This window comes from Delphinus delphis, chromosome 4, assembly GCF_949987515.2.
Source record: "Delphinus delphis chromosome 4, mDelDel1.2, whole genome shotgun sequence".
NCBI lineage: Eukaryota > Metazoa > Chordata > Mammalia > Artiodactyla > Delphinidae > Delphinus > Delphinus delphis.
The window spans coordinates 84438024-84582202 of NC_082686.1; the positions used below are offsets into that span (position 1 = coordinate 84438024).

General features: G+C 38.9%; 1 pseudogene; it reads right to left on the reverse strand.

Moving 5' to 3' along the window:
* Nucleotides 1–41784: 41784 nt before the first annotated feature.
* LOC132424426 (DNA polymerase eta pseudogene) lies at nucleotides 41785–117859 on the reverse strand (annotated as a pseudogene).
* Between the last annotated feature and the right edge of the window lie 26320 nt (nucleotides 117860–144179).

The window sequence follows — 144179 nt, forward strand, 5'->3', positions numbered from 1 at the left end:
TCTTGAACTCTGTCCACCTGGATAATCTACACTGACAATTGCGTAAAACAGCCTCCGGGAATTCTAAGAGGGCCTGCCTTGATATACCTATATAGACATACCTCACCACAGGGAAAGTCACACACGGGGAAGAACTGAACTTCTATCAGAACATCTGAATTTGGGGCAATTATGGCATTTATCTCTGCCACCTCTGGGCACCTCTGCACTCTTCTGGCAGTGTCATCAGGGCCCTGGCAGTTGACTCGTATCTGATATATTTTATGGACCCCCACAGGATGCCTTCTGGCCTGCCAAAGCCAAGACCTGAAGCATGTTCTCTAGCACTGGGACTTTCAGAACACTGTCCAAGAACAAACAATGCCTGACTCCCCTACTGTTTACACACCAAGAAGCTGGAGACCAACTTCTGGGGATCTTTCAGGTAGATAGTGACCACCGGAAGTTGTCCTCATTTTTCATTGCCTTCAAATAGAACAAGATTTGACCCAGCAGGACCAGATTTCCACCTGTGCCCTGGTGACTTGTTCCAGGAACCTTGAACAAATATGAGGAGTGTTGTATAGGAAATGGTGGACCTAAAATAATCCCACGGTCAGCTTCTATATCCAGTCCTTGGACGAAGGTAACCGAAGGAAGCCATCAGAGAAACCCATCTCCCACCTGTGAAGAAATTTAACTTACTACCAATCAAATCTGATTATCCCTTTGAGCCATGGGTTAATGGCAGAAGGGAAACTGAATGAATAGTGCACTTGATATTGTATCAGTGTGATTTTCGCTTCTTTGAATCCAGATGTTTCTGACTCTAAAGCCCAGAACTCTCTATCACACCTCACTGCCTTTTTCTAATGGTACAGCAGACGCCCACCCTCAAAGAGACCCACCTCCTAAAAGGACATAAGAAATAGTATCTATCAGGACTTCCCTGGTGGTCCAGTGCCCCCTGCACTGGGAGCGTGGAGTCTTAGCCACTGGACCACCTGGTAATGATGTTGTGCAATACAGATGGATTAGAGGTAATTTTTTCTTCTTTTCTATAATTTCTCCTGTGCAACTTGCATGTCTTCTGGTCTTGCCTGTGAATCAGTTCACCGTGTCTCATACTATCTCTGTGTCACTGTCACTGCTCTACTCCAGGTCCTCCCTCATGATCCCTCTGCCCTGCTGATGTCATTTGCCTACAAGCCATGCTTCTGTTTGCTCTGTCCAGTCTACTTCCTCCAGAACCGCTGCAAATCCTATTACCCAGGCCTCAGCTGATCTGGGCACCCTGCTCCCCTCAGCACTCTTCTCACTGCTTGTGACCCTGACAACGACTTCCCTCACCTCCCCACCCCAGTCCCCACCCCATCTTGCCACCACACTGCCTGCTCTGATCCTCCACTCGTCTGGCCATTGCACCACCCCGTGAGTCTCTTTGGAGTGGCCCCAGACACTGCTGCTTGGGGACCAAGGTCCCTCGGCCTCCACTGAGGATTAAGAGCAATAGCCTCACAGCCTGGGCTTTGCTGGACTGAGTACAATGTGGAAAAATGTGCTCTCTTAATTCCTTATAAAGATTGTGCTGATAACACATATATATGGAATCTAAAAAAAAAAAGAAAAATGGTCATGAAGAACCTAGGGGCAAGATGGGAATAAAGACACAGACCTACTAGAGAATGGACTTGAGGACACAGGGAGGGGGAAGGGTAAGCTGGGACGAAGTGAGAGAGTGGCATGGACATATATACACTACCAAACGTAAAACAGATAGCTAGTGGGAAGCAGCAGCATAGCAAAGGGAGATCAGCTCGGTGCTTTGTGACCACCTAGAGGGGTGGGCTAGGGAGGGTGGGAGGGAGACACAAGAGGGAAGAGATATGGGGATATATGTATATGTATAGCTGATTCACTTTGTTATAAAGCAGAAACTGACACACCATTGTAAAGCAATTATACTCCAATAAAGATGTTTAAAAATAAAATAAAGGGGCTTCCCTGGTGGCACAGTGGTTGAGAGTCCGCCTGCCGATGCAGGGGACACGGGTTCGTGCCCCGGTGCGGGAAGATCCCACATGCCGCGGAGCAGCTGGGCTCGTGAGCCATGGCCGCTGAGCCTGCGCGTCCGGAGCCTGTGCTCCGCAACGGGAGAGGCCGCAACAGTGAGAGGCCCGTGTACTGCCAAAATAAATAAATAAAATAAAATAAAACAAAGATTGTGCTGAAAAAACCAAACCAACCAACCAAATGAATGACAAACCGTACCCATGGCCACCTTTCCCCAGGGCATCCACACAAAATTAGGGTGGATGAATTGGGTGGTTTCAGTGCCTACTCTGTGCCCAGCCACTGCTATGCCAGGTGCTGGGACACACAAGACCGGAGGATCCAAGTTCCGCCCTCACAGAGCTCACGTGGCAGTGGGGACTGCACATAAACAAGTCAATCAGCAAACATAAATACTGTAATTTCAGGTGGTGATAAATGTTGTGCAGTAAATAAGTTAGGGTGGGAAAGTTAAGGGTCAAAGCAAACACTTATGAGGGAAGGGATCTCACCCTTACACACCTAATCTCTAGCTGGAGAGGCCTTCTTTAATAAAAATATAATGAAAAAACATTTTATATTGCAATTGGTAGAATATTAGTTCATCTCTGTGAAATTGAAGGTAGAAGTGTTGCAAATATTTACGCTACTTTTACGTAAGGACCCCTCTTGGGAAAACTCGGTGTCAGTTCCTTACAAGTTATAATCTGGCAACTTAGATACAGAAATATAAATTATAAAGTTATTGCCTTGGAATAATTTTAAAAGCTAATTTACTGTTGGAATTCTAGATTCACAATATCCCTCCCAGGGTCTGCTGAGTACCCGCAGTCCATGCTCATTACCTTGCGGTCTCCTGTGCGTTAATGATTGTGGTAATTACCTGCAGGTGTCTTTAGTTCCACCTTTAAGGGATAAGGGTTTCACCTGGCTTAATTCCGATTAAAGTATTTACCTCTCCTCTATGCAAATTCTCCCCGCAACTGGAAGTATTCAAGTAAATCTTGCTGCCAGTTAAGACTGTGCTGCTAAGATAATATTGAGATTTGAGGGGATAGTTTTTGCTACCTATTGTTTTGCATTTTACTTTATGAGGGCAACAAACATAGTTTCAAGATGATTTTATTAAAACTAAAAAAACCCCCAATGATGATGATGATGATAATGGGAAATATTAGTCTAGTGCCTTTTAGTTAGAAACTTCCAAACAAAAAATAAAGTTCAAAGGTTGTTCTTATGATAGATATATATCCCCTCCATAACTGACAGAATTATCTATAAACATATACATTTCTCCTCCAAACTGGCTTTTCTTAACATGGGTCATTTACAAGGAGATTATAAACCATTTAGGGCCATGCTTCAAAAAAATTGAGGTAAAAGTTACATACAGTTAACTGCACAGGTCTTAAGTGTAATATTCCATCAGTTTTGATAAAGGTATTCACCTTTGTGACCACTACTGTAATTAAGAACATTTCCATTACCCAGAAAATTCCCTAATGTCAGTACGGCAGACTGATTTGGCTATAAAAATAATTGCAGCCTGAAATCTGGCTTATTCTCGTTAATACATTTAACCAGGATATTAACCAAATGAGTCATTTTCTTTAACACCTGCTGGCGATTAAATATTGCTCATTGCCCATGGGCTTATCAGCAGTGCCAAAATCATTTAGGGAAAACTTTACCCCTGAGGCAGCAAAAGTTTGCTGATTAATTTAACAACGAGCTAATTGTAAGAGTTTCTTACAATTAGTTGAAGGTGGGAGGCTTCATTTCATTTACATCAAACATGTCCATTATCAGTGTCTTTTGGGCCCAGAAAGCAATCTCAGTTTTCCTGTTGAAATGGACCAGTGCCACCTGAAGAGATATGGACTGAAGCAGGACTGCACAGATTTTATTTTCATTAATTCAACAGATTAACCTCTTACTATGTTCCAGGAATTGTGAGGTACTGGGGTGATAGCAGGGATCAAACAGACAAAATCCCTCTCCTCACAGAGAAAAGTGACCAAAAAAAAGTCACCCCAAATGAGTCTAATAATATAATGTTAATGTAGGGGGCTAGGGAATGATGGGGCCGAGGGTAACAGTATTATTTTAGTTAGATCATGAAAAGCCTCTATGAAAAAGTGATATTTGAGTAGAGGTCTGAGGAAAATGAAGGAATGGGACCACGTAGGACTCTGGGAACCGCAAATACATAGGCCCTGAGGTGAGAATGTGCTTGAAGCTTCCAAGAAGAGCAAAAGGTGATGGGAATGCCTGAGGAGGAGGCAAGTATGCTGGAGGAATCAGAGCAGTCAGATCATCAGATTATATAGGACATTCTAGGCCATGGTGAGCATTTCTTTGAAATTGGGATTGTGGGAATTATGCGAAGTCTTTTTTATTTTTATACTAGAAGTGAGTAAATTTTATTCTGGAAGTATCTTGGTTACCTCAAAATGATAAAACTAAGAAGTTCCCCATCATTTATAGAAATGGGGTTTCAAACAACAAAGTTGATTACAGAAATATAAAGAAAATTAAATTTCTGCATGAGTTTTAAAAACAAACTCTTATTTTGGAATAATTTTAGATTTACAGAAAAGTTGCAAAGATATTACGGAGAGTTGCTGTATATCCCTTATCCAGTTTCCCCTATGTTTAACATCTTAAATTGCAGTGGGTAACAGGTCAAGACTAGGAAACTGACATTGGTGTAGTACTATTAACTAAACTCCAGATTTTATTTGGATTCATTAGTTTTTCTCTTACTGTCCTCCTTCTGTTCCAGGATCCAGTCTATAGTAACACATTGCATTTAGCTCTCATGTCTCCCCAATCTCCCCTGGTCTGTGACAGTTTCTTACTCTTTCCTTGTTTTTCATGACCTTGACTGTCTTCTCTGGAGTACTGGTCAGGTATCCTGTAGAATGTCCTTCAACCTGGGTTAGTCTGTTGTTTTTCTTGTGATTAGACTGGGTTTATAGGTTTTTAGAAAGTATACGACAGAAGTGAAGTGCCCTTCTCATCACATCATATCAAGGGGTACCTGATATACATACGACCTCACTGGTGATGTTAACCTCCATTTTTTGGTGAAGGTAGGTTTGCCAGGTTTCTCCACCATGAAGTTACTCTTTTCCCCTTTTCCTACTTTGTTCTTTGGATTCTAGCTCACCCTCAGGGAAAGGGGACTGGTGGGAATTAAGCTTCTTTGGAGTGTTTTAAGCAGAGGAGTAACACAATTTTATTTACGCTTTAAAATATGGAATCTAAAAAAAAAAAGGTACCGATGAACCTAGTGCCAGGGCAGGAATAAAGATGTAGACATAGAGAATGGACTTGAGGACATGCGGTGGGAGGGGGAAGCTGGGGCAAAGTGAGAGTAGCATCGACATATATACACTACTGAATGTAAAATAGATAGCTAGTGGGAAGCACATAGTACAGGGAGATCAGCTCAGTGCTTTGTGACCACCTAGAGGGGTGGGATAGGGACGGTGGGAGGGAGGCTCAAAGGGGGGGGATATGGGGACATGTGTATGCATATGGCTGATTCACTTTGGTGTACAACAGAAACTAACACAGTATTGTGAAGCAATTATACTCCAAAAAAGATCTATTAAAAAGTGTCACTCTGTAGGGAATAGACTGTAGGCAGCATGCAGGTGAGAGATGGCAGCATGCAGGTGAAAGATGGTGGCTGGGACTTGGGTGAGAGTTGTGGAAGTAATGAGAGTGGTTGACACCTGAGGATACCTAGGAGCTACTGCCCACAGGTCTTATATTGCCTTTCTACCTTCACTGCCATGAGGGTAATGACAGATATTATCTTGTTTTACTAATTACAACATCATTTCCTGGAAGGACAGTGCTCTCCTTTTATAATTGTTGGGTATTGTAACTATTGTTGATCTACTTGTTTGCATTCCCAAAGTAAACCTAACTGGTTCCTTTAGCCAAGCTACAAATAGTACAGATTTGAAAGAGAGAGAGGTATTAGTGTAAAAATTTAAGGTAATCTAGGCTAGGGAATCTAACTTCTTCAAAACCTTTTATATGCTAGGCCCCATTTTAGGTGCTTTGTATTTGTTGTATGAGTTTCAAGGCTCACAAAAAGCAAGAATATAACTTTATTTTTCTATAAGTGAACTTAAACTTTATCTTAAACATTTTTTTGACATAAAAAATTCAGGCCAGTTATAGCTATGTCAACTCAGTCCCTTTGGCGATTACATTAGTCATTTCATACTTAAACCCATGCAAATCTGGACTTCCCTTCTTCTTCTCTTTCTTTCTGATATTAATTCTTAAAACTGCAGAGATTTGTGAATATGCTGCTGTAGATGTGAAGGAGAGGAAGGTATATTTTTCTTGATCCTGATCTGTTGAGATCTTGCTCCATCTCCCATGAGCTAATAGTTGCTTGGTTTGGTCTTTGGGCATGTTCTTCTCCACGCTGCCAATCTCTTAAGAAATAATTGTATTCTCATTAGCTCCCCTGAGAGATTGTACATGCTGTATGTTTCCTTCAGTGTGTCTTAATTCAGCCTTGAGACCTCTTATGGGTTTGTCAGCAGACCCTCTCAGAGCAAGTGAGATTCAAGTCCCCTCTCTTCAGGGATCCTCGAACCTACACCTCCCTCCTCCAGCAGTGCCTCTTCTTACTGGGACTTGGCCTAAGGGTGCAGGATCTTGACCTCTAAATCAGCATATAACTTGTTCTTATCACTTCTCCCAGCCTGTAGATGCTCTTGTTTCTGAAGGGTTTGGAGGCAGAAGTGGAGGAACTAGAAAGGGGGGCACACCCAGCCTGTAGTCTTCCCAAATCTATTGTTTTTTAGGAGCTAGGCCTTTGGAAAGATAAAATGAACAATTCACTTACTTTGTGTGCACTAGGCAGTGATAACTGGGAGGCTGCGTCAGAGGCTGGGGTACAGTCAAGGCCAGGATCTCATTTCAAGAGTTGGGTGGAAGAGCGCAGAAGTGAAAAACCAACTGGCAGGGCAATGTTTGGGCTAACACTTCATATATCACCTGCCACGTGATGATTTCATTTGCTCTTTATATTGTTTCTATGAGTTTTATCTTCTTATTGCCATTTTGCCAATGAGAAAATTAGTTAAGAGAAGTTACAAAAAATTGTCCAAGTCTGTACAGATTGTGTGTGTTGATAGAACCAGGAGTCAAAACCAGATCTGTTCTGACACCAAAACCCATAAGGAGCTCATAATCAAACTCATAGATTAACATTTTCCTTCCATCTGAATGAACCAAAGCATTCCAGGGTAAGCAAAGAATGGGCGCAGGTTATGGGTAGGAACTACTTATTGAGGGCACCTACCTGGTAAGTATGTGTCTAACATCTCCCTTTCTTTTTTCAGATTTCAACCTTCAACCAATAATTATTGAGCATCCATAGTGTGGTGCAGGGATACAACAGTGAACAAGCCAGTTCTTGCTCTTAAGGAAGTTAGAGCCAGGGAGAGGAGAGAGACAAGTCAAAAGATACTTAAAATACAGCATCGTGAATTGCTACCAATGAATTGAAACAGCTTGATAAGAGAGACCCAGAAGGATCCTCTGACCTGGAGGATGTGAAAAAGCTTCCTGAGAAGAGTGGGATGTCGAGAACAGAGCTTTAAAGAGGCTGTGGGATGTGGGGTGGTGGAGGATGAAATGTGATAGCCCATTACAAATCTTCTGGGTCTTTTCCTAAGTGATGTTCTCCTCTGGCTCCTTCAGAGCAGGGTGAACTGAGCTCCAGTTGAGGCAGGGGCAAGGGAGGCCATCTATTCGTGGGCCCACCCCTTAGCCAAAGGTTGGCTGTCCCTTGTGCCTAGTCTAACCATCCCTCAATGAACACTGCATTCTCTGTAGCCAAAGCTACCACTGCTTCTTACTGATTGCCTCTGAAAAGGCTTCCACTGTTTGGCATCCAGCCTGCTCACCTTCTAGCCCATGGAGTTCTTTTCACTGGCTTTCCTCCCCTCTGGCCTGAACTAGGCCGCCTTTGGTGAGGTAAACACCACCAGCGCAATCAAATGCCGCAGAAAAACAGCAGAAAGATGCAAAGCAAACTACACCATTTCTTCCTCCCAGGATTTAGAGGCCCTAGGAAGAGCCGAGGGGAGGATGCTCTTGGAGACTGCTTATTCTTACTTGAACAGGCAGTGTTTAAAAGAAAGAAAAGAAATGCGCTTATTTTCAAAATTTGGCCTTTTCCTTCCATTCTCTCCCCACTACAGGCTTCTATTCAGAGATTCATTTTCTCCCTCAGACATTTCAGCTTCTGAAATTATTTCACAAAAAGCATGATATATATTTTTTCCTTATATGTTTTTTGAGGTGATGGTGAATTTCCCCAATTTCCAGCATTTTCTGCCAGTTGCTTCAGCAAGGGAACACAGAACACACTTCTGCAGCTGCATCTGCCGGAATGAAGCCCCAGGGCCGGTGGTTGGATGGCGATGTTTGTCCTCGGGGGCTTAGATGCTCTAGGGGAGCACCTTACCCTGTGTGCAGACGTTTATGCTTCTGGGGACAACGGAGTCCTTGGCGCCTGGGGAAGAACAGAGTGTGATCCGATGGCCTGCATGTTGGGCTGGGCTTCACTTCCTGAAGCCAAGGGTCTGGTGCTGCCCTGAGGAGGGATCCTGGAGCAAGTCCCCTCCTTCTCTGGCTGTTTCTGGACAGAAGATTTGAGCAAGCCACAGTTATATACTTTGTTGTCTTCGGAAATACGGTGGGGATTTTGTGCCCTCGACCCTCCTACCTGCACACTTCCCGGAGGCTATACTTTAAGCAACCTACCTTAAAAAACCCCAAACAGAAAATCAGAATTTGTGAAAATGATGGTGGGAGAGAAGGGAGGGGCGTGTTGAATATTCATGCTACCACATTTGTTCTTTATATACCAACATCTAAATGATTCAATTTAAAGAATGAATGTGACATACACCTTCTTCATGAGCAGATACATGTAGTTGACAGGAGAAAGGAAACACAGAATTTGTTGAGTGACGTTTGTCTTCTGTTACCTCATTGAGTCTTCACAACAACTGTATATTGCAGATAGCATTATTCCTATTTTCGAGGTGAGGAATTGAGGCAGAGAGGTCACATAATTAGCAAATCAAGTAGCTAAAACTGAGCAAGCCTAGAGTCCAACCAGGCACTGTGAGATGCCTTAGGGTGTCTGCCATGAGTCAGGGTCCCCTGCTAGTGCCCTTGGCAGTCACTTCCCTCCTCAGAGTCTGATCCTCAGGAGAATCTCGTCTTTGCGGCTTCACAGGGTTGTTGTGACAGCCATGACCTCGAGGCACTGTGGCGAAGTGATTCGTACATGACGATGCATTCTACAAATACCAGAGGGAATTGGTATTACCTCACTGCCACTGAGTAAGGCACACCTATTGCTGAATTCCTGAACTACTTGGCTAAAGGACTTGTTGTGTAGTTTTGTCTCCTGTAGCAGAATACTGACTGAGGCTTCTTGTCACCTGGACACATGCCCCACGATGCTTTGTTGGATACACACCGATGCAAAGTGCAGGCCTTATGGAAGGCACTTAATGCCCATGAAGAGGGTATGTGGGGTTATCCTTGAAAGCAGGGCTGCTGGAGCCAAATTGCCTGTGTCTGCCGCTTGCCGGCTTTGTGCCCTTGGCCAAGTTACTTAACTTCTCTGTGTCTTAGTTTTCTCATCAGTAAAATGGGCCAACTAACAGCACCTATCTCATATTGTTATTGTGAAGATGAAATGAGTCAATCCACGCACAGCTCCCAGCACAAGAGTGGAACATGGTAAGTGCTGGGGAAGGGCTGGCTATTCCACTTGCTAGTTGATTCTGACCGACTTGATAGCATTTGCGGGAGGCACACGCTGGTGGCAACAGTAAGCTTCCTGGTAGAGTGCTACACTGTGGAAGGCTCCAGATCGGGGGCTTTCCCTATAAATATTATTCCCTAAGACTCACAGAGAAATGGCTTCTATGACTAGTACTTCCCCCGGAACAAGAGCTGTGGCAGCCTGGTTAGGGTCTAGGTGTGACACTGCCTGATCTGACTCACCTTTCCAGCCTCACATCCTGCCGTATCATCCTGGAACTTCATATCCACCCATGCTGTACCCTTTTAGGTTTTAGAATGTGACATGATCTCTTCCCTCTCAAACACGCTATTCCTTCTATATGCTTGGAATGCTTTTTCTTTGCTATCATAGCCCCAGACCCACCTGTGAGCTTGCTCACATCTCTCTACATATCCCTAAGGTCTCGGTTTAGATGTCATTTTGGGGGGATGTTTGTCCTGATGGCCTTAGACTGGTTTGGAAAAAAGTATTAGGATGCAGTACAGTCTCTAATAATTATTGAAATGAAAACTGTGACCCTGAAAACTCTGTAAAGTAATGGCATTTGCTTAACCAATTATACATTTGTTTTATGCAAATAGCAAGCTATTTTAAAAATATCAACTGCAAGTAATTTATATGTTATATCCTTTGCTAATTCAAGGTAGTTTAATCATGTTCTGAATTATACAAATTTCCTTTTTTCTTCTGTTTTTTTTTTTGGCTACCTATCTCCTTGTGCTACCTCTTGACAAAATCAGGATTGATTCCTCCCACCCACCCTCCTTTTAAAGAAACAGTGAATTGAAACTTTCATACCACTGAAAAATCTAGAAAATGTCAAATGGCTTCTACCTTTCCTTTTAAAAATTTATCTGAAATACTACTGTACAACATTCAGATATTGCTCATTGGTTTCAGCCCTCATTTTGTAAACAAAAACAATAGAAAAACGACAGAAAGCTTTATACCAAAGCTTAACAGTGTTATCTGTGAGAGGTAGGTAAAAGTGGATTTTAGTTTACTCCTTTTGTTTCCTCTGTATTCTCTAAATTTCCTAAAATTAATGTATTTTGCAATAACAAAAAGTTATTAAAATTTAAAAACAAAAACAAAGACAACTTCAATGTTCTCTAAGTTCATTTTCAATTGACAAGATTCAATAAACAATGACTGTTGGAATATTTTTAAAAAGTGGACCATTTTCCTGCCTTCAAGGAGATGAACATCCAGAAGACTAATTGATCAGAGAGGAGATCTAAGAAAGACACTCCTTCAGCTGCTGTACTGAATTCCACTCCCCCACCCCCACCATTTTCTTCTTCCTTCTAACTTTCCCACCCCTACTTCTACTTTCTTAATATTTTTTTAATTACATAAGTTGCAGGTGTACGGCATTATAATACAACATCTGTATACACAAAGTGATCACCACCACAATTCTAGATACCACCCATCACCGTACAGTTGACCCTCTTTGCCCATTTTTCCCACCCCTGCAACTCCTCTGCCCGCTGGTAACCACCAGTCTGATCTCTGTCTCTATGAGTTTGTTTTCATTTTATTTTGTTTTTTCATTTGTTTGGCTTTTTTTTTTTTGCGGTACGTGGGCCTCTCACTGTTGTGGCCTCTCCCGTTGCAGAGCACAGGCTCTGGACGCGCAGGCTCAGCGGCCATGGCTCACGGGCCCGGCCGCTCCGAGGCATGTGGGATCTTCCCGGACCGGGGCACGAACCCGTGTCCCCTGCATCGGCAGGTGGACTCTCAACGACTGCACCACCAGGGAAGCCCCGGTTTGGCTTTTTTAGGGTTCCACATATAAGTGAAATCACATGGTATTTGTCTTTCTCCATCTGACTTACTTCACTTAGCGTAATACATTCAAGGTCCATCCATGTTATCACAAATGGCAGGATTTCATTCTTTTTTATGGCTGAGCAGTATTCCATTGTGTATATATATCACATCTTCTTTACCCATTCATCCACTGATGGACATTTAGGTTTTTCCATATCTTGACTATTGTAACTAATGCTGCAATGAGCGTAGGGGTGCATATATCTTTTTGCATTAGTGTTTTTGTGTTCTTTGGATAAATACCCAGAAATGGAATAGTTTGATCTTATGATACTTTTATTCTTAATTTTTTGAAGAATCTCCATACTGTTTTTCATAGCGGCTGCACGAATTTATAGTCCCATGAACAGTGTGTATAAGGGTTCTGTTTTCTCCACATCCTCTCCAACATTTATTATTTCTTATCTTTTCAATAATAGCCATTCTAACACGGGCAAGATGATATCTCACTGTGGTTTTGATTTGCATTTCCCTAATAACACTTATGTTGAACATCTTTTCATGTGCCTGTTATTCATCTTTATGTCTTCTTTGGAAAGTTGTCTATTCAGATCCTTTGACCATTTTTAATTTTTTTTTTTTTTATTGTTGAGTTGTAGGCATTCTTTAAATATTTTGGATATTAACCCCCTATCAGATGTACGATTTGAAAATATCTTCTCCCATTCAGTAGGTTGCCTTTTCATTTTGGTGATGGTTTCCCTTGCTGTGCAGAAGATTTTTAGTTTGATATAGGTCCATTTATTTATTTTTGCTTTTGTTTCCCTTGCCTTTGGAGTCAGAGCTGCAAAAGCATTGCTAAGACCTATGTCAGTGAGGTTACTGCCAATGTTTTCTTCTAGGAATTTTATGGTTTCAGGTCTTACATTCAAGTCTTTAACCCATTTTGAGTTAATTTTTGTGTACGGTGTAAGATAGTGGTCTAGTTTCATTTTTTTGCATGTGGCTATCCAATTTTCTCAACACCATTTATTGAAGAGTATCTTTTCTCCATTGTATGTTCTTTGCTTTTTTGTCATAAATTAATTGCCCATAAATCTGTGGGTTTATTTCTGGGCTCTCAGTTCTGTTCCACTGATCTGTGTGTGTCTGTTTTTGTGCGAGTACCATATTGTTTTAATTACTATAGCTTTGTAGCATAGTTTGAAATCAGGGAACATGATACCTCCAGCTTTGTTCTTCTTTCTCAAGATTGTTTTAGCCCTTTTTTACATCTTTCTTTATTACTTTTTTTTTAAACCTACCATATCTGCCTTCCTGACCTTTATCTCAGTCTCCCTATTCCAGTTATACCCTCTTCAGAGAAGATTGTTCACCCTTCTTTCCATGCCTTCCTCATTACAATATTTTCTCTCTGTCTTCCACTTAGTTACTCCTGACTTTTTTTCAGTGATGGGGGCAAGGAAAGCATATAATATTAAATTCTAAGATATTTTTAGTTAGTGCTTAGAGTTTTTCCTAAACAAAACTTTTCACATAAGCTTTTCACAGACATCAAAATAGAATTGTAGTGTTTTTTAAAAATTTTATTTATATTACAAGCAATATACAAGAGAAATTAGCTATTGGAAATTGTGTTGTCAGTGACCCTTGGCTAGATTTCCTGTTACAGGCCTAAAGGGCCCTGTCACTTACCATACATTTTATGATATTTACCTCTCTCTTGCAAAGATCTGGAAGTAGGAAGTTGTGACTCTTATCTACTATTTTAAAGTATGTCTAACCAATATCTATCTGCACCTTTCTCAGAAAGATAAATTTTACATTTCAGGAAATAAAATATGTGATGCTTCCTTGCAAGAAATCTCTCTGCAAAAATCAGCTTCTGGTCTTTACTACAACTGAAGACCAGAAGAGGGTCTGTCCAATGAACCCATCTCAAATGAGTAATCATGCTATGATTGCGCTTCTCCACTGCCAATCATTCCTGTCTAAAGAGAGGTTGGGAAGGAGGTCAGAAATCCTCTCCCCCTGAAGCAAATACCCTTGTATATAAATTTCATTGTGTCTGTTCCTCAAAAAAAAATGGGGATCCAGATCGGTTTGGATATTTGATTTAAAAAATAGTAGAAACTAGCATTATAGGCACAACATACTATCTCATTATTGTTTTAACTGGCATGTCTTTACTTGTGAGTCCAAACATTTTCCCATATATTTGTTGGATATATATGTATATATATATCTACACATATAGCTTAATATATATCTCAATATAAATATATATAATTTTGAATATTTTCTATGCATCCCCTTTGCATTCTTTTCTATCACTATGATCGTCTCCATATTGATTTATATGAACTCTTCATACATTAAGACACTATCCTTTTGTCCCATGTGTTTCAAACAACATTTTCCAGTGTATGTGCCTTTTAGTTTTGTTTCTTATATGGAAAATAGAAAAAATATGTAGTTGAATCTTGATCTTTTAAAAATGTGTCCTAAAAATTATTTTTTGTTTTCCCTGTTTCTGACACATGAGAGAAAGAGAGAGAGAGAGAGAGAGAGAGAGAGAGAGAGAGAGAGAGAGAGAGAGAGAGAGAGAGAGAGAAAGAGAGAAAGAGAGAAGTAATCCAGTGTTTTCAGTGAGTTAATAATCAGCCTCTAAATGTTACTGAATCTGAGGGTTAGAAATCAGTTATGTCCCATTTACTTATTTAGAAAAAAAATCAAGTGGTGGGAGGAGAGGAGGAAACATAAATTGGTATTAATTCTGAAGAAAAATGGCTGTGGCTGTGCTCACTGACTCTCCCTGTTTTACCATGCAGAATGGAAAGGGACCTCAGGGTCAGAGGTCCTTTCATCCCCCCCATCCCCACCTCCCATCCAGTCAGGAATCCTGCCAGTAAGATTTCCACCATCTCCTTGACAACAGCCAGAATAGTTCAACGCTCCCACTACAATTTTGGAGGTCAGCTGGATATACCTTCCTTATATTTTGCTGAAATTTGCCTGCCTGTAAGCTCTACACACCAAGCCTAACTCTGCTCTTTGGAGGCACAGAGACAAAGTTGGTCTAGCTGGGAAAACGTCAACAATTCAGAGAAGGCTGATATCACATCTGAGATGCCTCCTTTCTAGGACACTATGAAATCTTTTCTCTGTTCCTCTTCCCACACAGCGTGGGACTCCCCTTTAGCCTGTTCGCCATCTCCTGGACACATCCCAGCGTTCGTCTGTCTCTTCTCTTGCGGGCTCCCCCCATCCCCAACTGAATGCAGAATTCTGTGTGAGCTGAATGGGGGCAGAACTGGTGAAAATATGACATTCTCAAGTCCCTTCTCTCTGCTCATCTCCTTTTGCTGTTTTTTACTTTTCCAGCCACTCTCTCTGTGTCTCAGAAACCCTAGAGCAGGTGACCTGGGCACCTTGCCTTGCCTTTGCTCCATTCTACCCTTATGTGGAAGTTTGTTTGTTTTTGTTTGTTGGGCTTGTTGTTGTGAACAGAACCCTGATAAACTTCTTACTTAGCTGCCTGGCAAGAGCTTGTTGGGGAACACTTATTTGCTTCCACTTCCCTTTCTCCTAGTTTGCAAGCCCCTGCCTTTTGCTGGCAAGAGCAGCAGGTTTCGTCCTGGGTTTGTGGGTCAAGGCTTTGGTTTTGGCCCTTGGCCTCACTATCCAGTTGGTCTGGTGTTCAGGACTGGCTTGTCTGGAGCCTTCTACCGAGACTTACCTAGGGTGCCTGGGGATGCAGGGCGGGGAAGGGCAGGGCTGGGGTAAAGCAAAGGTGGGGTGAATAGTGGCCGGTGGGGCTGGGCTGCATGGGAAACCAACTTCTTTCTCTAAATCAGTTGGGTCTGGCAATGGGAGGGCTGGTAGATGGCAGAGGTGCACACTGGCTGGCAATGCCAACTGCTGCTTTTCATCAAGCACTGACCCTGGCAATGTGCAGCTAACAGCATTACAGGCATTGTCCCATTCAATTACAGCAGCAAACTCAAGAAGAAGGTCCTATTCCTGTGCTCATTTTACAGAAGAAGAGATAGTAACTTAAAGAGGTTAAATAACTTGCCCAAGGCCACAGTGTTTGTAAGGAGCTAAGCTGGGATATGAACCCAGGTAGTCTGGGTGCTTGTGCTCCTAACCACGGTGCTATGCCCTTCTTCCACCCCTCCCTCCGCCACCAATTCTGCTCAGTTCTATGGCCTGTCGTGGTTCAGCAGCAGCTCTAAGAGCTGGGGAGGACCATGTTCAGGCCATTTTTCATTAGTTGGCAGCAGCATCCTGGAAACCTGTGAGTTTATGCTCCTCAATTTTCCACCTCTGAGCTAAGGCCACCTACACTCTCCTAACGTGTGCAGGCAGCAAACATTCAGGTAGCAAGAGAACATTTCTGCCAGAAGTGTTTTTATGTCAGTTTTGCTATCAGCTTCTCCATATTCAGGGATAAAAACCCAGTAGCAAAACCAAGTATGAGTTTCCCTTGAATAGGAAGCCTCTTTAAAACATTGCTATTAATTATTCAAGTTGGCTGAGGTTGTTTACTTAAGATATTTTTTCTTCCAGTAGACATAGGAAAAATTAAATGCTCTGGCCTTTTCTCTGTGATTTTTGATGTCTTGGCATGCCAATGCCTGAGAAAACTTAACCCACAGCATGAGTAATACGCTGTAGCTAAGGGCAAGTGTTTCAATTGCCCAAGGTTGTGGAAATGTTATTGCAACATGGGAATCAGACCTTTAGAAGGAAAGAGAGAGAGAGAGAAGGAGAGAGGAGGAAGAAGCCTGCCATCCTCTACTGAAAAAATTCTTTCCTCTTTAAGGGTTTTAATTTGCCTTTCTTCAATGCGACATAATATTGTAGTTATTACCTCCTTGGATTTACCCATTATATTGCCAGGGCTCAGTGATCCTTGGGTTTGTGAGTGCTCTCCTAGGAACGGAGCATTTTCACATTTATTATCACTGCGTGTGTTCGTGTGTGAGAGAGAGCCAGGATTAGAAGTGTGTCCACACGGAAAGATAGCAGATCTGAGGTATCAAGAATGGCCAGCAAAGTGGTGAGGGACAGGAGAAGAAACGAGAGAGCTTTTTTTTTTTTTTTTTTTAAATCTTGGCTGTGCCCTGTGGCTTGTGGGATCTCAGTTCCCTGACCAGGGACTGAACCCAGGCCACGGCAGTGAAAGCGCAGAATCCTAACAACTAGACCATCAGGGAACTCCCCAGAGAGGCTTATTTTTATAGATTCATGAACTCTGTGCCTTAGAGACAAGGTGCAACTTTCCAAGAAAAATACCTAAAGTCTTGGCATAAATACTACATGGCACATAGTAGGTGTACTCAATACATGTTAGTTCTAGTCTCTTCCCCTCCAATGATATAATCGTATTTACCACAGACTTGCCGCTTCCATAACAACTAAAATGAATTGGTGCTGTCCCACAAAAGTCAGGTTTCTGTGTCTCTGTAGTTGTTTACTTTTAAGGTATTTTGATCCCAATTACATCACCAGGAACCCTCCAGCAACGTTTATCTAAATATGGTTCTAGCTTACATGGCTTCGCCTGTGTTCTCTCTCTCACCTGTCTGTACCGGGGTATAACTTAATCTTCTGCCTTTTCGTTTTCTTTCTGCCTAAGTGAAAAGCAAGAATGCCGAGATTGCTCCTCGACACACCTGTGCACTGTTGCAGAGCGACTGATCTTGAGGGAAGGCTGGTTTTGCCACACAGGTGGTGACTGGGAGGCCTCAAAAAGCCTCCAAATAAAGAGGGGAGAAAACCAAAGCCCGCATAGGTGGAGGTAGGGGCTGGGACGAGGGAAGGAACACCTTTGACAGGGTATTTAGCAGATGTTGCTTCATTACTCTGGGTGCCAAAATAGAATTAGAAAGCCAAATGTCACAGGGAAGTAGAATTTTAACATGTGTGCATGTGCACACACATCTACCACCCCCTCCTCCCCCTCCTGTCTGAGGTGTGCCCTTTCTACATTTTCTTTCTCAGGTGGCTCCTCTTCCTTGACACTGTCACAGAAAATGAAAGATTGAGAGACTTCATCCAGTTAACCCCCTGCACTATTAGAGACAAGGGTCAGAGGTGGACTGCCCCCAGATGGAGCTAATTTTTCTTTGGGGTTGAATCACTTTTTTTCTCTCAACCCAGAATATAATGTTTCAGTATTTTCACCACACACTAAAGAAGAACTGAATGAACATAGCACACGGTTACTATTGGCATTTTAGGTGCTGGTGCGGCACGCAAAACAAGGGGTTTAGATTTTGGAGTTTTGGAACACAGACTCAAATGCTTTGTCAGTTAGAATGTTTTTTTGTTGTAGAATATGTGGTGTTTGTGAGAATGTGGGTATGTTGAATCAACTTTTCCCATAAGCTATATTGTCAACATATTTCAAAATTAAAAATGTCATGCATTTGGATGACCCCTTTTCTAGAAATTTATTCTCAGGAGAAAATTAGAAAAGTATTCAAAGATATATTTATTAGATTGTTCATCTCAGCTTTATTAAAAAGACTGAAAAATGGGGAATAAGCTACATGCCCACTAATAGGAAATTATTTAAATGAATTACAAAATGACCCCCAAATGGAATAAATACTCAGTGGCTATTCAAAAGGAGGATGTAACTCTGTATTTACTGATATAGAAAGGAATCTAGAATATATTGTTAAGTGAAAAGTAAATCATGGGAACTATATGTTTAATATTATTCCAATTGGAGGGATATATTTATATTTATACATTGATTTATATTATATACATGAAGAATTTATTTGTGTATAATGGTCTTTGGAAAAGGGGGGTATTGTAGAAGGACTTTGTATTTTATACACTTCTGACTTGCTTAAAAAATTTTTTTTATGATGAATGGTGTTATGTTTCATAATCAGCCAAAAAAATAATAATAAAGAAGAAAAAAGAACCCAAGGGGCACTCAAATGAAAGAAACCCTGAATTCTACTGCTTCTACTAATTTCTCTCATTTGTAATATGACCATTGAATTGGATATGCTCAACTGCTGATCAGCTAAGTAGGTACATGGGCCTAGGCTATTTACAATGGACTAAAGAAACAGTAAAAGATAAACAAGTATAAGATAAACAGTATGAAAATATGATATAAATTGGTGGGGACTGCCATAAATAACACACTGGTCTATTTAATGAAATAATATATGACAGGCACCTGATGAGCTTGTGAATTGAATATCATGTGAAAATAAGGTCACTGGATGTTACAGTAAATGATAGGGGCCACCGCCGGGCGATGATAGGCACTGTATTCAATGCTGTGGGAAGTATGATTCTCTCTCCAACCTCTTTTCTTTCTGAGAGACCCAGCGGTGGGCATTAGAGACTTTCAGTCTACTTTGCCTTTATTTTGGACTGAGACTTAGATGTTATCATGTAAAAATATCCCTGCTAATGCATATTAAGATGTGACATGCTTCCTTTTTTTTATTTTGTATGCCTTTGTATCATTAACCTGAGAGGAAAAAAAAAGAACTCATATCCCGACGTGTAACTAAAAACCTCCCGGTGGGATTTGTTTAGTGTGAGAGCGTGATTAGTAATTTTTAGTGATTAGTAATTTTCTCCCTCAGGTGGTTTTTCTGCATTCCTGTAGAGATCGTGTACACAACAGGGCTGCCAAGTGAGAAGAAAAGGCTGAGGCAGAAAACATCACACTTTAGAAAACAGTATGTGTGTGTGCGTGCGCATGTGAGCGCGTGTGTGTTTTAAACAACTATTTCAGTGACTTTGACAAATGAAGTGCTTTGATTTGGAATATTGCTTTTATGTCATATATTCTCTGGTCTTGCAAAAAGTTCCATTATGCAATAATTTTATACAAGGGAGTTATACCTGTATTTCTATCCATTCGCAATCCATCTCCCTCACACCCGTTCTATCCCACATTGGTTTTGGAGAGTAAGCAATTCTAAAAATCTTAGCATAAAGGGCTGCCCTGGTGGCGCAGTGGTTAAGAATCTGCCTGCCGATGCAGGGGACACGGGTGTGAGCCCTGGACCGGGAAGATCTCACATGCCTCAGAGCAACTAAGCCTGTGCGTCACAACTACTGAAGTCCCCGTGCCTAGAGCCCGTGCAACAAGAGAAGCCACCGCGATGAGGAGCCCGCGCACAGCAATGAACAGTAGCCCCCGCTCGCCACAACTAGAGAAAAGCCCGTGGGCAGCATCAAAGACCCAACGCAGCCAAAAATAAATAAATTTATATATATTAAAAAAAACCTTAGCTTAAGGAGTCCTCAGGGTTTTTTTTTGTTTTTTTTTTTTTGGCAGTTTTTTGTAGGGCCCACTGTGGAAATCATGGGATTGAGGCAGGAGTTTAGTTTTTTAATTAACAAAAGGAAAAAAAGACTGCAGAGGTCTGCAGTAAGAGCTCCAGGAAGGACAGCCATTTTTTAGTGTCTCTCCAGGTCAACCCCAATCCACTTTCCCAGTAAAGTTGGCATTCACATGAACTCACACACACCCCGACAGTTGGGTTGCTAGCAAGAGTGAGTAGTTGTTTTTCTCCCTGCCACTCCCTGCCACTTGATCATACTAAGGAAATTATTCAGCCCCTTGCATATTAAACATAAAAATATACCCTGAATTTCCCTAATTCCTTTGACTCGAATAATATTCTACTGTATGGATACATTATAATTTATTTACCAGTTTCTTTGTTAATGGCCTTACAATGGCTTTTTTTTTTTTTACAATCACAAATAATGTGTAACTAAGCGTCTTTGCAATTACACCCTTGCACACTTATGTATCTGTAAGTTAGATTTCTGGAATTGAAATTACTGGATCAAAGTGTTTACACTTTTTTTTGATAGATACTGCCAAGTTGCCTCCAAAAAACTAAATTTTTCAGCCATAAAAGAGAACAAAATAATGCCATCTGCAGCAACATGGATGAACCTAGAGATTGTCAAACTGAGTGAAGTAAATCAGACAGAGAAAGACAAATATCATATGATATTGCTTATATGTGGAATCTAAAAAGCACAAATGAACTTATTTACAAAACAGAAACAGAGTCACAGATGTAGAAAACAATCTTATGGTTACCAGGGGGATAAAGGGGGAAGGGATAAATTGGAAGATTAAGATTGACTACTATATATAAAATAGACAACTGATAAGGACCTACTGTATAGCACAGGGAACTCCACTCAATACTCTGTAATGGCCTATATGAAAACAGAATCTAAAAAGAGTGGATATGTGTATTTGTATAACAGATTCACTTGCTGTACACCTGAATTTAACACAACATTGTAAATCAATTACACCCCAATAAAAATTTTTAAAAATAGGGCAAACCAGAGAATAAACGCAGCATTGCTACCACCAGGCAAAGCCAATTACCAGGTTATAGTAGGTTTATCCACATGAATTATTAAAAACAACTCCAGTTGTTTGGATACCTAGATATGACCTAAAAGATTTTCCGGGAATCACTAATAAATGATTGGTTAAATATGCCTAGATGCTACAAAAGCACAAACAATATGTGGATTTCTTTGGTTAGCCAAACGTTCTGCTTTGAATGTGAAAATGTTAGGTTAGAATGATTAAAGGAGATTTCATGTTTAATCTGGTCTGGTTCACCAGCACTTTACATATAGTCAACTAGAGAAATCCTGCTTCCTCCCATTCTCCCACCTTAGCGTTTAAAGCCAAGGTTAATAGTGAAAATCAAATATTCTGGGTTTTTTTGCATACTGAATTCCTTTAAAAGAAGTCTGAAGTGGTCAATTGACTGTTTTAACTAAATTGAACAGTGTTAGAAAGATTTTTTTGAAATATAATTAGTTTTAGTTTGACAAAGTCCATGTGAAATATAAGAATATTTTGAATGTAAAAATATTGCTTTGGCAACGTAGTCATACTTGTATAATGTCAGAACTTGCAGAGTAGTTTATAACCCAGTCTGTAGTGTTTGGGGATAAATTTCTCTATGGTTTCCAAGTACAATTACACATGGTCTTTCAGCTAACTCTTTTCTCGTTCTCTCTCCTCCATTTCTTTTCCTCTTCCCATTCTCCCTTCCCTTTTGTGATAGATAACTTTATAACACCAGACTTCAAAAAGGGAAGCATTAAAAATTGAATTTAGAATGCCACGGTCCTTCTTAATGGTGGTTTTCATTTCTTTTTTAAAAAATTAATTAATTAATTAATTTTTGGCTGCATTGGGTGTTCGTTGCTGCGCGTGGGCTTTCTCTAGTCGCTGCCAGTGGGGGCTGCTCTTCATTGCGGTGCATGAGCTTCTCATTGTGGTGGATTCTCTTGTTGCGGAGCATGGGCTCTAGGTGTGCGGGCTTCAGTAGTTGTGGCACATGGGCTCAGTTGTTGTGGCTTGCGGGCTCTAGAGCACAGGCTCAGTAGTTGTGGTGCACGGGCTTAGTTGCTCCACGGCACGTGGGATCTTCCCAGACTAGGGCTTGAACCCGTGTCCCCTGCATTGGCAGGCAGATTCTTAACCACTGCACCACCAGGGAAGTCCCATGGCTTTCATTTCTAATAAGCAAAAACTTGGATTTAAGATGATCATCACATCTGGCAAATAAAACACCAAACAAATAAAAATTAAGGAGTCCTAAGTCCTCAGAAACCAAGTAGTAGTGCCTTCCTGAGCTGATGGTCTGGGCAGTCAGGGGCCCTCACGATTTCATCAGATGCTATGACAAACTAGAATAAGCAGGTGAACTCTTTGCTCCTTCCTGCACTGGGGGTTATGGGGGAAATGACTCATACCTGCTGGTGTTTGGGCATGGCTCTGGAAATCTCAAGTTATTCCTCTTCTAGAGACTATGGAAAGAGGTAAACAAATTTGTATAGAGAAATGACTGCTGCTTCTCAAGGTGGAGGTCCATTCCCATCTTCTCTGAGATGTCAGAAAGGCCTGTGAGGCTTCTGAGACCTTGCCCTTTGCCAGGGCTCTGGATTTCCAGTGAAGCCCAGTGCTCTTTCCCCACAGCACAGCTGCCTCCTGGTTGGGCTACCACTATTAGTCATTTACCCTTCCTATTCACCATTACTAATCAATCACCTTCTCATGCCCAGAAAGGGAATCTCAACACCGTCAGTGGGCCTCACCTTATCATTTTTCTAGCTATGTTTTTTCTTTGCTGCTTTAGTGGGGGCCCTCATCTTAGGAACACTGACACATATATAGTGAGGCTGTCACTGTACCCCAGTAACCTTTGAGAAAATAAGTTGACGTTAATCGCAATATCTCACATTTCAATGGCTAATTTTAATGTTCCCACATAGCACAAGTCTTTAGACCCTCTGTTCAAAGTCATTCTCAGTTACTTCTGGTATTACTCAGTTGCTTCTCAGTGACTTCATGGGGGCTTCCATGAGCTCATGATCAGTTCTATCCAGTTCTGCTCTAGATCTCCCTTTTGATGCCCACGGCCATCAAAGCCAAATCTGTGAAACCAAATAAGAGAGACTCCTCATTTTCTGCCAATCTTCATGAGAATGTTGATTATTTTCTAGTATATTCCCAGGTTGAAAACCTGTGAAATGCCAAAACAGTACCCCACTTAGCTTCCATTCCACTGGGACCACACAGCCTCATATAGTAATTAGGAGAAAACTCCTCTTTCTCAGTGTATTGCCCTTTGTTACCTGGTTATGAAAAAAAGCACTATCGGTGTTCCAACTTTTCACAAAATCCTCAAGAAAACAACTCTTTTGTCTTCTGATTGAAGCCTTGTTTTTCACAAGATATTTTGGATGGGGTAAAGGAAAACAATCTGTTCTTCATCTTTCCTTGTCTTGTTCTACGTATCTGTAACAAAACTCTTCCTCATGGACTTTTGGTTCCTGTTTGTGTGTTTATGTTTTGGGGGCATTCCTCCTCCCTTTTAAGGAGACTACTCAGAATCCCATAGAATGCATCCAGAACCTGATCACCTGGCAACAACTAGCTGCAAGGGAGGCTGAGAAAATGTGGCCTTTTATTCGATGTGTTAATGTACCTAGCTAAAAATAAGTATTCTGCTTAAAAAAAGGGAGGAAGAGAACACATTTTGGCACAGACAACCAGCAATCTCTGCTACAGGTTTTAACCCATTTTTCCATTTTTTTCTCCTACAATCCACATTTTGTGTGGAAAACTCCCAGTTTGCTCATTGATCTAAATATGATACAACTTTTTCCATGTCTGTGCCCTTGCTCATCATGTTCCCTCATTTGAAATGCCTCTGGACTCCTTTTCTTGTTCTGAGTTCTCATCTTTCAAGGCTCAAGTTGGAGCTTTCTTCCGACATAAAATGGTGACTACATTTTCTTCTGGAGTCCAGTGTTCTTGTCTCTACCATTTACGGCAACTTTCATCTTTTAAAATTTATACCTGGGACTTCCCTGGTGGTCCAGTGGTTAAGACTCCAAGCTTCCACTGCAGGGGGTGTGGGTTCAATCCCTGGTCAGGGAACTAAGATCCCACATGCTGTGCAGCATGGCCTAAATACATACATAAATAAATAATTTTAACAATTTATACCCGATGCCTTCCTTTTAAGCCTGTCAGTGCAAGGGCTAATAGGTTTTCTGAAGCAAAGAAGCTAGCATGATATGCTACTGACAGCCAGTGCTTGGCAGTTATTTATTTTTGTTGCTGCTGATAACCTAGGCTAAAGTTTGATGAGGAGTATTAAGGACTGTGTAATAGTTCTGGACTGAGGATAGTTGAGTCAAGTCATGGGACTGTGCTATCACTATGTCTCTCTTCTGAGACTAAGAACAATACTGGGAGCATTAGTTCATCACAGTGGGATAAGGAGAAGGATTAAGGAATTTCAATAATTATTGTAACCTTAATCCAAAAATTAAGCCTTATTATTTTTGAATAACATCAGGACTGGGATAATATAATCCATTCATTTTTATTATTATTTGAATTGGTGATACATTCACATGTTTTTTTTTCACGTTTTAAATATAAAATATATAAAAAATATTTATTAAAAGATTTTTTCCTTCCCCGCCTTTCATCAAACCATCCTTATCCCTCTGATAGGTAACCATTATTATTGATTTATTATACTATCAGATATATTTTTAAATGCAAATAAAAACCAATGCAAATATATATTCCTTTTCTGTCTCATTCTCCACCCCCCCAAATTTTAATATCCTATAAACCCTTTACTTTTCATCAGTATAACCTAGAGATTTTTCCATATCAATACATTAATCATTTTTAATTATTTTTCTATATTTTCATAGTATTCCATTGTGAGGATGTACCATAATTTACTTAATCAGTCCCCTGTTGGTGAACATTTAGGTTGTTGACAAATTTTTTCCATTACAACCATGTTGCAGGTAACATCCTTGAACTTAATTCATTTTGCATTTGTATATATGTAGCATAAATTCCTAGAAGTAGAACTGCTGGGTCAATGCGATATGTATTTGAAGCTTACTGTCTGATAGCCCTCCATAAGAATTCTACCAAATTCATACTCTCCCCAGCAACAATATAAAAGTATTATTTTTCTGCAGTCTTGCCAATATAGTTTATTATCAAGCTTCTGGAACTCTGCCAGTCTGTTACAAAGATGGAAAAAAACCCAACTTCATCTCATTTTAATTTTTATTACTGTGAGTGAAGTTGGGCATTTTTTTTTTTTTTTTTTTTTTTTACTTATTCAAGAATGATATCTATTTTCTTTTCTGTGAATACTCTGTTTATCTTTGTGGACTTTTTAATCAGATAAACAATCTTTCATTTACTCTTATGGATTTGTAGGTATTCTTTATATATGTGAGCGATTAGCCCTTTGTCTATGTTCCAAGCAGCAAATATTTTTGCCTAGCTGTCATTTGTTTTTTACATGGGTTATTTTCTTTCCCCAGAAAAATTTTTTTTGATTTTTATAAAGTGGATCGTATCCAACTTTTCTTCCATGACTTCTGAATTTTGAAAGGCTTTAATACTCAAGGTTATAAAATAATTATCTCAAATTTTTCTTTACTTCTTTTACATTTAAATACTGAATCTATTTAAAATTTCAGGCTCCCTTTTAGGCCATATCAAGCAAACATATCCCTGGGATAAGTCTGCTAGATTTTAGAAATAAAAATACAAATACCCCATTAAAGTTGAATTTCAGGTAAAGAACAAATCATTTTTTAGTACAACTATGTCCCATGTAATATTGGGAGTTTTACTGGGGACATGCTTATACTTAGTAATGATTCATTGTTTATCTGAAATTCAAATTTAACTGAGTATCCTGTATTTTATCTTGCAACCTTACGCTGGAAGGCAGTAGCCTCTCTGCTTAGATACTTTAGATAGGTCTGATTCTCAATTTAGGCTATGTCAAGGTCTTACTACTCTTCCTCATTTGCTATTTAAAAGTTTAATGGTCTTATACGATGTCTGCTTCCATCTCTTAAAGGTTGTGCACACAACTGGTATTAGACAAATTGAAATCAGTTCACTTGCTTATGAATAAATGAATATCTAGTTCCCTTCTGACATTCTGTCCAATGTGTGGTACAAGAAAATCATTTCCAGGAGGAAGAAGAAACTGCCCTATGGTACTGAAGAGCTAGTTCCCTGTCTGTTTTGTTCTAATGAAACAATTGAGTTTCTGAGAAAATTTCCTAATCGGAATAATTGTCTCAATTATTGTTTCAAAAGGTTAGAAGCCAGAGTTTCAGATTGACATAACATTGCTATTTTTTCTTACAGGAGTTTTAAATAATAACATTTCAAAATTATAAATTTAGTAATGTTTGATTAAGTTGCACAAAAACAAGTCTAATGTCTCTTTCTTACTGCTTTTGGAAACACAGAGTCAGAAGTCTTATCTCTCTGAGCACTTCCATTATGATTAACAAAGCACAGTGTTGAGATAATACTCTCCTTCCCTCCACAGAATTGTAGCACAAATCATGACCATCATGATAAATAGAGACTGGGATGTCACTGAAGCAGCAAGGTCCTGGTTATATTATAACCAGTGGAAGATAGTATACTTCTACCTAATTTACTTGATTGCATCTCATTAGTTCACTAATTCATTCGTTCCACGAATATTTATTGAGTGTCTACTGACTGTTAGGCACTGTGTTAGGTGCTAGGCTGAGGAAAACAGTCCTGAACACTGTCTTCATGAAGCTTTGCAGTGGTGTGCTAGAGTCAGCTCCTATTGGCTGGTTGAGAGCCCACTGCTAAATTTTTAGGAAGTTTGTGAGCATTATAATTGGCAATGGTGAGAGTACTTATACACAGCGATGAGCAAACGCTACAAATCAGGCCTTTCTTTGTTTTTTCTTTTCTCTTCCATTGCCCTTTTTATTTAAATAGAGAGCTGGTTGTTAAACACTGACCAGCACATCACTGAGTTTACAGAGATGTGTCTCGACCGAATCACCCTTCCTGCCTTTCTACCACCACACAAGGGCCCCCACAGCACCAATATATCTTGCTTTTTACAAATAATAGCTTCCTGAAATATTGCAAAGGAATCAAATCATTATATTTTAGTTGACATATTGTTGGTTGTTGGCTATCTAAAGAATCCAAAGGGAAATTTTTAAAAGAAACTCTGCAATGTTAAAAAAAATTTCTGAGTTTCTATTTAGCTATGTAAGATGGGGATAATAATAGCACCTCCTTCACAGGGTTGTTGTGCGGATTAAATGAGCTACTATGTGTAAAGCACTTTGGGAAGTGTCTGGCACAGTCACATAGAGTACACAAAGCATACAAGTCAAGGTCCACCCTGTTCTTATTTTGCATGATATATGCAGATGAATTTTCTTTGTGGTACTGATAGTATGGAAGGTAAGTAAGGAAACTTCAGCTGTATCTCTCAGCTCCGTTCAATAAGCTAAAACGACCTCTGTGATTTAAAAAGATCCTTAAAGGATTTTAGATCTGGAATCTTAACTGCTGGAAGAAAGTTAAGAAAGGCAATGTCATGTACTTGGAGCCGGGAGAAATGCTGTACTTGCTTCTTTCTGCCATCTGACAGAATTAAGGCTTTTTATGAAAAACCTTACTTTTTTTCCCTCTTTGTTATTTTCATGGCTTTCCTAAGTGAGTTAGGGCACTCTGAGTATGCCACAACTGATTTTATTTCCCTTATTCTATAAGAAGAGCACAGAGGGGAGAAGGGGACCGGAGAGCCTCTGATGGGCTACTAATCCTGGGAATTTGAAATCTAGAATCTCACCTCAGGCAGAATTCCCCAGTCTTTACAAAGATAAAGAATATACTCTATTCCTGATTCTGTTAACCTATTTTTATGTACTAGAAGGTTTTTCTCTCCCCTTTGAAGGTAATTTTTCACATGCAGTTCCTGTATATATTTTGTTAAGATTTATGACCAAGTTGTTGATGTTCTTCTTGGTAGTATTGTAAATGGTATTGTTTCATAATTTCATATCCAAGTTGTTCATGGCTAGTGTATAGGAAAACAATGACTTTTGTATATTGATCTAATTTCCTGCACCCTTGCTATAATCACTTACTAGTTCCAGGAGTTTTTTGGTAGATTCCTCAGAGTTTTCTATATTAACAATGATGTCATCTGCAAATAAAGACAGTTGTATTTCTCCCTTTTTAATCAGTACATCTTTTATTTATTTTTCTGGTATTATTGCATTAGCTAGGACTTTGAAAAGGAGTGATGAGAGAGGATATCTTTGTAGTGTTACCATCTTAGGGGAAAGGTGTCCTGTCTCTCGCCATTAAGTATGATGTTAGCTATATGTTGTTTTGTGTGTATGCCCTTTTTTAGATTAGGGAAGTTCTCTTATAGCTTCATTTTTTGAGGTATACAGAATGTAAATGGTTTGTTTTAATTTAATCTATTGAGAAATTTGATTTTTTTGTCATTGCTTTCAGGGCGGGGGTGGTTTAAAAGTGGTAGAGGGAGAAAGAAGGACGTTCTACCCTTGATCCCGTGATGACTAGTCTCTGAGTCATCTCTCTGCTGTTTTCGTCCTCCACCCCTTGTCATGAAACAGGGATCTGTAGCAGCTGCATTTGGGAAAGAGGCAGCATGAGATGGAGTGATGAACTTGCTTTTAAATCTGAAGAGCTGCCACTTCTTATCTGTGCGAACTTGGATGAATCATAAAACTTTATTTCTAAAGTCAGGGCCATAATTACCTTTTAGGGTTGTGAAGATAGGTTAGTACGATGTAAACTTGAAAGTACTCTATAAATTTAAGTTTTCTTTTAGACTGTAAATTCTTGGACGTCAGGATCCATATCAGTTCTTTTTTGTATCCCCTACATAGTCTGGGGCACAGTAAATGCTTATTATGTATCTAATTATTGTGTTACTGCATACATGTGTTCCTCCAAGATCTCTCTGCTTGCCCTTGGGCTGTGTGTGTGGGGTGCTAACTAGTGGGCATTACTGCATGGTTTATCACAGCCAGGCTCTATGACGTTGAGAATAAGCCACCCAAACTCCCTAACAAATAATTGGACTGTTTGGATGATTATGTGAGAGGACCCAGGTAAAGCACTCTGCAAATATTGACTCATGGAAAATGCTCATTAAATGCTAGCTGTTATTTTTATTTGGGTGATACCTTCATTAGGGAACTAGAGAACGAGAGAGGGAAAGCCATGGGGGTTTTGGTTTATATGTTTGTGGTTGTTTTTTGGTGTCTCCTTAAGGGAACTTTCTTGTTTGCTCATAGGTGATAACAGAGGGTCAAAATAAGGGGGAAATGTGGCCCAAAGCTGACAGCTGGTCCAAGCTTATATTTGTGCCGATTCACTGGTTTTCTTCTTCTCCCGTCCACTAGGTGACACTGTTTACTCATCTATACTACTCTGTTCAGGCCTTTCCACAAACCTTAATTCAAAAGTAGAGTATTTTGTTTGGGGTAATGGTGGTGGTGGTGATGGGGATGGGTGCGTGGAGGGAGTGTATTGGGAAAGAAAATATAAATGAACTGCCAGTGACCAATCTTTGAGGTATAATTGTCACCTATGGTTATGTTTCTTTATGGGATAAGTTTCAAACTATTTTTTAAACTGATTTTAAGAGCAGCATGCAATTAGTTTCCATTTCCATTCCAAGAAATGAATGAAGGGAGGAACTGCTCGCCCTCCCAAGCCTTCACCAAACCAACAGATAAAATAAAAATGTTGTGGCTTTGAATGTAGAGTTGAGTAGATGCTCTTAAAGGTCTATGTTTCCCTCTCTTCAAGGATAGTTATTGAGGGCACAGACCATTAATAAGCAGTTGAAACAGTTTCTAGGCTAAGCTTGAGCTGGGCCTTCAAATCTAATAAAAATTAATCACTGCAGAGAAGAGACCAAATGCCCTGTGTTCACTTGGATGTGGAGTTTGCAGAGGCCCTCCTTGTCTTCCAGGTTAGTTTTGATCCCATTTCTGCATTGCTATATTACCACATACTCAGCGGAAGCTGTCATTTGTCTGGATACCACCCAGGTGAAACTTGTGATGATTCCAAAATGGCACATGTAAACTTTTGGGTAGAAACAAAATTCAAAATGATTTTCTTCCCTTGCATTTCCAGGCTACGAGCCAGGGGAAGCATGTCAACCATATAAACTAAAGGGGCAAGAAACCAAAGATTTCATCCATTTCCTTGTAGTTTGGGGTCGGTCTTTTCTATTTATCGTTACCTCTTCATTGTCCATTACAACTTTAAAATTAAATTGTTTATGCTGCTTGTTTAGGGCTTAGATTATTCTTGTCTTCAAAAGTAACTGAAATTCTCTAACAAATACTTCCCAGTTTAGAATTTTCCTAAAGCTTTCCTGGCCTCCTTTGCTAAGGAGCTCCAATTTTCTTTGCTTTTCTGTGTGTCTACCAGCATGCATCACCTTGAGTTGGTGTGTAATAAACAACTAAATAGAGTCACAGTTTTGGCAGTTAACTTTTGGAAGACCGTCACAAGGCCCCCTAAAACAGAAATTAAGCAGATTTAAAATGAACAGGCAAACTCTTTTGTGCTTGGTAAGAGAGGATTTTTATATGTTGTGAACAGTAGTTACCACAATGTTTTCTACGTATTTATGCCCACTTTAACTAGCAGTAATAACTTTAATGATTGTTAGCAAAGCACTGTCAAATGCTCAGCATCCCTCTCTGAAATAGCGCTTCTTCCTGAAAATTCTTTATGTGGATCCAACACTGTGTAATCAGCAGTTGCATGAAGAGGTTTGGGCAGCAGAGCAGATAACAGCAGCCTCTGCTAGCTACGCAGAACCGCTGTGGCTGAAACATGCATTTTGTTTCCTGATTCTGTGTAGAGCCCCCATGACATCTGGGGTTTGCTTATTCACATCTCCAGTTTGCATGGTCCTCTGAGGAAGAAATGAGAGAGCAGAAAAAAGAGAGGAGGGAAAAGGGAGAGAGGAGGGGGACAGAGAGAAATGCAGGGCCTGCTTCAGTACATTTGAATTCTAACTGTTGGGGCATTCTCCTAAGTAGTGAATACTAATTATGCCGAGTGTGTCAAATCATGTCCTTTTTTTTGTAAATCAAACAAATGTTCCCAGGCGATAGGTGGAGGCCACCAAGTCCGTTTCATTTATGATGCAACCAGAATTGAAAGCCAAGACTGGAGAGGGGCTAGGCTTTGTGAATTTATTTAATTTTATGACATGTGACTTGCACTTTCAATGTTACCTTGACATAAATGTTGCAGGCTTTAGTATAATGCTTTCATTTGAACAGTTAATATGCTATTAGGGATGGCTATAGCACTTTTTAGTGACATTAAGAATAAATAATTGTTTTGAGGGACAGGGGTTGTAGTGCTTTTTTTTCGGGAAAAATGAGGAATAGATCATCGTGCATGTATGGTGTTGCTCTCATCCAAAAGGCCTACAGATCTTTACCAAATTGTAGCTAGGTATTTGTGAGCTATTTATTGGTGAAAATATAACATTGCTGTTTCCAAGAGGAAGACTTGACATTCCATGTTATATTGGAGCACTATAGGCCCTCAATGATCCTGTCTTAGCTTTTAGAAGAAAGGAAATAAGTTTTTCTTTTTGTTGCGAGATTGATCTTCCTAAAGCACTCTTCTTTTTTTTTTTCTTTTTTATCCCCTCCCTCTTGCATCTCCCTCCCACCCTCCCTATCCCACCCCTCTAGGTGGTCACAAAGCACCCAGCTGATCTCCCTGTGCTTAAAGCACTCTTGTTGTTTACTAACTAGTGCCTAAACTTAGTGGGGACAAAAGCCTTCGCAACCCAGCAGTGCCTTTTCCAGTCTTTGCACTCATGCTCCTCTATGTCTCACAGACCAACCAGATGGGACTCTGGATTTGGCTCTCCCAGTCTTTGCCAATGCCTGTCACATTTTAAAATGTGGTATGAACTAACACTGACATTTATTGTGCACTTATTGTATACCAGGCACTCTGCTCATCAGCTTACATGCATTATTTCATTTGGTCTCCCAATAATTATAATTTCCATTTATATAAGAAAAATGAGTCTTAGGAAAGTTAAGTGAATTGCTCAAAGACACATAGCTAGTAAGTGGCAGAACTGGGATTCGAACCCAGGCTAACTCCAGTGCTTATACCATTCTGCCTTTTTGTGAAAATGTATGTCCTTCCAGAAGAGAATATAATATAGTGTATCTTAGGCAGTGTTAGAAATAGAACTTTTCATTCAGCCCAAACCTTCTCTCCTCAATGCCCCTATTTTACAGATGAAAGAACTGAAGCCTCAGAGAGGTTAAATGACTTATCCGGGATCTCAGAGCTAGTGAGATCCGGGATTAGACCACAGATACCTAGACTTCCAGTCTGGAGAGCCCCACTACCACCACCACCTTAGAAAATGGTGTGTTGTCACACAGGTTTGCATGTACATGAATCTGGCTGGGTTCTCTTAAACATAAGCCCTTTGTGCAGTGAAAGTTCAGCTGACCCTAGATGGCCTCAGTGTTGCCTGCTTCGTCAGGAGGTCTGACTACCTCCCCTTTTGCTTATTAGCTAATCCAGCAGTACTCACTTCAATTCGGCATCTATGTGATTTACCTACTTTAATCTTTCTGAATCTCTGACCAAAGCAACCAAGGGTGATGAAGTTGGCCATTTATGTACCAGAGACAGAGACATTTCCTCTTCTGTGGCTGACTTTGCCCTCTTGTATGAGAACCAGGGTCTGAAGACGTGGCTTGGGTTTCTGTGTGGTGCCATTGGGAGGCTAGTCTGCTACCTGGGGGCCACAGCTTTCTAAAATATTCACAATGAAGGGTCTCTTAGGGTTAAGGCATTTCCTTAGTGATAAATACTGAGATTGTGGAAACAAAACAAAATAAACGAATAGAGATGACAAGGATGACAACAACAGCACAACAAAAATAACACAACAGAGCATTTGGAATCAAAAAGCTAGAGAACTGGGCACTAAAGGGTCATGACTTCAGGGTGAGTGCCGCTTCCTTCCCAGTTAAGCAGGGGACGACCCTGCTTAAGCTCTCCTGTGGAGATTATAAGCGCTCGGGCTTCCAGATACTGAGATGAGATTTGAAATCAGAAATAACTCTGCTTCTTAGTGTCAGCTGATCATGGAAAAGCTACTTAGTCTGCTTGGACTTCAGTTTCTTTTTCTGTAAAATGATACATATCTTACCGTGCTGGTGTGGCAATTAGGTTAAATTGGACAATGTATCTGAAAGCTTTTAGCAAATACAGCACTATACACACACCTGTTCTCCATTAATGACCAACTGATGCTTTTAGAGGGTCCTCATGAAAATGAAAATATACCTTCTGGGAGAGCAAACTAATTTAGTTATTTTTATATCCACATTACCTTAAAAAAATTGGTCTTATGATAAAAGATGGCTCTGGGTGAATAGGGCATAGGTAGGGACATTTCTTTGGGTGGGGTGAGTAGGAGACAGAAGGAGAATGAAAAGTCAGGAGCAAGAGCTTCATCTAAGCAAAGGTCTCAACAGCCAATCAATGTGAAGGTCATGGGTACAAGCGAAGAGTAAGGAGGGGTCAGTGAGGGCAAACATTTCTCATATCACTGTTTGGTCCAGGGCTGTCCTTTTGCAGGTATCTGAGTTACCTCATGTGGTGTTTCTCAGTCACTGGGCTTTCAAGCTTCTGATATCAAAATTACTGTGGTGACTTAGCAACTTAAAGATCTTGTAGCCATCAGATAATAGAGCCTGATATCCCAGTAGCAGGAACAGTGCAGGGAAGGAAGGTTGAAATGAGTTTTAACCAACATCTATATCTTCCATTTGTGTTTCACATACTATGACTTCTGTTTGGAGAGGTGAGTTTAGGTTATATTTTACATTTTCTACTTCAGAGAGAAGGGAACCTCAATTATCAGGGTGGTTTTGCCCTTATGTATAGGAAAACTCCCAGCACCCAACAGACAGGTAATAGTGATCATTATAGTATCTACCTGTACCTTATAACTTTCTTGCCCAAGTATCAAATCAGGGTTTTAAAATCTTAGAATTTAAAGACAACTTAAAGTATTTTTTATCCTCTCTCTATATTTAAGCTATTCTAAATAAAAATGATATTCTCCTGCTTCTAGAAAGAGATTCCCAGAGTCCTTTGAAGACGAACTTCAATATTTTGCTAGCCTCCCAACTACATATTAAATCCCACAGCTATTAATTTTTCCCTAATTGAAAATGGAGGCTATCTTATTGCCACATTTCTGTGGGCGATGTTTTGTGTCATATTCATATTTTCATTCCCATCATTTACCGTTGTCCCTGGCATAAAGCAAATGTTCAATTAGTGTTTGTTGAATGAATGAATGAAAAAACGCATGCATGAATGAATGATTCTTGCATGTAATTTACTCCATTGGTGTGTCTCCTTTTTAGTCAGAAAAATTCTATTTCTTTAATGTTTCATGAGGAATCTGCCTTCTTTTGAACATCTGAACCTTTGATTGGCTCTTTACACAATTCTAAGTTTTTCATGTTTCCCTTTGGTTTGAAGCACAGAATCGGAGATCAGTGAAGCTATCAGGTAAAAATACTAAAACTCTTCCTCATTTATAGAATGGAGTAAAAAGCTTTAGTTTTAGGAAAAGGTGGCTATAACGGACTAAAATCTAGCTTGTGGGAGGTTTTGGGGCTTAAAATGTTAGAGTTGAAAGTGATTGAAGGAATTATTGCCAAGTGTTTTTGTTCTTGGTTTTGTTGGTTTGTTTTGATGTAATGATGATAATGCAATGTGGCTAAGGCAACAGTCTTTATCTCTTAGAAATACTCATTTACAGCTTGAATGTTATGAAGTCTAGGGTTTGCTTTAAAAAAAAGTCAGCAGGAAATGATGTGGGAGAAATCAAGGCAGTATAGATGAAGAAAGGTATACTGATAATTTTTGAAGCTGGGTTAACTGTACTATTTTCTCTACTTTTGTCAATGAGTTTTTCTTTTCTTTTTAAAATTATTTATTTATTTATTTGGATGTGTTGGGTCTTAGTTGTGGAATGAGGGATCTTCGTGGGTGTGTGCAGGATCTTCATTGTGGCATGCGGGATCTTTTGTTGTGGCATGCAGGATATTTAGTTGTGCATGTGGACTCTTAGTTGCAGCATGTGGGATCTACTTCCCTGACCAGGGATCAAACCTGGGCCTTCTGCTTTGGGAGCATGCAGTCTTAGCCACTGGACCACCAGTCCCGAGTTTTTCTTTTTAATAATACAAAGTTAAGGTACTTCTCTGGTGATCCAGTGGTTAAGACTTTGCCTTCCAATGCAGGGGGTGCAGGTTCGATCCCTGGTCAGGGAACTAAGATCCCATATGCCTTGGGGCCAAAAAATCAAAACATAAAACAGAAGCAATATTGTAACAAATTCAATAAACACTTTAAAAATGGTCCACATCAAAAAAAAATCTTAAAAAAAGAATACAACGTTAAGAAAAATGTATATAGACAAATCTGCTTATTCTAGATGAGAAAAACCAAGATCCAGAGAGGTGAGGAGGCATGTGTAACATCACAAAGCTAGATAATGGAGAACTTGGACCAGAGGGCAAGGCTTCTATCTCCTACTCATATGCTTTTTCCAGGACACTACATATTAGTTCAGCTTGTTGTGCACTCTCTGTAGACCTTATTCATATCATCTTTATCCTGCTTATGATAATATTAACATGCAAAGACCATTTATGATTCTAGTCTACTTCCAACCTAACTTGGTTTACTATCCCTGTGATTTTAATAAGCACAAAGATTTCCCTAGTACAGGTAATAATCAAAAGAGAAAAAAATGTTGATATAATGCTTTTTTTTTTTAACATCTTTACTGGAGTATAATTGCTTTACAATGAATGTTGTGTTAGTTTGTTTGATAGCATTCTTAGGGACTAAAATAAAACAATAAAAGAGAATAAAACACAAAACATGTGCAAGAATTTCAACTGATGAACAGTCACTAAACATATTTAAACTTTTAAACAAGAAACTCTGCAACAGAATCTAAATAATGTCCCAGAAGTAAATGCTAATTTAAGTGTGTACTCAAATGACGAAATGCTTTGATAGGCCTCTGGCCTGCAGAGTCTCTGTGATACATGCAGCAGCTTGGCAACCATCCAAAGCCCAGAGTGGCTTCCAGTTTGGAATATCTATCTCATCAGAAGCCAAGACCACCTCAGGAATTCACCTGTGCCCAGCACTTTCAGGGTTATATGGTTTTTTCCATATTTCTCTTAAAAAAGAAAGAGCAAGCATCTCTTTATTTGGAGGAAAGGAATAGGGGTTGGTCTAAAGAGGGGAGGAAATGGAGAACTGTGTGTGTGTAGGGGTGGGAAGAGGAAATTGTTGGGGGAGTTAATTCATTCAGGTGTAGCCCTAAGACAAATACCATGAAATGGTTAACGACAAACTGCCAGAGTGGTGTAGCCCAGAATATGAGTTTGATAGTAGAAAACCTGGGTCAGGTGACTTACTCCAGGTGTGGAGAAGTGTTTCAGGGAGAGCCTAACCAGGAAGCTCTCCTCCTGTTCTGAACCAGGGGAAACGACCTGTGGGATGGCTCTTAAACCAATTAGTGCCAATAAGGTGCTGGAGGCACTAAGAAGGAATTTCTAAACTAATGTGGAATTCAGATAGCACTCACTCCCTTATAAGATAGGCTCAAGGATGTACCATACAACATGGGGAATATAGCCAATATATTGTAATAACTGTAAGTGAAAAGTAACTTTAAAAATTATATAAAAATTAATAAATACACGAAAATAAAGAAGAAATCCCCAAACAAATAGCAGTCACTCCCTTAAATGGTTTTCAAAACATTTTTGGATTAGGTTTAAGACACTTCAAGTGATTTGTACACATAGGCAACACATAGGTATTTTGTCCATTTTTTTCCAATCAGAATTAATTCTCTTTGCTTAAAGGATGCATGGCATCAGAATAAAATTCTTTTTTTTTTCTAACTTTTGACTGTATCATCTAATTCCCAGGGTGATATAAAACTTCTTAAGAGGTTAATGTTAATTACAGATTTCAATTTTTTTAAAAAAATTATTTATTTATTTTTGGCTGCGTTGGGTCTTCGTTGCTGTGCGTGGACTTTAGTTGCAGGGAGCGGGGGCTACTCTTTGTTGCAGTGAGGGGGCTTCTCTTGTTGCAGAGCACGGGCTCTAGGTGAGCGGAGTTCAGTAGTTGTGGCTCGCGGGCTCTAGAGCACAGGCTCAGTAGTTGTGGCGCACGGGCTTAGTTGCTCCGTGGCATGTGGCATCTTCTAAACCAGGGCTCGAACCCGTGTCCCCTGCATTGGCAGGCGGATTCTTAACCAATGCACCACCAGGGAAGTCTCCTGGATTTCAGTTTTAAACAAGTTTCTGAGTGAGAACCAGACAGACATGAAAGCTTACTTTCAAGTGAATTGTGTATTCATTTAAAGTCAAAAAAAAAAATAAAAACAAACCCTACTCCACCCCACCTAGTATGTGACTCCAGGTCACCACCCTTGGAAGATTGTGTTTTTGAGCTTTTGACTGGATTTGCTTCTGAGGTTAAGAAAGTGTGTGGCAGATGTTGGGAGGCAGTTGGGGACAAGGGTGGGGTGCAGGGATGAAGGGGCTGCCAGATGTTGAGCGGGAGAGTGGAGTGTGAGCATAAAAGCCTGCCAGATGTCTGCAGTGCTGAGTGTCAGGGACCTGCTTTCCATGGTCTTTGGAAGATGATTTACATCCCTTCAGTAGGATCTCATAAAGGTCTTACTCTTCCCCCAATAAATACTGAATCCAGTGCTCATGTAACTATTTTCTTCATGGTATCTTGCCTCAGATTATGTCTTTTTAAAAATCCAAGCTGAGGGTTATATGAATGAAAATACACAATCAACCAATATACTCATTTGTAAACAAAAGAGGGTTGGGGAGCTTTACATTTAAATCTGGTTTTCTGAATTATAAAGACAATCACCTTTTATTTTCTATTTATTTTATTTTTCCAATAAGGAATGATTTGCTTTTCTCTCTTCCCCACAATGAATTTAATAGATTTATTCATCAAGTTTTCTAAATTTAGACACCAAACTGATGTTTTTCTCCCACTGCTTAATTTTATTCTTAGCAGCACTTACATAAAGCCAGGCAGTGAAAGATATGGCAAAATTACTAACTTGCTGTGACCTGGAATGCACTGATAGAATAAAATAACAATAATGAAGATTGATGTACCAGAGAGACTTAATATCATGCACCCCTAATGAAACCTGTTTTATGCTTACAGTTTTTCCCCACAGTGCTTTTGGCTACATGTTTCTTGTGGTTTTTAGGGTTCTATATTTTCCTTGTGATGCCGGGAATAGGCTCAATTCTTAGGCTAATAGATGGATCACACAAAAGAAAATATGTGGACCTTACACTTCCCTTGGAGTTTGAAAACTTTACTGTTTTATAGGACTAGATTTGATTATAGCAGGTAAAATTTCTCACTCTGCTCTTGTTTGAAAGGCTTAGAAATAATGGTATTTGGGAAGCTGGAGCGTGAACCAAGAGACTGGGAAGACTGAAAGAGAAGCTACATTTGTCCCAGTGGCTTCTCAATCTTCAGAAAGCCAAGGCTTGTCATTTACCACAGACCACACTTAGCAGTGTTGATCACTGTTCCTCTAGATTGCACTGACATTCACGCATTCAGTAAATAATTACTGAGCACTTAGTAGGTGCCACACTGCTAAGTTCTGGGAATATGTGGTGAAAGAAGCCCTTTCCTTCTTGGACTCCCTGTGTACGGGGGAAGACAGTTATTGAACAGATAAATGCTCAAGTAAGTATTCACAATGTGAGCAATGAGAGTATACAATAGTGGGGACTTCGGTAGATGCCATCAGATAACCGCGGAATCATGATCTGGCAATTTGGTCTCTCATCTAGGATCACCAGGCAGACTATCCACTTGGTTGGGTGAGTCAGATTTCGATGTGATGGTGTGCAAGCATTCTGTCAGGCTGTACTTTCTTCAGTACCACCAAGAAAACAAGAAAACTCTTTTAGCCAAGAAACTCTTTTAGCCCCAGATTCTTCCGGGGACAATTCCAGAGTTGGATCTGTCTTCACATCCAGGCCCTGTTTTTTTTTTTTTTTTTTTAATAAGCTTTCAATTTTAGAAGAGTTTTAGATTTATAGAAAAGTTGTGAAGATAGTACAGAGAGTTCCCACATACTCCACACCCAATTTCTCATATTATGAACATTTTATATTAGTATGGTACATTTGTCACCATTAGTGAACCAATATTGATACATTACTATTGGCTGAAATTCATCTTTTTACTCACATTTCCTTAGTTTTTATCTAATGTTCTTTCTGCTCTAGAATCGCATCCAGGATACCACATCACGTTTATTTGTCATGTCTCCTTAGCTCTTTGGTCGTCACAGTTTTTCAGACTTCCCTTGTTTTTGATGACTTTGACAGTTTTGAAGAGTACCGTTCGGGCACTCTGTAGGATGCTCCACTAGTGGAATTTGTCTGAAGTTTTTCTTATGATTAGTTAGGACTATGGGTTTTGGGGAGGAGGACTACAGAGGTAAAGTGTCATTCTCATCACATCATATCAAGGGTACTTACTATCATCATGACATCACTGTTGATGCTGACCTTGATCACCTGGCTGAGGTGGTGTTTGTTTCTCCACTGTAAGGTTACTCATTTCTCCTTTTTCCATACTGTATACTTTGGAAGGAAGTTACCATGTGCAGTCTGCACTGAAGGATTGGGGAGTTATGCTCCACTTTTTGAGGGTGGAGTATCCACATAAATTATTTGGCAGTCTTCTGCATGGAAAATTTGTCTGTTCTCCCCCATTTATTTCTTTATTAAATCATTTATTTATGTCAGCTATGGACACATGGATTATTTATTTTATACTTTGGTTTATAACCCAATACCACTTTATTTTGTTGCTCCAATTGCTCTAGCTTTGGCCTTTGGAAGCTCTTTCAGTTGGCTCTTGTGCCCCTTAGACATACGCACATCATTGTGTATGTACGTATTTTCTTTTTGTAAGTTTTTGGAGTGCTTCATTACTTGCTGGCACTACAAATGCTCCAGGCTCATCTTGTATATTACCAGCTACAGTCCTAGACTCAGCCATTTCTCCAAGGAGCCCTGGTTTCTTTTACTGGAGAATGGTATTAGAAACTGACACCTGTCTGTGCCTCTGGTTTGTTTTGCACACTATAAATTACCTGTGAAATAGTGATTTAACAGAAATGTGGGGTGGAGAAGGAAGTCTGAACTTCAGAGACAGGCCTTATTTCCATTTCCTATATTTCCCATTTATTAACAGCAGAGTTCTGGGCAAATAATTTGGTCTCTCATGATCTCAATTTTCTCATCTATAAAATAGGCATAATATTACTGACCTTGCAGGGTTGTTGTGAGAATTAGAAAAAAAAATATTTATAATGGGTCTGGCACACAGCATCTCTTCAAAAAGTCATTTATATGGAGTGGTAGGTCCATATGGGTGTCACCACCCTGGAGTTGTCTGAACACCAAGGAAAATAAATGTTTATTTTTTTAAAATGGCATAAACAAAACCATATTATCCATGAAGGAAACTTAAAAAAGAGGATGTTTTACTTATAATTCTATTACCCTAACATATGTTCCCTTTTAGTCCTTGTCATTATGTATTTGTTTTAAAAATATTTTCATCACATTGCATATAACAAGAGAAATAATGTTTCACCATAGCATATACAGTAATAATAAAATAGCAGCACTTACTGAGTGCTTGTCTTATACTCAACCTTTTACATGAATTATTACAATTTCCATTTTATAGTTGAGGTAACTGAGGCACAGAGGGGCTAAGTACCTTCCTAGAGGGCACTCACCAAGGAGAGAGGAAGACAGGGTTTGAACTGAGGTCTGTCTGATGCCAGAGCTTGAAATGCTTAATTATTGTTATATTTTCTCTTTAATGCAGACACACACGCACACAGTCACATATACACACACATATGTATGTATTCATTTCTTTATGCAACACATACTGAGCATCTACCATGCTAAAGGCAATGAATGATGTTGGTAGTAAAAAATGCATTGTTCATAGTCCCTGTTTTTAGAGGTTCTTAGGATTTTATAGGGGATATTGCACACAATGACTGCAATGCAATTCTATGTGTAATAAATACTATTTGAGCCATACAGATTTCAGTCTTTGGAAAAAGGAATGATTATATATGCCCAGTGACACCAGGGAGAGTTTGATGGAGGAGGTGACATTTGAACTGGGACTTTAAGGATGATGGGCCAGATTTAAATAGGTAGGTTTGTGGATAGTAAAGGTATTTCAGCCAAATGGGGTAGTAAAAATAAAGCTGCAGAGGCTTGTGGGAAATTAGATCACTGAACAGCAGTTATTCATTTCATTCCCCAAACTGCTTGGGGTGGAGCATCCTCCCTTACCCTCAGTGTCTTTGGTCTTGGCCTTGTGACTTTCTTAGGCCAATGGAAGTGACATCATGATACTTGTGAGTATAGGCCTTAAAATAGGCATGATAAGTTTCTGCCAGCCCTCTTGGAGCTTCTTCCTTTTGTCTCAAGAAGAGCATGTTTCAGGTAACAGTTACTCCTTCAGCCTGGGACCCAGTATGAAGGCACACGCAAGCAGACCTGAAAGTGACCTGGCCTGAATCCAACCGGGCCCAGATAAGCCCAGCTGAGATCACATAACCTTTGGCAGATATGCAGACCTGTGAGTGTAAAATAAATGTCAGTTGTTAGGAATCCCTGATATTTTGGGGTGTTTGTTATGCAGCATAATCTCAGCAAAGATGTGATTAAGACAGGCCAGAAAAGACAAATTAGAAGAGAAGGTAATTGTCCAGTTTGGCTGAAGAATATGCATGCATGCCTGTAAGAAGAATTTACACTTAAGATGAAAATAATGAGTAAAATGACTTGTAGTTTGTTGGATTTTGGCTGCCAAGATGATTTTATAGGTATCTTATGTAGGATTTATGAAAAAATCTACAAAGTTATGGACTTGGAATAAAAGCACAGACTGTCTTGGGTATTTTTCCTTCTCTCCCCACCACTTTTGTGCCCTTTGAGCACATACCAAGTGAACAATGGGGACGTGGGTCTTTCCCCCAAGGACTTTATAATCAGTTTAATAAGCAAGATAGATATACAAATAGGAAATACAAGGGGAGTTTTTGTAAACAAGAAAGTAGCAGGATTTAAGGTAAAGAAGGACTCTGATACCATTCTAGCTTAATAACATAAAGGTTATATGCTAGCAAGAAGTTAATCACAACAGTATGAATGGGTATGATTCATTCATAAATATCCTCTCCTGAGGACAGTTAATTGCCACAGGTCCCCTACTCTTTCTACTTCTCCATCTTCCAAGTCCAGGAACATAAGTGCAAATTGCTGATAATTGACAAGCTACCTGGATGCTTAGCCCAACGTAGAACCCTACTGGGAGGAAATATAATGTTTCAAAAGCAAAATGAAAGAATAAAAATTGAGTGAGTGGGTGGCTCCATGGGAAAGGACCATAAGGGCATAGCTTTTTGGGAAAGACCTAGAGTGTAGAACTAAAACTAATGCTGGGGTAGGGGATGGGTGGAATAGACTAGAGAGGCCTTTCTTTCATCTCCATCCATTTTGGACTCAGGTTGGAAAATGTCACTCCAGCTTCACATTAAAGACTGTTTCCTCCTGGTTTTGTTGTTGTGTTTACTGTCAGTAAGTCCATTTGGTTATAAACTATGCCACCCCTGCCTCTTACTTGCAACTCATCTATATATTGTCATGTCTAAAGAGCTTGTCTCCTCTCAGCCTTCAGGACACGCCCTTGTATTACATGTCTCCTTTTATGAAACAAACTTATATCATTACCTTTCATCTAATGAATTCTGCACCATGGAGTAAATTTACAACCATAACTTTCCTCTGGCTTAAAGATGAGGGAAAATTTGTGTCTTTGGTACATCATTCTGGAGTGTTTCTAGCACTGCCTCAGCCTCCAGTGAATCAACCCTTACTTTTTCCAGGGTGGGCAGGAGAAATATAAGGTCCTCCAGCTGAGTTCTGACTAAGCACTGCCCCGATCCCCTCATTGGTGTGACCACAGGGACTGCAGCCATAAACAAGCTCCACAGGAGGTCTTGCCACTAAAGAACTATCAAACATATTTTACCAACATTTGTTGAACACTTGCTATTTGACAGGCATTGTGGTAGGCATAGCAAGGGACAAAAAATGAATAAGACATGGTTTTCTCCCCCATGGGGGTTTATAATCAAGTGGAGAAATAGATAGGCACAGAAGCAACACAGGATGTGGGAAGCTGAGTGGAAGGACAAGTTTGAGCATGGGCCAAATACAGAACCACCCAGTCTGTAGGTTCCAAATTGGAACGTAGTATAACGGAAATCCTATTCTAGTCACATGGAAAGCCAGAAGAAGACCCAATGGAGGAGACTGATTTAAAACATTATCCTAGCAGGGTGGTCAAAGCTGAGGTACCCTATACTGGTCTGGGGAAAGAAGAATAGGCCCAACTGGATAAAAGGTCCTCTTTTTAAAACCCCATTTCAGCATCTTTTCTTCCTAACTTCCTATTTTTGTTTCACCTCCCAGAGGCACTGGCTAGAAGACTCCTAGAACATTCTTTGCCTGTGGGATAAAGATGGTATGATTTTACTGGGCCTCAGATCAGAACCAAGTGGGTTTGTACTTTAAGCAACAAAACTCCTGCACTCACCATGAGCTAGTTTCCTTTTGGATTGAATAGAAGGGAAGGAGTTAGCACTCCATTCCACTATGTAGACGCTAAACTCCTTTCAGCTTCAGTGAGCTCTTATGTAGATCATCTTGGAGATCTGGTAGCAAAATACCACTTGCTAATAGTTCATTCATTTGTTTTTTAAAGTAGAACAGTCTTGCAAGACAGGCCTGGGAACTAGGCTTATAGGCTGGAAAAAAAGACAGGGATTCAGGCAGCAGCTGTTTTTAATGTGCTTAGAGACTACGTATGTTCTAGGTAGAGAACACACTGCACTCAGTAAGATCGTAAAATATGCATGCGAGTGTGGTAAGAACATGACAGTAAAAATGGTGCTGCCAACACAATTGAAACACTTTGCTGCTAAACCATGTGGCTTCATGTCTCAGAACATGGCAGCAGGATATATAAACACACACACACACACACATAGTTGAGATTTCTTGTGTTCTAAGGCCACAATCCTCTACTTTCCCCACATGATTAATATATAACACTAATAGTATTGCTAATGGTACCCTCTAAACTCTGGGGGGAATGCAAGGCTCCCTCTGCCCCCAATCTATGGAATAGTTTAAGGACAACATAGTTAAGGACAAAATCCTCAGAAACGGCCAATTTGCCATACTAGCAAAGTTTTGAGAAGGGAGGGAAAATGGTGTCAAATGAGGTAGATGGACCTAGAGTCTGTCATACAGAGTGAAATAAATCAGAAAGAGAAAAACAAATACCGTATGCTAACACATATATATGGAATCTAAAAAAAAAAGGTTCTGATGAACCTAGGGGCTGGACAGGAATAAAGACACAGACGTAGAGAATGGACTTGAGGATATGGGGAGGGGGAAGGGTAAGCTGGGACAAAGTGAGAGAGTAGCACTGACATATATACAGTACCAAATGTAAAATAGATAGCTAGTGGGAAGCAGCCGCATAGCACAGGGAGATCAGCTTGGTGCTTTGTGACCACCTAGAGGGGTGGGATAGGAAGTGTCGGAGGGAGACACAAGAGGGAGGAGATATGGGAATATATGTATATGTATAGCTGATTCACTTTGTTATAAAGCAGAAACTAACACACCATTGTAAAGCAATTATACTCCAATAAAGATGTTAAAAAAATTAAAAACTAAATAAGTTAAGCAATCCTTTAAACTCTCATTCAGTGCACCTTAAAAAATTACTATTTTTATTTTAATAAACTTTTAATTTTGAAATGGTTTTAGATTTATAGAGAAGCTGCAAAGATAGCACAGAGAGTTCCCTTGTACCCCTCAACCAGTTTCAGTTTTCCCTCATATTGCGATCTTACAGTATCATGGTACATTTGTCAAAAATAGAAGACCAAATTGGTAAATGACTGTTAACTTAACTCTAGACTTCATTTCACCAGTTTTTCCATTAATGTCTTTTTTTATTCCAGGATCCAATCAAGGATACTATATTCCATTTATTTGCCATGTTTCCTTAGTCTCCTCTGGTCTGTGACAGTTTCTCAGTCTTTCCTTGTTTTTCAGAACCTTGACAGTTTGAGGATTATTGGCTAGGTATTTTGTAGAATGTAAAAAAAAATGCTGTGCTTTAAAATGAGGCCTGATCCTCTCTTACTTGGGAGAAACTGCTTTCTGTCTTGGAAGGCCAGAGAAGAACCATGGTCGATTCTAGGGGAGAAAAGGCATAGAGGAGGACACTAGGCCTCCTCCCACTCTGGTCTTCTGCTCTGGGGATGAAGAGCACCTGAGGACGATGGGTGGTCCAGTATATTTGAGGGCAACTCCCGGAGTCAATGGTCTAACCCTGTACACATCAGAATCACTTGGGGAGCTTCTAAAAATACTCAGAACTCACACCAGACCAATTAAATCAGAATTTCTGGAGACGTGGTCCAGGCCTGGGTATTTTTTTTCTTTTTTTTAAAATTTTTATTGGGGTATAGTTGATTTACGATGTTGTGTTAGTTTCAGGTGTACAGCAAAGTGAATTTGTTATACATATATATATATATCCACTCTTTTTTAGATTCTTTTCCCACATAGGCCATTACAGGGTACTGAGTAGAGTTCCCTGTGCTATACAGTAGATCCTTATTAGTTATCTATTTTATATATAGTAGTGTGTATGTATCAATCCCAGTCTTCCAATTTATCCCTCAACCCCCCTTATACCCTGGTAACCATAAGTTTATTTTCTACATCTGTAACTCTATTTTTGCTTTGTAGATAAGTTCATTTTTAGCCTTTTTTTAGATTCCACATGTAAGTGATATCATATAATATTTGTCTTTGTCATGGACAATCTCTAGGTCCATCCATGTTGCTGAAAACGGCACTATTTCGTCCTTTTTTATGGCTGAGTAATATCCCATTGTATATATGTACCACATCTTCTTTATCCATTCCTCTGTTGATGGACATTTAGGTTGCTTTCATGTCCTGGATACTGTAAACAGTGCTGCAATGAATATTGGGGTGCATGTATCTTTTTGAATTATGGTTTTCTCTGGATATATGCCCAAGAGTGGGATTGCTGGATCATATAGCAGCTCTATTTTTAGTTTTTTAAAGGAACCTCCATACTGCTCCCCATAGTGGCTGTACCAGTTTACATTACCACCAACAGTATAGGAGGGTTCCAGGCCTGGATATTTTTCAACAGCACACTAGGTGATTTTCTTTCTTCCTTCCTTCCTTTCTTTCCTTTCTTTTTTCATTTATTTTTTAATTAATTTATTTTTAAAAAATCTTTATTGGAGTATAATTGCTTTACAATGGTGTGTTAGTTTCTGCTTTATAACAAAGTGAACCAGCTATACATATACATATATCCCCATATCTCCTCCCTCTTGTGTCTCCCTGCCACCCTCCCTATCCACCCCTCTAGGGGGACACAAAGCACTGAGCTGATCTCCCTGTGCTATGTGACTGCTTCCCACTAGCTATCTATTTTACATTTGGTAGTGTATATATGTCCATGCCATTCTCTCACTTCTTCCCAGCTTCCCCTTCCCCTCCCCGTGTCCTCAAGTCCATTCTCTACGTCTGTGTCTTTATTTCTGTCCTGCCCCTAGGTTCTTCAGAACCATTTTTTTTTCGTAGATTCTGTATATCTGTGTTAGCATACGGTATTTGTTTTTCTCTTTCTGACTTACTTCAGTCTGTATGACAGACTCTAGGTCCATCCATCTCCTACAAATAACTCAATTTCCTTCCTTTTTATGGCAGAGTAATATTCCATTGTATATATGTGCCACATCTTCTTTATCCATTCATCTGTTGATGAACACTTAGGTTGCTTCCATATCCTGGCTATTGTAAATAGAGCTGCAATGAACATTGTGGTACAGGACTCTTTTTGAATTATGGTTTTCTCAGGGTATATGCCCAGTAGTGGGATTGCTGGGTCGTATGGTAGTTCTATTTGTAGTTTTTTAAGGAACCTCCATACTGTTCTCCATAGTGGCTGTATCAATTTACATTCCCACCAACAGTGCAAGAGGGTTCCCTTTTCTCCACACCCTCTCTAGCATTTACTATTTGTAGATTTTTTGATGATGGCCATTCTGACTGGTGTGAGGTGATACCTCATTGTGGTTTTGATTTGCATTTCTCTAATGGTTAGTTCATGTGTTTGTTGGCAAGCTGTATATCTTCTTTGGAGAAATGTCTATTTAGGTCTTCTCCCCATTTTTGGATTGGGTTGTTTGTGTTATTGATTTTGTGCTGCATGAGCTGCTTGTATATTTTGGAGATTAATCCTTTGTCAGTTGCTTCACTTGCAAATATTTTCTCCCATTCTGAGGGTTGTCTTTTCATCTTATTTCTGGTTTCCTTTGCTGTGCAAAAGCTTTGAAGTTTCATTAGGTCCCATTTGTTTATTTTTGTTTTATTTCCAATTTTCTAGGAGGTGGGTCAGAAAGGATCTTGCTGTGATTTATGTCATGGAGTGTTCTGCCTATGTTTTCCTCTAAGAGTTTTATAGTGTCTGGCCTTACATTTAGGTTTTTAATCGAGTTTGAGTTTATTTTTGTGTATGGTGTTAGGGAGTGTTCTAATTTCATTCTTTTACATGTAGCTGTCCAGTTTTCCCAGCACCACTTATTGAAGGGGCTGTCTTTTCTCCATTGTATATTCTTGCATCCTCTATCAAAGATAAGGTGACCATATGTGCGTGGGTTTATTTCACACCAGGTGATTCTAATGCACATCCAGGATGGATAAGAGCAGACTTAGCTAGAAATAAAGAACATAATTGCCTAAGTATCCTAGATATGGCCAGGGAGAAGGAGTAGGCCAAAGGCATGCAGTTGGTCAAGGACTTGGGATTTGGGAACCTGGAAAAGGCTCTTTATCGCAGATTTAATTGACAGTATTATTCTATTTACTTACTTTTCTTAACTAGCTTGACAACTAAGTGCCAAGCAGTGGATTTGTTTCCTTAATCATCAGTCTGATGTGAGACTAAAACAAATGAGATTTGGAACCCTGTTCCTCATTTAGTTGTCTAGTGACCAGAGCTGACCATTTGGAGATGCAATCTATTGCTCAGGTAAAAACACTGAACTGGAAATTGGGAAACTGGGTTTTAGTCTTAGGGCTCTAAAAGCCATTTGACCACTGGTTAGTTAAGTCACTAAATTTCTCTAAAACTCAGAGCACTCACCAGAAAAATGAAGGGTTTGAATTAGGTCACCACTGAGATCTCATCTGGCTCTAAAATTCTATGTTTCTTATAAGTCCCAGTTTGTTACTGACTAAATGTTCGTCCTTAAGTGAGCCACTTTATCTCGCTAGGCCTCATTCCCATCTGTTAAATGGAAATAGGGATATCTCACTTCAGGGTTGTTGTGGGCAGTAATTGAGATCATTCTTTCTGAGGTATTGTACAATTCTAGCTATAATGTTTTCCGAAAAGGTGGGTGATTCTTGCCTCTCTTGGGGATCCTTGTATCACCATTGTATATCTTTCCCATACCACATAAATGCCTCCCAAGTACTCAATAAATATCTGTGGATTGAGTAAATGGCATAATTTGAAGATAAAACTTTAGACAACATAGCAGTGGATTGCAACAGTGGCTTCCAATTAGGTTCACCTAAGATGCTTTAAGAATCATGATTCTCCCATTGCCCCACAGACCATCAAATTAGAATCTCTGGGTTTGGGATCCAGGTGTCAGATTTTGTTGTTGTTTGTTTGTTTGGGATCTCCAGGTGATTCCAATGTGCAGCCAAAGGTGAGAACCACAGCTTAGGATGGCTGGTTTTCCTTGCTCAGCAAGTTGAAGAAATAGATGGCTCGAGTATTAAAGATTGCCCAATCCATTTTTTTAAAAATAATTTTATTTATTTACTTAAAAAAATTTTTTTGGCTGCATTGGGTCTTCGTTGCTGCGCGTGGGACTTTTCTCCAGTTGCAGAGAGCGGGGGCTACTCTTTGTTGAGGTGCGTGGGCTTCTCACTGCCGTGGCTTCTCTTCTTGCAGAGTAGGGGTTCTAGGCACACAGGATTCAGTGGTTGCAGCATGTGGGCTCAGTAGTTGAGGCTCATGGGCTCTAGAGAGCAGGCTCAGTAGTTGTGGTGCATGGGCTTAGTTGCTCCGTGGCATGTGGAATCTTCCAGACCAGGGCTCGAACCCATGTCCCCTGCATTGGCAGGCGGATTCTTAACCACTGCGCCACCAGGGAAGTCCAAGATTGCCCCATACTTTAAGGACATGGGTTGTATCTTTCTCTATCTACCACAACACTTAGCTCAGGTGAATGGCTGGAACTCAACGCAAACTTGTTGAATTGGATGGAATGAAAGAAGAATTCCCAGATCACCATTTACTCCCTTAACCATTTCACTCACTGTGTGATACAATGAGAAAGGCAGGGGAAGTCAAGGATTCTAATCCCCTTGATTGTATTCTCACTACAACAGAGGTTCAGTTTTAAAAAATGATTCTTACAATTTAATGAATCTAGTTTGAAAAAGGGCTCCTTCCGTATTTTACCCCCACTCTTCATCCTCCTGTTGATTGGGCTCCATAGTCCTGCAGCTGATTGAATCCTGGGGATGGGGAGCAAGGTAAGCGTCATCTGGCGGTGGTGGCATTTTCAAGAGCCAGCGTTACTGCGATGAGCCCAGGGCATGTCACTGCTTCAAGGTGTTTCATCTACTGACCAAAAGGTACCGGATTTGATCTCCACACTCCTTAGGTTCACAATGCTTTATTTATTCTCATATGAAAAACATATTTTTAAAAAGATTCTGAGATGCTCCTCTTATTATTAATACAGGTGCTTACTTAGTTCCAGATAAATACAGACACCCCCCCCCTTTTTTGAATGAGTTGTAGCTTTATATGAAGCTAATGGAGCAAGGCAATGCTCAAACGTCAAATTAAACTGCACAGCTCTGTAATCACTCAGACTGACATGGCATAAAAGGATAATTAGTAGTTCATTACATGGAACATTGTTTGTTCAGCTAAATTGATTTCTCAGCTGCCCATGTTTTCTGTTTACTTAGTAAGCGCTCCACTGCACATTTTTATTTGAGAGCTAGGAAATCCCTTTCCCTGAACTTTTTTTTTCTCGATCAGTGCAGTTTTACAATATTATTTGCTTGAGCTGGGTGAACCTCTGAATGGCATACAGGTGTACGGTAACAATCACGAGTGTGGATTGATGCACGGAACATAAAACCGGCTGTGGTTAGAAACCTGGGAGACTCTCTCCAAAGGCCGGGATATACCCCATGGCTCTGTATCTGGAAATGCTTTTGTGGCTGTTTGCTTTTCAACTTAAGAGTGAACTCCCCTCTCAGAAAGGGAGGGAGGGAGAGAGAAATTGGAATAAACACTAAATCCCTTGCCGTTCAAAGTGGAAATTTTCCAACAAAGTTTTCTTCATGTTGCCTGCTAATGCCAAGATAAAGAAAACAGTGGCTGTTTTAGGATTTCCTGTGTCCTTGTGCACCAACAGCAGGGTTTAGGAAAAAAAAAAAAAAATGCTGACTTCAAAACTTTCTGAAATTGCTACCTTATAACGATAACGTGAATTTTCTAGGTTGGTGCAGCACAGCGATCCATAGAACATGCCTGTCGGCTGTTTCCATGTCCATGGCAATTCTCCTTCCTGGGGAGTGAAGCAGCCACATAGATTTTACTGGTCAAATATAGACACTCAGATGCGTGGTCTTTGACACCATCAGCACCTGCCTCCTAATGCGTAGCTCACCCAGGGTTTTGCCATTGGCTTGCTCAGCTCTGCTTGACCCATAGGTTAATGCGTTGACCTGAATGGCACCTTGGCGTTGTGACAGTCACAAAGAGAGGAGAGACACCAGTTCTGCAGCAAGTTCAGGCTTTGGGCACATGATGAAATATAAATCCGGGCAGGGTGTCAGGCTGGTAGTTCTGCCACAAAGATTCTCAACATTAATTAGGTTTTGCTAGTCCTTGGAGGAACTTAGAAATCTGCTGTTTGAAATTAAATATTTATGTTGTCTGTATTAAGTGGAGAAGGTGGGTCCATGTGAAGAGAGGGGAGGTCTTTGAGGCTAGGCAAGGAAAAGCTTAGGGGCTCACCCTGGTTAAGAATTCTTTCAAAATACATGTGTGCAGCTGGAGTTCATGCTAGTGGAACTAAAGATTGTATTAAATTCCACCACAACAAGTTCTGGTTTCTTTCCTTGGCCCATTAGAAGGCTCCTATAACATAAACATGACATATTGAGCAGGCATTTCTCAGTTACCAATATTAATGGAAGGAAATAGAACCTGCATGAATGAAATCCGTAGATAATCCCAGAGGCTCACCAGTGCTTTTTGATTTAATCTTCTTCCCTAGCAACATTTGGTGTTGGAGTCAGAGTTGAAGGTATACTCAGAAGAAGAGAATCTCATCTTTTGAAGAGAGTATGGACATATTATAGTTGTATTCTTCAGCAAAGACCCTTAATTTTCTGTAAAGAAAGTAATTTGGGGGTCAAGATCCTGGGCAGGCCATTCTCCTATAGGCTTTGAATGTGAAGACCAGTCAGAGTGAAGATCTGTGATTACCTGGTTTGTATTGGGACATTGCTCAGGTTAAAACAATGATAGCTAATGAATGTGCCCATCATGAACTGAAGCCTACTGTGTGTCTGGCACTGTGCTATGTGTTTTACACCTGCGATTGTGGTCCCTTCCCTCCCAACTCTAATTGCAGATTTCCTTTTCCTTCTTTGGCTATTCCCAGTACTCTACCTTAAGGCAATGGGGTGGTTATCAATATAAGACTGTCCTTTATTCCTGAGCAGTACCTGCCACCTGGAGGTTTGCCTGGATGCTTGCTCATCTGTTCTACCCTCTTTATATGCTGCAGCCTCCCTGGGTTCTCTTGGACAGGGCTTGGACCTTCTGGCTCCCTTTTGTCATCCTCTATCTCATTTTTCCTGTTACTGTTTTCCCTGAGTTTTGACAATCTGATTAGCTATTGCTGGTACCCCATCCCCCAAACCCCCTGCTAATGTGGGAATATGGGCTCAAACATAGCCCAATTCCTAAGCAGATGCCTATAAAGGCAGAATGAAAGTAAGTAGTCCTCCCCAACTTGCTCTTGCAGTGTTTTATCAAAGTTCTGCTGCTAAACTGAATTATCTGAAGGTCTTGTTACAACTCATGAATTCTTGTTTACACTAACTCTCCTTGGCTGCCAAAGAGACCTGTAAACTGCTTCTCTAAGGGCAAATCCTGGGCCTCATATGTCTCTCTCCTCAATCACAGACTCTCCTCAGCCCTCTTACAACGGCCCAGGATACAGGGTTAAGATTCTCTCCGGATGGTCCTTCCTCTGTGCCTGGAACAATGCCTGGCATGTAACAGATCCTCAATAAATACTTGTTGAATAAAGTCTGGCATCCTTGTCTAGACTGGGGAAGGGTCCTAACCTCTTAACACTTACGTCTCTGTCTTTGCCTTCAGGCTGGGATCCTGCCTTGCTTGGTCAGGAACTCTGCCTGGTTTCCAGTTCCTCAACTGCCATCACCTTTGGAGATGCTTTTCTCCAGCTCATTTCACTCTGCCCTGTCTTGCTCTGTGTGGCTAAGAGGACTTTGATGTCTCATTCCTGAGTTTACAAAGCTGAGTTACAACAGCTTTGCCCTCCAGTTTCTCATTTGAATCTCTTGGTTTTCATCTGTGTTCCAAACTGCTGAGAATCTGAATGTTTGCTCTAATCACTGCTTCTCACATATGACTTTGGTTTTGTCGTCATCTTGCTCTCACCTTGATGCTGGCCTAAACCACTAGGTCTTGCTTCATATTCCCCAGGAAGAAGCATTTGGAAGCTAAACCCCAACAGAGCCTGAAGAAGGCAAGTTGACTTTTCATCTCAAGCACAGTTTCCAATGCAGTCATGTGCCATGGATGTTTGCTGCCACTCCCTCAGGCATTAGTGAATCAGGAAGTATGTTGGTTCCCTTGACCCTTGCTGGTGAAGACCAATCACATAGCTAAATATATTAAGGCCCATTAAACTGCAAAAATCTGGTTGTAAAGCAAGCCAAGGAAAGCAAAATTTACAAGATTCACAGCTTGAGACACAGTCTAGAACTGATATGGGAAAATAAGTGTAATAGAAGCCTCAGAATTAAAAAGGAAATTCCACTCTTATGTCCTAGCTATTGTTGGGCTTTTTGATAGTAGGTGTGAGTACATGAGTGTAAATAATTTGCATATATTTATACTCCAATTACTGGTTTATAGATGATATATAAAAAATGTAGGTGATATTTATATTTTACTTTAATGAAAAGTTATAAAATGAGTAATATTTATTCAAGAACCTAGAATAACTCCTTTGGATTTACTTGGATGATTAGGCCAGGAACACATTATATACATATATATATAATATATAGTGTCTCGTCTCTCTGAAAGAACAAAGTGCCAGTTCTGCAGCATTTCAATCTGTCAAGAAAATATATATGAGCATGTTTTTCTTTTGAAAGGCATATTATTATGTACCCAATAAATCAAAATGAGCTCTTCTGAGTGACTTACATCTGTCAAATAAATAAAATTTGATCCCACGTATATGTATCACCTGTTAAACAAATCCAGTGTGGGGACAAAACTAATTCAGTTATGTAATGCTTTTAAGAACAAAAATTAAAATAGATGTTTATATCAGAACACTTGTTTATAAAAGAAATATACTCCATAATATGGATAATTCATACTTTATTTAATCATGCTGCTATTGATGGACATTTAAGATTATGTGATTATAAACAATGTTTATATTTGTATCCATGTGGAAATATTTCTGTAAATTTAATTGTTGGGACTTCCCCGGTGGCGCAGTGGTTAAGAATCCGCCTGCCAATGCAGGGGATATGGGTTCAATCCCTGGTCTGGGAAGATCCCACATGCCGTGGAGCAGCTAAGCCCCTGTGCCACAACTACTGAGCCTGCACTCTAGAGCTGGCAAGCCACAACTACTGAGCCCACGTGCCACAACTACTGACGCCCATGCGCCTAGAGCCCATGCTCCACAACAAGAGAAGCCACCTCAATGAGAAGCCTGTGCACTGCAAGGAAGAGTAGCCCCCGTTCATGGCAACTATAGAAAGCCTGCGCGCAGCAACGAAGACCCAATGCAGCCAAAAGTAAAGAAATAAATTTATTAAAAAATAAGTGAAATTGCTGTTTTAAAGAGATTGTACATTTTAATTGATAGATATTGTGAGACTTAAGCTCCAACCAACACTGCATGAGAATGTTCATAACCTTATACTATCTCCACTACAGGACTTCTGGTTTTTGCTTACTTGGTGAGTGAACATAGTTTCCTTTGGATTTATTTATTTATTCTTACAATTTTGCTGACTTAAGTACAATTGACCTACAATATGCTTGACATGTGACTTCGTGTGTTTATGTATGGGTTGTGTATGAGAAACTATCACCACAATCAAGCTAATAAACGTTACTATTGCCTCTAAAAGTTTCCTTTGCCCCTTTGTAATTCTTCACTACCTCTTCCATCCCCTCTCCACACTGTCCCCAAGCAACCACTGATCTGCTTTCTATCATTATTCTATTTTCTAGTCTTTTATTTAAATGGAATTTAATTGTTTTCTTTTTAGTCTGGCTTCTCCTACTCTGTATAATTATTGTAAGATTCATCCATGTTGTTGTTTGTATCAACAATTCATGCCTTTTTATTGCTGAGTATATATGTCCATACTATAGGATATACCACAATTTATTTTCCATTTGCCTGTTCATGGATATTTAGGCTGTTCTCAAATGTCTTGGTTATCAGAATTGTGTGCCTACATGCTTTTATTTCTCTTGGGTACCCAAGCATGAAAGGGCCAGGTTGTATGGTAGGTTTATGTTGAACTTTTAAAGAAACAATCAAATGGTTTTCCAAAATGGTTATAACATTTTACATTCCCACAGTGAGAGTTCCAGTTGAACCACATGCTCTCCAGCACTCTGTCAAGTTTTAATTATTTTAGTGGATGTGTACTGGTATTGCATTGTCATTTTAATTTGCATTTTTCCAATGACAAATGATGTTGAACATCTCAGGTGCTTAACTGCCATATACATATCTTCTTTGGTGATGTGTCTGGTTGAATTTTTTGCCCATTGTTTTATTCAGTGGTTTGTCTTATTATTGAGTTGTAAGAATTTTTTATATATTCTAGGTACATGTCCTCCATCAGATATATATGTTCTGTAAATATTTTCTTCCAGTCTGTTGGCTTGTTTTCTCCTCCTCCTCCTTCTTTAACAGTATTTTATGAAGAGCAGAAGTTTTAAGTTTTGATTAAATCCAGTTTATTGATTTTTTTTCTTTTATAATTTGTGTTTTTGTGTTGTATCTAAGAAACCTTTGCCAAATCCAAGATCACTTGCTGACTTTGAAGCTAGAGGAAGAGGGCTAGGATCCAAGGAGTCAAGTATTCTCTAGGAGTTGAAGGCCAGAAAATGGATTCACCCCTAGTGCTTCTAGAAAGAAAAACAGCCTTGCCAAACCTTGATTTTATCCCAGTGAGACACACATCAGACTTCTAATCTATAGAAATTTAAGATAATAAATCTGTGTTGTTTTAAGCCACAAAGTTTGTCATAATTTGTTACAACAGCAAGAGAAAACTAATATGCCATAGTTTATCTAATTTTAGTTTTTGATTTTCCTTAAAAGTATGTAGAAATAAAATTAATTTTTATATATTGGTCTTGTATCTTTCAAACATGCTAAACCTTTCCAACTTTCCATGGAATTTTCTATATAGATGATCATATGATCTTGTATGAATAAAAACATTTTTTTACTTCTTTCCAATCTGCATGCTTTTTTATTTCTTCTTCTTGCCTTATTGTACTGGTTAGAACCTCTAGTACAATGTTTACTGGAGGTAGTAACAGTGAGCACCCTTATTTTTTCCTGACCTTAGGGGGAAAGCATTCAGTCTCTCACTGTTAAATATGATGTTAGCTGTAGGTTTTTCATAGATGCCCTTTAACAATTTGAGAAATTTGCTCCTATTTTAAATTTGTTGAGAGTTTTTATTAGAAACGGATTTTTGATCTTGTCAATTTTTTTGTTTTTTTCATTATTGAGATGATCATATGGTCTTTTTTAGTTTATTAATATTATGAACTACATTGATTGACATCAAATGGTAAAGTAATCGTATATTGCTGGCATAACCACATTTGGCCATGATTATGTTATCCCTTTTACTTATTATTGGGTTCAAGCTGTTAAAATTTTATAAAGAATTATTGCATTTAGGGCTTCCCTGGTGGTGCAGTGGTTAAGAATCCGCCTGCCAGTGCAGGCGACACAGGTTCGAGGTCTGGTCCAGGAAGATCCCACATGCTGTGGAACAGCTAAGCCCGTGCACCACAACTATTGAGCCTGCGCTCTAGAACTGGTGAGCCACAACTACTGAGCCCACGTGCCACAACTACTGAAGCCCGCGTGCCTAGAGCCCGTGTTCTGCAATGAGAGAAGTCACCACAGTGAGAAGCCCGTGCACCGCAATGAAGAGTAGCCCCTGCTCACTGCAACTACAGAAAGCCTGCGCGCAGCAATGAAGACCCAATGCAGCCAAAAATAAATAAATAAAACAAACTATGGAAAAAAAAAGAATTATTGCATTTATATTACTGAAGGATATTGGTCTGTCCTTTTCTTGAATGTCTTTGTCAGGTTTTGATAACAAGGCAATGCTGGCCTCATAGAATGAGTTGGGAAGTATTACCCCCTTTTAAATTTTCTGAAAAAGTTTGTGTAGAATTGATATTACTTCTTATTTAAGTGTTCAGCAGAATTCACCAGTGTAGCCTTCTATGCCTGCGGTTTTCTTTGTAAGAAGGCCTTAAACTACAAATTTAATTTCTTTAATAAATATAAGCCTACTGACGTCTATTTCTCCTTGAGTAGACTCTGACAGTTTGTGTTTTTCAAGAAATTTTTCCATTTCATCAAAGTCGTAGAATTTATTGACATAAGATGTTTATAACATTTCCCTTCTATCATTTTATCATCTGTAAGATCTATAGTTATATCTCACACTCTTTTTTTTTTTTTTTTTTTTTTTGCCATATGCGGGCCTCTCACTCTTGTGGCCTCTCCTGTTGTGGAGCACAGGCTCCGGATGCACAGGCTCAGCAGCCATGGCTCACGGGCCTAGCCCCTCCGCGGCATGTGGGATCTTCCCGGACCGGGGCACAAACCCGTGTCCCCTACATCGGCAGGTGGACTCTCAACCACTGCGCCACCAGGGAAACCCCTCACATTCTTGTTATCGGAAATTTGTGTCTTTTTTCTATTTCTTGATCAGTCTGACTATAGTGATATCAACTTCATTGATATTTCAAAATAATCACCTTTTTGTTTCACTGGGTTTTTTTCTGTTTTCAATTTATTTATGGTTTTAAAATTATTTCTTCTCTTTTGTCCATTTTGGGTTTAATTTGCTCTTTTTCTCATCTTATAACATGGAAACTGAAATCACTGTTTTGAGACCTTTCTACTTTTCTAATATAACTGTTTTAGTGCTTTAAAATTTCCTCTAAGTACTTCTTTAGTAGCATCTCACAAATTTTGATAAGGCATGCTTTTATTTTCTTTCAGTTTAAAGTACATTCTGATTTCCCCTTCGATTTATATTCTGATCCACAGATTACTCAGAAGTGTATTATTTAGTTCTCAAATTTTGGATTTTCTACTTATGTTGTTGATTTCTAATTTAACTCCATTTTAAAGAACATACTTGTATGATTTGAACCTTTTAAAATTTATTGAGACCTGCTTTATGGCTCAGAATATGGCCCATCTTGGTAAATGTTCTCCATGCACTTGAAAAAAAAATGTAGTCTGCTGTCCCTGGTTGGAGTATTCTGCAAATGTTAATTAGGTCAAGTTGGTTGATAGTGTTTTAAATCCTTCTAGATTTTCTGTCTACTTCTTTTATCAATCCCAGAGGCAAATTTTTATTTTTTAAAAAATGTTGATAATATATTGTGGATTTATTTATACATATGAAAATAAAATATTCAAATACAGTAATTATAAATTATGTGTTTATTTTTAGTTCTACCAGTTTTTGCTTTATGTATTTTGAAGCTCTGTTAGGTTCATAAACATTTGGGATTGTTATGTCCTCCTAGCATATTGACCCCTTTTTACTGGTATAGTGATGACAGTAGATTTCTTTCAATTAGAAAGAAATTATATTCATGGTATATAATTTTCCATTATTTTACTTTAATCTATTTCCGTCTTTCTATTTAAAATGAGTTTACTTCAGGCAGGATATAGTTAGGTTTTACTTTTTTATCCAATCTGATGAGCGGGAATAGAAACAGTGCCCTTGTGAGTTCTTAGGCTTATTTTTATTTACTTATTTTTTTTGCGGTACGCAGGCCTCTCAGTGTTGTGGCCTCTCCCGTTGCGGAGTACAGGCTCCAGACGCGCAGGCTCAGCGGCCATGGCTCACGGGCCCAGCCACTCCGCGGCATGTGGGATCTTCCCGGACCGGGGCACGAACCCGTATCCCCTGCATCGGCAGGCGGACTCTCAACCACTGTGCCACCAGGGAAGCCCAGGCTTATTCTTTTTTATCATTTTGGGAGTTTATTTTGCTGGTCTCAGGTTTTTCACAAGCATGTGCTGATCTGAAGGCTCAAGGGGAAGTCTCTGCAGATCTCCAGAGTTTTCTTCATGCAGATTTCTCCTCTCTAGTTCTCTGCCCTGAAAACCCTAGCCAACATGGCTTCCTAGACTTTCAACTCCATTTCCTCAGTCTTTTCAACTCAGGAAGATTGCCAGGCAACACTTGGGTTCTCCCTGAATTGTGACCTGGGATCTTTTTCGAGGCAATAAGTTGGGACCATTCTTGGTCTTACTTTTTTTATTTCTCTTCTTTCAGATATCACTTTCTTGCACTATCTCATTCTAATGTCCAAAAGTTTTTGTTCTAAATACATTTATTTTGTCTAGTTTTTAGTTGTTTTGGGCAGAGGGTAAATCTGGTCCTTGTTACTCCATCTTTGCTGGAAGTGGAAGTTTCATATGGAACTTGGATACGACTTATATTTAAAAATTTCCTTATTTCTAGTGATATCAAGCATATTTTTGAAGTGTTGTTAGATATTTAGTTCTTTTAATGACTTAATCTTTATATATTTGCCAGTTTTTTATATATATATTTTTATATTAAGTTGTAGGAGTTAAAAAATATATTCTAGATATAAAATCTTAGTCTGTTTTATATGACGAAATATTTTTTCCCAGTCTATTATTTGGTTATGGTGATTTAGATGTATATGTACTATATGTTCTGATATGGAAAGAGCTTCAAGAAATTTTCAAGTTAAAAAAAAAGCAAGATGTGAGATAATCCGTATAGTATGATTCCATTTTAGTAGAAAACTGTTATGCATAATATGTGTATTATGTACACGGAACAGAATGTCCACTAGAATGTAAGTTCCTTGAGGCCGGGAGCATTCTTCTGTTCATTGTTGTATTTCATTGCTTGTAACAGTACATAGAAGATAGTTAGCGGTGGGGGGTCAATATAACTTGCTGAATGATTGAATTAATAATCTATGATGTTGGGACTTCCCTGACAGGCCAGTGGTTAAGAATCTGCACTTCCAATGCAGGGGGTGCAGGTCTGATCCCTGGTCGGGGAACTAAGATCCCACATGCCACACGGCACAGCCAAAAAAAAAAAAAAATAAATAAATAAAAATAATCTATGATGTTACTACATTTATGTAAAATAACTATATAGGTACAAGTTATGTGGAGGAGGTTGCAGGTATAGCCATATATATTCATTTATATTTTTAAATGTGTAGAACAATGTTTGGGAGAATATATATTAAACTGTATCAGTGGTTATCTGTGGGTTATCTATTGGGTGGAAGGGAAGTGAAAATAGACATTTACTATTACTTGATATATTTCTGAAATCGGATGTTCATATCATCATTTATTTTAATAACAAAAATATATATCAGTAAAGAAAATTATTATCTCAATTCTGATCAAAGATATTTAAATTTGAAGATCCTATGTCCTATATCATTAAGCACTATTTTTGCAGAGGAGATTTTAAAGGGACACTTAAAACAGTCCTTTAAAAACTAAGACACAGGCACTTCTTATAAAGAAGTGCAAACCAGACTTGGAATATGGCATAAATAAAATATGGGTACATGGTGAATAGGAACACAAGCATTTTTTTCTATCATCAGGCTTTGGGCAAGAAGATCCAGATGGTAGTGTCATAGTGGGTAGATCAGTGGGCTCGTAACGGGTATCACTGAGAGGACACTAGAAGTTACTTAATAAGGGAACCAATAATCTGATATCCAGGGATGAAATTGAGTCAGGAACTAAAGAAGAGAAAGATGCAATCCTACTGATGGACTGAGTTATGTGTCATGAAGCAACCTGGATGATTTTTCTTGCTGGATTTTATTGCCCAGCAGTGCCTGTGAGAGTTGTTATATTTGGGGTTATTATGAAGGTTCCAGGTGTCTCCAATTAGGCAAAACCTATCCTTTTGAATCAGCTTCATAATCAATATTGTCAAAGAGGGATGTATTATGTGAAGATTCAGATTTCATTCAATAAGAATTTATACAATGCTTATAGCACACAAAGATCTGGAGTAGGCTCTGTCAAGAATACAGCAACAAATTAGGCATGTACCCTCTTCCCTAATAACAGGATCTTGGAGGTGAATCAAAACATGAACATAAATTGCCATGAAAGGATTAAAGTGATGAAGATACAAGATTATTATTATTACTATTATTTTTGCGGTACGCGGGCCTCTCATTGTTGTGGCCTCTCCCGTTGTGGAGCACAGGCTCCGGACGTGCAGGCTCAGCGGCCATGGCTCACGGGCCCAGCCGCTCCGCGGCATGTGGGATCTTCCCGGACCAGGGCACAAACCCGCGTCCCCTGCATCGGCAGGCAGACTCTCAATCACTGTGCCACCAGGGAAGTCCCTAGAATATTTTTAATTTCATTTATTGTGTTGTTCATCATTGTTTGTTTGCTCTTTAGTTCTTCTAGGTCCTTGTTAAATGTTTTTTTTGTATTTTCTCCATTGTATTTCCATGATTTTGGATCATCTTTACTATCATTACTCTGAATTCTTTTTCAGGGAGACTGCCTATTTCCTCTTCATTTGTTTGGTCTGGTGGGTTTTTACCTTGCTCCTTCATCTGCTGTGTGTTTCTCTGTCTTCTCATTTTGCTTAACTTACTGTGTTTGGGGTCTCCTTTTCGCAGGCTGCATGTTTGTAGTTCCCACTGTTTTTGGTGTCTGCCCCCAGTGGCTAAGGTTGGTTCAGTGGGTTGTGTAGGCTTCTTGGTGTGGACTGGTGCCTGTGTTCTGGTGGATGAGGCTGGATCTTGTCTTTCTGGTGGGCAGGACCGAGTCCAGTGGTGTGTTTTGGGGTGTCTGTGAACTTATTATGATTTTAGGCAGGCTCTCTGCTAATGGGTGGGGTTGTGTTCCTGTCTTTCTAGTTGTTTGGCATGGGGCATCCAGCAGTGGAGCTTTCTGGTTTTTGAGTGGAGCTGGGTCTTAGCGTTGAGTCGGAGATGTCTGGGAGAGCTCTTGCCAATTGATATTAAATGGGGCCGGGAGGTCTCTGGTGGTCCAATGTCCTGAACTCGGCTCTCCCACCTCCGAGGCTCAGGCCTGACACCCAGCCCGAGCACCAAGATCCTGCCAGCCACATGGCTCAGTAGATAAGGGAGGAGAAAAAAAGAAAGAAAGAAAATAAATAAATTAAAGGAAATAAAGTTATTAAAATAAAAAAATAAGATAAAAAAATTTAAAAAGTAATAAAAAATAAAAGAAGAGAGCAACAAAACCAATAAAGAAATCCACCAATGATAACAAGTGCTAAAAGCTAAACTAAGATAACCATATAAGTCAGAAACTAGTCAGTCGCATACAGCAAACCCCAAGTCTACAGTTGCTCCCAAAGTCTACCGCCTCAATTTTGGGATGTTTCATTGTCTATTCAGGTATTCCACAAATACAGTGTACATCAAGCTGATTGTGGAGATTTAATTCTGCTTCTCCTGAGGCTGCACGGAGAAATTTCCCTTTCTCTTCTTTGTTCACACAGCTCCTGTGGTTCAGCTTTGGATTTGGTCCTGCCTCTGCATGTAGGTTGCCCTCTGATGTCTGTTCTTCACCCAGACAGGAGGGGTTAAAGGTGAAGCTGATTAGGAGGCTCTGGCTCTCTCAGGCCAGGGGGAGGGAGGTGTACAGTAGTTATAATTGGAATGTGGCACGAGCCTGCGGTGGCCGAGGCCGGAGTGACGTTGCAACAGCCTGAGGTGTGCCATGTGTTCTCCTTGGGATCTTGTCCCTGGATCACGGGACCCTGGCAGTGGCGGGCTCCACATGCTCCCGGGAGGGGAGGTCTGGATAGTGACCTGTGCTCGCACACAGGATTCTTGATGGCTGCAGCAGCAGCGTTAGCGTTTCATGCCTGTCTCTGGTATCTGTGCTGATAGCCGTGGCTTGCACCCATCTCTGAAGCTCGTTTAGGTGGTGCTCTGAATCCCCTCTCCTCACGCACCCCAAAACAATGGTCTCTTGCCTCTTTGGCAGGTCCAGAGTTTTGCTCACACTCCCTCCCAGGTATCTGAGGCTCACTAGCCCCCTCAGGCTGTGTTCACGCAGCCAACCCCAGTCCTCTCCCTGGGGTCTGACCTCCAAAGCCCGAGTCTCAGTTCCCAGCCTCCACCGCCCCGGCGGATGAACAGACAAGCCTCTCAGTCTGGTGAGTGCTAGTTGGCACCAATCCTCTGTGCAGGAATCTCTCCACTTTGCCCTCTGCACCCCTGTTGCTGTGCTCTCTTCTGTGGCTCTGAAGCTTTGCCCCCGTCCACCCACCATCCCTGCCAGTGAAGGGGCTTCCTAGTGTGTGGAAACTTGTCCTCTTTCACAGATCCCTCCCAGACGTGCAGGTCTGACCCTATTGTCTCTGTTTTTTTGTTTTTCTTTTGCCCTACCCAGGTGCGTGGGGAGTTTCTTGCCTTTTGGTATGTCTGAGGTCTTCTGCCCACGTTCAGTAGGTGCTCTGTAGGAGTTGTTCCACATGTAGATGTATTTTTGATGTATTTGTGGGGAGGAAGGTGATCTCCATGTCTTACTCCTCCGCCATCTTAAAGGTCCTCCTGGCAGTGAGTCTTTTTGTTTGTTTGTTTTTTGTTTTTTGCGGTACGCGGGCCTCCCGTTGCGGAGCAGAGGCTCCGGACGCGCAGACTCAGCGGCCATGGCTCACGGGCCCAGCCGCTCCACAGCATGTGGGATCTTCCCGGACCGGGGCACGAACCTGTGTCCCCTGCATCGGCAGGCGGACTCTCAACCACTGCGCCACCAGAGAAGCCCCTGGCAGTGAGTCTTTATGAACAGAAGTATCTTCTACCGCATTACTCCTCTGTACTACATTTTCTCAACCCTAAGACTTCACGTCTTAGAGGAAAATCTTGAGAATTTAAAGCATTTCTGGAGAACAAGGAATAGGGTACAGGAATAAAGTAGATGTTCTGAGAGAAGCTGGGACTATGGGAGAAAATTCAAATAAAGGAATCTTCAGGATAAATGTGAGAGAGGATTTTTAATTTAGCCATATACCCAATAAGGTAGTTGGTAGGAATGGCTGTGAAATCACGGAATTTTATTTTTCTGTGCAGATGATATTATCATATGCTTGTCACGACTAGGCTATTACTGTAAATTTTTTAAAAGAAGAAAAATGAAAAAATTTTGATCTAATGTCATCTTTATTTCATAAAAAAGATAAGAACACTAATTGTTAAGACTGACAAAGAATTAATTTCTAGTTGCATTGAGAGGAAAAAAATTAGCAGACTATCAAAATTATAACCTTAACATGATTGAACTCATTACTCTTGAAATGTGGAGCAGATACTTTGTGTTGGTTTTTTAGTTTGTTTATAGAGCTGGAAATGACTTTAGCATGTTAATATTTTATCAAATCAAAATTAATACATAATGTTTTGAGAATCAAAATGTAAATGCCATTATATATGTTATAGCATGTGCTTTATTTTTTATAAAAAAACACAAGCTTATTACAAAAATTTCAAGTAGTACAAAAAGTACAAAGAAAGAAAAAATTACTTATAAATAACCTAGCAGAACATTTGGTGAACACTATCTTTAGTGAACCCTATATGCATGTATAGAGATTGACAGATGAACTGAGAGGCAGGGCGATAGATAAATAGATAGATATAGAAATAATTTTATAAGAATGAAATCATACTATGTCAGCTATTAGAAATATATTTAATTTTACTTTACTAGATTTTATTTTATTTTTTTTTCTGTACGCAGGCCTCTCACTGTTGTGGCCTCTCCCGTTGCGGAGCACAGGCTCCAGACGCGCAGGCTCAGCAGCCATGGCTCACGGGCCCAGCCGCTCCGCGGCATGTGGGATCTTCCTGGACCTGGGCACGAACCCGTGTCCCCTGCATCGGCAGGCGGACTCTCAACCACTGCGCCACCAGGGAAGCCCCAACGTTAATCTTTTTTTTCAGTACTTGTGTCAGAAACTGTGCTAAACTCTTTACAAACATCATCTACCATATCCTCATAGCAACTTTATGAAGTGGGTACTATTATTATTTCCATCTTACAGATGAGGAAACTAAGGCCAAAAGAGCCAGAGCTCAGACCCCAGAGCCCATGGAGTCACTGTGCTGTGCAGCCTGCACCCACATTCGTACACCTTAATTTCTGGCATAAGGAGATGTTCATGCTCATCTTTTAATTCCCCTGTCCTAGCCCTCTGCACTCCCTCCAGCTCTACAGCTAGGAGATATCTCTTTCTCCTTCTTTCTCTCTATCTCACTCCCTGTCTCAGTCTCTCTCTCTCTCTCTCTCTTATCTCTGTCTGTCTGTCTCTCTATCCTCTATCATCTTCATAAGGTCATACTGACACTCTCAGTTTCAACCCAGTACCTCAGGGTACATTCTTGTCTTCCTCCCTTCATATTTGTACCTCCTACAAGGAGAAATCTGGCTGTCATATTTTGAGCAATATATTTACTCATTTGCTGAAGCCTAAAATATTTTTACCCACTTGTCTAAACTCACACAAATTAATTTTAGAATTGCTAAGCCATACTACTTAAAAAAGAAAATTTACTAACCAGAGTTTAGTATTTGTTTATAGTTCTTTTACTTTTTTTTTGGTGAAATTTAAATACAGTGCACAAATCCTAAGTATACAATCTAATGAGTTTTGACAAATGCATACACTTATGTACTCCACACCTCTATCAATATACAAAATCTTTCCATTATCCCAGAAACTTTCCTTATGTCCATTACCAATTAATCCCTTCCCTCAAAGCAATATCTTTTCCATTTTTTTCACCTTAGTATAGTCTTGCCTGTTACAGAATTTTATATAAATGGGATCATATATCATGTATATTTTTGTGTCTGGACTGTTTCACATAATGTGAATAGTGTCTGAGATTTGTGCATGTTGTTACATGTATTCATGACTGTTAAATTCGCTTTAAGTTTTAGTAGTTGCTTTGTAGATTCTTTAGCGTTTTCTACATACGAAATCATATCATATGTGAATAGAGGCAGTTTTACTTTTTCCTTTCCAATCCATGTACCTCTTATTTATTTCTTCTTGCTTTCTTGCACTAGCTAGAAACTCCACTACAATGTTGTATAAAATTGATGAAATCCTTTCCTTGTTCCCAATCTTAGGGGAAAAGCAGTTAATATTTATCATTAAATATGATGTTAGCTGTAGGTTTTTTGTAGATGCCCCTTTATCAGATTTAGGAAGTTGATTTGTTTTCCTAGTTTGCTAAGAACTTTTATCATGAATGGGTATTGAACTTTACCAGGTGTTTTCTGTATTCATTGAAATTATTATATGAGTTTTCTCATTTACTCTGATATTATGGTCTATTACATTGATTGATTTTCATATGTTGAACCAACCTTCCATTCCTAGATAAACCTCACTTGGTCATGCTGCATTTTCTTTTTTATATGTTGCTGGGTTTGTTTGGCCAATATTTTTTCACCATTTTTTTTTTTAACATCTTTCTTGGAGTATAATTGCTTTACAATGGTGTGTCAGTTTCTGCCTTATAAAAAAGTGAATCAGTTATACATATACACATGTTCCCATATCTCTTCCCTCTTGCATCCCCCTCCCTCCCACCCTCCCTATCCCACCCCTCTAGGTGGTCACAAAGCACCGAGCTGATCTCCCTGTGCTATGCAGCTGCTTCCCACTAGCTATCTATTTTACGTTTGGTAGTGTATATATTGTCCATGCCACTCTCTCACTTTGTCACAGCTTACCCTTCCCCCTCCCCATATCCTCAAGTCCATTCTCTAGTAGGTCTGTGTCTTTATTCCCGTCTTACCCCTAGGTTCTTCATGACATTTTTTTTTCTTAAATTCCATACATATGTGTTAGCATATGGTATGTGTTTTCTCTTTCTTACTTACTTCACTCTGTATGACAGACTCTAGTTCCTCCACCTCACTACAAATAACTCAATTTCATTTCTTTTTATGGCTGAGCAATATTCCATTGTATATATGTGCCACACCTTCTTTATCCATTCATCTGTCGATGGACACTTAGGTTGCTTCCATTTCCTGGTTATTGCAAACAGAGCTGCAATGAACATTTTGGTACATGACTCTTTTCGAATTATGGTTTTCTCAGGGTACATGCCCAGTAGTGGGATTGCTCGGTCATATGGTAGTTCTATTTGTAGTTTTTTAAGGAACCTGCATACAGTTCTCCGTAGTGGCTGTACCAATTCACATTCCCACCAGCAGTGCAAGAGTGTTCCCTTTTCTCCACACCCTCTCCAGCATTTTTTGTTTCTAGATTTTTTGATGATGGCCATTCTGACCGGCGTGAGATGATATCTCATTGTAGTTTTGATTAGCATTTCTGTAATGATTAATGATGTTGAGCATTCTTTCATATGTTTGTTGGCAATCCGTACATCTTCTTTGGAGAAATGTCTATGTAGGTCTTCTGCCCATTTTTGGATTGGGTTGTTTGTCTTTTTGTTATTGAGCTCCATGAGCTGCTTGTAAATTTTGCAGATTAATCCTTTGTCAGCTGCTTCATTTGCAAATATTTTCTCCCATTCTGAGGGTTGTCTTTTGGTCTTGTTTATGGTTTCCTTTGCTGTGCAAAAGCTTTGAAGTTTCATTAGGTCCCACTTGTTTATTTTAGTTTTTATTTCCATTTATCTAGGAGGTGGGTCAAAAAGGATCTTGCTGTGATTTATGTCATAGAGTGTTCTATGTTTTCCTCTAAGAGCTTGATAGTTTCTGGCCTTACATTTAGGTCTTTAATCCATTTTGAGCTTATTTTTGTGTATGGTGTTCGGGAGTGTTCTAATCTCATACTTTTACATATACCTGTCCAGTTTTCCCAGCACCACTTATTGAAGAGGCTATCCTTTCTCCACTGTACATTCCTGCCTCCTTTATCAAAGATAAGGTGACCACATGTGTGTGGGTTTATCTCTGGGCTTTCTATCCTGTTCCATTGATCTATCTTTCTGTCTTTGTGCCAGTACCATACTGTCTTGATTACTGTAGCTTTGTAGTATAGTCTGAAGTCAGGGAGCCTGATTCCTCCAGCTCCATTTTTCGTTCTCAAGATTGCTTTGGCTATTTGGGGTCTTTTGTGTTTCCATACAAATTGTGAAATTTTTTATTCTAGTTCTGTGAAAAATGCCATTGGTAGTTTGATAGGGATTGCATTGAATCTGTAGATTGCTTTGGATGGTAGAGTCATTTTCACAATGTTGATTCTTCCAATCCAAGAACATGGTATATCTCTCCATGAATGTGTATCATCTTTAATTTCTTTTATCAATGTCTTATAATTTTCTGCATACAGGTCTTTTGTCTCCTTAGGTAGGTTTATTCCTAGATATTTTAGGAATAAATTTTTTTGTTGCAATGGTAAATGGGAATGTTTTCTTAATTTCACTTTCAGATTTTTCATCATTAGTGTATAGGAATGACAGAGATTTCTGTGCATTAATTTTGTATCCTGCTACTTTACCAAATTCATTGATTAGCTCTAGTAGTTTTCTGGTAGCATCTTTAGGTTTCTCTATGTATAGTATCATGTCATCTGCAAACAGTGACAGCTTTACTTCTTCTTTTCTGATTTGTATTCCTTTTATTTCCTTTTCTTCTCTGATTGCTGTGGCTAAATCTTCCAAATCTATGTTGAATAAGAGTAGTGAGAGTGGGCAACCTTGTCTTGTTCCTGATCTTAGTGGAAATGGTTTCAGTTTTTCACCATTGAGGACGATGTTGGCTGTGGGTTTGTCATATATGGCCTTCATTACGTTGAAGAAAGTTCCCTCTATGCCTACTTTCTGCAGGGTTTTTATCATAAATGGGTGTTGAATTTTGTCAAAAAGCTTTCTCTGCATCTATTGAGATGATCATATGGTTTTTCTCCTTCAATTTGTTAATATGGTGTCTCACGTTGATTGATTTGCGTATATTGAAGAATCCTTGCATTCCTGGAATAAACCCCACTTGATCATGGTGTATGATCCTTTTAATGTGCTGTTGGATTCCGTTTGCTAGTATTTTGTTGAGGATTTTTGCATCTATGTTCATCAGTGTTATTGGCCTATAGTTTTCTTTCTTTGTGACAACTTTGTCTGGTTTTGGTATCAGAGTGATGGTGGCCTCGTAGAATGAGTTTGGGAGTGTTCCTCCCTCTGCTATATTTTGGAAGAGTTTGAGAAGGATAGGTGTTAGCTCTTCTCTAAATGTTTGATAGAATTTGCCTGTGAAGCCATCTGGTCTTGGGCTTTTGTTTGTTGGAAGATTTTTAATCACAGTCTCTATTTCAGTGCTTGTGATTGGTCTGTTTCTATTTTCTATTTCTTCCTGGTTCAGTCTCAGAAGTTTGTGCTTTTCTAAGAATTTGTCCATTTCTTCCAGGTTGTCCATTTTATTGGCATATAGTTGCTTGTAGTATTGTCTCATGGTCCTTTGTATTTCTGCAGTGTCAGTTGTTACTTCTCCTTTTTCATTTCTAATTCTATTGATTTGAGTCTTTTCCCTTTTTTTCTTGATGAGTCTGGCTAATGGTTTATCAATTTTGTTTATCTTCTCAAAGAACCAGCTTTTAGTTTTATTGATCTTTGCTATCGTTTCCTTCATTTCTTTTTCATTTATTTCTGATCTGATTTTTATGATTTCTTTCCTTCTGCTAACTTTGGGGTTTTTTGTTCTTTTTTCTCTAATTGCTTTAGGTGCAAGGTTAGGTTGTTTATTTGAGATGTTTCCTGTTTCTTAAGGTAGGATTGTATTGTTATAAACTTCCCTCTTAGAACTGCTTTTGCTGCATTGCATAGGTTTTCGGTCATTGTGACTCCATTGTCATTTGATTCTAGGTATTTTTTGATTTCCTCTTTGATTTCTTCAGTGATCATTTCGTTATTAAATAGTGTATTGTTTAGCCTCCATGTGTTTGTATTTTTTACAGATCTTTTCCTGTAATTGATATCTAGTCTCATAGAGTTGTGGTCAGAAAAGATACTTGATACAATTTCAATTTTCTTAAATTTACTGAGGCTTGATTTGTGACCCAAGATATCCTGGAGAATGTTCCATGAGCACTTGAGAAAAATGTGTATTCTGTTGTTTTTGGATGGAATGTCCTCTAAATATCAATTAAGTCCATCTTGTTTAATGTATCATTTAAAGCTTGTGTTTCCTTATTTATTTTCATTTTGGATGATCTGTCCATTGGTGAAAGTGGGGTGTTAAAGTCCCCTACTATGAATGTGTTACTGTCGATTTCCCGTTTTATGCCTGTTAGTATTTGCCTTATGTATCAACATGCTCCTATGTTGGGTGCATAAATATTTACAATTGTTATATCTTCTTCTTGGATTGATCCCTTGATCATTATGTAGTGTCCTTCTTTGTCTCTTGTAATAGTCTTTATTTTAAAGTCTATTTTGTCTGATATGAGAATTGCTACTCCAGCTTTCTTTTGATTTCCATTTGCATGGAATATATTTTTCCATTCCCTCACTTTCAGTCTGTATGTGTCCCTAGGTCTGAAGTGGGTCTCTTGTAGACAGCATATATATGGGTCTTGTTTTTGTATCCATTCAGCCAGTCTGTGTCTTTTGGTGGGAGCATTTAATCCATTTACATTTAAGGTAATTATCGACATGTATGTTCCTACTCCCATTTTCTTAATTGTTTTGGGTTTGTTATTGTAGGTCTTTTCCTTCTCTTGTGTTTCTTGCCTAGAGAAGTTCCTTTAGCATTTGTTGTGAAGCTGGTTTGGTGGTGCTGAATTGTCTTAGCTTTTGCTTGTCTGTAAAGTTTTTAATTTCTCCATCATATCTGAATGAGATAATTGCTGCGTAGAGTAATCTTGATTGTAGGTTTTTCTCCTTCATCACTTTAAATATGTCCTGCCACTCCCTTCTAGCTTGCAGAGTCTCTGATGAAAGATCAGCTGTTAACCTTAAGGGGATTCCCTTGTGTGTTATTTGTTGTTTTTCCCTTGCTGCTTTTAATATGTTTTCTTTGCATTTAATTTTTTTTAATTTTTCTTTTTTTATCGGTACGCGGGCCTCTCACTGCTGTGGCTTCTCCCATTGCGGAGCACAGGCTCTGGACGTGCAGGCTCAGCAGCCATGGCTCATGGGCCCAGCTGCTCCATGGCATATGGCATTTTCCCAGAACCCACATACTCCACATCGGCAGGCAGACCCTCAACCACTGCGCCACCAGGGAATCCCCTGTATTTAATTTTTGACAGTTTGATTAATATGTGTCTTGGCGTGTTTCTCCTTTGATTTATCCTGTATGGGACTCTCTGTGCTTCCTGGACTTGATTAACTATTTCCTTTCCCATAGTAGGGAAGTTTTCAACTATAATCTCTTCAAATATTTTCTCAGTCCCTTTCTTTTTCTCTTCTTCTGGGACCCCTATAATTCGATGTTGGTGCATTTAATATTGTCCCAGAGGTCTGTGAGACTGTCCTCAGTTCTTTTCATTCTTTTTTCTTTATTCTGCTCTGCAGTAGTTATTTCCACTCTTTTATCTTCCAGGTCACTTATCCGTTCTTCTGCCTCAGTTATTATGCTATTGATCCCTTCTAGAGTATTTTTAACTTCATTTATTGTGTTGTTCATCATTGCTTGTTTCCTCTTTAGTTCTTCTAAGTCCTTGTTAAATGTTTCTTGCATTTTCTCTATTCTATTTCCAAGATTTTGGATCATCTTTACTATCATTATTCTGAATTCTTTTTCAGGTAGACTGCCTATTTCCTCTTCATTTGTTAGGTCTGGTGGGGTTTTATCTTGCTCCTTCATCTGCTGTGTGTTTTTCTGTCTTCTCATTTTGCTTATCTTACTGTGTTTGGGGGTCTCCTTTTTGCAGGCTGAAGTTTCGTAGTTCCCGTTGTTTTTGGTGTCTGTCCCCAGTGGCTAAAGTTGGTTCAGTGGGTTGTGTAGGCTTCCTGGTGGAGGGGACTAGTGCCTGTGTTCTGGTGGATCAGGCTGGATCTTGTCTTTCTGGTGGGCAGGTCCACGTCTGGTGGTGTGTTTTGGGGTGTCTGTGGACTTATTATGATTTTAGGCAGGCTCTCTGCTAATGGGTGGAGTTGTGTTCCTGTCTTTCTAGTTGTTTAGCATAGGGTGTCCAGCACTGTAGCTTTCTGGTCATTGAGTGAAGGTGGGTCTTGTTGTTGAGATGGAGATCTCTGGGAGATTTTCACCATTTGATATTAGGTGGAGCTGGGAGATCTCTTGTGGACCAGTGTCCTGAAGTTGGCTCTCCCATGTCAGAGGCACAGCACTGACTCCTGGCTGCAGCCTTTCATCCACATGGCTTCTGTGATCCTAAGCCCTTTTAAGTCAGGAACTGAGGGAGATTCTGGAACTGTTCTTGCTGTATTCACCAGCACCAATAGACAATGGCATCTGCAAATCCTCTCCAAAGATGATTCATTCACAGTTTTATCTCTGGTAGTGTTGGAGGGTCTCCTGCAGAGGCGGGGGCAGCTGTGGCTCACCAGGGGACAAGGACACTGGCAGCAGAAGTTCTGGGAAGTACTCCTTGGTGTGAGCCGTCCCAGAGTTGGCCATTAGCCCCATCAAAGAGTCCAGGTAGACTCCAGTGTTGGGTTGCCTCAGGCCAAATAACCCTCACCATTTTATTTTTATTTATTTTTGACTTTTATTTTATTTTTTATACAGCAGATTCTTATTAGTTATCTATTTTATACATATTAGTGTATATACGTCAATCCCAATCTCCCAGTTCATCCCATCCCCCCACTCCCGCTTTCCCCCCATGGTGTCCATACATTTGTTCTCTACATCTGTGTCTCAATTTTTGCCTTGTAAACAGGTTCATCTGTACCATTTTTCTAGATTCCACATATATGCGTTAATATATGATATTTGTCTTTCTCTTTCTGACTTACTTCACTCTGTATGACAGTCTCTAGGTCCATCCATGTCTCTATAAATGACTCAATTCTGTTCTTTTTATGATTAATATTCCATTGTATATATTTACCACATCTTCTTTATCCATTTGTCTGTTGATGGGCATTTAGGTTGCTTCCATGACCTTGCTATTGTAAACAGTGCTGCAGTGAACATTTGGGTGCATGTGTCTTTTTTTTTTTTTTTTTGCGGTACGCGGGCCTCTCACTGTTGTGGCCTCTCCCGTTGCGGAGCACAGGCTCCGGACGCGCAGGCTCAGCGGCCATGGCTCACGGGCCCAGCCGCTCCGTGGCATGTGGGATCTTCCCGGACTGGGGCACGAACCCGTGTCCCCTGCATCGGCAGGCGGACTCTCAACCACTGCGCCACCAGGGAAGCCCCTCATGTGTCTTTTTGAATTATGGTTTTCTCTGGCTATATGCCCAGTGGTGTCACCATTTTTATATGTATATGCATTTGATTGTATTAGTCTGTAATTTTTGCTTCTTGTAATATTTTTGTCATGGTTTGGTATCAGGTTTTGGGTGGTCTCACAAAATGAGATGAAAACTCTTCTTTTTCAATATTTTAAAAGGATTTGTATAAGATTGGTGTCATACCTTCCTTAAATGTTTGAGAGGATTTATTGGTGTAATCATCTAGGCCTGGGGTTTCCTTTGTAGGATGCTTTTTGATCATGAATTCAATTTCTGTAACAGGTACAAGGTTATTCAGATTTTCTATATCATTTGTCTCATTTTAAGTTGTGTATTTTACAAGAAATGGTTTCATTTCATCTATGTTGTAAAATTAACTGGCACAAAATTACCTTTTAATGTCTGTGTTATTTGCAGTTGTAACTTCTCTTTTTTAACTGATATTAATAATTTTAATTTCCTTCCTCCCTTCCTTCCTTCTTTCCTCCTTCCTTCCTTCCTCTCTCCCTCCCCTCCTTCCTTCCTTCCTTTCATTTTCTGTTTAGGGATTTATAAATTTGGTTGATCTTTTCAAAGAATTAGCTTTTGCTTTTGTCAAATTTGTCTAGTGTTTGTTTCACATTTCATTGATCTCTGCTCTTTATTTTTTTCTTCTTTGCCCATATCTAAAATTTACTTCTTTAAACCTTAAAATTGGAACTTGAACGTTGATTGTAAACTTTTTCTCTTATTTAAGATATGTATTTGACACTATAAATTTCCATTTAAGCACTGAATTAGCCATGTCCCATAAATTTCCTATAATGTAATTATCATTCTATTAAAACTAATTTATATTTTCTCTGTGTTTTCTTTAACCCATGGATTATTTAGAATTGTGTTGTTTAATTTCCAAATATTTGGTGGCTTTTCTTGATATCTTATTACTATTGATTTCTAATTAATTCCTTTATGGTTAGAGAATATACCCTGTAAGATTCCAATCTTTTAAAATTTATTGAGACTGAGTTTATGGCTCAGCATATAGGTATTATTTTAGTAAATATTCCATGTATACTTGAAAAGAATACATATTGTGAAATTTTTGAGTGTTCTGTAAATGTCATTATGTTAAAGGGGCTAATAGTGTTATTCAGCTCTTTTATATTCTTACTCATTTTTTTAGCAGTTTTTCTATCAATAACTAAGAAAGGGATGTTATAATCTCCAACTGGTCACTTTTTGCTTTATATATTTCGCTTGTTTGTTACTTAGGTGCATACACACATATGATTGTTATGTCTTCCTGATGAATTGACATTATGAAATTTAGCATTATGAAATTTATCTCTATCTCCAACAGTAATCCTTACATTTCTTACAGTTATTTTTTTCTGATATTAATATAGCCACTCAACCTTCCTGTTGCTTCCTGTTTTTATAATATATGTATTTTTTCATCATTTTACTTTTAACCTATCTGTGACTTTACCTAAGGCGTTTATTATGTGCAGCATACAACTGAGTCTTACTTTGTTGTACAGTCTATCAATTCTGCCTTTCAATTACATATTTAGTCTATTTATTTTCAGTGTGATTATTGATATGGCTGTATTTTTGTCTACCATTTTGTGCTTTGTTTTCTATTCCGTCCATTTGTTTTTCTGTTCTGGTTGTCAAATATGTATATATATATATATATATATATACACACACACACACCCTAGAACAGAATGTTAAAACTTTCGCTTTAAACAGTCATATGTTGTTTAAAAAAATTAAGAGAAAACAAATAGGGGTTTTATATGATCATTTATGTTTTCATCTGGTGCTATTTCCCTTTAGCTAGAAGAGCTTTCTTTAATATTTCTTGTAGTGTAGATCAACTGGCAACAAAATTTTCAACTTTTCATTTATTTGAAAATGTGTTAAATTCATTTTCATACTTAATGGATAATTTTGCTGGATATAGAAATCTGGATTGAAAGTTTTTTTATTTTTCTTTCATCATTTTGACAACATTGTTCTGGTTAACTATTGCTGCCTCACAAACACCCCCAAAACCTAGTGTTTTAAAACAACACCAATTTGTTATATTATATCTAATGATTTTTTTGTTCAGAAATTTGGGCAGGGGTTGGCTGAGTGATTCTTTTTTTCCACGTGTCATTGGTGGTAGTTACTTGGTGGTACTCAGCTGTGGCTGGTCAGCATGGTCCAGGATGATTTCATTCAAATGCATGTCACCTTGGTAAAATGTATGGAAGCTAGGGCTTAGCTATACATTTCTCCCTCTTCATGTAGTCTCAGAGCCTATCCCATGTGATCTTTTGAGCAGGGTATTTGGACTTTTATCTGTCATCTCAGGACTTCAGGACTAAGTGTTTCAAGAGATGAAAAGAAGCTGCCACTCTCTTAAGGCCCATAAATAGATACAATATTACTTCTACCACATTCTTTTGGTTATGCTATCACATAGCTCACTCAGATTCAAAGGAAGGGAATCTCTCGATTGCAGGAGTACCAAAGAAATTTTGACCATCTTTTATCTACCACAGCCCTCCAGTTTTCTCTTGGCCTCCATTGTTTCTGATGAGAACTCAGCCATCATTGCTATCATTGTTTCTCTATCATGTAATATGTTGTTTTCTCCTGTTTTCAAGACTTTACTTTTATTTTTAGTTTGCCGTTGTATGACTACAGTGTATCTAGCTGTGATTTTCTTTTTATTTATCTTGCTTGAGGTTTATTGAATTTTTTTGTCTGTAAGTTTATGTTTTCCAGTAAATTTGGGAAATTTTTGTTGCTATTTTCTTCTTCCTTTTGTTCCCCCTCCATTCTCTCTATCTACTCCACAGGTAACTGAATACCTGCTCACATTTTCCTCTTTTTTCCCCTTCTTTTCTGATTGGATAATTTCTATTAATCTGTCTTCAAGATTTTAGAGACTTGCTTCTTTTTCCTTCAATACTTTATGTGGTGAATTTAATGTAAAATATTATACTTTACCATTTTAGGATTTCCACTTGGTTCCTTTTTATAGTTTCATATCTCTGAGATTCTTCTCCATATGTTCATTTATTTTGATGAGTCATTTTTTTTAAAGTTCTTGAACATATTCTTAATAGCTGCTTTAAGTTCTTGCTTGCTAATTCCAGCACCTAGATCAACCCAGATGTTAATTTCTGTTGACTACTTTTTAATTGACTATGGGTCACATTTTTCTGTTTCTTTCTTTTTGACTTTATGCTGGATACCATGGCTAATACACTGTAAAGATTCTGAATTCTACTGCCTATCTCTGAAATGTGCTGATTTTTGTTCTAGCAGGCTGTTAACTCAAATTCCACAATCTGTCTCCTCTGTGGTATGCTCCAGCTACAGTCTCTGCTCAGTTCTTTTAGCCTTCCAGCTGTCACCTCTCAGGATCCTGGTGAGACATTTTAATTTTGTCCTTGTAGTTGCCTTCATTTATGTTCAGTTCAGGGTTAGCCAAAGACTTGGGTAGAATTTACATGCAGATTTTGTTTTACATACATTTCTCTGATTCTCCAGTTTCAGAGATTCGTTCCCTTACTTCCTCACTTTTAGCTGCTTTGGCAGCCCCGAACTCCATTCTCTAACTTCTTAAGTCAGGAAGAATGAAGCTTCCTGCTTAGAAAGTTGTGATGTGCTGTGTAAAACAGAAAGTGACTGTAAGTGAAAAGCTGTAAAAATGCAAATGTTGCCCAGCAAAGTTCCCATTTATTGAGTCAACTCCTTTCCAGTATGACTGCCTTTAGTCATTCTCCAATGCATTAAACTAATTAAAAAATATTTTGTCTAGATTTTGTAATTGTTATATGTGGGAGGGTTAGTCTGATACAAACTATTCTGTTATTACTAAAAACAGGGACCAGACATTAATTTTTCCTATGTCATGGTTATAATATTTTCATTTTATTCTGTAGCCAAATTTCCCCAGAGATATAGACTTTGTTATATGTTAAAATTCATTAAAATTTAACCATGACTCCTCTTACCATATCTTATTTAATGATGATTTCTTTATTAGGGTTTCATATGGCTTTATGAGTATTTTATTTCCTAAGCTCTTCCAGGTGTAAATATATCTAGACAGTTGCCTTTCTATTTGAATGGTAACAGCATTGGATACAATATTCTTGGTCATAGATATTTTTTCCCCTCAACTCTTAAGGGAAGAAAAGTTGAATTCAGTTATTGAATAATGTTGCATAGATTTCAGAGTCCAGGCTGATATTTTTTCTTCTTGTAAGTTACTTAATTTTTCTGCCTAGACAAGAATTCTTTCTTTATCTTTAAAGTTCAATAACTTAATCATGATTGGTTGTTATACAGATGATTTTGTGTCACTTTTTCCTGGTATATGATATGCCCTTTTGATCTTCAGATTTAGTTGTTTCTTCATGTTCATACAGTTGTCCCTCAGTATCCACAGGGGATTGGTTCCAGGACCCTCTGTGGATACTCAAATCCATGGATCCTCAAGTCCCTTATCTAAAATGGTGTAGTATTTGCATATAACCTATGCACGTCCTCCCACATACTTTATTTTTTATTTATTTTTTACATATTTTATTTTTTTATTTTTACTTTTTAAATTTTTGTTGGTGTACACAATGTTGTGTTATTTCAGGTGTACAGCAAAGTAAATCTGTTATACTCCCATATACTTTAAAGCATCTCTAGATTACTTATAATACCTCATACAATGTAAATGCTATGTAAATAGTTGTCAGTGTCAGTAAATTCAAGTTTTGCTTTTTGGAACTTTCTGGAGTTTTGGGGGGAATATTTTCAATCTGTGGCTGGTTGAATTCACAGATGCAGAACCCACAGATATGGAGGGCTATATATCGTATATACCTCTGAATTTGTTTTTTCTGTTCTATTAGTTGGTTTCTCTGATACTAATTATCATTTTGTTGTAAAGATTTTATCTCTTTCACATCTAACAGTTTCTTTGTAATTGCTTTACTAGCTTGTCTTTTTCCTTCTATATTTAAAAAATTATACATATAATGTAGAATATATATAAACATATAATTCCTTTATGTGTAATCATCTGAAGCCTTTCTTCTTTGCTATTTTTTCCATATATTTGCTGCTTCTAATTTATGTATTAGACCTTCAGTGTTGTTATTTTGCTTCTCAATTTGTTTGTTGATATGGTATCTTCTTTGCAATTAGTTCTGTTGTTGTACCATTCCATATTTGAATACATATTCTTTTAAGTTCCTTTATAGATAAAGAATTCAGGCATTTTCTGCTCTTGGATGATATTTTCTGAGTTCATTAGGCTTTTGCCTCCTAGGATATTTGATACATTTGAAAATTTTTTCTTCTACAGTGTGATTGCAAAGTTGCCATATTTAAGTTACTCAAGCTTAATGTGGGAAACTCAGTCTAGATGGTACATTTACTGGGACTTTTCCTTGACTCCATTCTCCTCCATTTCTTTTTTCTTTTTTTTTTTGCGGTACAGGGGCCTCTCACTGTTGTGGTCTCTCCCGCTGCGGAGCACAGGCTCCAGATGCACAGGCTCAGCGGCCATGGCTCACGGGCCCAACCGCTCCGCGGCATGTGGGATCTTCCTGGACCGGGGCACGAACCCGTGTCCCCTGTATCGGCAGGCAGACTCTCAACCACTGCGCCACCAGGAAAGCCCTCTCCTCCATTTCTTGATCCTTCTCCCTTTTATCAGTGTGGGGACAAAGTGTTGCTTTTCATGTACTTTCTTAAAGTCTGAAGGAGTATGGGTAGAGTGAGCTGGGTTCCCATGGTGACCAGCATAGCCACTTCCTGTGGGCTCAGAGATCTCCTCTCTCCTTTGAGAACCCACTGAATCTTCGGTACCAGGATCCTCTCCATTTTGCCAAGGGTGTATCATAAACCTATAGTCTTCAGCTTATTCCCCCAACTTAGCATAGAACCCTGGGATATGGCAAACTCAGGCTACTAATCATGCTTAATAGAGGTCCTGGGGCATTAAAAAGCAACTTTTACTTTTAGAGGTTTTTCCATGGAATATCCTAGGGTGCTTTACTCACTTGAGTCTCCTTTGCTCCAAGATTACTTTTTAAAATTCTCAAGATTTTGGTGACACACTTTGTTCCCTCGGTTCTGCTTTTTAAAAGGTTAGAAATTGTGGGTGCAAGTTTAGAAGTTGGGCTCTGATACACCAGAATCTTTTATTTCTTTTCCTGGTTACCATTTTTCTGAGTTTAGGTTATTAGGATGAGATCCTTTTTTGGGTTTGGTAGCTGTTGGTTATTTTTTCTAAACTTTCTTTTCAACATTTTTTTTTCCCCATTCAAGCCACTTGGTATTGGGGGAGGAACATTTTGTGATACTGATTCATTTGGTCACCTTTCCTCAGATGTTTCCAATAAGATTTTGTTGTTGTTGTTGTTGTTGTTTAAACATCTTCATTGGAGTATAGTTGCTTTACAATGGTGTGTTAGTTTCTACTTTATAACAAAGTGAATCAGCTATACATATACATATATCCTCATATCTCCTCCCTCTTGCGTCTCCCTCCCATCCTCCCTATCCCACCCCTCTAGGTGGTCACAAAGCACTGAGCTGATCTCCCTGTGCTATGCAGCTGCTTCCCACTAGCTATCTATTTTACATTTGGTAGTGTATATATGTCCATGCCACTCTCTCACTTCATCCCAGCTTATCCTTCCCCCTCCCCGTGTCCTCAAGTCCATTCTCTACGTCTGCATCTTTATTCCTGTCCCAATAAGATTTTATAAAGTTTTTTGTTCATGTTGATGCATGCAAGTATTCACTTAAATCATAATTATGATTGTAAGAGAAGCAGGAAAGACACAGTTCTTTCCACTACTGTAAATGTAATAACTATCTTGCAAGATCTCAAATGACAACACACAATCATATAAATGTTTCATGAAGTTTGGATTTAATTGATTAAATTATTTTTTCTCCCTACATTAAATAATTATCACTAAGAACAAGGCACATTTTAATAGATTTTCTTGATACTATTTTAGGTGAATGAAGCTCCTGGCGGGCAGAGGCCCAGCTGTATTTGAGGGTGCTAGTGTGGCGTGATAGGAAGGTGTGGCTATGGAGTCAAATTAACCAAGGTTCAAACCAATAAACATTCACAGGAAACCCATTCAAAAGGTTATGTTCATCTTGCCTAGAAATATATAGGCTTCCCTGGTGTTCTGAGCAGTTACATGGCTATTGATGGCTAAGAGTAGGAGCATTTCTTATAATCTCACTTCGAACTGCTCTGGAGAAGTACGGTGAAAGGTTCATACTATTCTCTATCAAAGTTTAAATCCCATTAATAATAATAAAGCTACCGTATGGTGATGGAAAATATTTTTTTATCCTCTGCTTCATTTAATTAATTTCAAAGTACTAAAGAATTTGCATTCTCTGGTGGTGAGCCCTGAGTCTGATTGGGTACACATGAAAAAAGCCAAATAAATAAGTGAAATATAGCCAGTGGCAGTCCATCAATCTTCAACAGTTACTATAATTCAGAAAGTCCTGGAATAAAATTTATTTTTGTATTCTACATAAAGAAAGGATTCGCCAAGATTAGCTGTTTAAAGCAATCAAGAAAAGAAACTAAGACAATTTAGAAGCATTTAGTTACTGTAAACAATAAAGATATTAATAAAATCACCATTATCTTTTGTGGAATCATTAATTAATGGATTAATTTTTTTAGTGAAGATGAATAAACTGCAGTTTCTCTACCTGAGGCTCTCATAATATGGAAAGAATATCAGACTAAGCTCCCAAATGAGGTATGGGTAAAGTGTTTTGAGAGTTTGAAGAGAGCAATACTACATTTTTTGGAGACTAATCTTAATAATGAAAACTAACATTTATAGAATGCCAACTAAGTAACCAATCCTGGAAAATCTGGCTTTAGAAGGTTTATCGCCAAAGCTGATGGGAACTTGCCCTGCCTTCTGGGTAGAGGTTGTCCAACACTGTAGCCTGGCATTAAGCTTTAGGTCCCAGTTAATGGAACAAGGAAATGTCCTGAATATTTGTTCAGAATGGAGGTCTTCAACCTTCCTATTTTTGAAAGGAAGATGAAAGAGAAACTTAGACTGTACAAACTCTGCTTCTCTGATTTGTATACTCAAAGTGTCAATAATGTAGCCATATACTTTTCTTGGAAATGGATAAGAATAAACTATCAGATGAGGAATAGTATTGGTAAGAGACCCATGAAACTTCAGTTATGTGAGGAACTTTTAAGTGATCATTCTTAGTTGCAACAAATGAGTACTGGTTTTCTGTTTGGGGCTACCTATTCCAGGGCACTGAGAAAAACTGTAGATGAGCTTAGTCCTTAGGCACCCGTGGAGAATGGAAGAAGCATTCTCTTACTGGTATTACAGTGACAAACTGGTAATCCAGGCATCAAACCGAGATGGAAGTATGATTTGTGAATATATAGAAAAGAAAGCAATGGGTTCACTAAGTCATGTCAAATAAGTTAAATTTTCTTTTTTGACAGGGATACTAGCTTGGTAGCTTAGGAGGTAGCTCTTAACACAGCATTTATTTCAGGATTGCATTTGGCTGTCTCTCTTGAACTATTTTCTTTTTTTAAAACAAAATGGAGAAAGGCAAATAGGATGTCAGTATCAGAGTATGTATTCATAACTGGTCAGGGAAATAACTGAACCCCAAAGAGGACTAATTAATGCAACATTGATAACTGATGTACAGTTCTATAGTCCTACCACATAGACTGGGCCCTTTTCCTTGTCAATAACTGACAAAGGTTTGTTTAGTGTCTACTATGTACCAGGCATGGTGCTGAGTGTTGGAATTAACACTGGATTACACATGCCATGAACTGTACTCAATACTTTATAATCTTATTTGATTCTCACAATAACCTTATTAGATAGGTATTAGTATCTCCAGTTCATAGATGAGGAAACGGAAGGACGGTAAACTTAATTAGCCTGACCAAGGTTGGCCACATAGCTACTAAGTGGCAGTGCCGAGATACAAACCTTGGTCTCTTGACTCTTCTTCACTGCCAATTTTTTTTTTAAATTAATGATTAGAACAACAAAATGAATCAATAGGCATATAAAATGAATGCAGAAGAGAGAATGACGTGGGCACATGCTTAATGACAGAATTAGTGTCCAAAAGAATTTTAATGGGCTAGAGCAAATTTAATCAGAGAACATTTAACAGAGATGCACATGAGATCCTGAGCCTGGTTCCAAATATCCAGCTGCACAGGGCAATGTGGCTTAGCAGCTGCATAAGCTCAATGTGATTTAATAGTGTGACGTAGCGGCCCTAAAAGTGAATGAAAATGAATGCCACATTTGTATAAATCTAGTATTCCAAACAAGGAGACAGATTATTCTGTTTTATTAGGGAGTCTAGTAGCTCTAGGCAGCACACCTTTGAAGGGGCATAGAGTTAGCCAGACTTGTGAAAGGACTCAGTATCATTTTTCTTTCATTCTTTTGACAAGTTCTTTTTTTCTTCATTGAAATACAGTTGGTGTACAATATTATGTTAGTTTCAGGTGTACTACATAGTGATTTGACATTTGCATACATAATGAAATGATAATGATGAAACGATAAGTCTAGTAACTATCTGTTCCCATACGAAGTTATTAGAATCTTATTGTCCATATTCCTTATGCTGTAATTACATATATTTTTTTATAACTGGAGGTTTGTACCTCTTAATCCCCTTCACCTATTTTGAACATTGGGGTGCACATATTTTTTGAATTAGTGTTTTTGTTTTCTTTGGATAAATACCCAGAAGTGATTTGTTGGATCATATGGCAGTTCTATTTTTAAATTTTGAGGAACCTCCATACTGTTTTCTATAGTGGTTGCACCATTTTACTGGTCCACCAACAGTGCACAGATTTCCTGAAAAGTATTTTTTTTGAGTGCTTACTATGCACCAGATATTGTATTAGGCACTGAGGAAATCAAAGTTTATAAAACAGCCCTCTTGTAGTTTACATTCTTATCAGAGAGGAAAACAAAAACAAAACAAATGAATAAATGTATACCGTATTGTCAGACTGTGATAAATCCTGGAAGAAAACAAAGCAGTATAAAGGGATAGAGAATAGGGCGGAGGCTATTTCAGATAATTTGGTCAGGGAAGTATCTCTGAAGAACTGTCATTTGATCAGAGACCTGGAATAACTAAGGGAGGGCATCATATATTGAAGAAGAAAATTTCAGGCAGAGGGAAAAGAAGGTACAAAACCTTGAGGTGGGAGTTCGCTTCTTATGTTCTGGAAGGAACTCAAGGAAGCCATTGTGCTATGTTAGCAGACAATAATGCAGGAGGAAAAGCAGGACTCTGGGCTGTCACAGAGGTCAGGTGAATAAAGGATTGCAAGAAGGACAGAGGGACCAACAGGAGTAACATGAGTAAGATGATAATAGAGAACTGATCATTGGATTTGGACATGTGAGAGTTTGTTGCTCCTCATAAGAATTAATTGAAAGCGTCTGAAGACATCTAGTCGTGGAAAGAAAAGTCTTAGAGCAGTGTAATTGTGGACCATCTGAAGACCTCCTGAAATTAGATCTCTAGGGACATGGAGGCCTGGAATCTGCATTTTTAGCATTAGGAGTTTCTTCTTCACCTTAAAGTTTGAAAAGTATCTGATTTGGAATATTTACAAAGTTGTTCTGCATCTCCACTGTGGGAATGATGAACAGTGGCTAAAAGTAGAGAAAATTTTTTTTAAATTTAAATTTAATTTTATTTTTTAACATCTTTATTGGAGTATAATTGCTTTATTAGTGTGTTAGTTTCTGTTGTATAAAAGTAGACAAATTTTTGTTATACATTAGATGGAACACTCAAATGCTGGCCATCTTAAAGAAGGAGTTGTTTATGACAGAAAAGTTCTCTCCCATTGAAGCAGAGACTGGTTAACTACTTTGGGAGGGGGGGATTATTTGGAGAGAATTTAAACATTGTATGGAATGGGAAGAGTGTTATACTAAGTAACGTTCTAACCCCAAGGTCCCATTATTCTGAAATGTAAACAGCAAAACTGCTCCAAAGAGCCAGAGGAACACTGGCTCCAACTTTTTCTATGTCTTATTTGACTTTCAAAACGTAGGAAAAAGACCTTTCTATTTTGTTGAGTCCTACGATTAGGGTTGTCAAGTGACCATAAAGCAACATCTATTAATTAAGGAAAAGGAGGGAATTAAAATCTTACCGAAAAATGGCAAGAGAAAAGAAATCTTAATAATTGAGAAAGCATTGTATCAACATTAATGTTCCAATTACAACATATAGGAAAATCCTGAAAGTCAATTCCCTTGCTGTTATTGGATTTATTATTATTATTATTATTGAATTAGGGCAAAAGCACGAAGTCAGAACAGATGATCTTGTATCTGTTAGTGAATGAGATGTTCCAAATTTTGTGTCACACAATAAGTGTGGTGGGTTTCTTTCCTCTGGTCATAGCATTTCCTGTATGCCGCAGAGGCTGGGCTGTGGACCTCCTCGTTTGTTGAAGCATATGCACTATTGTTGAGCTCACCACACAGCTGTGGGGGGAAAACGTTGCTCACCCTAAGGTTATAACCCCCCTTCTCTAAATTACTGTTTACTGATGTGGGAGAAAAGGACTCCTGGCATAGCCCAATAATTACTCTTGGCACAGCTCAATAATTAATGAAGTGTTAGAAAGACACTGTTAAAGTTTGTGCATCTGCTATGGAGGGTGCGAAAGTACAAGAAACTCGCCTGCGTCGCCAAGTCAAAGACACACATGGCTTGGCCCGTCCTCCCAGGAGAGGACCCGGTGGGGAATGAGCACAAGCGAAGTTAGTGAAGGAGAGAAGGGGACTCTTACTACCAAGCTGTTTCTACCTTACTGAGAATAGAGAAGCCCAAGGTGGTAGAGTTGTAATTTCTCAGACTTTTCTCCCCTGTGATTTATAGGTAGGTCCTTTAATTTGTGAAAAGAAATTTATATGCAGAAAAAACCGCTCTCCTTTCTCTATTGGTCATAATATAGTACTTGTTAAATCAGCAGTTTAAAATAATTTGATGATGATAATGCAACAAGGACAAATAATTACTTCCACTAGTGTGGTATTTATCTCCTGAAGTTTTCTGAGGTTGCAGGCTGGCATTTAGTCTAGTGAATAAGATATCAAGAGTGCTTTTTTAGCTGCAAAATTAACAAAGGAAGGAATAAATATTATTTTTCCCTCAAAGGACCCAGTCTGGAAAAAGCCCAAGGATTAACTCTTTGTGCCTCAGTCTGATTTCACAGTGTGTCACCTCTCACACTTGTCCTCATCAATCACTGACATAGGACCAGGACTCAGACAGGCCTCTGGGCTTTCCCAGGAATCCCTGCTGCTTGGCTGCAAAGTCAGGTCCAGGCCAAGGGTTTCTGAAACACAGCTCAGGTACAAGCTGACTCTAGCTTCAAGCCAATTTCTTTAAGCAAAAGGTCTTTGCTAATATGTGGAACAGAAAAGAATGCTGGGAGAATGAGTTGGTGTCTTTTCATTCTCCCTCTTCCTCTGTCCTCCCCTCTCCCATCCCTAAGTTTTTTAAGTTCTAGTTCAGACTAAAAGGAAGACATTTGACAAGTTCTGTTTTATTAACTCTACTCTAGTTTGGTTGATGATACATTGAATATTGTTTTCTCTTTTCCTTTTTTTTTTTCAGTGTTGTGTATATAAATTTCTTAACGGTCACAATTTCTCTATGTGACAGCTAAGGGGGAGTATAGGGCAAGGAGTAAACCTTAAAGTATTAAGGTGCAGGCTACCCTATTTTTTCCCCCTCCTCTTTGATATGAAACTGGTTACAGGCACATTTTTTTAAACCTCTCAGCAGGAATTGCAAAGTTTTCCTGGTCATCACCTAGCAACAAAACCCAGCAAAACATTCGCAAAGCAGTTTTTGCAATGCAGCCATCACTGACTGGCAGAACTGACTTGTGGAAGGCTGAATTTGTAATGGAGGCGAATTGAATGCTTTCTTCTTTATTCAAGTAGAATGCTGAGATGTGCAGTCTGGATCCTGTTTGAACCAAATTAATGTACATTAAAGAATAAACCATAATGCCCATTGTGAATAGGAGGTCGGAATGATTCAACAGAATTTGATGATGAGCCAGTTCTTATTGAAACTATTTAAATTGAACTTTTAAAGTAGTTGTTTTAAATAAAGCAATCTGAGATTGATATAACTATCCCTTTATTAGATAAAATATTCTGAGGACCTTTGGGTAGTATAAGAAACCTTAAGTCTATTGGGTAATAAGTTCAGAATTCAACTGAAGATTACTTAGCCTCTTCCCTGAAAATAATGATAAAAATTCCCCTTCGGAAGGACAGGAAATCTGCTTTGTCTGGCTTTGACTTCTACTCAGAGTTAGCAGCCAGGCATAATGTCTGTTATCATTAAGAAAATATGCTACTCTGGAACTTGGTTATAATACCCATCTGAAGGTCCATGCTGTGGGTCTTTTTCTTTAGACGTATAAGAATCTTACAACAAGATCCTTTTGCTTTGTCATGTACTTTAGAACCAAAATATTGGATGCAAACACATTTTGTTTCAATTATTTTTTTCTGTAGTAGCTATATGTGGAGACTCAAATATATCAAGTCAACGATTTGATTTTTAATACTCAGGGCCTTCTGAATGTATATCTCTTTTGATAACATAGGAAGCTTTTTAGCTCAGTATTTCAGGCAGACAGAAAAAGAATTTGTCGAATGTGACAGAAACCTCACTCTCCAATGAGAATTCTACAAAGTTTGTTTCACATAGTACAATATGTGATGGAGGCTATAGAGTATGTTTTCGTATCAGTATGTTTCATATCTTGATCACTGAGGAACTAGCAAGACTAGTAACTTGTGGGGAAATTGTTGTGATCCCGTTTAGATTCTCTTCCTTGTGTCCTATAGTCTGGTTGTCGTCCAGGGTGCCAACTCAGCTTTCTGTCCATTATTGCTAATGACAGAATTTTTCTGTACATTTGCCCATGTCCTTGCACAGAATGGAGCTGTTAAGTACCGAGTCCTTTCCAGTTGATTTGTGTAAGTCTTTGCTTCCCTCCATTATGCTCTGTGAAATGTTGGCTATCATTTGTTCATCTCTCTTTAGGCTGAACTCTCTTTGACAGTTTTCTCTCTTGTCACAATTAGCCCTTCTGTGGCGATGGGAACAATGTGGTAAATCCTTGTTGCACAAAGCAAAGTATGGTCTGCATCAGCACCTGGGGACTTGTTATATATGTAGAATCTCAGGCTCTACCTAAGAACTACTGAGTTAGAATATGCATTTTATGAAGTTGCCCAGGTGATTCACATGTACGCTGAAGTTTAAGGAAGATTGTAAATCTTTTCGATTCAACAATTTGCTTCCTGCTAGGAGTGCTAGCTGAAAATGGATCTTCCTTTTGGTATTTCCTCTAAAACAGCATTAAACACTCCCTACTCTCAACAATACTGAGGTAAAATTAGAGGCTGAACCACACAAGTAACAAAGAGATGTGAGCAAAGATGTAGAGACTGCCCATATGTTAACTGGCACACACAGCACAAACCAGTGGTTCCACATGACCCAGCAGACTATCAGATAGTTTACTCTGTACCTATTTTAGCGAAAATTCTACATTTTGTCTTACACTGTAGTTATTTTTATATATGACAATTCTCTTGCTAGATGAAAAATTTCTTGAGGCAGTATATGTTTATATGCTTAAATATAAATACTCATATTTATCCTCTTCACATCCCTAGCCCAGGGCTTTCATCATAATAGGAACTCAACAAATGATGGCTGCATCGAATTGGTAACATATCCAGTAGATGCAGTATGTTTAAAAAGGTTACAACCCCGCTCTTTCTAGGGAAATTGCATAGGAACTCAATAATGACCTAACACAAAGCACTGAGGCGAAAGTGTGCCTTAGTGACCCTAGGCATTTGGGTCACATTGCAAATGGTACAGTCTGGTTGAAATTAATCCTGTCTATTACCAAATAGGCCAGGTCCTCAAGTCAGTTATGAAAAATAACATAATTTGGGGGCATCCTTTTGATTTTGGTCCTAGATTGGCTTCTTCCAATATTAGTTACCAAAAACAGGTAGATCTTTCAGTAGACTTACTGATTGTAGAAAACTTCTAAAATTTAATCCAATTCAGATTTTCCAATTCGTGGTTTATCCAATAGATTATACAGATGAAGTGCTGACATTTTGGGAGTATGAATTGGCCTACTTATATTTACATGAAGTTTTACAAAGTTTGGGAAGGGTAACACAACTCAGCCACAGTGCTCTCACATCCAGGTTTATGTGATATATTGGCAATTTGAATTGGTAGTGGAAAAATTGCAAATGAAAATTCTGTCATGTGCAATATTAGGAACCCACTGGGGAAAAGAAACTAAGCATAAACAGGCAAATTGGTTTCACCTCAAGGTAAAAAGCAAGAGGTAGGATAAAAATTACAGGTTTATACAAATTACTGCATACATCACCCTGAAAAATACAGGCAACCAGATGGGAATTTTCATCCTGTTTTCATGAAGTATATGTTTCTTTTAAAGGAAGGGTTGTAGTTACAAAAAGGAGTAGTTAATAATGTGTAAAGCCTGCACTAGTTTCAGCAGCACGAAATTTCATTTATAGCTAAAGGCAAGTTTGTCACTTAATTAGTAATTCTGACACAGGTAAAGGGGAAGACAGCTGCTTTTCTAGGCATTTTATGCCTCACTGGTCCCCGGTAACCAGATGGCATTGTTGTTGCTGATGGATGAACCAGAGAAGATGTGGGAGAGGGTCCACCCCACCCCCCACCCCAACTCCTTGAAATAACAAGCTTGGATTAGAAAACTTGCAAGGAGTAGGCTTTCTTCTGTGGTCACTTGGCCAGGGTGCAATGGGGAACAGTGTTGGAGCTGAACCAGTAACTGAGCCTTCTACCCTCCTCACAACTTGTCTGGAGAGACCCTGAAGTTAGTAGGTAAATGAGCAGCTGCACATACTAGCTTGCTTTCTTTTGTTTAGAAAAAGTCCTAATTACAGAATTATTCAATAATATTACACAGATTTTTAAAACTAAAAGAAATCCCATCTATTTGTCTAGCATTTTGGAGTTTTCCACTTGCTTTTTCATCTATTATTTCACCAAACCCTCACATTAACTTTGTGGAGAAAGGCAGGAGTGGGGCTATTATTTCCATTTGTCAGATTGAGAAAATGAGGTTCAGAAAGGTGGATTTAGTTCATCAAAGCCTGCAAAGCTAGTTACAAACCTAGGACTGAAATCTAGTCTTTAGATTCCCATAATTAGTGCTTCTTCTAACTAATGTAAACACAAACAGGCAACAAATAGATGAAATGATGATCAATCTCACTAGTAATCAGGAAAATGCAAGTTGATGTATCAAAATTTTTATCAATTTGGTAAAAATTAAGAAAATTAATATTCACTGTTGGGAAATATATAGAGAAACACACTGGTGTTGTTGTAAATAGGTGCAGCTTAGAAAATATTCCTAGTCTTTAACATAACAATTCCACTTCTAGTAATCTATCCTACAGAAAAACACATTTGTACATAAACATGTATGTACACTGATGCTTATTGTTTCTATTAATAAAAAACTGCAAACAACTTTAAAGCCCCTAATTTGGGGATTATTAAATAAATATGGCTATATCATAAAATATAATAAAATTATTTTAGAAAGGATGGATGTACATGAACTGATACACAAGAACTCCCAGACATATTAATAAGTAAATAAAGCAAATTGCACAACACATACCATTTGTTTTTTTAAAAAACAGTGTATGTGCACACACATCTGCATAGGAAAAAAGGTTTGTGAGAGCACAGACCAAACTGAAAATAGTGATTACCTACGGTGAGAAGAGTGATATTGTGGGATGGGCAGATAAAGAGGAAATTTTACACTTGGTCTCTATATTTCTATATTAGTAGACTCTTTTAAAAGAATTTATGCATTATTATAAAATTAAGAACATTTGAAAAGAAAAGTTAAATTTCCCAGGGCTGCCTTCATTTCTTGCATCCTAGATAGCTGCCTCTCCTGTACTGTCTGATTATTAGAGCCATTCCTGAGTCTGAGCTGGAGCTCAGCAAGATGTCTCCACCCTGCATCTCCAATATCTTTAGGTAGAGGAAGGGCCTGAAATTGACCTTTCAGGATCATCTAGGTAGTCTTTCTATCCTCGCACATGATGGATCCTTACCAACCCAGATATACAGTTTCATGCTGATTTTTTTTTTAACCTTTGCTAGACCAATGGTTTCAAAATACTTTTCGCAACACATTATATTCAGAAGCACAATGCATGAGAAGGGAAAAGTAGAGCTCTTTTGGTTGAAGTTGAGGAGGGTGGAGGCATCTTTTCAACCTCATTACTTCTCCCTACTGAACTCCAAAAAACTGCCTCCAAAAAACTCCTAGGTCTCCACAGACAAATCACTGACACCATGTCATTTTATAAAGAAACAGGAGCCCAGCGAAGTGAAGTTCTTCAGCTGAGATTATACAAATGCTCAATGTAGAGCCTGTCTTTGAATCTAGATATTCTGAGTCCAATTTCTATTGGCCTTCCCAAATAGGGAAAGGTGCTTCACCTTTTAGGCAGCTCCAATTAGCTTTGTCTTTACAGACTTTTTCAAAGTAGCAAATAGCATCTCTACAAATGTTTCATTTTCCTCCTTGCTTCTTCCTAATGCCATATTTCATCTTTGCCTTTTCTGTGATCATTTTCTTCGATTCTGATCTTATAGAGGTGATTCCTTGCAAAAATAATAGATAGGAATATTATAGAAGCCTCTCATAGTGTTAAACAGGTAAGGGTTGAAAGTTTTTAAAGGATTTTCTGTTAGTCACAGGCTAGTGAACGAGGCTAGTCACAGTTGAGAAGTTGCTTAGAATCTGTTCATAAATAGCAGGCTTCACACACACACACACACACACACACACACACACACACACACACACACACACACACACCTCCACTGAAAGCATTCAGTGACTCTGTTATCAGCAGGTCTTATTCCTTCAGACCAAAGAAATCATAAACTACTTATGTTCTAGTTTTCACAACCTTTTATAAATGTTAACATAGATTTTTATTTATTTATTTTTTTGGTGCACGCTTCTCAAATACTCTCTACAAATAACTTAAATTGCTTTTTTGTTTTTTTTTTAGAAAACATAGTTTTAAATATTTCTAGTATATTTGAAATAAGACACCTTTCCACTTATAAAAACTTGACTTTGGGGTTTGGGGAGAACCAGTAAATAACAGCTGTTTATCAGCCCATCTGGGTTTGGAATCAGTAGAGAAAAAGACATAGGACATAGACAAATGGGACCTCAAAACATCAATTTTAATACTGACAAAATATGATTGAAAAACATGTCTTTGGGTGCAGTGGGCCTCCTAATAATTCACCCAAATTAAGTTTATCCAGCTAGTCACTATCACAGTAGGCCTTTACTGTGGAGGTGGGGGACAGAGGGGTGCAGAGGAAGCAGCCTGCATATTAGAAAAGGAGAGCAACTGTATTTTCTCTGGTGTTAGGCAGCAATGTCTGTGACCAAAATTCAATTACGATTAACTTTTTTTTTTTTAATTCACACTTTTATTTTATTTTACTTAAAAAAAAGTTCTTTTGGCCACACAGCGTGGCACACAGGCTCTTATTGATAGTTCCCTGTCCAGGGATCAAACCCGTGCCCCTTGCAGTTGATGTGTGGAGTCTTAACCACTGGACTGCCAGGGAAGTACCTGATTAACTTCTTAATTACTTTATCTCAAAGAGCTCCACGGGGTAGATACTACAAAGTAAAGTTCAGTTTCTTTATACTATTTTACTTTAGGAGATGAGAAGGTAAAACTTAGCATCTTGTAACTTGTGCGTTTTGAAATATGGTCATGCTATTCGGCATTGAGCCATAATGATCCAGTGCTTAACGTCAAGAGCTGGGGTTTGGAAAACTTGTCAGTGTGCAAACCTCACAGTCCTAGTGTTGGGGAATGAGACCAACGAACCTTTAACTAGATTAACTGGTTAGGCCATGCTCATCCATGTTTACTAATTTTCACTCACATTGGAACTATGGGTGAGTCACAGGTTTACAGAGATGCTTTCAACTTATTTTCTGGTTGATAGGCAAATTATTTCACATAGTAAACTACCCTTAAACATCATCAAAGTCAATTTTTTTTTTTTTTTTTTTTTTTTTTTTTTGCGGTACGCGGGCCTCTCACCGCTGTGGCCTCTCCCGTTGCGGAGCGCAGGCTCCGGACGCGCAGGCTCAGCGGTCATGGCTCACAGGCGCAGCCGCTCCGCGGCATGTGGGATCTTCCCGGACCGGGACACGAACCCGCGTCCCCTGCATTGGCAGGCGGACTCTCAACCACTGCGCCACCAGGGAAGCCCAAAGTCAATTTTTTAAAGAATTAGAATAAAGAAATTCTAAGACCAGGATTTGATCTGTATTGAGTGTCATAAAATGCTCCATTAACTATGGTGGCCTTGGCTAAAACAAGTTAATCCCTTTAAAATGAGAATGCTTAATAACACTAGCTTTACCTTATCAATCTTTCATCCCCCCAGGCTTATTGAGGTATAATTGACATACAGCACTATATAACTTTAAGATGTACAAAATAGTGATCTGACTTGTATATATTGTAAAATGACTACCATACCATATAAATATTATCATTATTACGATCATCATTATGCTTTATTAAGTGCCCCTTGCTGGTCTTTGGGAGTAAAGAATAAGACCAACAACATCACTGTGCTGTAGTGGACACATGACCAGGAGATAGAGAATATAGTTCCAACTCTAACACTGGCCTTTCTAGAACCCGGTTTTCTAATCTACAAAATAGTGGGGTTTGACTAGATCAATTTTACTTAATCTGGTTTATTTGAACCTCTAAAACTTCATACAGGAATTCTCCCCAGTTTCTCATGGGGATCATTTTCAGTATTTCATAAAGTCTAAATGAAATGGCATATTTATATTAGATGAGGTCCTAAAAATGAATTAATGCATTGGCCATCTAATTAATTACATAACTTCATTAATTTAAAATATTGCTGATTAACTATGCTCTTTACTGTATTGCATATTATAGTTTTATATGAATAAAAGTGAAGAAATAATCTATTACTTAATAAATAAAATCTCCCAGGAAGAAAAACTCAAAACAGAAACCACATGGAATGTTGAAGTGTTTCTTGAATGAAAAATTGGGAATCTCTGGTCTATAAAATCCTTAGGCATCTCCTAAGAGGATCCTTAATGATCCCTGACTTCTAGTATTCATGCCCTTATGCAATCCCCTCCTCTTGAGTGTGGTCTGGATTTATTGACTCCCTCCTAGTGAATAGAATATGGCAGAGGTGATGGGATGTCACTTCTGAGATTAGGTTATGTAAAGATTTTGGTTTCGATCTTGCAGGCTCTCTTTCAGATCATTTGCTCTGGGGAAAGGCAGCTGCCATGTCATAAGGCAACGCTGTGTAGGGACTCACACAAGTGAGTTTGGAAGCAGTTCTGAGGCCTGCCAATACCCATGTGAGTGAGCTTGGAAGCTGATCCTCCCACAGTCAGGTCCCGAGATTTTGGTAGCCCCAGCTGCACCTTGGTTGTAGCCTCATGAGAGACCCTGAGAGCAGAACTACCCAGTTATAAGCCACTCCCAGATTCCTGACCCATTGAAACTGAGATAACAGATATTTGTTTCCAGTCTCTAAACTTGGGATATCCTGTTATGCAACAAGGGATAGCTAGTATGGACCTTTCACCTTTTCCTGTTTTAATTTCCAAATACTTTAAAGAGATTTAAAATATAATAGAAAGACAAATAATACAAAGAGAGATGGTCACTATTAAAAGTGGGGAAAATAAAGGAGAACAAACAGGAATAGGAAATATCAGACAGGCAAAGGGAACAACTGCCCTGGAATACTACAGAACACTCTCCTGACTTCTAAAGATTTTGAATGAGTACAGTGACTCATCATTATCTTTTGTGAAGAGTGAGAGTTATTTTTAATTCTGAGATAGTTGGGTGGGGATTGTGGTGGTCGTCACAAAAAGCCTCTCCCTTCCTGCATGCCCCCCAAAGTCAGAACTTTGGCCTTGGACTTTCTCATTTAGTTTTCCTTCAAGGGTCACCACCTCAGTATGTATACAAAATATTGGCTATGTTTTCTGCATTATTAGTATGAGTATTACAAAAGATGATAGATGAAGAGCAAAAACAAAAAAGTTCTGTGAATTTAAAACAGAAGTCTCTATTTTCTTTAATTTTTAAATTATGTTTATTATGCATTTTTAGCCTTTATTTAGAAAATACATGAAGGAGTAGGAAAAAGAGAAGGAAAGGGTAATTTTTAAAAAGTAAAAGAGAGGAAAAAGTAAAGAGAAGGGGGGTAAGATTTCCAGTCAGGATGGCTCAATGAGTTTCTACTCACTTCACTCCAAATACGGAGCAATGGAAGATAGAACGTGAAAATAGAAAACCTTAGAGAGAGGTACTGATGAAAACTCAAGATAAATATCACTGTAGACCAGTGGAGGGCTGATTTCACAAGCCTGGACACTCCAGACCTAGAAATAAGCACTGGTATTAGGAGTCCTGTGGGGAAATGATTCCATGAAATAGAGTAAGACTAACAGTTTTAACTCAGGGACTAGATTGGGAAGTCCCCTTCTTGATCACTACCAGGGACTCTGGCTTTAGTGGGTGTCAGGTTCCAGAAGGTGGGGAGTGGTTTAGTGAGAGGAGGGTAGCACAAAGGAAATCTATTTATCGCTTGTTAATCACTATTAGAGAAGAGCTCTAAAATGTAATTGTACAATTCTGGACTAGAAGCCTGGGAGGCAGGTGGAGGCAACCTCAAAACTGCTAGATGAGGATGGGTAAATACAAGGGCAGAGAGAGAGACAGAGAAAAGAGAGAGAGAGTGAAAGAACCATAAAAATATCAAGAGCCGTTTGTTAAACTTTTGTTATATAGAAGGCACATAGTATGATTTATAAACATAGAATATATGACTCATGCATCATCTCAAGAACTCTATGAGGTAATCAGTATTTTTATTTTTCTTATTGTTGTTATTGTTATTTTTATTATCCCATTGTACAAATGAGAAAACCAAGCCACAGAGAGGCTAAATAAATTGCCAGGATCACTTGGCCAATGAATGGCAGACCTTAAATTTGAACCCAGGAAGTCTAAGCCCAGAGCACATATGGTAATCACTTCACTATTCTTTCCTGAATGCAAAATTCACTTAAAATCTTCCTACTCAAATGAACCTACAAACTATATTCCAAACACAAATAAATCAATGCAAGGCAGGAAAATAATTGAAACATGAATTCAATACAGATGAAATCAGTGTGACAAAGATTTTAAAATAAATATGTTTAGGATAGTTAAAGAGATAAGTGAAAAAATAACATATTTTTACAAAAGCAAGAAATTTTGAAATGAATGGAACAGGTGGATAGGAAAAGAAGTTTATTAGAAATCTTGGAACTAAAAAACGTAGTCATGACCCCACTCTCTTTTTTTCTTTAATTGGAGTATAATTGCTTTACAATGTTGTGTTAGTTTCTGCTGTACAATGAAGTGAATCAGCTATATGTATACCTGTATCCCCTCCCTCTTGGACCTCCCTCCCACCCCCCACCCGCATCCCACCCATCTAGGTCATCAGAGAGTGCCGAGCTGAGCTTCCTGTGCTTTGCGGCAGGAGTCATGACCCCACACTTAATCCATAGTTGAGTAACTGTAGCTGGATTTACCCTCTCACTGTATACAGCTAGAAAACTGGACAAAGTATATAAAATTATTGTTCTCAGATATTAGACAATAGGCAACATAGGAATACGATCCCTGAGAGGAGGGAAACACATGAAGTTTGCTTGATGATCACACTGGCTTTCTTCCTAGGGGCACTTTATTTACATTCTATGGCACAGAAATGGGGAACTTAAAAAGCGCACAGCAGTCTCACTGAATTGAGGAGACAGAGATCAAAGTTTCAGGAGTTTGAAGCAGCTGGAATTCACAGAGCAGAGTATAGAGAGGCAAGAAGTGTGCAAAGAAAGAGCTCCAGAGATCTGTGTATGAGTCCCTTTGAGTCTGGTTGAATGACAAGCTACATATTCGTAGCATGAGAATCTATGAAGATGGACAAAGAAAAATTACTAGGGAAATATCAACTATAAGGAAGCTATAATAGGGGCTAGGAAACATTTGAGTGGAGGCAGGCAGAGTAGAGAGATTTCCTTGAACAGCCAGGGAATTTAATAGTGATGTCAAAGGGTTGCACCTTAATACTAAGGCTAAGTGGCTTTACAACAATGGCTACTCTAGACCCACCCTAGAAAGCCTAAAAACAAGCCTTAAAAGGACCAGGCTTGTCTGCAAGTTACATAACTGCCTGACAAAACAAGACTCAATACTCTTTAAAGGAAGAGAAAAAAATCCAGACACTCAACATGACAAATAAAAAAATTTGTCTAGTCATCAAACATGACTACACATGCAAAGAAACAGGAAATGTGGCCCATAACCAGAAAAAGAATCAGTTAATAGAATAGATCCAGGAAAGACAGAGATGAGGACATTAGCTGACAAGGATGTTTAAAAAGCTATTATAAATACACTCAAAAACTTAAAACATGAAAATGTGAAAATAATAAGAGCAAAACACAATGGAGAAAAGATAGTCTCTTCAATAAGTGGTGCTGGGAAAACTGGACAGCTACATGTGAAAGAATGAAATTAGAATGTTCTCTAACACCATATACAAAAATAAACTCAAAATGGATTAAAGACCTAAATGTAAGACCAGATACTATAAAACTCCTAGAGGAAAACACAGGCAGAACACTCTTTGACATAAATCGCGGCAAAATTTTTTTGGATATGTCTCCTAGAGTAATGGAGATAAAAACAAAAATAAACAAATGGGACCAAATTAAACTTAAAAGCTTTTGCACAGCAAAGGAAACTATCAAGAGAACAAAAAGACAACCTATGGACTGGGAGAAAATATTTGCAAATGATGCGATAGACAAGGGATTAATATCCAGAATATACAAACAGCTCATACAGCTTAATATTAAAAAAAACCAACAACCCAATAAAAAAATGGGCAGAAGACCTAAACAGACATTTCTCCAAAGAAGACATACAGACAGCCAACAGACACATGAAAAGATGCTCAACATCACTAATATTAGAGAAATGCAAATCAAAACTACAGTGAGGTATCACCTCACACCAGTCAGAATGGCCATCATTATAAAAAGTCTACAAATAACAAATGCTGGAGAGGATGTGGAGAAAAAGGAACCCTCCTACACTGTTCGTGGAAATGTAAATTGGTTACAGCCACTACGGAAAACAGTATGGAGGTTCCTTTAAAAAATTAAAAATAGAGTTACCATATGATCCTGCAATTCCACCCCTGGGCATACATTTGCAGAAAACTCTAACTCAAAAAGTTGTATTCACTCCAATGTTCATAGCAGCACTATTTACAATAGCCAAGACATAGAAGCAACCTAAGTATCCATCCACAGATGAATGGATAAAGATGTGGTATACATACACAATGGAATGTTACTCAGCCATAAAAAAAATGAAATAATGCCATTTGTAGCAACATGGATGGACCTAGAGATTATCATATTAAGTGAAGTAAATCAGACAGAGAAAGACAAATATCATATGATATCACTTACATGTGGAATCTAAAAAAATGAGACAAATGAACTTTTTTGGCCTCACTGTAGGGCATGTGGGATCTTAGTTTCCCAACCAGGGATTGAACCCACCCCCTGCAGTGGAAGCATAGTCTTACCCACTGGACTGCCAGGGAAGTCCTGATACAAATGAACTTATTTACAACACAGAAATAGACTCACAGACATAGAGAATATACTTATTGTTACTAAAGGGCAAAGGTCGGGGAGAGATAAATTAGGAGTTTGGGATTAACATATACACACTACTATATATAAAATAGATAAACAACAAGGACTTATATACGTATGTCTGAATTACTTTGTTGTACACCTGAAACTAACACAACATTGCAAATTAACTATACATCAATAAAAAAATTGGTTTAAAAAAAGAATAAATGCATCAACTATAAAATTGAAAAAAAAGAATATATTGTACAACACGGGGAATATAGCCAATATTTTTTAATAACTATAAATGAAGTGTACACTTTGTTATACAGCAGAAACTAACACAACAATGTAAAGCAATTATACTGCAGCAAAGATACTAAAAAAAACTATAAATGAAGTGTATCCTTTAAAAAACTGTAAATCACTATATTGCAAACCTGTAACATATAATATTTTATAGCAACTATACTTCAATTAAAAAAAATAATAAAACTCTTAGAGGAAAACATAAGAAGAACACTCTGACATAAATCACAGCAAGATTCTTTTTGACCCACCTCCTAGAAAAATGGAAAAACAAAAATAAACAAATGGGCCCTAATGAAAATAGCTTTTGCACAGCAAAGGAAACCATAAACAAGACGAAAAGACAACCCTCAGAATGGGAGAAAATATTTGCAAGCAAAGCAATTGACAAAGGATTAATCTCCAAAATATACAAGCAGCTCAAAATCAAAAAAACAAAAAACCCAAACCAAAAATGGGCAGAAGGCCTAAATAGACATTTCTCCAAAGAAGATATACAGCTTGCCAACAAACACATGAAAGGATGCTCAACATCACTAACCATTAGAGAAATGCAAATCAAAACTACAGTGAGGTATCACCTCACACCAGTCAGAACAGCCATCATTAAAAAATCTACAAACAATAAATGCTAGAGAGGGTGTGGAGAAAAGGGAACCCTCTTCACTGTTGGTGGGAATGTAAATTGATACAGCCACTATGGAGAACAATATGGAGGTTCCTTATAGAACTACCATATGACCCAGCAATCCCACTACTGGGCATACACCCTGAGAAAACCATAATTCAAAGAGTCATGTACCACAATGTTCATTGCAGCTCTATTTACAATAGCCAGGACATGGAAGCAACCTAAGTGTCCATCGACAGATGAATGGATAAAGAAGGTGTGGCACATATATACAATGGAATATTACTCAGCCATAAAAAGAAACGAAACTGAGTTATTTGTAGTGAGGTGGATGGACCTAGAGTCTGTCATACAGAGTGAAGTAAGTCAGAAAGAGAAAAACCAATACCGTATGCTAATACATATATATGGAATCTAAAAAAAAAAAAAATTGTTCTGATGAACCTAGGGGCAGGGTAAGAATAAAGACGCAGACGTAGGGAATGGACTTGAGGACACAGGGAGGGGGAAGGGGAAGCTGGGACGAAGTAAGAGAGTGGCATGGACTTATATATACTACCAAATGTAAAATAGATAGCTAGTGGGAAGCAGTCTCATAGCATAGCATGCGGAGATCAGCCACATAGCATAGCATAGGGAGATCAGCTCGGTGCTTTGTGACCACCTAGGGATAGGGAAGGTGGGAGGGAGACGCAAGAGGGAGGGGATATGGGGATATATGTATACATATAGCTGATTCACTTTGTTATACAGCAGAAACTAACACAACATTGTAAAGCAATTATACTCCAATAAAGATGTTAAAAAAATATATATAAAGAACACATTATTTTCTAAGTACTCATCTTTATGAGATCCATTTTTTTCTATTTTGATTATCCTACGTAACCTACTGGATGGCAAATTTTATAAATGTTTTATGAGTACTTTAAAAAAAGACTAATCTAGAAAGACTGATCAAGAAAATCAAAAGGTAGAGGTACAACTTAAAACAATACTAAGGTCAAAAGAGATATAATTACAGAGATTTAAAGAAATCTTGTGACTAATACAAATAGCTTTAAATCAATAACTTTGAAATTTTAAATGAAGTGAATGATTTAGAAAAATGTAAATTACCAGAATTGACTCAAGTATAAATGGAAAATTAAGTAATTCAGTAACTCTTAAAGACATTAAATTGGTAATAAATTATCTCTAATCTCCAACCTTCCATGTGCACTTAATCCCAAATTCACTAGGGTTTGATAAGCTTCCTAAAGCTTCATCAAACATTCAATGAGAAGATCTGATTAGCCATTATACTACCATAGAAATTTCTGGGTTATACTTGGTGAACAATGTACATAATAAAATAGGTCATTGGAGGTGAAAAACTTAGGAGCTGCTATGCTATCAACACCAAATTCCCAGGTCTTCTGAATTTCCTAGTGCATTGAAGCGTTTTTGCCCATTTCTTTGATAAAATCTTCTCTAAAATCCTCTAAAACACATTCCATCATAAATGACTGTTAATATGAACTGCTACCACTGAGTAGACGGAGATGATCCTTAAACAACAAAATGTTAAGCATCACTTTAAAGGGGAGTATCTTTGACTAGGGACTGCTCTGGATCCCAGTAATCAGTGTCGATTTCCCCTTCAATGTGAGAATAAGCTGGTTAACCAAAAATAAAATAAAATAAAATCAGAGGTTAAAAATATTAACTATGTGTCCATTTATTAGGCATTTTTTTCTAATCATTGAAAAAATGATTAGCACATTAATTTCCAGAATTAAGTGTTAGGTTTTGAAGTTCTTGGAGACATACAGCAAAACCCATTTTGGAATCAATATGCTGATCTCCACTTCTAAGTATTCATATCATTATATTTGGATAGTAAAAATTACTCTGGCAGTATGGCCAGAGTGTGTTTCCTGGTTGCTGCATACAATACTTTGGGTACCTTATACAATGAAGTGGTATCATGATGGTTTGGTATCATGGTAAAAATGGGATTAAGAAAAATCACCATGAATGTAATGGAGTTCTTATGGATCATTAAAAAAGAAAGGAGATACCCTCCTTCCCACATTTTCCTTGGTGTAATATTGATAACCTCCTGATTTCCAGTTGTATGAAAATTGGGAAATGTGGAATTGGAAGGCATAAAATCTGTAATTTCTAGAGGTATACTTTTGATTGTGTTTGGTCTGAACTGAAAGCAAAGAGTGTATATTGAATCACTCAAAAGAAACTGGAAATTGCATACTTCAAGCACACCTTTCAATGGTCTACTTCTGTCATTACAGTATTAACAAAAGGCTCTATGGATGCCAGCAGGCGTATCTACCTAGTTTCTGGGGAAGAAAATCTAAAATGAAAAGACTCAACAAAAGACTATAAGATGGAAGGAGATTGTTGTGAAGGAGATGTCCTGGATTTCCTTTTTTTTTTTTATCTGTTGCCAAGGAGCCCAGAACCTAGCTTACACAAAATCTTTCCTGGATATTTTGCTTCTAATAACCCTAATTACAAATGAGGTAAGACATGCAAATCTATCTTTTGGACATTATGTACATTCAGGGAGCATGTAAGCTCAAATTGAAAATGAAATGCTGTGACTGGATAAAACAAATAAAGCATATATTTTTTGGTGATGGATATGCATGATGAAGGTAAAAATAAAATGAACAGGTCACCTAAAGTGGAATAGATGAAAGAATACTTTAGAGTTCATAAGAAGTTTTCCTTGCAAAAAGATCAAACAATAGTTGAAAGTATAAAAGCTGCATTGTGGTAAAACTTCTATTCTAAAATTCTTTAGCTATTCCATTTAAAAACACACATTAGCTGTTAGGTTAGCATCAAATATGGAAATGTCAAAATGACCATGGTCTCAGTAAGGATGAAAGGAAAAACAGGGACTTGTTGTAAAAACACATCGTTAGCTATATTTGCACCTCTGGTTCATTGACCTTGAGAATATAGATCTTTTTTCTTTACCTTCACAGACAGTTCCACCCTCTGGGAAAAAGAATCCCTAATGTTTGGCTAGGTGTGCCTGGGAGTTTTTCTTTGAAGACATTATGTTCCATTGTAATGAGGTCTTAATTGGATCTATCTCACTCATTCTCAGATCATCCTGGACATGTTTTAAAAAGTAGATTTCCTTTTAAACAACAGTATCATAAAACAACCACAACAAAAACAAACATATAAAGCAGGACTCATTTTTAAGATTTTAGTAACTATGGTTTAATTTTTCAGAAATCATCTAATTGCTTTTTCTTTACTTCAAGGAGACAGGTAGGAAAATCAACCAACTTACACTGATTTGAATAAACCAAGAATTTGTTTCTCTCTGCTGCTTTATATAGATCTAAAAGGACATGAAGTGAGTATATATCTTGGAGAAATTATGTTGGATTATATGACATGTTCAAAAGACTTCTGGTTTATTACTGACAATACATTCAGGTTTGAAATTTTCTTCTCTTTGGGCCCCACTCTCACCTCTGACCTGTGTTGGGCATCTGGGGTGGGAAATTAACCTATGCTTCTCCTCTGAATACATCTTTATATTTGTGTTAATCAAAATATTAATTTATTTGGTATAAGCTTCTTGATGGGAAGTTCTGCATTTATTCTCTAAAACTGTGTATTTTCAGTGACTTTAAAAAATGAGCTACAGATACTGATATCCTGATATACTGCAATGGCAAATGCATCTCGCATTCCCTCTTGTACTTCCTTACTCCTTCTATGTTTTTTTTTTTTGGTACGCGGGCCTCTCAATGTTGTGGCCTCTCCCGTTGCGGAGCACAGGCTCCGGACGCGCAGGCTCAGCGGCCATGGCTCACGGGCCCAGCCACTCCGCGGCATGTGGGATCTTCCCGGACCGGGGCACGAACCCGTGTCCCCTGCATCGGCAGGCGGACTCTCTACCACTGTGCCACCAGGGAAGCCCCCTTCTATGTTTTTTTTAAAAATAAATTTATTTATTTTTGGCTGCATTGGGTCTTCGTTGCTGTGTGCAGGCTTTCCCTAGTTGCGGCACGTGGGCTTCTCATTGTGGTGGCTTCTCTTGTTGCGGAGCATGGGCTCTAGGTGTGTGGGCTTCAGTAGGTGTGGCATGAGGGCTCAGCAGTTGTGGCTCCTGGGCTCTAGAGCGCAGGCTCAGTAGTTGTGGCACATGGGCTTAGTTGTTCCGCGGCATGTGGGATCTTCCCGGACCAGGGCTCCAACCCGTGTTCCCTGCATTGGCAGGCAGATTCTAAACCACTGTGCCACCAGGGAAGCCCCACCCCTTTTATGTTGATTTTGTTTTTCAACAACAAATGAAACAAGCTCATAAATTAACACCATCAATTTAATTTCTTCCCTGTCCCCTCTCCACTTGTCTACTATTTTTACTCATCAGAAGTGATAAGAAACACAAGACTTTAAAAAGGCATTTTAAAGTAGCAGTAATTTATTCACAACTCAGACTCTGGGTTCTTTTATTTTAACATGTAAAACTCACCATCTGAAACATGCACTGTATATCAGACATGTCACTTCCCTAAGTTGTGTTCTAAGAAAACCTATGCTTGTTTTAATTGGCCCTCTCTTCTCTGACTGATTTGAAGGTTGCTATACATAACGATGATGAAGTGACATGACAAGAGTTTTCTAGGAATGTTGTTGCTGTACGTGTATGGAACAGATTATTCTAGGGCAATTTTAAAGGATATTGAGTGAAAATAAGAAAAAGAAATGAAATAATTTAGGAATAAAACAACCATTTATTGAGTACTTACTTTGTACAAGATGCTTTATATACATTTTTCCATTTAACCCTAACAATGACCTTATAAAATATGTATTATTACCTTATTTCATAGCTCAAGAATCAGAGGCACAGAGAGGTTGAATAACATATATGACAGAAGAGCTGGGGTTCAAACCCAGGTATATCTGACTCTGGAGCTCACAGTATAGAAATGCAACAGATTTCTGTGTATTAATTTTGTATCCTGCAACTTTACCAAATTTATTGATGATCTCTAGTAGTTTTCCAGTAGCATCGTTAGGATTCTCTACGTATAGTATCATGTCATTTGCAAACAGTGACAGTTTTACTTCTACTTTTCCAATTTGGATTCTTTTTATATCCTTTTCTTCTCTGATTGCTGTGGCTAGGCCTTCCAAAACTATGTTGAATAAAAGTGGTGAGAGTAGACATCCTTGTATTGTTCCTGATCTTAAAGGAAATGCTTTCAGCTTTTCACCATTGAGTATGATGTTAGCTGTAGGTTTGTCATATATGGCCTTTATTACATTGAGGTGTGTTCCCTCTACGCCCACTTTCTGGAGAGCTTTTTTTTTTTTTTTTTTTTTTTACCATAAATGGGTGTTGAATTTTGTCAAAAGCTTTTTCTGCATCTATTGAGATGATCATATGGTTTTTATACTTCAATTTGCTGATGTGGTATATCACAATGATTGATTTGTGGATATTGAAAAATCCTTTCCTCCCTGGGATAAATCCCACTTGATCATGGTGTACGATCCATTTAATGTATTGTTGGATTAGGATTGCTAGTATTTTACTAAGGTTTTTGCGTCTATGATTGTTGGTGATACTGGCCTATAATTTTTGTGTGTCTGTGTGGTATCTTTGTCTGGTTTTGGTATCAGGGTGATGATGGCCTCATAGGATGAGTCTGGGAGTAGTCCTTCTTCTGAAATTTTTTGGAATAGTTTGAGGAGGACAGGTGTTAACTCTTCTCTAAATGTTTGATAGAAGTTACCTGTGAAGCCATCTGGTCTTGCACTTTTGTTTGTTGGGAGTTTTAAAATCACAAGTTCAATTTCAGTACTTGTGATTGGTCTGTTCATATTTTCTTTTTCTTCCTGGTTCAGTCTTGGGATATTGTACTTTTCTAAGAATTTGTCCATTTCTTCCAGGTTGTTCATTTTATTGGCATATAGTTGCTTGTAGTAGTCTCTTAGGATGCTTTGTATTTCTGTGGTATCTGTTGTAACTTCTCCTTTTCATTTCTAATTTTATTGGTTTGAACCCTCTCCCTTTTTTTCTTGATGAGTCTTGCTAACAGCTTATCAATTTTGTTTATCTTTTCAAAGAACCAGCTTTTAGTTTCATTGATCTTTTCTATTGTTTTCTTGGTCTCTATGCCATTTATTTCTGCTCTGATCTTTATGATTTCTTTCCTTCTGCTAACTATAGGTTTTGTTTGTTCTTCTTTGTCTAGTTGCTTTAGGTGTAAGGTTAGGTTGTTTGTAATTTTTCTTGTTTCCTGAGTTAAGATTGTATTGCTATGACCTTCCCACTTAGAACTGCTTTTGCTGCATCCCATAGGTTTTCGATCATGGGGCTTTCATTTTCATTTGTCTCTAGGTATTTTTTTATTTCCTCTTTGATTTCTTCAGTGATCCACTGGTTGCACAGTTTTTAGGCTCCATGTGTTTGTGTTTTTTAGTTTTTTTTCTCATAGTTGATTTCTAAACTTATAGTGTTGTGGTCAGAAAATATGCTTGATATGATTTCAATTTTCTTAAATTTACTGAGGCTCGATTTGTGGCTCAGCATGTGCTCAATCCTGGAGAATGTTCCATGTGCACTTGAGAAGAATGTGTATCGTGCTGCTATTGTATGGAATGTTCTATAAATAGCAGTTAAGTCCATCTGGTCTAATGTGTCATTTAAGGCCTGTGTTTCCTTATGAATTTTCTGTCTGGATGACCTGTCTACTGGTGAAAGTGGGATGCTAAAGTCCCCCACTATTATTGTGCTACTATCAATTTCTCCCTTTATGGCTGTTGGTATTTGCCTTATATATTGAGGTGCTCCTATGTTGGGTGCATATATATTTACAATTATTATATCCTCTCCTTGGACTATTCCCTTGAACATTACATAGTATCCTTCTTTGTCTCTTGTAACAGTCTTTATTTTAATGTCCATTTTGTCTGATATGAGTATTGCTACTTCAGCTTTCTTTTGATTTCCATTTTCATGGAATACCTTTTTCCATCCCTTCACTTTCAGTCTGTATGTGTCCCTAGATCTGAAGTGGCTACCTTGTAGAGAGTATATATACAGGTCTTGTTTTCGTATCCATTCAGCCAGTCTAAGTCTTTTGATTGGAGCATTTAATTCATTTACGTTTAAGGTAATTATTGATATGTATGTTCTTCTTGTCATTTTGTTAATTGTTTGGGGTTTGTTTTTGTTCCCTTCCTCTTTTGTTCTCTTTTCTTGTGATTTGATGACTAACTTTAGTGTTATGTTTGGATTCTTTTTTCTTTTTGTGTGTGTATCAATTGTAGATTTTCAGTTTGTGGTTACCATGAGGTTTTGATATAGCAGTCTGTATATAAACAAGATTGTTTTAAGTTGCTGGTCTTTTAATTTCATATGCATTTCCAACAGCCTGCATTTGTGCTCTCCTCACAATTGCTGGTTTTGATATAATATTTGTGTGTGGATGATTTCCTACCTTTATTGTATGTTTGCCTTTACTGGTGAGCTTTTCCATTAGTAATTTTCCTGTTTCTAGCTGTGGCTTTCTTTCTTTTTCTTTTTTCTGCTTAGAGAAGTTCCCTTAGCATTTGTTGCAAAGCTGGTCTGGTGGTGAATTCTCTTAGTTTTTGCTTGTCTGTAAAGCTTTCGATTTCTCCATCGAAGCTGAATGAGAGCCTTGCTGGGTAGAATATTCTTGGTTGTAGGTTATTCCTTTTCATCACTTTAAATATATCATGCTATTCCCTTCTGGCCTGCAGAGTTTCTGCTGAGAAATCAGCTGATAACCTTATGGGAATTCCCTTTTACGTTATTTGTTGCTTTTCCCTTGCTGCTTTTAAAAGTTTTTCTTTGTCTTTAGTCTTTGTTGATTTGACTACTCTGTGTCTTGTGTTCCTCCTTGAGTTTATCCTGTCTTGGACTCTTTGCACTTCCTGGACTTGGGTGACTCTTTCCTTTCCCATGTTAGGGAATTTTTCAGCTATTTTATTTTCAAATATTTTCTCAGGTGCTTTCTCTCTCTTCCCCTTCTGGGACCCCTATAATGTGATGTTGGTACGTTTAATGTTGTCCCAGAGGTCTCTTAGACTGTCTTCATTTATTTTCATTCTTTTTCCTTTATTCTGTTCTGTGGCAGTGATTTCCATCATTCTGTCTTCCAGGTCACTTACCCATTCTTCTGCTTCAGTTATTCTGCTATTGATTCCTTCTAGTGTATTTTTCATTTCAGTTATTATATTGTTCATTTCTGTTTGTTTTTTTTTCCATGACTTTGTTAAACATTTCTTGCATCTTCTCAGTCCTCACCTCCATTCTTTTTCTGAGGTCTTGGATCATCTTCACTATCATTATTGTGAATTCTTTTTCCGGCAGGTTGCCTATGTCCATTTCACTTAGTTGTTCTTCTGGCGTTTTATCTTGTTTCTTCCTCTGGGACATATTCCTCTGTTGTCTCATTTTGTCTAACTTTCTGTGATTGTGGTTTCCATTCTGCAGGCCGCAGGACTGTAGTTCTTCTTGCTTTTACTGTCTGCTCTCTGGTGGATGAGGCTGTGTAAGAGGCTTGTGCAGGCTTCCTGATGGGCTGAATTCCACTGGTAAGTGGAGGTGGGTCTTGTCCCTCTGGTGGGCAAGACTGTGCTCAGGAAAACTTTAAGCAGGCCATCTGCTGATGGGTGGGGCTGTGTTCCTGCCCTGTTGGTTGTTTGGCCTGAGGTGTCCCAAGACTGGAGCCTATAGGCTGTTGGGTGAAGCTAATGGCGGCCTCCAGGAGGGCTCATGCCAATGAGTACTCCCTAGAATTGCCACTGCCAGTGTCTTTGTCCCTTCAGTGAGCAGCAGCCACCCCCCTACCTCCACAGGAGACCCTCCAATACCAACAGGTAGGTCTGGCCCAGTCTCTTATCAGGTCACCTTTTCTTCCCCCTGGGTTCTGGTGTGCATGGGACCTTGTGTGCACCCACCAAGAGTGGAGTCTCTATTTCCCCCAGTCATGGATTTCCTGCGCTCAAACTCTGCTGGCTAACAAAGCCAGATTCTCTAGGGGCTCCTCCTCCTGTTGCTGGATCCCCAGGCTGGGAAGCGTGATATCGAGCTCAGGACTTTCACTCCTGTGGGAAGGCCTCCATGGTACAATTGCTCTCCAGTCTGTGGGTCACCCACCCAGTGGGTATGAGATTTGATCTTATCATGATTGAACCCCTCCTACTGTCTCGTTGTGGCTTCTTCTTTGGCTTTGGCTGTAGGGTATCTTTTTTGGTAGGTTCCAACATTTTTCTGTGGATGGTTGTTCAGCAGTTAGTTGTGATTTTGATGTTTCTGTAAGGAGGGGTGAACCCATGTCCTTCTACTCCACCATCTTGAGCTTGAGCAGTCCACAGAGTTAAGTTTAGAAAGGTAGAGAAAGAATGAAAGGAGAGACAAGGATATGTGCTGAGATGGTCATGAGGAGTTTGCTGTTGTTCTCCAATTATATTTTGAATTTGTGTCTCTACCATCATTGTGATTTATTGAGCATGTACTATGTGATATAATGTTATGGAGGAGATGTTTAGGAAGTAGACCTTAATTATTATATATTTATTTATTTCACTAAAAATTTTCATTAAGCTTTAAGGTCTGAGACATTGTGCTAAGCAAAGTGAATGGCCATTCACTTATTGAATGTGAATTAAAGGAAGGTACGTATTCAGGTCCCATTTGTCAGAGAAAACTCCATGGAGGGCATGAAAAAGACAAACCAAGTAGTCACCATTTATATTATTCATGGTCCTCAGGGCATAGATATTGTGTAATAGGATGTATATACAGGTTTTATTTCCTATTTGGGAAGCAAACCATCTCCTTTTTCCTTCCACAGACTTAATTTAAAAACTCTGTTCAGAATACTAAGAGAACCTGTAACTCAAGGACTACTTTTAATAGATACGTAAGTTAGCTTCTCACATGAAGTCTGATAAAAAAAATTTATAGAAAGCGGGCAATAAACTTAATAAGGTGTTACATAATATGCAGAATAAATATTAGTACAGTACATGAACCTAAATGACAGCAACAAATTATAAAGCTTAGCATGCAATTAAAATCGCTAATGGAACACTGTATAGAGAGAATGTGTTCATTCTTAGATCAGTCAAAGAGCAGCTATTTGGTGTCAGAACCACCACTTGAACTAATGACACCTTAAACTTATTTTTAAACACTCTGTCATGCAATAGCTACACTTTATGGGTGTCTTCAGTTCAGTCTTTTAGCATACGTTGTACATGCTAATAAAATGTGTCCTCAAGGCAGGATGGTCCTGATGGCCAAGAGACAATGGTCAGATTTATGCTCAAGTGTATTTTTCTGATGTCAAACTTATGAACAGACAATAATAACAGTACATCTACTAGTGATTAGCAGGCTGACAGTATCTTAGATTTCAAACTTAGGAACTAAGAGCTGCCTGAAACTTGTCAGTTAATTGATCCTACTGCTATGAAAACTATTATGTTCTGAGTTTTTGTTTTTTACAAGGTTGTACTTTCTTGGTTCCATGCTCTTGTGCATGTGATTCTCTCTGCCAATGTCATTTACCTCATCTCTACATGTACAAATTTTACTCATCTTTAAAGACCCAGAGTAAATGACATCTTCTCCATGAAACTCTCCTCCAGTCCTCCCAGTTTGAAGTAATCTTTCCTTTCTCTGAACTTCTATTGCATATGTTTGTACTTCATTAGCACTTTTCACTATCCACATTATAGTGTTATGTGACATATATTTTGCATATTTAAAAATTATATACCTATAAAATATATACCATACTTATTTGTATATGTGTCTTATCCCTTACTTTGAACTAATATAGGGAAGAAGTGTCCTAGAATTAGGTATGGATGCAAAGGGATGCCAGCATTGGTTTACAAGCTAGATATGGACATTTACTGAACGTTTACCACTTAAGTGAGGGATATTTGTAAAACGATGGAATGACTTTGTAGTCTTTGATGGTTGGCAATAGAGTTGCCCTTTCTATGTGTAATTTAAAAAGTTGACATCTGTCAACTCTCTTGGCAAAAGAGACATTTGCATAAGTGAAAGGTTTCAAATCCGTGCAGACATTGAATGGGAAGAAAGGGATAATCTTCTGTATTCAAGGAGAAAAAGTTCACAGAGTTCATGGTAGGAATGAGGAGAGAAGATTTAGTGTTGATACTGAATCTGATCTACTCAACATTAGAAACAGGGAGCCTTTTGGTTTCTATGGCCATGGAGGTATGCCACTCAATCCCCTATCAAGAAAGAATCTGTTTAAGAGTGTAATTAGCAGAGAGCCTCCAGATATTGCAAATTTGGGATCCTCCACAGTCTTCAACTCCAAATTCATGCTCTTCCAGGGCTGCTCACAGCCAGTAACAGCCCAGGAGGGGTTCTGTGCACCAAGTACTGTAGAGCCAGGTCATTTTGGCCCCATATGGGACTTCTCTAATCTTTGCTTTTGGCTTCCCCATTGGCCTGACTGGGACTTTCTTGAGCTACATTGCAGTCTGAGGCTCTTCCTACCCAATCCTCCTTCCTTTCCTCTCTCCATTCACAAGTGACAAAACAGCATTGGGATACAAAGTCTTTTCCTTCCTACTATTGACACCAATTTATTTCCCCCAATATATTTCTTGCTCTTCTAGGTCCATCTCTGTATCTGCTTCCAGGAGTACCTGAACTGACACAGCTTAACACTAACTAACATGTTGAGCAACCATCATGGCAAAATTGGACCTGAGTACCCACACTCATGAATTCATTCATCTATTCAATTTATTTTACAAATATTTTTGAGCATTTACTATGTGCCAAGCACTTTTGTTCTAGATAATAGTGATATAGGAATGAACAAGGCAAACAAGATTTTTGTTTTGAATAGAATCTAATCTATATTTATAAGGAAACCAATTAAATGATTATTGTTTCTCACTTATCTATTATCCCATAAGGTTGTGTAGCTCATGAGTATCTCCTAATGCTTAGCAACTTGGTGTCTCAGAAGGTTACTTTATGTCCTTCCTCTGCTTCCCTCCCTCCCTCCGCTTCCTTCTCCCCTTTCCCCTTCCTTCCTTCCTTTCTTCCTTCCTCCCTCCCTTCCTTCCCTCTTTCTCTATCTCCTTTCTTAAATTTTTTTTTCTTTCTTCCCACTCTCCTTCCATCAGAATAATTAATAATATGTTTCTAATGAAAGAAAACCTGTAGATGGTAGTAGATTTGGAGACTGTACCTTAATCTCAGTGAAGGCAAAGCACATCTCAACTTGGACAGGATTAAGGAAGGCTGATACATTATCAGCACAGCACAGTGGAAAAGAAAGAAAAAATTTGGGCTGTAGAAATATGTGGTTGACCACAGGTTTGACTTGGTTTTGGAGAGGCTGGTGTCTTTCATATTGCAGGGAATTGTGCATGTAAAAAAAATACTCAATACCATTTGTATCTTTTTTATTGCCAAATTTGGATTGTCTCCTTTTTTCCCTAAATTGGGTATTATCTTGCCACTTTGATATATTAAACTAGTTTTAGTATTACTGGAACCAAATTATATATCAAATCAGTATTTAATTTTAATTAGTAAGGTCACCTAGAGGTTTTCTCTACTAGACATCAAGGGATCAAGCTTGTTCAGTTAATTCTTTTCTTTGGGATTTTGGTCTAATTATTCATTATGTAACACACTGTCCGCCCCTTTCTAAAAATTTTTGTTGTGTATTTCTAGTTGGTTATTATCTGTGGCCACTGGTGTTTTTCAGTCCTTGTTGTTGGTACTGTAATTAACTTTTCTGGATCTATTTGACTTATTCAAGTTTCCTGTGTTCACTCATTTCTGCACACATAGAAACAAGTACATAGGTGTACATTAAAAATATACATATACTTATAGAAGTAAGAAAAAATATTTACTCATATCAATATTTCACTACTTATTAACATAAATAAAAATACCATCTTCACATTACAATTACTTTTGTACACCATTTTTTTATTATTTATTCTTACTTTAAAACATGGAGCCCATGGAAAATCTACCACTGTTACTAGAAATAAGCTATATTCTCTTGGAGTTTTTTTCTGGATGAATCTGTATTGCTTCTACAAGTAGTAACAGATTTCCCTTACAAGTTCCCCCACAGAGTTAACTTGCTACAGATTTGTATCCTTTTGATTAATGTCCAACATTCAAAGATTTTTTACTGAAAGAGCTCTTCTAAATAAGAATAATGTTACAAAATAATAGTTCTAAAAGTACGCATTACAACTGAAGAGGAGAATAGATACATTGTTTTGAATCTCACCATTATCAAAAGTACTAGAAAATTTTTTCAAGAAGGTGTAGACACCCTGTTGAAAAGCATCTAAATGCAGAATTCTTTGCTCTGGGATATCCAGCTGAATTCCACTTTCATAATATTTTATTAAAAGCAAATAAGACCCAGATTCTCTTATATCTGGTATCTAGAACTATCATAATCTAATATTATCACAAAAGCAAGTTTTTAATTGTCCTAATTTTATTCTAGTCTAAGAAAATATTTTTAACCATCAACTACATTTTATTTATTAAAGGACTTTCATGCAGATTATATCTCAAGTTTTTGTCAGGTAGATAAAGTAAATAAAGATGAACTTACAAAAAAAATCATTTATCATTCCCCTACATATCACTAATCAAGTGGAAAATATAATAAATAAGCAAACTCACTATAGCAACAAAAAAATTAAAGCATCTAGGAACTAACATAATGAATGCAGAAGACCTTTATGGAAAAAAGTAAAGCTTTAATAATAAAGATATTATAATTGGATACCCATATAATAAAAAAAGGAATCTTGATCCCTACCTCACGGTCACACACACAATGGATTGCAAATGTAACTGTAAAAGGCAAGACAATAAAGCTTCTAAAATAATATAGGAGAGTTTTTTCATGAACTTGAGGTAGGTAAAGATTTCTTAAACAGGACATTAAAAAATACTATCCATAAAAGAAAAAAAAAGATAAATTGGACCAAATTAAAATTAAGAACCTTCTATACATCAAAAGCCACTATTAACAGACTGAAAAACAAGCCACAAATCAGAAGATATTGTAATACGTATATTTGATAATGACTCGTATCCAGAATATATAAAGTCCTATAGTTGAATGAGACAACCAAAAAAAAAAAAGGGCAAATACTTAAACAGGCATTTCATGAAAGAAGAATGGTCATCAAACTGACAAAAAGGTACTCAATTTCATTAATACCAGGAATATGCAAACTAAAACCATAGTATGATATAACTATACACCTATCAAAATGGCTAAAATACAGAAGAGAAAAAAGTAAGTGTTGACAAACATGTGGAACAACTAGAACTCTCATATGCTGCTAGTGGAATTATAAATCAGTACTACCATTTTGGAAAATTTTTAGTAGTATCTAGTAAAAGTGACTACAGGCAAACTAAAGCTGAATATAGGCAAACCCCACAAATGAGCACTTGTAGTCATATACCCAACAGAAATGCATACATTTGTTCACCAAAAGATATTTACAAGAATATTTATAGCAGCACTATTCCTAGTAGTCCCAAACTGGAAACAACCCAAATATCCATCATAAGGGTAAATTGTGGTATATTCATACAATGGAATACTACAGAGCAATGAGAGTAAACAAACTCAACTATATACAACAAAATGGATGAATCTCACAAAGACAATGTTGAGTGAAGGAAGCCATACTCAAGTATATACTGCATGATTTCAATTTTATAAAGTTCAGAAATAAGCTAAATAGAAATCAAGATAGTGGTAATGTAAGAGAGAGGGGATAATGTAGGGAAGGATGATGACTGGGAGGGTAGGTAAGGGTGGCTTCTAGAGTTCTGGTGTTTTTTGATCTGGGTGCTGCTTATATAAGTGGGCTTACTTTGTGAAAATTAGCCAAAGTGTACACTTACAGTCTGTATACTTTATGTATATTATATCAATTAAAAGTTTAGATGAGAAAGAAAAAGGAAAACATACTGAATTCCAGATCTCAAAAGAAGCAGAACTATAAATCAAAATTTTTAACTTAAAAATCACTAAAAGGGACATAAATGAAGACCTAAAAAATTGCTGAAATATGTTCATGGATGAAAAAATTTAACATTAAGGTAACTATCTTCTCTAAATATGTAAATTCAATGTAATTCCAACAAGATTTTTAAGGAATTCAACTAATGTATTCTAAAACACATACTGAACAATAAATGTGCATAAATAGCCAAGACAATTTTGAAAAACAAAAGCAGAGGGGAGTCCTTATCAAATATTATGAAATACTGTGAACAGTAATAAAAATAATTTCTGGAGCAGAAGTAGACAGATTAATGGGATACTACAGAAACAGACCCAATTACATATAAGAAGTTAAGAAAGAATGGACTGTTTAATAAATGTTGGGAAAACCAACTCGAGATAAGAATAATAATTAAGGTGGCTCCCTACCTTAAATCAAATAAAAAGCTAAACTCCATACGGTTGAAATACCTAAAAAGAAGCTGTAAGGCAAATAGAAGAAACATGTAGAGAAATGTCTTTAGGAAATTCTGATAGAAATGGATTTCTAAAACGATATTCAAAGTGCACAACCACAAGGTGAAAAACTGATGGGCTAAGAGAATTTGTTCAACAAAGTACAGCATAAACAAAATTAATGGATGACCTCTTTCACAGCTCAACATCCACTTACCTGGAAAGATGAGAGAATCTGTACATCCTTCCACGTGAGTCCTTGTTATTCATTCAGGTTGTAGTTTAAGTTTCCTTTCAGTCAATCCAAGAAGGATCAGAGTGACCAAATAAAGCAGGTTGCAAAGGCAGGAAGCAGAAACAATATGATGTTATGGAAGTACCTTTCTGAACAGTCCCTACTGCTGCTGTAGGGCCTTGGGGTGACCGTTCAGTGTAGGTGCTCGGCAACAAGTCAGCTGAGACAGGCTGACCCTGGAGCTTTTGTAGTCTCTCTCGTACAGCACTGGTCAGGTCTCCGTAAGCCTTGTCAAGGCTGGCACGTTCAGTCGCAGCAAAATGAGACCTTACCTCCATCACTTCCACACTGGCTTCCCGGTATTCGGTGAGGTCAGCTTTTCCCACAGGACGCATGAACTCGTGACAGCAGACGATCTGGACATAACTTCTTAGCATCATCTGCCCACATATTTCTAGTGAGCCCAAGCACACAAGCTTCATAACGTACTGCAATTACTCCACCAGACTTCCATGATTTGTACTGTACAACCGCACAAGTTTTAGTCCTCAAATGAGGATTTTGCTGCTGCTCCACTCGAACAAAAACAAACAAAAAACAGTCCATGTTCACCAGAGCAACTGTCTTCTCTATCAGCCATTTTTCAAGGTGACAGACACCTGACAAAACCGCCACCCGCGGACGCCACCGACTCTGGGCTCCGTTTCCAGTGGAAGGAAGATGAAAGGATCTTAAATATCTGTTCCCTTTCCGGGAGTGGGCTAGTCAGTTTCGAGAGAGGTTTATTCCCCGTAACGACAGAGGAAAGGACCAAAGGCCAAGAAAACGCTTGCCCGGGCAGCGGCCCACACAGCTGCGCTGCCTCAGCCGAGGTAACGTGCTCAGCGGCTCGCTCTGCTGACGGAGACGTGATGGTGCGCGCGCCACCAATAGCCGATGAAGCGCCTGCGCACCGCCCCTTACGTCTCCCGGGACGCCTTCTAAATGAACGTTTCTGTTTCTGTGCCGTAATGAATCCTGCCTTCCACAGACTCAACTGTTCTAATTAACCGTAACTGTTATTATATTTTGGTTTGGATGTTTGAATCTTCACGGCTTGGTGAGTAGCTGCTCTTTCAACTGATCTGTTGTCGTTTCAGCACATCCTGTCATCCTAGAAAAAATCTTGTTCTGCTATAACCATAGAAGGTACCGTCACCATCCTAATTTTTTCTGTCCTAAGACATGAAGCCGGGTATCTTCCAAGGAGTCCTGGTTCCTTTGAGTGTGATTTGAAATCGTAATCTGCGCTTTATGAGTTCTCCTAACGGCAAGTTGTGTACACAGGTGCTGCTATTGCTGTAGGTGAAATGCTTTCAGCGGCAGAGCTGGGAAATATATTTTTAAGAGTATGAGCTCTTACATCAGATTTCTTTCTAAATTAAAAAGTTTGAATAATGTAAGTTTTTATGCTGCACTGGCCGTGTGAATCGAATCGCATGTATGGGTTTCCTAAGCCAAGGCTTGTTTCTGTTCAGAACCAATATTTTCTGAGACAGGCTACGGTGGAACCTGTGGTGTTGATCCACCCAGCAGCCTTTCCCCTTTCTTTGTTACTAACGTTCCAATTTTCCTTCTGGGGACTTCACTTCCCTCCTTCCATGCTGTTCTAGTGGGAGAGTCATGTGCACTGTTTGGACACGTGTCTGAGATAAGATTAACCCTATCCTCCCAGGAGTTTGAGTCTTCATTGAGGGGACATTGACACAAAGCATTGAAATGGGTCCTTCCAATGGCCATCCCTTGAAGAGATACTCTGTTAATGCCTCTTTCCTAATTTCTTGGAGCATCTTTGATCCTATTGCTGCCAACGCCTGATTGTTCACTTTTTCATTAGGGTCTATAATTTATTTTATTTTTGTTAATTATTATTGTTACTTTGCTTAAGTTAACCAGAGTCTGTTTCTGTCACCTGCAACCAGATAATCGTAACTGATGCACTTTTCTTTGTGGGTGGGTATGTGGGTTGCCAGTAGCTTCCACTCTAACCACGGTAGGTGATTCTGACAATTATTTGCATGATGACATGATCAGTTTACTTAGAGAAGATTTCAGTCAGTAACAAAGGGTGTGGGAAAAATGTGGGTCCTTTTTATTCACAAAACAGGCTTTTTTGTTTTTGAGGCACATTTTGTTCTTCTATTTGTTATATTTGTTTATATGTACAATCATTTTCAGAGTTATTTTTATGTGAAAAAGATTACTCACAATTTGTCATTTTCAGAAAGCGAGCGCATAAGACATTCTTTGAGGGAAAGGCCTGCATAACTTTACCACCCTGCCCCCAAGATTATCTGAGGTTGCATATCCTGTATATACAACCCAGTTACTCAGCCTCTGTCTTCATAAGGAAGAAGGTCAGAGGTACCTTTGGGTTGTTTTCTTTGATGTCTTGGTATAGAGATTTGTTCATAGACAATGACTTTCGGACATCAAATATTTGAACTTGTTTGAGCTGAACTGTGTGATTCCTACCAGCAAGTGTGCTGTGTTTTCCCCATCTGTGAAGGGCTTTTCTCATTTCCTGTGTTTAGGAAATGATAATGACTGACCTTGAAATTTGCTGGGCTGAAGTGCTAGGTAAGCAATACATAATAGCAGAGATTCCATGGCTCGCAGTCCAGGTTGGGTGTTGTCTGCATTCTTCAACACTTCATTGTTGGTTCAGTTTTCAGTTTGCGAGTTACCAACTTAATCTTCAGATCATGTGTAGTAAGCCATTCCAAATCATAGGTACAATAGCAGCTATCGTTTATTGAGTATACTGTGCTACGCACTGTATCAGGTGGTTTGTAAAAAGTGTGTTCTATTTTTACCAGTATCCTGGGTAAATACTGTCATCACCATTTACAGAGAAGGGAACTGGGATTCGAAGTTCTGTGATTTTATAAAGATTTCCCTATTCTACTTTTTTTTTTTTTTGCGGTACACGGGCCTCTCACTGTTGGGGCCTCTCCCGTTGCGGAGCACAGGCTGTGGACGTGCAGGCTCAGTGGCCATGGCTCACGGGCCCAGCCGCTCCGCGGCATGTGGGATCTTCCCGGACCGGGGCACGAACCCGTGTCCCCTGCATCGGCAGGCAGACTCTCAACCACTGCGCCACCAGGGAAGCCCCCTATTCTACTTTTTGACAATTTATTCAAATTAAAGATATGCATATTTCACATAAGAGCATTCATAAATAATGGGATAGGGACTTCCCTGGTGGTCCAGTGGCTAAGACTCTATGCTCCCAATTCAGGGGTTCCATCCCTGGTCAGGGGACTAGATCCCAAATGCTGCAACTGAGAGTTCGCATGCCACAACTAAAGATCCCCCATGCTGCAACTAAAAAGATCCCACATGCTGCAGCGAAGATCCTGCATGTGGCAACGAAAATCCTGCGTGCTGCAACTATGACCCAGTGCAACCAAATAAAAAATAATAATAATGGGATAAACACAAGACATGTGCCTATGTCACCCTTGTTTCAATGATTTTCACATCTCAAACTCTTTACCCCTATTCTTTGATCACATCCAGCATTCAACACGTTTTCCAAGTCAGAAATCTGAAAGTCACCCTCGGTCTTTTCCTCTTTTTATTCCCTTTTGTTCATCAGTTATCAAGTCTTGTCAAAAATATATTTTGAATATGACTATTTTTCTTCCTTCCTACTGTTACTACCATACTTTAGTTCACCATCATCTTGTCATCTCAATGATGGGATTACTGCAACAATATTCTAGCTGTATCTAAAAGGAGATGTCTCAGGTAATCTATGCTTATCCAGGCCTCTGGAAGACATGGACTTTTTGGAATGAGTTATGGTCCTAGAGGGGAATAGAGTTATGGTCCTAGGGTGATAATGTGTGGTCACAGACTTGGATGAGAGATCATCTATGGGGAAAGAATAAAGATTGAGTTGATTCATTTTAGTGGTAGGCTACAATCATCATGGAACCTTTGGAACCAAGGGTGAGAGATTAAATCAATAAGCAGGAAATGGAGCTGTCTTTGGATTCTGGGCATAACAGATCAGTGTGCCACACTGTAGCGGCTAGGTAAAGGTATTAAGAGAACAATAAGAGGTCAGCAATAAATTAGGAGAAAAGAGCAAGATGAAGTTGGAGAGGTAAGATGGGAACTTTCCTAACATTTACCATGTTCTATGTAGGACCTGTTTGTTGAATTGTACAAAGGCTTTATTCTTATTTATATGATATAAAGGTCTTCCCAGGTTGAGGGTAGATTCAAAGTGTCTGGACCAAATAGACCTTTAGGAACCAAGGGCTTGAGGCCTGAGAATCAGTTCTGTGAATTTAGTAACGCCCTTTGGCCATACCTTTTCCTCAGCTGGAGATTGGAAAGTGGCCAATATTATGCCCAACCAGGTTAGGCCATGCCCGTTTTGGACTGCCCAAAGGCAGAATAAAACATAAGTAAAAAGACCAGGTGATATTTTTAAAAAGATAGAATGAAAGAAGGCAGTTTCATATGAAAAAGACCTTATAAGCAGAGAGATCGGTCACTCTAAGTGAAACAATGTTAGATGAATTCCACAAGGCTGTGGCTGATGGTTTTTGCTAAATCACTATGGATTATATTCACCTAGAGTACCATTTCATTGTGTAGTAGATAGGGTCTTGGGGGACAAGAACAAACATTGGATTCCCTATCAAATAGCACACTGAGCCTGGGAGAGGAAAGTTGTGGATCTCTCATAGCCAGAATGAAACAGTATTTCATTGAAAACGTTCTCACTCTAAACTAACAGGGATCCTGATTTCTAAATTGGTTTCAATTAAATATATTTTCTTCCCTTCTAAGAAAACAACATACACCTATAATCTCTTCTAACTATTGGCAGATCTGTGATGCTATAGCACTCCACACCTTCCCAGTGGCTGCAATTACACACATCAAATTTCAGGATGGACGACAAGGTAAGATTCTAGAGGTAAAAGGCTACCACTTATGGTCCCCATTTTGCTCTCATATGTCACAGCCTTTTATTGTCAGGAGTTATTTAGAGAAACAGTCATCAGCTAACAAAACCATCTGTTAGTTAACAACAGCAAAATATAAGGCTATTTCAAAATAGCATGGGGCATTTCAAGTTAAGGGCAGATGAGTGCCAACTATTTTTTCCCTTCAGTCTTTCCTTGTTAAAAAAGAATGCATTTGTTATCAAAGCTAGTTTGGCTAATGTGCTTTCACCTCATACATATCTAGAAATCAAAGCTGCCTAGAAAGTTATTTGAGGGTATGTTCTCCCTTTGGAGCCCATCTTGCTCCAGTCGTGCTAATAGGAATTTCATGTGTGTGTCAAGAGGACAATATAGCCTTTATGCAATTCAACCAAAACGTCCTACTCAGAACATGGTAAATGTTGGGAAAGCAAAAACGGTCTCACTGGACAGATTTAGTAAAATTCTTCACCTTTGTGCTTGTCTGCACTACTCCATTACTTTTTCCATCTGTAGGGGGAGGGGTGGTAGATGAAGAATCTCTGTACTCCTCCTTTTCCCTTGGCCAGATAGTTTCCCAAATCAGCTAAATATAACTCCATTTATTGTCATGCTAAAATGTTCTATTTAGCTGTGTTTAACTGGATATCATGATTCCCCAGGCTGACCTTTTGCTCCTGGGAAGTCGTTTTAAATTCAATCCCGGCAAAGGAAAATCCTTCCAATTCGCTGGCTGTGAAAGGTCACAAGTGAAATGTGTTTTGATGGTATCTGCCTATGGCTTAATTCTCAGTAAACTTGAGCACTAACTGGGCCTCAATTGTGCTTTGTCTTGGGAATCCGAGTTCTAAGAAGCCTGGGAGAGCTGAGTGGGAGACGTGGGGCTGAGTTGCTGGCATCAGCCGAGGGTACACAAAGGTACCAGCTGAAAGGTAAGGTATATGGTGCTAAGTTAGGTCAATGCTGCCTTCTTTCTGAGCTGATGAGGGATTCAGACTAAAATATATAGTTTCTCTCCCTGTTTCATTTGATCTGTTTAAGAGGGGCATTTCCCACTTTCTGGGAGGCAAAGAGGGCTTAGGGTGAGATAGAGAAGGAACTAGAAGTGTGTGAACCAGTCAAGAGGAAATTGGAGTATCCTGAAAATTTAGCCATTTCAGGGTCCAGAGCATAAAGTCAGCATTCCAAGTTTGACTCTTTCCCTTTTACAACATCTTTCTCGTTTATAATTTAGTAGCACTTCAGTCTCCAGTGAGTTGTTCACCATCATTATGCTGATGTTTAACTGAATTAAAGTACTTTTCTTACATCTTATCAAAGAACCTCACCCCCATTTAAAAAAATCATATTTACCAAGCAATATTAGGAGCTCTGTCAGAGACTTTTGAAGAGTTCAGTGGATGAAATATTGAGGTGAAGTTTCTGGATTTTTGTTTTGTTCTTACTCTATTTCAACTTTTTGTGACTTTGTGCCATAATCATTCAATCAACAAGCATAATATCTGGCTCTTTCTAACTGAGAAAGAAGCCCAGAGAACAGTCTGTCCTCCCAGCACCCCTTTCCTCTATCACACACACATTATGCTCTATGCCAGCAAGTATTCAGTGTTTCCTGAACACGACTTGCAATTCCATACTTCCATGCCTATGTTTATGTGGCTTCCTCTTCCTGGGATGTCTTCATTCTTTTCATCAAAATTCTATTCATGCAGAAAGGCCAAAATGGCACTCGTTTCTGTAAAGCTTTCAAAAGGCTTCCCTCCTCTCACCTGTGTTGAAGGCGAGCATGACTTGGTAACATTTTGTCTATGCATCTATTATGCTTGGATATTCTATTGTGGTATATCTGTGTGTCTCCCACTCAACCCAGCACCCTGAGGGCAGAAGCTGGGCCTTCTTCATCTTTATACCCCAGTGCTTAGCTCAGGGATTACTCTAAGAAGAGGAGTCTTTAGCCATCCTACCACTGGAGTATGAGCAGTATGAGCCTTTGATATCAAGGGGGAGAAATGAAGTGATGTTTCTTAGAGCAAATGTATCTTGAGAGTTCATAGCAGCCACAGGAATAAGAAGAAAGCAAAAAACTCATTCTCTAAAAGCAGTAAGGGCAGTCCTCTGGTCATAAATGAGAAAAATTCTCCTTCCCTTTTCCCTTCTTTGTGTTGTCATTTCTTGGAAATACCTGGTTGCCGGGAGAAGTCTTAGAATATTGGCAGTGAGTTCAGCTGGAGAGAAATGGAGATGGCTCTGAAGTTGGGTGGAGACAGCTACAGTTGGCCGCATTTCACCAGCTTCTCATCGTCTTCTCCCTTCCTGGTTCTCCCTTCCACCCAGCAGACGGCAGGCCGGCTCCCATTCCTGAGATTTCTTGAGAGAGAAAGCAGTATACGGCCTGCCAACCCCTGAGTTAAGCCATGTTCTACAGAAACAGCGTTCAGTGATCCAGGTGCAGCTGATGGAGCTTGCACTTACTCCTTTGCCATCAGTGGCTTCTGGCATTTAGTGACCCCGGGTGGTCCTGGGTATCCATATCAGTCCCAGATGACAGCACTTTCTGTCCCTCCTCAGGGGTCAATCTCTCTCAGATATTGGTCTAACGAATTATATCTGTCAGGATTGTTGGTTGTAAGAATCCAGTGAAGCTGGTTTAAGGAGAAAATCTCCCCAACCTCCTGGTGGACTGGAGACTCTGGCTCGAGTGCTACACAACTGGAAACAATGGGCAGTTATGCTACAAGGCCCTTCACTGGCAAAAGTACCACTCCTGATAGCCTATGCCTCAACTCCATAGGGAATAGACACCAGGACCTTCACCTTTTCTGCCCTCCAAGACTTGGACACATTTGCCACATGTTCTATAGAAGGTGAATTTCACAGGCCTTCTTTCTTTTGAAACAAGTCTCTCATGGTTGAGTTTGATAGGTGGATCCTAGGTCTCAGGCATACATCTTAGCAGCTAAGTTGCTGGGGAGACTTGTTTTCTAGTTTCTACCTTGAGGAGTTGAAACTCATAAGGCAAAATGTTTTCCAAGTTGCAGGGCTCTCAAAAGGTACTGAGCAGCTGGAAAACATGACAAAAATCTATTGTATCCTATAGGGTATTTAAAAAATTTTTAACCAATATAAAACCGTATGACATTATTATACCAATTTCCTCAGTCTGTCTGATAACTTAGTGGTATGTGAAACTTTTTTTCTGGAGTTTGAGGCTTAGATTACCTTTCTAGCTCCTGATATCTCTCTTCCTAAGGAAGGACGTTGCTCTTTATTACCTTCCTCATATTGTTTCTTCTCCCAAATTCATTCTCCCACGTGTTGATGTGTTGGGACCTTGATGCATGGGACATGTCTTCTGCTGGTGACTTCCATTTGGTACCCTATATACCATCCCTCATGGCTGTGGCCCACCCTTGAGTTGGGACCTTCAGTTGCCAATAATTTTCTGAGTCATGCTTCAGCTCATGACTCTGTTTTGAATACAATAGCCTTGATTCCCTGGGTTGCCTTTTAAGACCAACCACTACGGCCAATTGAGTTTGATATAGCTTGATTTTTCTCCATGCTGACTCCATCTTGACAAGGGTCAATGTAGCTTGCTTATGAGAGGTAGGCATAAAAACAGAGCTGCCAATGCAGATTTTTCAAATTAAAATAAATTTATACTGTGAGTTCCTCAAAGGCTAGAATCTTATCTTAATTAATATCTTAATGATTAATCATCTCTGTATTCCCAGTGCTCAGTATAGCATCTGACATGCAGCGGGCCTGCAATTCAATTTGAATGAATGAATGAATGGAGTGAATGCAAATTGCATAAAGGCCACCAGTATATTTCAGCATCACAGACTGGTCATTCATTTATTTAGCAAACATTTTTTGAGAAGTTGCTTTTATGTACAAAGCGCTATACTAGATACCATGGAAATCTGAAATAGCCCTAATGTTATTAATAATTACCACCATAGGCAACATTTATTGTATACTTACTAGACGACCAGCACTGTTTCCTGTTTCATGAACATTCATTTGGTTCTCACAACAACCCTGCGAGGCAAACATACTATTATTGTTACTTCCATTTACAAGGGGAAGAATTGATTCTCAGAAGGGGTAAGTAAATGAAAACAAGTTGGGGACATGATGTTTACACAGTAGAGTTGGGCAGGTTCAAGAGCCATCTGGAATGTCTTAAATATCATAGGGCAACACATTTGCAGTACTCAGATTGCATTCAAAGAGTCCTTGAGTGCTAAATGGATACAGCTGGGGAATCAGAACTTACCTGGTGACCTTTATGCAACCTGCATTTTAGCACGAAGGAGCTCTGCTTTATTCATTCATCCATTCATTCAACAAACATGAATGGTATGCCTGCTGTGTGCTAGGAACTGTACGGAGCACTGGGTGCAGGGTCGGGGGAGCTGGGAGAGGGGAGGACAAAAATGTCAATAGATCATTGCAATTCATAATAAGAGCTACAATAGAGGTGTGAACATATTTCAGAGGAAATACGTTTTTATCTTTCATATTTCCAACATTTCAACATTAAGTATGACATTTGCAGTAGGCACTTGTAGTTACCCTTTATTAGGTTAAAAAGAGTCCTTTTATGCCTAGTTTGCTAAGGGATTTGCAGATCATAAGTGGATTTGCATTTATTTCAAATGTTTTTCCTACATCTATTCAGATGAATTTTCTACATCTATGGAGATTATTTCTCTTCTTTTACTTATTAATGTGGATACGTAAACCATTATCTGTTATGAATATTTTCTAGTGTCAAACCAACCTTGCATTTTTAGAGCAAAACATACTTTTATACTTTTATACACCTATTCAGATTTTCTCTGATTTAAATTAAAAAAAATTCTCCATTCACTTTTGCTAAATTGCATATTTGTAGAATGTATCTATTTCATCTATGTTTTAAAATGTATGAGCATAGAATTATTCATACTCTCAATTTAATATCTTTTAAATTAATATAGCATCTGTAGCTATGGCCTCTTCATTAATATTGTTTACTTATTCTTTCTCTCTTTTTTCTTTATTAACATTACTAGAAAACTTTCAATTTTATTAGTTTTTTCAGTGACCCCCCCCCACTTCGGCTTTTTTAAATTCTAAATAATTTCTAATTTCATGTTATATGTTTTACTCATTAATTTTGAGCCTTTATTTTTCTACTGTAGGCATTTAAACCTATTTTTTTTTCAAGAAATGCTTTAGCTACATCCCTCAATTTTTGATATGCTAATTTTTCATATGTCATTCTTTTGAAACATTATATAATAATCTAAGTTCCATTATGATTTCTTTTTTGTCCTGAATTATTTAAAATGTATTTAAAATTTTCTAATGAAATAGATTTTTATTTTGTTCTTTTTGAAAAGTTGTGTTTATTGCATTGCTGCCACAAGATGTGGCCTATACAGAGCCTTTGCAATTTATTAGACTTGCTCTACAGCCTAATGCATGGTTCATTTTTGTAAATAGCCCTTGTATGTTCAACAAGTAGTTGGATGCAGATTTCCATAATATGTCCTTTGCATCAGGCTTGTTATTTGTGTTCAGATCTATATCCTTGCTGTTCTTTATTCACTTGATCTATCAATTACTGAGAGAAGTGTGTTAAAGTGTGTGAACATATAAATTTTTCTTAACAGATAGCTCAATTTTGTATTCACACATTGTGAAGGTGTAACATACCTAAGAGTTTAAAATTGTTATATGTTCCTGTGAGTTGAAGCTTTTATTATTATGTAGTGACCATTTTTATTTTTAATAATGCTTTTTACCTTAAAGTCAATTTTGTTTGATAATTTTGCTACACCAGCTTTCTTTTGGTTAGGATTTCCTTGGAAGGAAATGGTTCCAAATGGTTTTTTTAATTTTTATTTTTGGCTGTGTTGGGTCTTCGTTGCTGTGCGAGGGCTTTAGTTGTGGCAAGTGAGGGCTACTCTTCATTCTGGTGTGTGGGCTTCTCATTGCTGTGGCTTCTGTTGTTGCGGAGCACAGGCTCTAGGCATGCGGGCTTCAGTAGTTGTGGCATGAGGGCTCAGTAGTTGTGGCTCATGGGCTCTAGAGTGCAGGCTCAGTAGTTGCGGTGCACGGGCTTAGTTGCTCCATGGCATGTGGCATCTTCCCAGACTAGGGCTCGAACCCGTGTCCCCTGCATTGGCAGGTGGATTCTTAACCACTGCACCACCAGGGAAGTCCTCCAAATGGTTAACAGTGGTTAATGCTAACCCTTCCAGGCAAAATTAGTTTCCCCCTTCTGGATTTGACAGAACTCTCTCAAGGCTCAAATCCAGACTCACCGCTCTACCTTGTGGGCTTTGATTTGCTGGGGGGGCAGAGACCTTTCTGTTTCTGGGTAGAGCCATGCTGTAAGCCAGCAACGTCCATCAGACAGGAGGGGTGGTTTGCTGGAAGCAAGTTCCAGCCACAGGGCATTGGAAGGTGTCTGGGGTTGTAGCGCTGGACTCAGTATCTTTGGGACCCAGTGTTAGGGCACAAGGAATGCTGAACAGGGCAAGCCAGTGTTTATTAAGTGGAAACATCTTCACAGCCACCACTCCTTGTAAAAACCCTGTGAGGGATGCGCTGTTGTCCTTCGTGGCAAATTGTGGGGACTGGCTTGCTCTACCTGTTCCGACCCCTTCTGGTGTGTCTTCCTGGTGTACAGAGGCTGTACAATTAAGAATGACATTTCCTACATGCCCTTGCAGCTATGATTTTGGATGCAATTTTAGTTGTATCACTCGTACTCTCGTGAGACTTGGATTTGTCACAGGGTTAAATATAGGGGGAGAGATTAGGCTTGAGGCATCTATATTGCTAGCAAGGAAGATGCCAGAGGTTAAGTGGTTCTAGCAGCTGGAAGCTGTACCAGGAAACTCAGCCTGGAGCCTGATCATCTAGCCCTTACAGTGATTTAGAAAGCTACTCATACTTAGTAATAAACTCCTTTTTGTTTTAACAAGTTAGAGTGAATTTTGCTGTCTATAGCTGTGCTCTGACAAATACACCCATTGTATAGGAGAGGAAGCTGAGATTGGAGCTAGGAAGTGACCTGCTCCTGGTCGCACAGCTCATGAGTAGCCGAAATGGATGATGAGCTTGCGTCCTTTGATGCCAAGTCAGTGCTCTTTCAGCAGCAGGACAAGCAGCAGACTCAGGGACCAGGCCCTGGAAGTTTCCAGGGCCATTAAGATAGTACTGAGAAACCACACATGCAGATGCAAAGTCTGGGTGCTACAGTGACACTTTGACTACATTACCCAGTAAGAGCTGCTACAACTCCTACTGGCCTGAGCTGGAATTAGGTGGCTCCCCACCAACTCCACCCCATTACTTGCCTCTTCGTGCATTTTTTTTTTTTTTTTGGCCTTTCTGCTAAGTGTATTAGTTGCCCTCCTGTGTTTCTGTGTTAATATTGGGATCCCATAGAGTTTGGGTTGCTCATTCAGCTGCGTTCACATTGTACTGTGTGCTCCTTTACTGTTCTTAGAATATTTTATTGCTTCTTCAAAACTTGTTGGGAATGAAGGAGAGAATAACAAACCTATAGGTTGATGTGCAGATAAGCAAGTAGTGAATTGTAACTATCAGATTACTTTTCTGTCTCCCACTAAAGTATCTGAAGTAGATGTCCTGTCCATCTCAGTCCATTGTTGTCTCATTGATGGCTCTCCTCATAATTTGTAATTATTTTCTCCTTTTGGGGGGGTTATGTTTGTTTTCTTTTATATTTTCCATACTAGGAAATAAGTTTCATGAGATCAGTTTCCATGTTTACCTTGATCAGGGCTGTGTCTGCAGCCCCTAGTCCATTCCTGGCACAAAGTAGGTATTTGAAAATGTTAACCAAGTGAATGAATGAATGATAAGCAGGGACCATATCTTATCTTTTCATCTTTGTATCTTAGCATCCAGTTCAGAACCTGACACATAGAGGTTGCTGACTCATTTTAATTGAAAAAGAAGCTACAGTATGTGTACATGACCTACATTCATGAATACAAATTTTATTTTTTTTCTTTTCTGTGTCTTCATAACTGGAAACTTTGGGTTGTTCATCGTTCACTTGCTATTTATTCAACAAATATCTATAGAGTGTGTTGATACAAAGATAAGAAACAAACCTTTCATAGCTTCAATTTTAGCAGAAGATCTAGCACATGCCATATCTTTAATATACTTTCTAGAGGAATAAGTAAATGAATGAAGGAATGTTAAATTTGTGGGGCTTGATATTACATGCATAAAAGAAACTCAGCATTTTCAGACAATAGGGTAACTTCAGCTACGCTGCATTGATTAGATGCACTGGATATCTTTCTACACGAGGTAGTATTTCCTAGATGGCATTCTCTCTGGTATTTCTTCTCTGGCTGGTCATGGGGAACAAGAATCTGCAACACCTTTGTCTCTGAGTGTTGCTGGAGGCTGTTTGGGCACCACTCACAGAGCCGAGGCACTGGCAGGAGAGAGTAGAGAAAAGGAGAATGAGAAAGCAAGAAGAAAAGAAAAGAGGGAAATGAGAGGTCAGGGGATGGGAACGAGGGAAAGAATGGAGGAGAATTTGGAAGAATAATGGTGGTAATGCTAGTGATGCCTGCCAGTTATTGAATGCCTTTTATAGAGATTCTATGTTCTTTTCAACACATATATCATCTCTAATTTTCATAACGCAGCCAGCAAGGTCAGTAACATGTATTACTTCCATTGTGTAGATGAGCAGACAGGCTCAGAGATGTTAAGTAGTAACCAGTCACACAGTGCTAAGAGGTGAAGCCAGGATTTGCTCTCAGGAGCGTCTGGCTCAAAGCCACAGTATGTTCACCTGGTGAGAAATGACAGAGAGCCACCACCAGGGACTTGCCTGCCTCCCACGGGGCATTTGGATTACAGATGATTGTCAACCTACCACTTCAGGGGGGATGTCTAGATATCAGCACTTTAAAGTAGCTGTCTATTTATCTGCTGATTCACATGCATATACATACATACAACCAGAAAAAAGAAAAGAAAAATTTATTACTTTTTGTGTACATTTTGACCAGAATAAATACTTAACAGAAAAGAGGCATAATGGATGACAAATGGGGCAACATTCTCAAATGCCATAATTCCAGAAGTAAAGCAAAACCCCTGACTCTAGCCTCACCCGCCACAGGTAGTGAGTAAACAAAGCCGCATAGACCAAAAAAAGCAACAGGAAAATAACAAAATTGAGGAGCCATGTAAATACTTTCTGAATGTCCATTCCCCAAAGGGTTGAGGTCAGGCAGATGGTTCTGTTACCAAACCCTAAACAAAGGACTTGGACTGTTTTATGCCCTGGTCATTATTGTTGGTTAAATTAAAGCATGATCAAAAGAAGTGTAATGGAATATTAATTTCACTTACTGTAGCTAATTGAAACATAGCAGGAGTTGTGATTATTGAAAATGGAGTGAGAACACTCAGATGCACGTCCAAGTCTAGCTTACCCGTTTCAAGTTGGGCAGTAGCATATTTTTGAATATGATCATTATCCCTAGAGTCTATACTTAAGTGCATCAGAAGTACTGGGCCTGGGAAAAAAGAAAAGCAAGTAATTCTCAGCTATCAGCAGACTTCAAAAATTCAAATTCAATTTAAAACTATTAATTGTTAATTTGTTCACATAAAAGACATTGCAAAAATGTATAATCCCTGTCAAGCCAAGGACCGTGTGGTTTTCATCTTGCTGTTCCCAGTTTGAAGCCGACATCCTGGCATGGGGATGCTTATCAGTAATTGTTGAGTGAATGAGTATATGATTGTTGATGACTTTTGATTACTCTAATAAATGAGAGGGTTTTCCTTCTCAGACAACTGACCCCCTTCCTAAGTGAAAGTGCAGATCAGCAAGATTTGGGAGGAAGAAGACAGCTCTACTTTAGCTTGATACATAAGCCTGAGAGAGAGATGAAGAATATAAGCAGGAATTTGTCTGTTTTGTTCATTACTGTATTTCCATTGCATAGAACGGTATCTGGCAAATGTGAGGTATCCAACAAATATTTGTAAAATTAATGAATGAATGCTTAGCATGGAATTAGAAGGAGAGAATGAGTTAAGCAAAGGAGGCAACGTGGAGAACTCAGAACTTCATAGTTCGTAGGAGAACTTCATATTTTCCTTCTCTGCTGAGTTACCAGTTCCCAAACATGGGGCACACTCCTACTCAATGTAAGTACAAGAATCCCCTCCTCAAATCAGTATAATCTGCCATGTGGGATTAATCAGGTTTCTCTTTATTAACATGAGGGACTGGGATAATGCTTTAAAGGCATCAGTTCAAACAACTTAGTGAAAGTTGCTCTAGAATCACTTAACATGCAAGGGGGATATATTAGGGTCATGCCAGTCATTCTCATGTTACAGGAGAATGTTATGTCCTTAAGGAGAATTTGTATTAGGTTTCTGAGCTTTGTACCCTCAATGTCCATTACCTACTTACACTCATTGATTTTTCCTAGAAGAGGCTTATTCTACTCATTTTTCTTCAGGCAGAGATACTTTACTGATTATCAAAGGCCAGTGACGCAGAGGATGTACATGAGAGGCCATGTTTAAGTAGCACTGAGAGAGATGGTCTTATGAAGAATGCTCCTAGAATGTGTCTTTAATCTACACCTGACAACATAATGGAGGGAAACACTGGCAAGAAAACAAGCTGGATGCACTTTAGCAAGAGTAATTTGTATGGGGTAGAAAAAATGTCATCAGTACTCAATAGTCACCCTCTGTGTGTGGTATTCTGTGTATGTGGGTGGCATTTTCTTTTGGCTTTTTCAGACGAGTATGTATATGTTGTTTGTTGTCTTCTCCTTTTGTTGTACACTTAACCATCAATTTAAAGGGGAAAAAAAAGACTGTTGAAACAACATTTATTTTCATTTAGACAAGTACCACATTTTCTGAATCCATTTTGAATTCAGTTCAAGTGATGGAAAATTGGTGAAATTTTTCATAGAATCACAAATTTGAAAAATTGTCACAAAGTTTAGTGTTCCTCTGTTGTCTCATGATCATACATGGGAGCCAAAGTCATATACTTTTGAATACATCTCTTTTGAATTGCATTCCCAGAATTGTGGTGCAAAGATGCAGGCAACAATTTTCACAAAGTAAGGACATGTTCAGTGGGCTTTTGCGGTTGTTTTACCTAAAATACTATTTGAATGTGACTCTTTTACATCACTGGGTGAAGCTCTCTGGTGTCACTACACACAATGGGGCTCTCTTTACCAATGAGGAAGAGGGGGAAAGTCATAAGAGGGCAAGGAATAAAGCCAGGGGGAACAGGGTTTATGAATGTAAAACTTACAGTAGAATTTTAGACAGGAAAAAAGTTGATGATGCAAGTTAAAGCTTGCCCCAGGCAGCAATAACTTACTGAAGTGGCATTTATTTGGCTGATAACCCAAGGTCTTGCTGAACTTGCTAGTACAACAGAGGTAATCTTTATGGTAGAATGAATTACAATAGCAGTTTACAGTAACATTATTTGATCTTTCCCTTATGAAAGACCTTGTAAGCTCCCTGAAAGCTCTAAGTTCCAACTCTCTGCTATGCCTTAGAAACTGAAATGGGAATCTTCCTATATATCCTAAAAGATTTTTCCAATAGGTTTGCAGTATATCTCACCTGTAATAGAGTGAGCGATAAGGGCATAATGTGAGAGTTGATCTCATGAAGTAACTGAGCTGAAAGTAGATGGGGTAAGATATTTACATTCTGAGAAGTAAAATGACTTGCTCAAAGTCACACAGCCAGGTGACATGCTTCAGGTGTCATGTCAGTAGCTATTATTTCAAAGCCAATTAAACAGGCTCAGATCAAGAAGTCTCAAGATGAAAGAGGATTATAAAAAAGATTGTGATGCTTTTCTGAGAAGCGTGGGTGTCATGAGAGCAAGATGAATACTGAATTATTTGTAAAGACTAGTTTTCCTTTCCTTTTTCTCCTCTAATTAGGAATGATATTAATGGGCATTAAATAATTTTGTCACTGAAAGTTTGAAATTTATTTACGGTGTACTAAGAATCTTCAATGCATTTTGATGCAGAGATACACTGTGTGTGTTTAGAACACAGAGCTTTGGGGAAGGACGAAACTTCAACATTTTAAGTTGAAGACACATGGAGTGTTTTCTCTTCCAAGGTACATGCACTATTCCTTAACCACCCTCTGAATGCCAAGCAGTATGCAGTCTGGGTGGGGTAGACATATGGCGCCACACCTGGAGAGATGCTGAATCATCCATCAGTTGTAGTTTAGGTATTTGGAGCTGGCTGGGAGCATAATGATGAGGCAGGGATCCTAGGTCTTTTGTCTACCTCCACCACTTCCAGTGCCTTCCTCCAGTGTCGAAGCTCCAGTTTGGGGGCATTATAGGTGAGGTGGAGAGTAGTGAGAGATAAGACTAGAAATGACTAGCCAGTGTCAGTCAGGGAGACCTTGAAAATCTCTCTCTCAAGTTGCCATTTTTTTCTTCTCAATATAGCATCACAACTAAGTCTTTCTAATCATTAAAAAGAAAGAGTCCAGCTGTATTCCCCGTTAACTATTGCGTTTTCTCTTTTCCCCTCCAACAGCTTGAGACTCACCTGAAGTCTCTTTTTTCGCCTTGCGTTGGCTGCTATACTCTACAACCTAATGTGGCCTGACATTTGCTTCCACCTTGCCTCTGAAACTGCCCTTGCTAAATTCATTGATGACATACTTGCCAAATCCAGTGGCATGTTAAACTTCTTACATTAGGCAACATACCTACGGTTTTACACTGTTGATTTCCCCCTCATTCTTGAAACTCCTGCTTGGCTTCCGCAATTCCCTTCTTACCTTGCTGTCCTTCTATTTCATGAGTCTCTTCCCTTTCACATTGGTGCTCTCCAGTGGTCTCTGGGTTCCTCTTCTGCTCTTAACTCTTCATATCCCATGACTTCTATTCATATAGTTTTAAATGCCTTCCCATGAGCTCTGGACCCATATTTCCAATTGCCTCATGTAAATCTTTCAGTCTGCATGCAGACACCGCAACTTAAATACATCCTAAACCGAACCGACTGTCTCTCTTCCAAAATCAGTTCTTTGTCGTGTATTTTTGATTCTGCTTAATAACTCCACCATATACTTGGTACCCCATGTCAGAAATTTGGGAATAATCCATTATACTCTCACCCTTGCTACTTCTATAAATGTCATCAAATTCTCTTCGTTTTGCTTCTTAATCACTTCTCAAGCCTGTCCTTTCTTTCGTCTATTGTCACTACTGTAGCTTAGCTACTCATCATTTTTCAATCCTAACTGATTGGACAGTCATGAAAGTTGTTATGGGAAAAATATAAACAGTGTGATATGACAGCGTTTCTGGGACCATCTCTTTGATGAAGTGACATTTTGGCCTGATGACAGAGCCAGCCTGGAATGATCTGGGGGGGTAGAAATTTCCAGGAGTAGACAAGATAATGCATAAAACTCCAAGGAGAGAACAAACTTGGTGGGTTTGAGAAGCAGAAAGAAGGCCAGAATGGCTAAATCATGGTGAGCCAGGGGAGAATATAGGGGTACAATGTCACAGAGATTACATAGAAAATTTTTGGCCATGGAAAGGATGTAATACTTATAGTTTCATTGTATGTGTCATGACAATTCATTTGCCATGGAGAGAGAAGAAACACCCATGGCTCTGTGACGTTAATGACATATCTATTGAAATGAGGAAGTTGAAAAGAAGGGCTAATTTGATGGGGAAGGAGGATTTTAGTCTGAGGAATTAATCAATGGCTCTGAAAGTTAAAAATGTGAGTATAAGGGACTCCCCTGGTGGCGCAGCGGTAAAGAATCCTCCTGCCAATGCAGGGGACATGGGTTCGAGCCCTGGTCCGGGAAGATCCCACATGCCACGGAACAACTAAGCCTGTGCGCCAAAACTACTGAGCCTGCGCTCTAGAGCCTGTGAGACATGACTACTGAGCTCACGTGCCATGACTACTGAGGCCCGCGAGCCTAGAGCCCATGCTCCACAACAAGAGAAGCCACAGCAATGAGAAGCCCACGCGCTGCAACGAAGAGTGGCCCCCCGCTCGCCGCAGCTAGAGAAAGCCTGCGTGCAACAACGAAGACCCAACACAGCCAAAAAAAAAGTAAGTATAGGGATTGAGGAATTCATTGCTTAAAGATCAGAGTAGAAGCTCTGGATTTGATGAGATTACCAAAGAAGACAGCGAAGAGAGATTGTAAAAGAGAGAACTAAGGACAAAGGCCAAGGATAAAGCCTTGGAGAAGTGGAAATGGTGGTAGAAGGAGAGCTCTCAAAGGAAATTTATGAGAATAAGGGAGAGCTAGCCATGTTCTCAGACATAGGGGTGGGGCCATTGGCAGAAGAGATAGAAGATGCTGTTAAGAGTTGTAATAGACTCCAGATCAAGGTTAGCTGGGACCAGGCAGCAACACCTAGGCCTTAAAGATGAACTGTCAAGTTGGCGTTGCCTTGTGAGGGTGGAGGGCAGGGGTGGAGAGAACTTAAGAGAACTGCACAGGCTGGGCCCAGCTAGGCCAGCCAGGCAGGTCAAGGCCTGGGTCTAGTTTGGTCAAGGACCAGTGCAAGGGGCTCATGCTGCCTGACCTTCCTCAGTGAAGTAGGACTGAAGGTCATCCCCCATGAGTGAGATTAAGTTGAAGGGAGTCAAGGGGCGGGCCCTTGAGGATGGATGTTTCAAACAGCATTGTGGTTTCTTATAATCATTAGTCAACAAGGGATGTGTAAAACCATTCCTGAGGATCAGTGAGAGCTTGGCCGAGGTTAGAAAACATTGCTTTATGGTGGCCCAGTTTCCATGGTTTCCTTTCTCATGCAGCTTGGGAAAGGGAGCAGAGAAAACCAATTATTGTCTACAATAAGTCTAGGTTAAGAAATACTAGCTTGATGTTAGAGGCTACTATATGTGTTTTCCTTTGTGCCATAATATTATTTTGAATTTTGTGGAAAAAAAAATAGATTGTAGGTCAAATTGAATTTTGTTATTTTTCTATATTAAAAAATCATGTGATTCAGCCCAATTTTGAAAATCTGTAATAAGTGGAACCAAGGTTTTACATTAAGAGCCTACAGTGATTTATATTTAACTATGATTTTAAAAGAAATTTGAAAATGTTGGACCACTGTTACAGTGATTTGGGCTCTTATCTAGCAAGAGGTACAAATAAATAGTAATGGTATAACACAAATTTCAAATCTTTTGAGTGACACGTTAACAATGTGAAGTTTTCCACTGACTGATATTTTAATGTCACACCCCCCAACAAACCTATAATTAAAGTTATTTTGGCATTTTCATCTCAAATCCCTGCTTTTGGTGGGGGTGGGGTGGGGTGGGCGGGTTATAATTCCACTTTTAAAATGAGCTTCCAGATACAATTTGACATAAAATACAAAGTCTTATCCTAGCAACAATTTCCTCTCTACCCTTCCATCATGAAATATAGGAATGTGTGGTCTTTTAGTTTTAAAAGTTATAAAGGTATTTAAAAAAGGAAATCGAATGCTTTTTGTTTGTTTTTTGACCAGTGTATATGCAGGAACTAAAGTCTAGCTTTAGAACAATTCACACAGACATCAGAGATCATTATAGCATGTAACAGTTCTGGGAGAAGGCAGTAGTTCCACTTACTATGCTTGTTTTCTTTTAATTGGAATGTTAATTAATTCATATTTTTCTTTGAGAGAAATAATACTTGCCCTGTGATTATTCTCAGAAAAAGAGTTTGGGTCTATAGCTGCACATTTTAAACAGCATCTGAATAAGTTTGAGCAATAGCATCAAAATAGAAATAAACAAACAAAAATTCAAGGCAATTGAAGGAGAATCATCTCTCTTTTTGTACATTGTCCCTTTCTCGTAATCTCTTGAGCACAGAAATTTTATATGGAATTCTAATGATTTCCTTTCCTACTCATTTATTTTATGTATATACACACACATATACACACACATATGTCATATGTATTATGCATTGTGTGTGTGTATATATATATATATATATATATATATAATGTACTATATATGCATATATATAACCAGGGGATAAATCTCTTGAAGAATCATCTTCTGGGCCTTTTCCCCCCTTGAATGTGAATTCTGACCTAGGAGAGGGAAACCCTTAGATACTTCTGAATCAGGGAGTTAAATTCTTCATTGGAATTCAGAAAGTAAAAAGAAAGTGCTTGGGAAGAATTCTTATGCTGAGGTGAGGGGTCATAGAAAGGCCATTCAATTCTCGCAGGAAGGTCATGGGGGCAGTGGGAGGGGTCATAGACTGAGGATCATTTGAAGAATGCCATCCTTTAAGTAGGGTTTAGGCATATCACTGGTTGAGAGACATCAATATGGTCTTTCTTGCATAAACAGTTCTAGGAAATGCCTCCCAAGACATTTATTTTACAGCCCAGGGTGGGGGTGAGGAAAGGGGTGAGAACTGAAACAGCCATCATTTATTCCCATCAGAATGAGAACTGAATCACACACAAAAATCCTTTCTGAAACTCTTGGTCATTTTACATGGGTGAGGGCTTGACTTTGCCTTAGGAGAGACATTTTTTCTTATCAACCCCTTTCCTTTTCTCCTCCCCAAACACATATAACCTAATTTCCTCAGAAATAACAGAGTCCAAACCTCAAATACATCCAGAGGTTTTACAGCTTCCTCCTCAAATTTTAGAATTCTCTGGTGTCACCATCACATGTATAAATATGAAAGAAAGGAGCAGTATCAGGGAATACCATTGAGCTAATGCAGTTCTTGATAAACCTTGATGGCAAATTAGAGGTTTCCCATTTCCCCAGTCAGCTGGCTATAAGATGTTGGGAGGGCTATTTTTTTTTTTTTTCCTTTAACACAAGGCTCTTAAGAATTTGTAGCTATGTATTTTTAATACTGTCAATAAACAGCTTCCTCAAGACTCAGAGGGGCAATAATGGAAGCTGTTAACAAAGTGTGAAAAGCAACGGGCTAGCAAAGGTTAATCACATGGCTGCCCACTAATGACCTCTACAGCCCTCGGTTTAAACCCAACAGCACTTGTAAAGACCAATCACGTGAATAATTTCCTGTCTGAGGTAGCCTTTATGGTTAAGAATAAAAGCAGAGCTGATTGTGAATAGAAAGCCCCCGGCAGGGGAGGTGGTTATTATTTTTAAGCTGATCTAAACACCTGGGTTTCCCACTGGACCCTATTAAACTTCCTCCATTATGTCTAAATATTTCAATCATTTCTACAGCAGTTGTGAATGAGTGCATTACTGAGGTAGGCAAGAACTAGGAGAGAGGGGGCAGGTTATCGAATGGCTGAGCCCCTTCCTCCAGGTGACGACAGTCAGGTAGGGAGAATCCCAGACCTTGGGAAGGGAATTAGAGGGTCATCCCTCCCTCTGTAGCTCCCTAATCCCACCCTGCTTCAAGGAAGACCACACGTAAAGCCATTCAGACCAAGAAAATTTTACTATTTTAAAGGCCTGTAGATGAGGAGATTCCTGAGCTTGCCCTGGTAACCCATTTCATTGTTTAACAGCCCTTACTATCAGCTAACAGTTTCCCCATATAAAGGACTTAAGTAATTTCTGCTGTGGTTCAGACCCATTTTCCCTGCCGTGTCTTTGGATGGCTGTATTTTGCTGATCCTTCCACATTTTATTATAGACTTAGTTAAACATTACTCCAATAAAATTGCCAAGTCTTTGAAGATTTTATTTTCTACCTCCAGCTTATAGATCTGAACATATTTAAGTGAGGAGCACTTATCTAGTAACAATGACATTTTTAGGTTCATGGCAAGGACAGGATTTAAAAGCAGTAATAGGGCTTCAAGATTCCAATTTGGTACCTAGAACTGGGTGGTCCTTTGGACCGTGGGTCAGTCCATACTCAATCCTTCTCTCTTTTGCCACTCCTTGTTTGTATCTGCTCATATCTCGTTATCTTATTTGTATGAATTATTTCTCTTCTAAATTGTGTTATAAGGTCCCATAACGGGCAACATGTAGAAGAGGAATAAAACTGGGATATGCAGTCAGGTCTAAGTTCAAATTTTGCCTCTGTTACTTCTTGTGAGTACGTGAACAAGTTGCCAACCACACTAAAACTCAATTTCATAAAAGCAGATACTTCCTAGAGTTGCTGTAAGGATGAAATTAAGTAATTTGTATATAGTTCCTGAAATGCACTGGGCACTCAGTGTATGTTAGTTCTTGCCCCTTTCTACTTTATTAGTAACCCTGAATCCAGCCTAGTGACTTATACATGATAAAGAGCCACAGGAGGCATTCACATTTAACATATTGGGGATAATTTGGTTCCAAGTGGGAGGTACACAACTTGAACGAACTTGAGCAAGAGGGAGATTTACTATTTCACCTAGCCAATCAGCAGGTAAGGGCAGCTTGGTCTCAGAGATGCCTAGAAACAGAAACTCTCTGGGTATGGTCACCAGGACATTTTTCATTTTTCTTCTCTGCTCCTCTCCCAGATCCTCAGCCTTATTTTCTCAGACCAACTTCTGTTTGGCTTGAAACGTGGCCTTCTGCTGCTCTCGGCCCACATCTCCCATCTGTACCATCACAGAGGGGGCCAGTCCTCTCTGAGCTCCAGCTAGAAGATCATGGGTTCGAATTCAGATTGGCCCAAATCTGTGCTCATTCCCAAGCTCATTAATTGAGGTTGGGAGTTGGGAGGAGAAGCAGTGATCGTCACTTTCTATCAGAGTCATATGATTGAAGCAGTAGTAGGGTCAATTCCCTAAAAGAAGAGGGGCTGTTTCTAGAATAAGGGAGGGTGCTGGGCAGCAGAACAATAAGTATTCACTTAATTAGGAATCCCAAGGGACCCCCCTTCACCTATGTCTTTACTGCCACAAAGGTGCTATGTATATTTCCGTAGCCAGATGACCTTGGCAAAAAATTTTAAAGAGGGTATTTTTAATGTGTTTTCCTGACTGGGCATCAATAATGATGATGATGGTCATGATGATGGTGAGAATGACCAGATTCTTTATATTTGCACCATGCTCTAAAAATCTGTCAGGTTCCAGATCATTCTAGAGCCATCCTTTGTGATTCACAGCCTTGTGGTATAACTGGAGCAATCTTGTTTTTCCAGTAACAAATTGGTATGCGTCTGGTGGTTCTTTTTTTTCTTCTTTGTGCTTCTCTGAGCTTTTCTAATTTACTACAATGAACATGCATTATTTTTATAATAAAACAAGTGTTGTTGGAAATAAATAGGATTTGTGGTCTTACGTGTGAACTCTGTAAGCTCATCCTATCTCCAGGCCTTTCCACATGCTCTTTCCATGGCCCTGGATTTTCTTTCCTCGTGGATGTTTTCTTCACTTTCCTTGGGTGTCAGCTGAAATGTCATCTCCACCGAGAAGCTGTGACCAGGGGCAGATTTTGTGGGGCCTGAAGCTTATATAATTTGGGAATTTTCCTTAAGGAAAAAAAAATCATGAATAGAAATTTCTACTCAAAAGTGAATGTTTATTTAGATAAGAAAAGACATCACAAAAAATGATGAATTAAAAAATGTAAGTAGGGGCTTCCCTGGTGGCGCAGTGGTTGAGAGTCTGCCTGCCGATGCAGGGGACACGGGTTCGTGCCCTGGTCCAGGAATAACCCACATGCTGCGAAGCGGCTAGGCCCGTGAGCCATGGCCGCTGAGCTTGCGTGTCTGGAGCCTGTGCTCTGCAACAGGAGAGGCCACAGCAGTGAGAGGCCCGCGTACCGCAAAAAAAAAAAAAAAAAAGGAAGTAGTACCATAAATAATGCTTTAATTGTTTTTTCCCTACATTCTTTGGCTACATTTTTTTTTTTTTTACTGAGATATAATTGACATGGCTACCTATCTTTTGATTGTCCTTCCATATGACAATGATACTGTAATATTTTCCATGGTGAGAATAGAAAGATAGTTTAGTTTTCCTCCACAGTAATCAAGTTTTGCTTTTTATTATTGACAGTTTAGAAAAGTTTATTTCAGCTTCATAACATTTTTATTAGTAATGGTATGCAAATGTTTAGTAGTAATATTTTCACACAGGGCAAAAGCTCTATCTTGCTCCCTGCATTTCATATCTGGTTTCTCCCTCACTACCTATGTACTTCTGGTGCCAGGCAGTGGAGGACACAGTCATATCAGGGGACACCCTCTAGGCCTGCATGCTTGTGTCATCCTGCTGTATGAATTAGTGAAAAGGCTAGGAGGACTGTTCCTGGAAACCTTTCTTATATTGAGATGCTTGCAGTAACTTAACTACACCTTTTTAACATGTCCCATCAAACCCAATTGAGATGTACCCCCATCTCAATTTTTCCCCTAACTAGATTCCCCAGATGCCCATCTTCACACAGTGTAAGGGGAAATATGACAGAGGAAATCAGAATGGAAAGAGACAGAGGTCTTAACTGATTGCAGTTAAAATATCTCACATTTGCAAAATTTACAAAAACATATAGCTATATGAGCACACTGTAGGCTTCCCTTCCCACCATCTCTAAAGCCTTGGATGGAGCCCATGTAAATAAGAGGATTTCAAGCTTAAACTTCATTAGTTTCAGGGTAAATTTACTTTTGCATTCAATCCAAAAGGTAGACTACCTCATTCTCTCATAATCCATTCCCTTTTAGCTCTTAGCATGTGTTAAAATGAAGTATTAGTCAGTATGCCTGCTTGTGTAATGTTTGTCTCTCACACTAGGATTGTGTGCATTGTAAGGGGAGGTACTTTATCCGCATTCACACCACTGTATACCAATACCTGTCCTAGTGCTAGCACATTCTCAGTACTCACCAAGCCTTACTTAAAAACAACAACAACAAAAGGAACAATGAGTAGACTCTGGGACAACAGGATTGAATGCTGACATTGATTTCCATTATTACTCTTCCTCCCCAGCTGCCCAGCGCCAGGCTCTAATTAAGTCACTTCTCCCTGGTCTACCTTCTCCAGGCTTCCTCTGGTTCCAGTCCCACAGCAATCTGATGCCTGTGACTAAAATCCTTTCCAATTTCTCTTTCCGTGAGGCCAGGTTGTCTTCAGTGGGTCCAGAAAGTTGACCTGATAAATTATTGTGTTAATAATGATAATTTTTTATGATTTACAAGGAATATTCCCATGCATGATGCTAATATGCTAATGAGAAAAGGCAAGTGAAAAGATAACAGGTATTTTTGCAAGGGTTTTCTGAAGATGCCATGTCCAGCCCACACTTACACCCACCACACACATATGCATAAACTTACAATGGCAAGAATTTCAAGCTAGTTTGGAAGGAGGGGAAGATTTATGGGTAAACATTTTTGAGGGTCTTGCAGTTCTATCTGGAATCATACTGTTTGTTGATGGGAAGCCATCAACTTCATCTAGTCCTAGTCCCTGCTTTAATCTCCTGATTCTGAGACAGTTTATGTTTGTTCTTGTCGGTTTGGAGTACAGGATTTTGTGACATTGTATTAAGGATGCAGAACCTGGAGAAAGGTGGAATTAACTGAATTTTAAAAATTTACTTCCCAGACTGTTACACTTCATTTTTATTGGCCTTACAAGGCCAGTAAAACAACTGAGTTATGAATATTTGCTTGAACTGAGTAGCAGAGGCACCAGATCTGCAGAAGTTAATACAACAGAGTGAATGGAAGAGAATGCAAGAGTTAAGGCTGTCCTACACCCCCAGTATGTTGCTCTTTCTTACCCTGTATCATGTCATCTCTGTGTTTGTGTCTCCATCACTTATTTGGGGGTTGACTTGCAGCAGAACATTATATATTCATATTTCCAATTCCATAAGCATTTATTAAGTGCCTACTGTGTATGATGTAGGCGCTGTCTTAGGCACAGGGGATTCTGAGTTGAATAGGGCAGAGCCCTGCCATCAAGTTTCTTACAATCTAATAGAGGACACGTGTAAGTAAATACATTACAAAATGGTGCTTAGAAGGTATAATAGAATATTTGAAACAGGTGCTATGGGAGAGCAGCTAATGAACTTGGACAGGGGTGGGGTAGTGAGGAAAGGCTCTAAGGAGGAAGTGACATACGAATTTTATATCTGATGGGGGTGCCAAGCACACTTGATGAGTCTCATTCTCCCACACTGTAGCAGTAAGGTGATCCACATGGCAGTAGCTCTTCACTAATGATATGAGCCTGTGCTCATTGAGAGACCTCTATTCCAGACACCGTCAGGGTGCGACATCTATGATGTCATTAAATCCTCACAATGCTTTGAGGGTTAGTACTCCCCACTTTATAGATGAAGAACATGAGGCTCAGAGAGTGGAACTTGCCCAGGGTCATACAGCTGCTATCAGGCAGATGCAGGATTCTAACTCAGGTGGCTCTGACTCTGGGCCCAAGCTCCTGACCAAATGGCAAATAGTGAGGAGAGGCTGTGGCTACTGCTCTTGGTGCTTTAGGCTTTCACCTGTTTCAATTCATTTGAACCTCTTAAGCACCCTGGGGATGACACTGGAAGGAAATTATTATTCCATTTGAAGACAAGGAAAGTGTCACACAGTTAGTAAGAGGTCAAGCTGGGCCAGGTTGTTTGACTACTAGTTTAGCGCTCTCTTCACTACAGGATGACTGGGGAGCCTGCCACATGCACAGCAGCTATGTTTCCCCCACACTGCCCCTCCCTTCCCCCGTCCCATCCTCCCACCACCTCCCGCCACCAGGTTTCCTATGCTTGATTTTAAAAATCCAAAGAAAATTTCTCTGTATAGCTAGGTAGGAAGGAACGGGAGAGGAGGAAGGATCCTACTTTCCTGTACCTGGTAGGGACAGGAAGGACCTACCTTATATTCTTTCTCATAAATTATCCTAGAAAGGAAGAATGCAGGCTATTTTATTTCTATTTTAAACGAGCAATCAGAGGTGTGTCCCATGTAGGTGACCCATCATGTTTATATATGGGTGGGAACTGATAATGGCATAAATATTACAGAATCCCAATAAACCACAGGTTTTTATCAAATGCATTTGGATGGTCTATGTTCAGAATGTGCTGTAAATTATCTTATCACGTAGGTTGAAAGATTAGCAATACCCACTAGCCAACGAGGCGAGCTTCAGTGGCAGCGTCTTTAAGGGTTTTCATCAGGCAAAACTACCTTGTCTTTGTCAAGCTGGCTTCCTTCTAGGGTCCAAGGTCTCTCCGTTGTTATTCCACCGAGGAATCCCATTTCAAACCTTTACCAGCCACAAACAAAAAGTTCCTTCATGTGATTTGTACTGATCACAGGGCTTTCAATGTTTAAATCACACGAATTTGAAAAAGATTACCTGTTCTTATCTTGAGAAGTTCATAGATACTGCTTAATCAGTTTTGCCCTGAGGAATATATGAAAAAAAAAAAGACACATATAGGAGGCCCAAACTTCATTTGCCTTTCACTATCATCTGAGCTTGGGATAGAAGTATTTCACAGATAGGAAAAATGTATGGGAAAACTCTAAAGGAAATGTACTTTCTCAGAAGGGCAAATTAAAGCAGAAATAAATTTGAGATATGTAATATGTGGCAGTGGTATAAAACGTATATGAGAATATATATAAAAAAGTATATGAGAAAAAGCTTGATAAATTGTGAATTGTTATACGTATGTCAGTAATTCAATAACACCCTCCCATCCTCACTTCTGATATCACCCCATGGAGAAAGCTTTCTAAATTCCTAACCGTTTTTCTCCTACCAGGTGGGTACTCAGTAAATATTTGTGGCATTAATGAATAACTGAACTTTTGAATCTTAATTCTTAAATGAAATCTTATTATAGAGATTGGGCAATATTTCTGATAAAGACTTTTTCAAAAATTGAGGTATAATTGATTTACAATATTGTGTTAGTTTCAGGTGTACAGCAAAGTGATTCAGTTATATATATAAATTC